The sequence below is a fragment of the Schistocerca serialis genome, chromosome 1, assembly GCF_023864345.2.
Source record: "Schistocerca serialis cubense isolate TAMUIC-IGC-003099 chromosome 1, iqSchSeri2.2, whole genome shotgun sequence".
Classification (NCBI taxonomy): Eukaryota; Metazoa; Arthropoda; class Insecta; order Orthoptera; family Acrididae; genus Schistocerca; species Schistocerca serialis.
In genome coordinates this window covers 931,955,323-932,099,501 of record NC_064638.1, presented here as the reverse complement: position 1 = coordinate 932,099,501, position 144,179 = coordinate 931,955,323, and the positions used below count along the sequence as shown (strand labels likewise).

Here is a 144,179-nt window from a genome sequence, read left to right as displayed (position 1 = left end):
CGCAGAAGACGCAATTATTGCGTTTGCCGTTAGCATACTTTACATACGACCATAATCTTTTCGATTTTCTGCCAGGTTTTGAGACAAAGTTTTGTTGTGGAAATTATTATAAGCGTCTCGCATTGAAGTTCGCGCTAAATTTCGAGCTTCTGCAAAAGATCGGAAACCTTAAGAATTTTGTGTTTCTCTAAATTTGGTATGCGTTTTTCGTTGTTTCTGCATCAGTTTTCTGACCCGTTTTGTGCACCAGGGAGAATTGGCTCCGTCGTTTGTTAATTTATTTGGTATAAATCTCTCGATTGCTGTCGATATTATTTCTCTGAGTTCAACCTACATCTGGTTTACACGTATTTTGTTAAATTGGAAGGCGTGGAGATGGTCTCTCAGGTAGGCGTCAAGCAAACTTTTATCTGCTTTTTTGAATAGATTTTTTTTTGCTTATTTTTGGAGGATTTGCGAGTTACGGTATTCAGTCTCGCTACGACAACCCTTGTGTCCACTAATCTCTGTATCCGTTTTGATGCTCGTTATTAGCACAGGATTATTTGTTGCTAATAGGTCAAGTGTGTTTTCACAACCGTTTGCTGTTCAAGTGGCCTCATGAACGAACTGCTCCCGCGCCCTTCACTTAGCAAACAAAGGCCAAAAACTCAATCTGCAGGAGCCCACGGTCCTCATTTAATGCTAAATGATCAAACACAGCTTCTAAAGTTCAAGTAATGCTCTCTGTTTTCCATTACATTCCACACTATCTATTCCTTCATATTCCTTCATTTTCCTGTGTTTGTAGATTTATTTTATTTAATTGTGATTGCATACGTACTCCATATATCCTGTTATTACACTTGTTAATTCTTTCTATTAGTTCGTTTCTGTATCACTTTCCACATTTAATACCTCTTGAAGTAGTATCGTCAAATACTGCTTTTATTTAGTTTGGTTCGTTTAATAATGTTAACTGTTATACGGCACAGTTTTCGAATATGGTGTTAATGTTTTCCCCGATTTCCCCATTTGTACTTATTTACTGTTCAACTGCTTTACCACCACACTGTCAAAAATATCATTTTCTTTGTGTCTGTGTCTCAATCTAGATGTGTAACATCTTTTCCAATGTTGTTTGGAAATATTGTATCGCCTTGGCGTCAATAGTCAGTTAAAGTCTGACGATGGCTAAATAAGCCGGAAATCGATTAACTCAGTAAATAAATCCTGTGGAACATAAGCAGTGCATCCAGAATGAGATTTTTACTCTGCAGCGGAGTGTGCGCTGATATGAAACTTCCTGGCAGATTAAAACTGTGTGCCGAGTTCGAGTCTCGCTCCGGCACACAGTTTTAATTTGCCAGGAAGTTTCATAAGCAGTGTAGATTCAATAGTGCATGGCAGTTTGGGCTCTAGTAATTAGTAAACGTAGTTTTTCAGCAGCTGTGGTTTTTTTAAAGAAATGGTTTTAGTTTCCTTCACGCCTTCCTCTTCCCCGAAAATAATACGAATTTCCCCTCTCACCTCCTCCCAAACTGATGTCTGTCACAAATATCAACCACGACACAGAATCTGCCTCAAGATGCTTGAAGAAATGTTTCTTAGAAACTGCTGGAGTTTTGTTCATCAATGAGGACATAATTCGCGTCCAAACTCTAACGTCATAGTAAAGTACAACTTCATAATTATCTCTATGCAGTGAGTTACCATTTTAGCGGTTGCTACCATTATCCTGGGGATTGGACACACAAACCTTAAAGAGCATTTTCATTGGAACTGCTTAAGATGGACGAATTCTAGAAGCTTTTAGCGCGGAGGAGATATGCAAGAAATAAGGCCAGGACTTCCTTTGTGGCTGTTGGAAAAGGAGAAGTCGTTCTCTCATTGGCGAATTCGCATCGGGCGCTTTGCCCCACTTTATGGGTGATTAACGCCCGAAGCTTGTCTGTGGAGGCAGCGCGTGAGTATCGGCGCCTGCTAACGACATCCTTGGCGCTGCGGATTAGCACCATTGTTGCTAGAGAACGTGAGAGGCTCGGTAATGTGCGGGCACGACTGCGGCGCGCGAACCAATGATGAACAGCGTAGGGGCTCGCGCATGCGCAGCGCGCGTGACGCAGACAACTAGCCGGCGAGGTTCACACGCGGTTGCGACACCCGCCGATACCTATAGGGAGCGTGGGAGAACACCGGCGCTAGCCCGTTCACGAACTGTTCTCCCTCACACCTGCGCCTTAATTGATCCACATAGGACATAATGCAGTACTGTATCCCTCTCGCCTCTCTTCAAGAGCAGCCGTACCATTCGGAAAGTAAATACTTCATTCTGTAATCGATTGTTTCTCTGTGTACCGAACATCAACGCTTTTTCAATCTGCTTTTCAACCATTTTTCACTGGTGAACAATTGACAGCCGTGCAGTAAGACCAGTGGAGCAGGGAGGTTACATCAGAAGTTCAGAATATGCAGCAGCTGCAGTTATTGTGTAATGCGTTTGGAAAGCAAACAGTAAACAACATTTTTTTCTAGAAAAGCAGAGCTTCTATCCACAACTTAATATCCTTTGAATTAATAGACTCGTCCGTATTCCATGTTTTCATTTCATCAGAAATCATGTTTTCATTTCATCAGAAATAATTCGTTTTCACCTTTACTCTTATAAAGCACAGATAACGTCTCTATCCCGTAAAAAAAAAAAAAAAAAAAAATGGAGAGAGAGAGAGAGTCCTCCTTCCGAGCTACGTTTTCAATTTAGAAAACGTGTGTGAAACTGAGTGAATGAGTAACTATTTCGAAGACCATTTCACATCTACCATCGTTATTTTTTGCGGGCTAATCCTGTTCGCCTGTGCTTCATCTCACTCTGCAATATTGCAATAACGTTGCCTAACGAAAACCAGCCACGAAGCGAAGTAAGACATGACGTGTGCGAGTGACTCTTACTACCCCAAAACATCAAATTCGAAGTGGACACAAACACTGTTGTGAATACACGCAACAAATTTCACTATACATTACTGGAAATATTCAACGCACTTTGTAAATGAATTTAAAGTTTTTTCCTCTGAAACTGCAGTAATATTATTGAGATTATGTGTAAATCATTATGCACTCTAAGACAAAAGAAAAACGGACGCACCACAAAGGAATTATCCGAATGGGACGGATACTAATAGATGTGATGTATATCTACAGACAAACAAATTACTACAACTTCAGAAAACCCTGATGATTTGTTCAAGAGAGACAACTTCACAAACCGAACAAGTCAATAACGTATTGACACCTTCAGGGCCTTATGTAAACACTTATTCTGCTCGGCATTGATTGACAGACTTACTGGATCTCCGCTGAGGGATATTGTGCCAAGTTCTGTCCAGTTGGCGCATTAGATCGTCAAATTCCCGAGATGGTCGGAGGGCCCTGTTCATAATGCAGCACAAGTTCTCTATTCGGGAAGATATCCGGCGACCTTGGTGGCCAAGGTAGGGTTAGGCAAGCAACCAAGACAAGCAGCAGGAAGTCTCGTCGTGTGCGGGTGAACGTTATCTTACTGGAATGTAAGCCTAGGATGGCTTGCCATAAAGAGAGGGTGTGGAATATCGTCGACGTATCACTGTGATGTAAGGGTGCCGCTGATGACAACCAAAGGGGTCCTGCTATGAAATGAAATGACACCCCAGACCATCAGTCCTGGTTGTCGGGCCGTATGGCGGGCGACATTCAATTTGGTATCCAGTCCCTGTTCGGTGCGTTTCCAGATACTTTTTCGACCTGGAATCTCATTGACTAGAGTAGTATTGTATCCAGTAATGAGTCTCACTTAGAATTGAGTCCCAGTGACCAGCGAAGATGATTCTGCAGACGCCCTGGACAGCTGTGGGATACCAACGTGACTGTCGCTCGCCGTACGACAAGACAAGCAGGAGCAGGTTTTGGGCTACACTTCTTTTCACAGTATAACCCTTCTAGTTATCCGCAGCACCTTCACAGATATGCGGTACATCGAAGATATTCTACGTCCCGTGTTATTGCCCTTGTCTTAGTGCGCTACGTTCGCCAGCAAAGTCGTCTTATCTCTATTTAACTGAGAACTTTTGAAGCATTACGGGTAGAGCCTTCCAAAGGCTGGATTTCATTGGATGTGGATTTCATTGTAATTTCATTCTTCGAGAGCTGCAAGATCACCAATGGTCTTCATATAGACAAGGCTTTCCGGCCAATGATCTTCTTCAGTGCAGATGCATTCACATTGCCCAAACTCTTACGGGAATCGGTAGACCGACTGCCCCGAATAATGAGTATAGTGGGCAGGGGTACTACAAATGTGGTGTGTGGACAGTAAGTTGGGGATGTGGATCTCACGGGGAGCGTACCAGAGATAAGTCCCTGCAGTCGCTCTATCCTCTGTGTCCTCGGTGGCTCAGATGGATAGAGCGTCTGCCATGGAAGCAGGAGATCCTAGGTTCGAGTCTCGGGCAGAGTACACATTTTCAACTGTCCCCGCTGACATTTATCAACGCCTGTAAGCAGCTAAATGTGTGGATTTCATTGTAATTTCACTCTTCGAGAGCTGCAAGATTACCAATGGTATCTGTTCTTTCAGACATGTCCGTAAGAACAGATACCATACTCATATTAATCCAGATCTGTCGACAAACACTCCCTAGTTAACTAATGAAACTGTCAGTCACGTTCTTTTTCTCGCATGTGGGCTACGGTAGCCATCGAAATTGGTCCTTTCTCTGACGTCACTACTGCAGCTACAGGTCTAGCGTTCCTGCCCCTCGGTTTAGGTTTCCGGCTGTGACGGAGATTTTCTTCGCCGTGGAACTGGGTATTTATGTTGTCTCAATCATTTATGCTGTGTATGGCCCATTCACCATCTCTACAAGCAACCCCTCTGGTTCAAAAATGGTTCAAATGGCTCTGAGCACTATGGGACTTAACATCTGCGATCATCAGTCCCCTAGAACTTAGAACTACTTAAACCTAACTAACCTAAGGACATCACACACATCAATGCCCGAGGCAGGATTCGAACCTGCGACGGTAGCGGTCGCGCGGTTCCAGACTGTAGCGCTTAGAACCGCTCGGCCAACCCGGCCGGCAAACCCCTCTGGCACCAGCATTATGTTAGTGGCCGACAGAGGTTGCTGACCCTGCACACTTGCTTGCTTCTTCAGGGTCACTTCTTCAGGTGGCATATGATTAAAACATTTGAGCGGAAAAACTTGGGATAAAAGATTTCGAGCTTTACCATTCTAATGTTTTATCACACGTCACCTGAAGATGTGACTTTAACGCCACGAAACCAGTAGTGGTACAGTAATAAAGGACGAAAATGCAGCTGAAGCGATTATTAATACCCAAGATGAATACTTAAGGCTTTGGTTGCCCCATCTACAAGTTTGTCTGCAGAAAATAGATCCAGCTGTATCCTGGCACCACCAGGGTATTTAATCCGGAGCTGAGCAGGGATTCCTTCGAATCCTTTGGGCCAGACGCCGACCACAATAGTAGTCCATCAATGAAAGCTCTCGCTGAGGAAATCTTCAGAAGCTTCAGCACCATGTTACAGCCAGTCACTACTCCAACGTGGAACCACCACTTACTGCCTCACTCATTACTGTAAAATGGCCTCTTCACTTGAGATTGCAGTGGTCTTTTGTACTGGTCGTCGTCGTTATCCTGTGTTGTAGCTTATCAACTCGAAAGTGAGCTTCGAAATTAATTTTGGCATTTATTTTGGTCATCTGCTCAATTAAGAACTTGTGTCTAGCGAGAGTGATAACCAAATCTTATGACGAGCGGTTCCTGTAAAAATTCACTCCAAGAAGGAGCTTTCCTTTGTGTGTCCTTCAATAAACTTGTTCCCCATTGTTTACCTGGGCTGTGTTCCCACTGCGCCTCCACTGGAGTTGGACATGTCAGTTGGTGATGAGGTGTTTGTTTCTGAATTTAGTTTTTCATGCCCGTACACTTCAGGTAGACAGGTTTTCTTTCATGTGACATCTACACTGCAAGTCTGCTGATATTGGCTTTCCATTCCAGCATCGGACGTTACTGCCCAACTAACACTGCTGCTCCAGAATATGCAACTATCCACGTATGTGGTGGTTGAGAAGATGGCTGCCATCGCCATGATGCCTCCTGAACTCTTCAACCACCTGTTGTTCATTGATTCCCTAGTGAAAAGATTCCAGACGGCACCTCCGCCATTCCAGCTGTTGGACAAAGGGTCAGTCATGAGCAAACTATGTGACCCGGGTGCAGCAACAGTTTCTGGTCCATGGTATCAGGTGACGGTCAGCAGCACACGTTTTATTTTTTTATTTGCAGGCTCTGAAATATACCACTTACTGCGGCAGCTCAACCTAGGGATCGAACCTCCTCCACCACCCTCCCTTCAGTATGAACACTGATATAATGAAGTCATGCCTCCTGGAATATTTCGGTTCTCAGTTGCGCATTTCAATTGCCCATCACAAGTCTTTCAGCTGGCGTATACTCAGGGAGTGGGTAGTCAGGTTGCAGGATCAGTCCAGAGACTGCGGCTCCAGTGTCAAACCCTGAATTTAAACAATCATGTTCAGCATCCTTAGTCCAGGACATGATCATCATCCACATACCAGATGAAGGACTCCGCAATGACATCCTCAAGTTCAAGGATCCAACGTTGGATACATACCTCCCTCACTATGGCCTGGAGACAGTCTCTTTGATCCTCGACAACATTGCAGGACCTCCCCCGCGTTTTCTGCTTGTCCGACTCGCCGGTCCCAACACCAGTCTTGGCCCTCACATCGACCCAAGTCACAAGTCACAGTCAAAACACCAGCAGGTGTGTGACTCCCACAACAGCTGCTCTCTTGTGTTTTATAAGGCATCAATGTCAACAGTATTATTACCACCAAGCCAAATGTTCCACCTGTGACAAGAAACCCATCAATATCAACAGTATTATTACCACCAAGCCAAATGTTCCACCTGTGACAAAACAGGATAACTAAAAGAGGTCTGTCAGTCGTTCATCAAGATGAATGTGGATTGCGTCTATGTAGACCTCTCTGAGCCTGGATTAGATGAAGTGACTGATACGTACTCTCTGGATGTTTTGCTCTCCATGTCCCACAGGCTCTTTAACACTTACAGTGGGGATCAGTGCCAATGCTGTGGGTCTTCAAACTAATACAGGTTCTGTAATGGTCATCGTTCAGGCATTCCCCAAACAACTCCGAAGATACCACAATGACATTGTGGCCACTTTAATTAGGCAGCCAATTTCACATCATACATAATTGTGATTGCTACAACGAAGGTCATAAACATTTTCGATTTAGACCTTTTCAATGGTTCAAATGGCTCTAAGCACTATGGGACATAACAATCGAGGTAATCAGGCCCCTAGACTTAGAACCACTTAAACCTAACTAACCTAAGGACATCACACACATCCATGCCTGAGGCAGGACTCGAACCTGCGACCGCAGCAGCAGCATGGTTCCGGACTCAAGCGCCTAGAACCGCTCGGCCACAACGGCCAGCCACCTTTCAGTGGCATGGGTTTGGAACTCCATGACTCTGCCAGCAATATATGGGACTTACGCCACGAATGTGAATCCACTTCTTTACGTCACCTCTACGAGTACCACAGAATTTGAGACTCATGTCGCCCTCCTCCCGTCAGGTACATCCCGCTTCTTTAAGGCATGTAACATCGCTTTTGCACATAAATGGGGGGACGATGGTTCACACCTGTGTCTGGCCATCCTGATTTAAGTTTGCCATAATTTCCTTATATCGCTTCACGCAAATGGCGGGATGGTTCCTTCGAAAGAGCACGGCCGATTTGCTTCCCTATCTTTCCCTAATTCGAGTTTGTGTTCCGTCTCTAATGACCTCATTGTCGACGGGACGTTAAACACTAATCTCCTCCTCCTCCATCCCTTTTGCACTAGGGATTGATTTGATTTTGACAGGGAAGCTAAAACAGCTTAGGTCTAATCCACCACTGCCTGCACTGCAATCGAGTTTATTGTGCGGTATCACTCCTTGTATGTCTAGTAAAGCCAACCAATGCCCTTAAATATTTCAAGGAGTTCCTTTACCGGTTTTTTGTTAGACACAATTTCTTCAGGTCTACTTGTCCCAAAGATTCTGTATTTTCTGCTCTCCAATGCCATGCATTCGAAGATTAGATGTGATGCAGTTTATTCACCCTTATGACAGATCCTACATTTAGGGCCTTCTTCCGTTATACTCATTGTATGTAGGTGTTTTTTGAAATTGTCATGGCCAGTCATCAGTCCAGTCATGAGTTTGATCTCTTTCCTGTTCAATCTCAGGGTTACAGAGCTTCTTTTAAAGCATGGCTTGAGCATCATTACCTTACCATGGTTTTGTTATGGACCTTGGTCCAATATTCTACGTGCTGTTTCCTAAGTCAATTTCGTAGTTCTAGTTTGATCATAGCCTTAGTGATTGTCAGGACAGGTATCGGTCCAATAAGTGGAGTCGTTGCCCCATCCTGGTGAATCTGTCGGCTTGTTCATTGCCACAGATCCCTGAGTGGCCAGGGACCCAAACCAGGTTTACTCTATTGCTTCCCCCTTGATCCACCAAAGCCCTATGGCATTCTGCAACAATCTTAGATCTGAAACTTCCTAGCAGATTAAAACTGTGTGCCGGACCGAGACTCGATCTCGGGACCTAGAAACATCCCCCAGGCTGTAGCTAAGCCGTGTCTCCGCAATATCCTTTCTTCCAGGAGTGCTAGTTCCGCAGGTTTCGCAGGAGAGCTTCTGTGAAGTTTAGAAGGTAGAAGACGAGGTACTGGCGGAATTAAAGCTGTGAGGACGGGACGTGAGTCGTGCTTGGGTAGCTCAGTTGGTAGAGCACTTGCCCGCGAAAGGCAAAGGTCCCGAGTTCGAGTCTCGGCCCGGCACACAGTTTTAATCTGTCAGGAAGTTTCATATCAGCGCACTCTCCGCTGTAGAGTGAAAATTTCATTTTACAATCTTAGATCTCATTGCAGGAGCTGCCAGTGATTTCAGGGCTGCCTGGCTGTCTCGATAGATTTAGTACCTACACATATTCTCCACCACACATGCCCTGATTGCAGTAATTTCAGCTTGGAATACCAAGGTCAGTTTTCCTAGAGAGATGATGCCCTCCAGTCTTGGCTGAACCTCATACACTCCTGCCCCAACTCTTTGTTCTGATTTTGACCCATCGGTGAACCAATTAATGTCCTCTGTACGGTGTCGGACTGTTTTTTCCCAATGCTCCCTACTTCCAATTATTATATTATAAGGCTTGTTGAAGCATTTGGGGGTTATTATATAGTCAGCCGGCATTTTCCTACCCATTCCTATATTTACATCAGTCACCATCTTATTGTGTGATTCTGTATATCCTGATGAGATCCACTTTTAACCAGTTGTAAGTCTGTATGCCCCAGCTGCTGCCTCCATCTTGACCCAAAGGTGTAGTGGAGGCATGTCCAGCATGGCTTCCATTCCAGCCGTTGTTGTGGTGCTATTTCCGCCTGTTATGGCTAAGCAGGCCAGTCTCTCCACCTTAGCAAGCTCCTTAGCTGCAACTAGCTGCTCTATCTTCTTCCACCGCACTATGGCCCCATAGGAAATCCTAGGTCTAACCACTGTGGTGTATATCCAGTGCTTACCTCTGAGGCTTAGGCCCCAGTTTTTACCACAAGCCCATCTGGTACTTACTAAAGTACTTTTCGCTTTGGAGCTGATGCTCTTAATGTGAGGGGTCCATGTTGGTTTCTCATCTAAGGTTACTCCCTTCACAGGTAGAGTTTCATCAAAGAGCTTTAGATTCCAACTTGAGTATTGGATATGCCTCTTCGTGAATGGCATCACAACAGTCTTCTTAGGATTAACCCTTAGATCCTGTTTAATGCACCAGTCTTGCACAATGTCCAATCCTCCTTCTGCCATATTTGTAATTGTGTCAGTAAATTTGTCAAGTACTTCTATGATAAGGTCATCTGCATATCCTTGGCAGAAGCATTGTCTGGAATTTAGTTCCTCAATGAGTTAGTTCACCACTAGATTCCACAATAAAGGGGACAGAACTCTTCCATGTGGGCAGCCTCTAGTGATGTCAATTACCATCTTTTCATTCATCATGGTAGCCTCTACCCTACTTTCACTAAGCACGGCCTTGGTCCACCTACATATTGTGCTTCTTAGGTCATGCATCTCTGCTGCCCTTACCATGGAATCGAAGATCATGTTACTGTAGGCCCCCTTGATATCCAGGAAGATGAAGAGGGCTATTTCTTGGCAGTGAAGTGCTTTCTCCACCCTCCCAATGTGTTGATTGAGAGCTGTCTCACATAATTTACCTGGTTGATATGTGTGTTGGTTTGAATGTAGAGGGGCCCTAATTAACCTCCTCTCCCCATCATATACATTAACCAGTTTTTCCAATGTTTTGAGAATGAAGGAAGACAGACTGATTGGTCTCATATCCTTGGCCTTGGTATGATCAATTCTCCCTGGCTTTGAAATGAAGACTACCTTCACCGCCCTCCAAGCATTGGGAATCATTCCTACTGCTAGGCTAACCCTGAATACCCTGCATAGGACTCTTAGAAGATTCTCTCCTGCCTGTTGCAGGAGAACTGGAAAGATTCCATCTGGGCCAGATGACTTGAATGGTTGGAATTTTCCCACCATCCATTGGATTTTATTGAAGTCCACACGCTCCTTGGCCGATTCCCAGTTCTCTCTTCAAGTGCCTGAGAACCATTGTCTCTCCAGGATCATATTCTGGTCTGTGTTGTCTGGCAGAGCATATTGAGGAAGGTCAGTTCTGAGTAGTAGTTCCAGCGTCTCATGTGCTGTCTTCGTATATTCCCCATCCTCCTTCCTCAATGTACCTCCTGGATTGGTTGGTACTCTAGTGAGGATTTGGTGAAGTCTGGCTTGAGCAGCCGTGCTCTCCACTTCCTCACAGAATGCCTTATAGGATGCCTCCTTTGCTTGTCTGTTTGCAAGGTTTTAGTTGACAAGGACCTCACAATATTTTGCCCATTGTCGTTTATGTGACACAAGGTTAAACAGTCTTCATACCGGTTTTCTTTGCATTTCCAAATTATTATTCCACCAAGGCACACTCCTGTTTGTGCATTTCTTGGTGATTGTGCAGTTGTCCCGATATGCGGTCACTACTTCCTCGAACTCTACTGGATTCCTTATTGAGGTTTTAATTTCCAATAAGCGATGCCTATAGGTCATGGTCTCTCTGATTCCCATTTCAACCTTGAATTTAATGTACATGTGGTCCAATGAGAATGGCTCTAACGCCACATGCCATTGTTTGACATAGCTGCCTATTATCATGGAACCAAAGATTATGTCATTTACTTCCTCCCTTCTGCTATTCCTGAATGTAGGTTCATTGCCCCTATTCAGGACCTCCAAGCTGTTAGCTAAAAGAAATTCAAGAAGGTAGTCACCTCTACTGTTAGTGTCCTTGTTGCCCCACACTAGGTTGTGGGCACTGGCGTCACATCCCACCAACAGTTAGTCAGCTTTCCGATAGCAAGCTTCTACCAGTCTCCTCACCTCCATAGGAGAAGGACAGCTGAGGCCAAAACAATTTCCCTCGTGATACCTTCCTCACATTGCCGCATTCTAATGGTCACTAGGTCCCTGGAGCAGAAATACATCATTGGCATCAAAGAAACTCCATTTCTGGCACAGATTCATGTTCTGGAGTTTCTTAGGTTTCTAGCATAAATCAGTTTACCTCCAGTGCCACCAAGGCCTGATACTCCCCCTTTATACAAGTAGGGTTCTTGTATCAGGGCCATATCCACTTCCTGCCTCCCCAGGCAGCGGCTTAGGGCAGCAGAGGTTCCTTTACTGTGCTGCAGATTAATCTGCAGCAACTCCAGTGTCCTTTGAGGTCTTTGATAACCCTGACAGCGACCTGTGAGAACCATAAAAACAATTTCAGGTCTTGCTCTCGCATCGCCTTCAGGGACTTCTCTTAGACCTCCACCACCAGGGTTCATCCTTCCGGTACAACCTTCTGGTTGATCACTCTCCAGTCTTCTGTCGAGCCTTTTGAGTTCTGGGCCCCTATTTTCTCGAACAAAGTCTTAGAGGAGACATCCTTAAGGATCTTTGGTACCCATATTGGTAGCTTTGCGGTCTTACGTAGCTCTGCTGCCATCTTGACCAACAGCTTCGCATGTTCCCATGGGGATACCATGGGTATCTTGTCCTTAAACCATTCCACCATGTGCACCCTATCACAGACAAAAATGAGGGCATCACGATCTAGATAGACCCTCCTGAAGTTGGGTCCTGAAACAGCGTCCTCTCCAATCTTTTCAAAAAGGGCCATCTGTACGATTTACTCCTGCTGTGAAGTGGATAGCCTTCCTGGATAACTGCCATCTTAAAAACCGAGACTGCAGTACTATAGGTCTGTTTCCCTATTTCTTGCCTCAGCTTTTTCTGGGCTCGCTTATCCAGGAAGGAGGGAGTCTTAGATTCCTCTCTTATCTTCTTGCTGCTTGTCTTCGATATTGTGGGGGTCTGCATATCCCCTTCAACCTGAGACAGTTTTTTCTTGGGGGTCTTAGGTTCAGGCCCTTTTAATTCCTTCCACTTCTCTTTAGGATGCCATTCTTTCACTTCCTTTTCTCTCTGTTCCCTGAGTAATTTCCTCCTCTGGGCCCCAGACAAGGCTTTAACCTTGACCTGGTCCAACTTCTTGGTTACAGTTGCCACATCTGGCTCAGGTCTACAGCTTGATTCAGTAGTGGGAATGTGTTCCATCGAGCCTGACCCCGATGTTTGGGTGTCTGAGACAGTTTGTTTTAATTTATTTTCTTTAGTCGTGTCCATGTGGTCCCACGAGATTTGGCGATCTACAGGGTCTACCCCACGAATACCCAGGGCGGTGTAAGGCTACTTACTCAGGGAGGTCGCCCAGTATCCCTGAGGCTCGATTTGCGGCACATCTTCCCACGTACCATGCACCCCTCAGCATGCATTGCATCACACCTTGTTTTGGGAAAGGGAATTGGGTAAGAACTAGGAGAGGATAGGGAAGATGGGACGTTGTGGGACACTCTTAGTCTGATCCATCAGCTGAGACTTTTCCGGCAGTAGGTCTTCTACCTTTGGCATAGCCCTCAGCGTCACGCAGATACACAAGCCTCTCCACCCGCATGGAGAATGCTTTGTCAAGGTGGAGTCCCCCGGAGAGGCACTAGGGATAATATCTAGAAAGAGCTCCCATGCCTGGAAGATGACGGATCTTGACTGCAGTCTCTAACAGTCAAGGGATCAACCCAATCATCGTTGTGGAGAAACCAAATTGGTCACTCAGGATTTCTGGAGACTTTGAGGTCATGATCAACGCTCAGTACGTCGTCAATACCTACCCCATCCCAAAAGCTTAAGATATCATGGGACACCTTACCGGAGGCAAGATCTTTGCAAATATTGATTCACATGATAATCCCTTTTGGTTCTTTTCTGCTACAATAAGCTTTCTTTTGGCGTTGCTATCGTCCCAGCTGTTTTTCAACATTACTTAGAAAATCTGACGTGATTTTAACAGAAAGGCCAACTCCCTAGGTGACATTATTGTTACAGGTAAAAATGCTCAAAACTTAGTGAACAACCTAGACACCCGATCTGCTGTGCGCCAGGAGACTAATCTCAAGTACAACAAGGATACATACTGTTTTTCTTGTGCCACATATCGAATATTTGGTATATGTCCTAAGCATTCAAAGGTACAGCCCACACTGCACTATGTCCAAGCCATCTGCAAACTTCTGAACCCTAAGAACGCTAAACTATTCTAATCTGTGTTGGAAAAACTCAGTTACTGCAGGAATTTCATCCCCCATGCAGCTGCTATAGCAGAATCCCTCCATCGGTTACTGCAGCACAATGTCAAATGGAACTGGACTCCTGAATGTGACAAAGCCTTTGGGATCTACAACAAGCTCTTCTTTGTTGGACATACCTTACAGTCTATGACACATCCCAGTCATTGATTTACAGCCTAAGACCCATCCAATTCATTTATTGTGGTGTCTGATGCATCAGACTGCAGATTGGGTGCAGTCCTCTATCATGAAGTCAACAGGGTAGAGTGCCCTACTGTGATCATTTCCAAAACATTAACGTAGGCACAGTGCAACTACAGCCAGATATGAAAGGAAGTTCCGTGATTATATGTATGGCAGGCAGATTACACTCCTAACTGACCATAAACGTACTTTGTTATTGTTCAAGGCTGATTCCAATATTTTTTCCAGGATGGTGTGTCGTCTACAGGGGTGGACATTGTTTTCGTCCAACTACTCCTACAACATCAAGCATAGTTCCACAGTTCAAAATGCAAACGTCAATATCTTTTCCTGACTACTGCTGCGACAAGACCCAGAAACTTTTTTTTAGCACAAGAGGTCTGATTCCTTATAGACACTAAAGCAGAAGAAGCAGGGCCACCTTCCCCTTAGATGTGGTAGTCATCACCCACTGACCCTGGCCGAGCAGTTCTAGCCGCTTCAGTCCGGAACCGCGTGACCGCTACGGTCGCGGGTTCGAATCCTGCCTCAGGCATGGATGTGTGTGATGTTCTTAGGTTAGTTAGGTTTAAGTAGTTCTAAGTTCTAGGGGACTGACGACCTCAGATGTTAAGTCCCATAGTGCTCAGAGCCATTTGAACCACTGACCCTTTGACGACCCAGTCACCCAAGAAATACTCCGTCTAATGGACAGATGGCAAACAACTGGACTGCCAGGAAGTACAAGTCTTCTTGTATCATTGCAACAAATTATCCACTTTTAAAGGCACCCTATTTCTACAGGGAACCAACAGTCACAATCAAGTACTAGTCCAGCATGCCCTCAGGTGACACATAATGCGACTCTTCCACAAGGGACATTGGGAGTTTTTTTGACCAAGCAGCTGGTTAGGCAACATGTTTATTGATGTGGAATTGACTCCAACATTACCAAAATGACTGCAGCATCCAATGCCTGTCAGAGTAAATGGGTAGTGCCAGTTTGACGATATTTCCCATAGTCAGGGATGGCGTCACCTTGGTCATATCTCTATTTAGATTTTGTATGCCCTTTTTTGAGATAATCCTGATTAATTGTTGTCAACATGGCAGTGGGAACCATATGACTGATGTAAGTCATTGGCATCCTTCATTCAAATGAATCAATCACTTTTCCATTTAAGAGGGGCTCCCGGAAACCACAGTCACTGCTAATGGCCCTCCACGTTAACATTCCTGAAATTTTCCCCTTTCTGTTCCAATAACGACATCAGCTTGATGCATACAGGATGAAATCTGGGCGCTGGGCTTCTCCAAGAGCCGATAGCACTGAGTGCCAGCTGTGATCACACGTCTGTTTGGTCAGGCCCTGTTAGAACTGCAGCTTCAAGACATCTCCACAGGCCACAATCATATCAACAAGGTGTCTCCATATAGTGTGCTGGCCCCTCCAGTCAGCAGTCTTTTACAATGTTTTGTTCCACAGTTGAACAACTCTCCTCCTGGGACCATCAACAACACAATTCAATCACTGTCTCAACAGGTTGCGGAGCCTATGGATTTGAGAGTGATCAGCGCTCCTCTGATCCATGTACGCACTCCTGTGGACATTGACAATAGCCCTCTGGGTTTGCTGGTTCTGCGAGCCACCGACTGAGAGTCAAGAACCTGCTGGGACTTCTAGATGTGGGATGCAGTGTATGGACTATTCGTGCTATTTACTAGCAACCTCTTGGACACCAGTGTCATGCGAGTGGCCTACCTGGCGAAGTCACAGGGGTCACACCTGGAGATGACAGTCAGAAGACATTATGCGTCCACTGGGCCGACAGGCGGCAGTGCGATCACAACAAACGGTCGCTGAGCCTGCAATCTATTTCTTTCCATGGGGTTACATGGTTGTAAATGGATCTGTGTATCCTGGCAGTGCCACGGTATTAAGTCTGGCGCCAAGCTGTGCCAGACTAGTTTCCTTCGAGAAACCTTGGGGCAGGCACCAGCCACAGTAGTGGTCCATTAGTCAGAGCTTTCGCCAAGAAAATCGTCACAAACAGTCACTGCCGCAACGTGTAACTGCCAGTGACTACCTCAGCCATCAGAAGGAAGTGGCTTCTACACTGGAGACTGCAGTGGACTTTGCTACTGACTGTCGCCACAGCTCTGTGTTGTAACTTTTCAGTTTCAAAGTGAATGCAGACTTTAACATTGTGATTTTTTGGGGCCTTCTGCCCAGTCACAAGCTTGTCTCTATAAAGTAGCAACAGAACTTTATCACTAACGATTCTTGTGAAAGCCTGCTCCAAGAAGGAGTTTTTGTTTGTATGTTCTTAAACAAACTTGTTCTGCAATCGTTTACCTGGGCTGTGTTCACACTGCTCCTCCACCAGTGCGGGACATATAAATCCCATCTCATCTTTATAACAAAGAAATGCAAGTCGCTGAAGTGGCATCAAATAAAAATACTTGCACCAGACAGCCAAACAACCTCAGACGTGACTCCTATCCGATAATGCCATACTATCATTTAACTTCATTTTATCACTGTCACGTCACTACCATACCATGAGACGAAGGAACATTCCAAAACGCTAAAATTATTGTTCAGACAGCTGATTCACGACACATATACTGAGGTGACAAAAGTCACTGGATGGCGATATGCACATATACAGATGGCGGTAGTATTGCATACAGAAGGTATAAAAGAGCAGTGCATTGGCAGCGCTTCATTTGTTCTCAGGTGATTCATGTGAAAAGGTTTCCGCCTTGACTATTGTCCCACGACAGGAACTGGAACAGAACTTGAACACTGAATGGTAGTTGAGGCTAGACGCGTGGGGAATTCCATTTTGGTAATAGTTAGGAAATTCTATATTCCAAGACCTACAGTGTCAAGAGTGTGCCAATAATATAATGTCAGGTATTACCTCTCACCATGTACAATGTAGTGGCCGACGGACTTCACTTAACGGCCGAGAGCAGCTGCATTTGCATGGAGTTTTCATTGCTAAGAGATAAGCAACACTATGTGAAATAACCATATACATGAAAGTAGAATGTATGACATTAGAACAGTGCAGCAATGTTTAGTTTAATGGGCCGATCGACGCAAGTGCCTTGGCAAACAGCACGACATCGCCAGCAGCGCCTCTCGTGGACTCGCAACCAAATCAGTTGGATCCTAGGCGATTGGAAAACGGAGGCCTGGTCGGAAGAGTCCTGTTTTTGGTTGGTAAGAGCTAATGGTAGGTTTCGAGTGTGGCGCAGACCCCACGAAGCCATGGATCCAAGTTGTCAACAAGGCACTGAGCAAGCTGGTGGTAGTTCCATAATGGTGTTGGCTGTGATTACGTGGAATGGAAGGGTCCTCTGGTTCCATCGAACAGATCATTGACTGGAAATGCTTATGTTGGGCCTTCATGTTCCCAAACAACGATGGAATTCTTATGGATGACAATGCGCCATGTCACCAGGCCACAATTGTTCGCAATTGGACAGTTTGAGCTCATGATCTGGCCACTCAGATCGCAAGACATGAATCCCATCGAACATTCATGGGCCATAATCGAGAGGTCAGTTCGTGCACAAAATCCTGCACCAGCAACACTTTTGCAATTATGGCTCATCATTTCTGCAGGGGTGTTCCAACGACTTGCTAAGTCCATACCACGTCGAGTTGCTGCACAATGCCAGGTAAAAGGAGGTCTGACAGAATATTAGGAGGTAGCCCATGACTTTCGTCAACCACAGTGTAAAGTAACATGGTCTTCTTTGTTAACAAAATTTCTTTTTACCAAAACACAGTATGAAGCATAATTATCAAGGATTTGGTACAGGAATTCCACAATCTGCCACAGCATATGAAGTGATTATTGCTAATGTGCCTATAAATAGATCAGCTCCTTCTATTACAACTAAGGTTATGTTTGGTTATTAAAATTAATTTTTTAATTCAGATATAATTAATAATCATCATTTAAATTGTACATTAACCTGTAGCTATAAGTAATCTGGTTTAATTTCAGTTAAATGAAATAGATACCAGTAGTAAGGCAAGGCCAGCATCAGTGCACTTTCTTAGTGCTGGTTGTCTACATCATGGGCAAGCTTGCATACAAGAGCAAACATACTGTTCTCTTTTAATTGACAGGTCCTTAACCTATTTTTCTGCTTAGTAGATGATGACCCCCTGAGGGTAATCCATCCTTCTGACAAACCCATGTCCCTTCCCCTTGCGCTCCTCCGCCCCTAAACCTGCTCCTCCCTAAGCCCTCTGCAAACTCCACTCACCGATACAACTACACTTCCAGGCCTGTGTTATTCGAACAGCTCCATCCAACTCTTTCAATTTAATTGACTAATTAATTAAATCGACCAATTAATTAATACCTCGCCCTCAGGAAAATCCCCCAGCCCTCCCCCACCTGGAAATCGGCAGGAAAAAGACTCAATTGACAGGCCATTTGCAGGAAACCGATTGCAGTGTATGAAATATTGTTAAAACAATTTCTGGCAAACATGGGATTGTGTGGAATACATTTATTTATGAGATACAAGGCGTTGTTTGGAATACCGTCTATTTATTTACGGGGCTAAAGAATTTGGCAGGAATTGACTGCAGCGCATGGAATACTGTTTGTTTGAAAACTTGTGGGTGACAGGGCAATATGGAATTTTAAACAGTTGTTGGGCTTTGTTATTCTGATAGTGAAAGGAAACACTGAGTGGGCTTAGTCTATACTTCCTGCTGGAGTCAGGGATGTTAAGGAAGTTATTTTTTTTTATTTTCCCTACTTTTCGAAGCACACTTGTGTCTAAGCACAGATGGGAAAATCAGAGCAATTACATGTCTAAACGTTCATGCATATTTCGAAACCCACAACAGATCATGAAAAAAACACAGACACACAGCATATCAGATGTCTAAGAGATACCCCTACAATTTGAATCACTGTCATACAGGTGAGAAAAATAGCATGAATTTTCGGTGAATTTTCGATGTTCTACCAATGCTGGTCTGGAGATGTTCTAGACCGACAATCGCAGGCAAGATGCAGCATCCCGCCTGTCCTAACCAGAAAATCCTGGATTGCCTGGACTTGTCTCTGAACACTAAAACGAAGAAGATATCACGTGACTCTCTGAAGTCACAGACCTTTCGTAGACACCTTACACTGCCCCCATCTTGTTCAAATCAGTCTGTAGAGACTCCTACACCACAACACTCCCCAAAGAAGATGTCTTTTGACTCTGTGACATGATGGAACGTCCTGTGAATGGAGTGGTCTACTTGGTTCTTACAGAATTTCACATTGAAATGATTAAGAATCCTTGCTATCTTGAAGGAGATATTTCCGACAAAGGGAAGAAAAGCTAGGGACTTGGCTGGCGCGTCCTCCTCTTTATCCACTTCCCGGTTCCTGGCTCTAGTTGAGAAGGCCCTGTTAATTTTCCGAGTCGAGTACCCATTGTCACTGAACACCGCCCTCAAATGTGCCAGTTCCTTAGGCAAATTCTCTGCATCCGACACAGTGTGTGCCCTGTGTAAAGGGGTTTTAAGTACACTCATGGTCTGGGATGGGTGATGGCAACTTGAGGAATGTAAATACAAATCGGTGTGAGTAGGCTTGCAATAGACAGAATGTCCCATAGTGCCGTCACTCTCCCGTTTAACCAAAACATCCAGGAATGGAAGACAGCCATCTTTCTCTAGTTCCATAGTAAATCGAATATTCTCATGGATGGAGTTAAGATGATGAAAAAACTCCATTAACTTTTCTTCTCCGTGCGGCCACACTATGAAAGTGTCATCGACGTATCTCCAAAAAACAGTTGGTTTACAGACCGCTGATTCAAGTGCTCTCTCCTCAAAATCCTCCATAAAGAGGTTAGCCACCAGAGGAGACAGAGGGCTGCCCATGGCGACACTGTCAGACTGTTCAAAATATTCCTGGTTAAACATAAAATAAGTTGAGGAAAGAGTATGTCGAAACAAAGCAGTAATGTCCGATTCAAACTGTTGACCAATTAGAGTCAAGGAATCCGCAAGAGGTACTTTTGTGAAAAGGGAAACTACATCAAAACTCACTAGAAGATCCAAACTACTTAAGTGGAGAGCTCCGGTCCTTACGCAAAATGTATGTTGCGAGCGATAGAATACTTCAGCGGTCAGCTTCAAATGTTGGTTCTCGTTAGTGTTCCTTGAAAAGAATATCGTCTTACCTCCAGGGATTCCTATTTCACCTACCTGGCGAGTGCAATCCAAGTGCTGAAAAAAAAGTTACTCGTCATGCTAAGTGACTCTCATGATCAATTTAATTAATTAGTCTATCAATTTAATATCAGTGATGTGCCACCTGGCGGGTGGAAGCAATGGCTAGGTTACCACGGACACGATTCAGGAGTGGGAGCGGTGATTCGGCGTTTTTTCGTTGCAGCGATATTTTTTAACGAAACTTCAACTTCCTACCAATGCAGGAAAAAATGACCATCGTATCACAATCATCTGTATTACTGGATTTATAAAATGATACGTGGTATAAAACTGATATTTACAACTTCTCTGGCTGTCACCTTAAGACACTTCATATATGGCGAAGCATTTAGTTACTTTAATGGAATTCGGAAGTGTGGAGGTGTCCCATTACACAGGTAGATTTTAGCACTCCATCACGAGCTACAAATGAATTTAATACTCTAGTCCTGTGATTCAGGATGTAACAGATATCCAGCTGATTAGAACTGATTTTTTAACTCTTTGAGAGAATAATGAGGAACTATAGCTTATGCTGTACTGTTACAGGATTTTCACAACAAGCAACGATACTTCAGTCACGTGAAACAGCGTGAATCTCCCATTTTTTTCTATCTTCGAAAATATATAAAAGGGTGAAATCTACATTTTGCGTGAGAAATTCGAGGTGTATGGTCAACAACATCGCTGTTTCAGATTGGGTAAAGTGAATTTTTAAAATTGGGGGTCTGTGTCAGGTTGGGACTGGTTAGAACAACAGTATACATCCAACTCACTGCTTTTTGACTCTGCAGCAGGAGTGGTCACGAAGACTCAGCGACTGGAAGTTATGGATTAGCTCAGCCTCTGGTAGGCACTTAGATTCAAAGAATGCGCCGGCCAGTCTACTCTTGCCTGTGGCTGTAGGGATTAGCAAAGTAATCAGTGTGCTGAGTGAGTGGCGGCAGAAGCAGACATGTGTGTTGCTTGAGAAGATTCAAAATGATGGGTGTCTGCGCTGGACGATTATTCCATCCATTTGATACGGTTCCGCACTTACGTTTAGTGAAAAAAATACGAGCTTACGGAATATCGGACCAGGTTTGTGATTGGATTCAGGATTTCCTAGAAGAAAGAACACAACATGTCATTCTTAACGGTTCAAAATCTTCAGATGTAGAGGTAATTTCGGGAGTACCGCAGGGAAGCGTGATAGGACCTTTATTGTTTACAATATACATAAATGACTTAGTTGACAACATCGGTAGCTCCGTGAGGCTATTTGCAGATGACACGGTTGTCTACAAGAAAGTAGCAACATCAGAAGACTCGTACGTACTCCAGGAGGACCTGCAGAGGATTAATGCATGGTGCGACAGCTGGCAGCTTTCCCTAAACGTAGATAAATGTAATATAATGCGCATACATAGGGGCAGAAATCCATTCCAGTACGATTATGCCATAGGTGGTAAATCATTGGAAGCGGTAACGACCGTAAAATACTTAGGAGTTACTATCCGAAGCGATCTGAAGTGGAATGATCACATAAAACAAATAGTGGGAAAAGCAGGCGCCAGGTTGAGATTCATAGGAAGAATTCTAAGAAAATGTGACTCATCGACGAAAGAAGTAGCTTACAAAACGCTTGTTCGTCCGATTCTTGAGTATTGCTCATCAGTATGGGACCCTTACCAGGTTGGATTAATAGAAGAGATAGACATGATCCAGCGAAAAGCAGCGCGATTCGTCATGGGGACATTTAGTCAGCGCGAGAGCGTTACGGAGATGCTGAACAAGCTCCAGTGGCGGACACTTCAAGAAAGGCGTTACGCAATACGGAGAGGTTTATTATCGAAATTACGAGAGAGCACATTCCGGGAAGAGATGGGCAACATATTACTACCGCCCACATATATCTCGCGTAATGATCACAACGAAAAGATCCGAGAAATTAGAGCAAATACGGAGACTTACAAGCAGTCGTTCTTCCCACGCACAATTCGTGAATGGAACAGGGAAGGGGGGATCAGATAGTGGTACAATAAGTACCCTCCGCCACACACCGTAAGGTGGCTCGCGGAGTATAGATGTAGATGTAGATGTAAATTGATCAGTTGACTGCCTGGTGACAGTCTCTCTCCAACCTCTGGGCGTTTGGTGTGGTGGGCGTGTGGATGCCATGAGGTGAAAGGAGACTAATATCCAGTCCATGGTCTGTGACATTTAGTAATGTGGTGTATAATGAGGACACTGGGTGGTTTTGACTTTTGTGGCGGTGCCCTGACGATAGACACACACATGGGAGACCCCAATTGGTGGGTGGCTACTATACCGCACTTCATTCCATCCGTGATCTGCAGACCACTTTTGCAGTGTTCAACTGTCAGTGCAACATGACTGCTGTATGTTCCTCGATCAGTACAAAATAGTTTGCGTTGAAATCCTCATAGTTTGTGAATCAGGAGAAAGTGGTGGCCAGTGCTCCTACACTAGCAGCAGCAATTTGGTGGGTAAATTCTGTAAGACCCTAGCAGAACGCTCCATTCACAGGACGTTCCATCATGTCACAGATTAACAAGACATCTTCTTTGGAGGATGGTGTGGCGTAGGAGTCTCTACAGATTGGTTTGAACAAGATGGGGGCAGTGTAAGGTATCTACAAAAAGTTCTGCGACTTCAGAGAGTCACGTGTTTGAGTGTTCAGAGACAAGTCCAGGCAATCCAGGATTTTCTGGTTAGGACAGGCGGGATGCTGCCTCTTGCCTGCGATTGTCGATTTGGAACGTCTCCAGACTAGCATTTTTAGAACATCGAAAATTCCTGCCATTTTTCTCATCTGTATGACAGTGCTGCAAATTCTAGGCGTATCTCTTAAACATCTGATCTGCTGTGATACTGTGTCTTTTTCTTAACCTGTTGTGGGTTTCGAAATATGCATGAACGTTTAAACATGTAATTGATCTGGTTTTCCCATCAGTTCTTAAACAACAGTGTGCTTCAAAAAGTAAGGACGATAAAAAATAACAGCCTTAACATCCCTCCAGCAGCAAGTATATACTAAGCCCACTCAGTGTTTCCTTTTGCTATCAGAATAAGAAAGCGCAACAATTGTTTAAATATTCCATGCTGCCTTCTCACGCACAAATTGTTTAAACAAACAGTATTCCATACACTGCAGTCAATTTCTGGACAAATTATTTAACTAAATAAATAAATTGTATTTCAAACACTGTCTTGAATTCCACAGACTGTTTAAATAAACAAAATTCTGCACATTGGCATGTCTACCTGGAATTGTTTAAACAGTATTTCACACACTGCAATTGATTTCCCGTAAATGGCCAAACAAATGAGTCTTTTCCCCACCGATTTCCAGGTAGGGGTGGAGAGTGTGAAGGCTGGGGGTTTTACCGGAGGGGAATGGGTTAATTAATTGATCGATTTAATTAATTAGTCAATCAAATTGGAACGTTGGGGGGAGCTATTCGAATAACTCAGGTTAGTAGTGTACTTGCATCGACAAGGAAAGTTCGCAGAGAGTGGGGGACGAGGAGGTGGAGGGGGAGGAGGAATGGGTGGGTGAGGTGGATGGGAAGATGGTGGAGTGTTCTTGGAAGCACAGTTTATCCCCAGAGAGTCGTAATCCACTAAGCAGAATAATAGGTTAAGGACCTGTCAATCAAAAGAGAACAATAGATTTGCCCCAGTACATATGCTTGCCCGTGATGTAGATCACCTGCATTAACAAAATGCACTGATGCCAGCCTTGTAGCACTACTGATACCTATGGCTTTATTCCACATCCGACAAACCCCTCTCTCTGAGATATGTGGATTATGATTTACATAACTTTAAAAAAATGTGATAGAAGCCACTGTGTTATGGATTCCTGGTGATCAGATATGCCCATATTCCGGAAAGAAACTGGTCGTATTCAGAGAGGAACATAACAGCCACGGTGGAAGAGAATTTTACACAACGTCTTATTTTACCTTCTGTCTCTCTGCTAACAACTGTCTATTTCAATCATATAGTTACAATAATTATTCTGTCAGAGTGAATAATGACAGCTACTCAAATGTTCACATGTGTGTGAAATCTTATGGGACTTAACTGCTAAGGTCATCAGTCTCTAAGCTTACACACTACTTAACCCATGACTGCAGCGCCTTAGACTGCTTGGCTAATCCTGTGCGGCAAAGACAGCTACTGTAACATTTCTTTCAGCTGCATACCTTTTTGTACACGTTTCTGAAAAATGTTAATGAAAAGATTCCCTCCGCCACACACCGTTGGGTGGCTTGCGGAGTATAAATGTAGATGTAAATGTAGACTATCGGTGGAGTTAAGAGTTCATAACAGCGTCTTGACGTCGAAATTCGTAGTGGGTCGTCTACTATTCAACTATCTAAGTATAGAAACGTAACATAATTTTTATGTCAATTTGCGCAATTTAACGATACCTCCTACACCAAGGGTGTGATGTTCCAAAACATGACTGTTATTTTCTCTCCTCAGAGAAGACGCTGCTGAGCTCTATGCCTAATGAACAATCGTGTCTCTCATACTTTGTAAGATCCCCTCACCCGGCACCATTTGCCGGAGAAGTGTCCCTCAGCTTCCATGGCTGAAAACAACAGCTAATTAGATATCTCTTAAACTTAAAAGCTGTCATATCGACCTGGCGGGCAAAGCGCTTGCTTCCGCTAAATGAGGCCAGACGAGTCTTTAGTCGCCCCCAAGCTTCTATACTGTCTCAGAATCATCTCGTCGCAAGCCGTAAAAATAATGCCTCAGGGAAACGCGCTGTGCCAAATGATCGCAGATAATGTCTACTCACCGTCGCTGACAAGCGCACAGTAATTACAGAATTGTCTTGAACAGGCAAGTAAAGTACAAGGAGAATTACTAAAAGAGGATTTGATGTGCTAGGAATATAGTTGTCCAAGCGCTATGTATCGTTAACTATTCAATTTAAAATCATTCCTCGTTTGTTGTCTCTTTCGTCGAACATACTTTACCAAATACCGCTCTCGGTATTTCTTCCCCACTGCATTAAAAGGTAACTAATTTAGTAAACAAGGAAGATTGAAATCTCCAGCATTTTGGCCAGGGTGTATGACCCAGAGTTTAAAACACAGGACTCGTATTTGTAAGGAGCCCTGTACAAATCTTCAACAGGTCATCGTCAATTAAGTTTCCAGTAGATACCCTAAATCAATTTAGGATAATGGTTCCACTCGATTTCTCCTCACTCCCAGTTCAGTTACGCAAGTGCTTTGTGCACAACGGTCCCAGTGCCGACGAATGGGGGAGGATACCAAGTGGAACAAATACATAGCTAAAATATATGGAAATAAACTAGGAAGCAGGATAGCGGTGTATTTATGGGACAACCTTGACCTTGTGATAAGGATATCTAGTATCAGGCTAGCCACTTGGGCTCTTTTGTGCCCCCACACCCTCTCCCTTGGGTTCAAAATGGTTCAAATGGCTCTGAGCACTATGGGACTCAACTGCTGAGGCCATCAGTCCCCTAGAACGTAGAACTACTTAAACCTAACTAACCTAAGGACATCACACACATCCACGCCCGAGGCAGGATTCGAACCTGCGACCGTTGCGGGCGAGCGTTTCCAGACTGTAGCGCCTAGAACCGCTCGGCCACTCCGGCCGGCTCTCCCTTGGGGAACCAATGGGAATTGAGCAAGGTCATCCAGGGAAATCACCCAGGCAACTGTGTCACGTGGTTTAAAAAAGGCGGCAACTGCCTCTCCCCCTCCCCTCTGGACCGGATCAATGCGAGGGATTCACTCTGTAGCCGAGCATCATACGGAGAGGATCAGGCACTGTCTGTTTATTAACAACAAATTATGTTAAGTCATGTCACTTGCGTACTGTTTGTTAATGCCAGTTCTATATTACGTCATTCGAGGCACCAGCGGAGACCACACCCTGGCATTTTTATGTTTTTTTCAACATATTTCGTATTTTCCCCAATTTTACGTATTTTCAGCTTTTTATTATTTTCACTGGATCTTGCAGCATTGTATGCATTTTGTCCAATCAATCAAGATCCTCCCCCTCGTTCCCAACATCATATCGATGTCACGTTTATAATAAATATACTGTTTGTATAAAGCGTTTATTTTGCATTTTGTTTACGACCTTCCACTAAGGAAGGGATTCTATTTGTGTTTATCTGCTCTGCATAGTAACTAACAGTTCTTGATAAAACTTTACGTAGTTTTCGTGTTAGATTTCTTAGTGTTTTCTTGATCGTTTAGAACAGAAAGCGCCCTAAAACCGTCTTTTGTTTGTTTCGCGGCCGTTAGCCACTAGTCACTTGAATCAGCAGTTGTCTTGTGACAGCCAGAGCGAGAGCACCAGCAGCAGCGAGTACTGTTTGTATAAAGCGTTTTTGTACTTATTTGCTGCGCTTAGCTTTTAAATAGTTTTTCTGGGAAAACCTAGCGTAGTTTTCGCATCTCGTATTTCAGTGAGTGTTTCTTGATTATCAGAGTAGCTCATCAGAAGATTATCTTGGGAATTTGTCACCGTATAGAGTAGGGTAAACATAGTCATGTGTAGGGACTGTGGTTGTTGTGAGCGGACGCAAGGAGAATTGGCCACTCTTCGGGGGCAGGTGGAGGCTTTGTCTGTTGGGCTCATCGAGCTCGAGGCGCAGGCGTCGGCTCGTAGTGGCGTTGGGGCAACTGTGGTGAGACCTATGCCTACTTCGGTGGCCTTGGAATCACATGGAACCCCTGATGTCGCTGCGTCTTCCGGCAGTGAGCATCTTACCGGTCAGCCATCACTCCAGGGTGAATGGCGGACAGTGGTGGGCTCGCGCGTGCCTGGCCGAAAGGCGAAGGTGGGATCTGGCCGCGTGGCAGCTGCCTTACCCCTTTCCAACAGGTAGAGGGTGCTTCCTAGTGGTGATGACATCGTTTCCGAGCCACCACAGGATGCCTCGCCTGTTGGGCCAGTGGCCGATTCTCCGGCAAGGTCCCGACAGTCACAGAGGGCGGGCCTATTAGTTATAGGGAGCTCCAACGTTAGGCGGGTTATGGAGCCCCTCAGGAAAATAGCGGGTAGGTCGGGGAAGAATGCCAGTGTGCACTCGGTGTGCTTGCCGGGGGGTCTCGTCCGTAATGTGGAGGAGGCCCTTCCGGCAGCTATTGAACGCACTGGGTGTGACCGGCTGCAGATAGTAGCACATGTCGGAACGAATGACGCCTGCCGCTTGGGTTCTGAGGCCATCCTTGGTTCCTTCCGGCGGCTGGCTGATTTGGTGAAGACAACCAGCATCGCTCGCGGAGTGCAAGCTGAGCTTAATATATGCAGCATAGTGCCCAGAGTCGATCGCGGTCCTCTGGTTTGGAGCCGTGTGGAGGGTCTAAACCAGAGGCTCAGACGACTCTGCGACTATAATGGTTGCAAATTCGTCGACCTCCGTTATTGGGTGGAGAACTGTAGGGCCCCCCTAGACAGGTCAGGCGTGCACTACACACCGGAAGCAGCTACTAGGGTAGCAGAGTACGTGTGGCGTGCACACGGGGGTTTTTTAGGTTAGAGGCACCCCCCCTTGGGCGAAACGATAAAATACCTGACGGCTTACCAGAGAGGACATTATCATCGTTGATAAAGAACGTCCGTCCTCAGAGACCAAAAACAGGAAAAGTTAACGTAATATTGGTAAACTGCAGGAGTATCCAGGGCAAGGTTCCTGAATTAGTATCTCTTATTGAAGGAAATAGTGCGCATATAGTATTAGGAACGGAAAGTTGGTTAAAACCGGAAGTGAACAGTAACGAAATCCTAGACACAGAATGGAATATATACCGCAAGGATAGGATAAACGCCAATGGTGGAGGAGTATTTATAGCAGTAAAGAATTCAATAATATCCAGTGAAGTTATTAGCGAATGCGAATGTGAAATAATCTGGGTTAAGTTAAGTATCAAAGGTGGGTCAGATATGATAGTCGGATGCTTCTATAGACCACCTGCATCAGCAACCGTAGTAGTTGAGCGCCTCAGAGAGAACCTGCAGAACGTCGTGAAGAAGTTTCGTGATCATACTATTGTAATAGGGGGAGACTTCAATCTACCAGGTATAGAATGGGATAGTCACACAATCAGAACTGGAGCCAGGGACAGAGACTCTTGTGACATTATCCTGACTGCCTTGTCCGAGAATTACTTCGAGCAGATAGTTAGAGAACCAACTCGTGAAGCTAACGTTTTAGACCTCATGGCAACAAATAGACCGGAACTTTTCGACTCCGTGAATGTAGAAGAGGGTATCAGTGATCATAAGTCAGTGGTTGCATCAATGACTACAAGTGTAATAAGAAATGCCAAGAAAGGAAGGAAAATATATTTGCTTAACAAGAGTGATAGGGCACAAATCGCAGAATATCTGAGTGACCACCATCAAACGTTCATTTCTGAGGAAGAGGATGTGGAACAAAAATGGAAAAAATTCAGAAACATCGTCCAGTACGCCTTAGATAAGTTCGTACCGACTAAGGTCCAAAGCGAGGGGAAAGATCCACCGTGGTATAACAATCATGTACGAAAGGTACTACGGAAACAAAGAAAGCTTCATCATAGGTTTAAGAGTAGTCGAATCATAGCTGATAAGGAAAAGCTGAACGAAGCGAAAAAGAGCGTAAAGAGAGCAATGAGAGAAGCATTCAACGAATTCGAACATAAAACATTGGCAAACAATCTAAACAAGAACCCTAAAAAGTTTTGGTCATATGTAAAATCGGTAAGCGGATCTAAATCCCCTATTCAGTCACTCGTTGACCACGATGGCACCGAAACAGAGGACGACCGAAGAAAGGCAGAAATACTGAATTCAGTGTTCCGAAACTGTTTCACTGCGGAAAATCGTAACACGGTCCCTGACTTCAGCCGTCGCACGGACGCCAAAATGGAAAATATTGAAATAAACGATATCGGAATTGAAAAACAACTGCTATCACTTAGTAGCGGAAAAGCATCCGGACCAGACGAGATACCCTTAAGATTCTACAGTGATTATGCTAAAGAACTTGCCCCCTTTCTATCAGCAATTTATCGTAGATCGCTGGAAGAACGTAAAGTACCTAGCGACTGGAAGAAAGCGCAGGTCGTTCCCATTTTCAAGAAGGGTCATAAATCAGATGCGAATAATTATAGGCCTATTTCGCTTACGTCAATCTATTGTAGAATAATGGAACATGTTTTGTGTTCTCGTATTATGACGTTCTTAGATAATACAAATCTCCTTCATCATAACCAATATGGATTCCGCAAACAGAGATCATGTGAAACTCAGCTCGCCCTATTTGCCCAAGAAATTCACAGTGCCGTAGACACTGGCGAGCAGATTGATGCCGTATTCCTGGACTTCAGGAAGGCATTTGATACGGTTCCGCACTTACGTTTAGTGAAAAAAATACGAGCTTACGGAATATCGGACCAGGTTTGTGATTGGATTCAGGATTTCCTAGAAGAAAGAACACAACATGTCATTCTTAACGGTTCAAAATCTGCAGATGTAGAGGTAATTTCGGGAGTACCGCAGGGAAGCGTGATAGGACCTTTATTGTTTACAATATACATAAATGACTTAGTTGACAACATCGGTAGCTCCGTGAGGCTATTTGCAGATGACACGGTTGTCTACAAGAAAGTAGCAACATCAGAAGACTCGTACGTACTCCAGGAGGACCTGCAGAGGATTAATGCATGGTGCGACAGCTGGCAGCTTTCCCTAAACGTAGATAAATGTAATATAATGCGCATACATAGGGGCAGAAATCCATTCCAGTACGATTATGCCATAGGTGGTAAATCATTGGAAGCGGTAACGACCGTAAAATACTTAGGAGTTACTATCCGGAGCGATCTGAAGTGGAATGATCACATAAAACAAATAGTGGGAAAAGCAGGCGCCAGGTTGAGATTCATAGGAAGAATTCTAAGAAAATGTGACTCATCGACGAAAGAAGTAGCTTACAAAACGCTTGTTCGTCCGATTCTTGAGTATTGCTCATCAGTATGGGACCCTTACCAGGTTGGATTAATAGAAGAGATAGACATGATCCAGCGAAAAGCAGCGCGATTCGTCATGGGGACATTTAGTCAGCGCGAGAGCGTTACGGAGATGCTGAACAAGCTCCAGTGGCGGACACTTCAAGAAAGGCGTTACGCAATACGGAGAGGTTTATTATCGAAATTACGAGAGAGCACATTCCGGGAAGAGATGGGCAACATATTACTACCGCCCACATATATCTCGCGTAATGATCACAACGAAAAGATCCGAGAAATTAGAGCAAATACGGAGACTTACAAGCAGTCGTTCTTCCCACGCACAATTCGTGAATGGAACAGGGAAGGGGGGATCAGATAGTGGTACAATAAGTACCCTCCGCCACACACCGTAAGGTGGCTCGCGGAGTATAGATGTAGATGCAGATGTAAATTACATCACTTGAGGTCTATTTGTTAATAACAAACCAACATTTCGTCATTAGCAGCAGCAGCAGACACCACATCCGGACAGATGCGTAATTACTCTTATTTTTCCATATTTTGCACAATTTTGCCCATTTTACCCAATTACACGAATTATGTGCCAACGCCAACATCGTGTCGTGATGCGTCAATGTCGCATCTCATAGCGTCAACGTCGTGTTGCTCTCAGCCAATGACAAAGCAGCATGGTCCCGATTTATGTTTCATTATTAATGAGTGTGACGTAACAGTGTTAGAAACTACCATATTGGCAGAAATTATGACGTCGTAGAAAATGCTATAAGCACTAACGAACTATAACCAAAGATACTCATGTATAAGAAATACCACACTACACTACTACATTTTGCGACGTCATAGTAAAATTCTGATGCCTCTAACCATAGATATTGTATTCATGCAGCACAGTACCACAAAATATACACTAGAGATAAGAGTCGACCTGGAGTCGACCTATAAATGGAACCACCCCAGGCTTTTGTCAGAGGGGGAAGTGGGGTTCGATTTGTTATAGGACCTTAAGTAGATTCATATATTTCATTTTATTCTGATTTATTTTTAATTCTATGTACATAATTTAATTTTGGGAAGCATTTGTACAAATAGTATTTGGTCTGTAGAATTAAACAAGAAAAGGTTTTCTTTAAAAAATATACCGTATATTCTCGACGTACACCATTGAATCATTAAATATTTCTGTATTTGGATATGTGATTACTCTGCTCTATTGCCAAACGAACTGAAATTCTTTGCTAACATACCTGGTTTAGTTATGTAATATATGTTTCACTATGGCAGAGCAGAAAAATCTTAACGTTGGGTTGAATAGCTTATGAAGTTAAATGGATTCAAACCTCTTTTAACAATAGCTATCTTTCTCCTACTACAATCTTGTATTTAAATTTATGACTTACCCCTAACCAAGTCAGAATATCTTTAGCACATCAAAGCATCTCAAGTTCCTCAATTCATGCTCAAATTTTACTAAAATATCTTTCACTTCATTAAAATTCTTCAATTTCCATAAGTGATTAAGGACTTCTTTATACATTTTTATTTCAACAGTCAACTTGAGACTATAGAACTAAATTTGTTTATAAAACAAAATGGAATACACACCTACTATGAGCTACAGTTTTGGGAGTTTATGATTCACATGTTAATTTCAATTAGACTTCTAATGCATGAGACCTCATAAATGAGGTTATATTTATCCCTGACAATATGTTTATACAGTCTTTGATGCTAAAACATACATTGTCTTTTATACGACGCTTATTTACAAATACGTTTGCGCTGTAGCAGTTGGAGTTGCTGTTACAACGAATTACAGGTAAGACACTTCACAGAAGCACATCGTTCTACCCCAATTTCGATATCAAACTGTTATCAAATCAATAATGCAAATTAATCAATTGATCAATTAATTCCCTCCATCCCCTGATGACGTCGTGGGTTTTCCCCAGCTGACATGTGGGTCCTCCTGAGGGACTGTCAACCCTCTTCCCCCTTCCCCCTCCCCTTCCTCTCCCTCTCCCCTCCTGTGATGTAATCCAAGATAGCGGTTCAGAAAAAAGGGCTGTAACCTGTAGAAATACCTAATCCAGTCATATGATAGGCTTCAGCCAATAGGATTGCAGTATCTGGTGACATCATTGGAGGAGATATAAGGTGGGCTCAGCAGCTTCACAGCCTCAGTGTCAGCACCAGCAGAAGAACCATGAAGCGTCAACAGCAGCAGCAGCAGTTGAGATCTAGTACAGCCGTGCAGAACAGGAAGAAGCGGAAAAGTAAGTATAGCATATTACATCTTTGTGGATAGCATTATTATTGGTTATTTCGTCTCTTGGTCTGTATGTGATGCTTCCTCCTTCATATTCCGCAATAGCCTTTGACCTGTCAAGGCATTCAGGGGTGACCACCAACATGACGACCTCCACTGTATTCGTGCCCACAGCAACCTCAGCCGCTATCTTGTCGAGACCTGCACCAACCTCTGAACCTGTAATAACACCAACCTCTGGCATGTCCGAAACAGTACCGACCACGTAGGATTCTGTAGCGCCCGTTGCCCACATGCTGGAGCACGACAAGGAGCTGTTATTGTCTGTCCGGCTCATCGGTTTGTGTGATGAGTACTCCTGGTCTGTTCCTAACGCCTAACGTCTCGAGGGCTGCTGGTGGTTCTAAACAATAAGATGGAGGATAATATTGGTCACTGACATATGACGCATCCCACCAGAACATCCCTGTGATAGTGCGGGGGCAGATGCTCTGGATAAGAAGATATCAGATGTGCTCATATTTTTCAGTCCTGTAAACAGTCTAACTGTTAGTGGAACAAAACATGTAAATATGGGAATAGAAGCACATTATGACTGGGGCTTCGATGCGAAGGTAGAAAATGAAAATGCATCAAAAGGTGAAGTGTCTATTTCTAAGTTCGACTATAATGAAATATGTCGTGCAGAGCACTACATTAACCGGCAGATGACCACAGAGTATTATCCAACTTGTACCCACCAGACATTTGCCTTACTGGTATGACACTATTACAACAGCGCATGGTGACTCTGCACTATGTGTGAAATCGAGTGACAAGTATGTTTACCTATAGCACACCACAGTTATGAATTAATACAATGTGGATATTTCACTATGCCTTACACTGGAGGGATTGGGCTGGTGGTTGCCAAGAACAGAATCCGCATACAATGATTTTGTGCACAGTGTACATGTTAATGATTTGGGACAGTACCTTCGTTTCTGTGTCAATGCAGAGCCGAAAGAGAAACAGATTAATGTTCTTCTGAAAAATCAGAGTATTTTGAGGCGTCCATTGGTTTAACGGAGATACATGTGGAATTTATTGCACATCAAAAAGTTTTATTTGGGAAATATTGTAGAGGTGCAAAGAAGATGAAGAAAGAGTCTGATGATTTTTTTTTAAATACAGCATCCAATGTATGATATTTAAAAAAAATAATGTGTATACAGGGTGTATAAAAATGAATCATCCGATTTGGCACATCTATATTTCTGAAACAAATAAATATATACAATGAATTTTGATTTTTCACAAACAGGAAACTCAAAAAGTTTTTCCACAGCTTTTCGTAGGTGTTCAATATGCCCCCCTTGAGTTGCATGGTATATGTGAGTGCGATATTCCAATGGTTCCCACACTGCAGCGAGCATGTCATTAGTTACAGCTTCCACAGCTGCTGTTGTGCGATGTCTCCGTTCATTCATTGTTATTGATAACAGAGTCTTTTATAAGCCCCCACAAGAAATATTCACGTACAGTCAGGTCCAGTGACCTTGAGGCCAGTAATGTAAGCTGAATCATTTGGTCCAGTTCAACTGATCCATCATCCAGTAATCCTTTGATTTAAACATTCCCGCACTTCCTGATGCTAGTGTGGCGGTGCCCCATCCTGTTGGTAATTGAAGTCGTTTGAATCAGCCTCCAACCGTGGGAAAAGAAAGTTCTCAAGCATATCCAGATATGTGCTTCCTGTAACAGTGTTCTCGGCAAAGAAAAATGGACCATACAACTTTTCCCGTGAAACTGCACAAAACACATTAAATTTTGAAGAGTCCGTCTCATGCAGTACAACTTCATGTGGTTGTTCTGTACCCCATACTCTCTCATTATAACGGTTCGTCTTTCCTTTTAAATGGAATGTTGCCTCATCACTGAATACTAAGCGTGGAAGAAAACTGTCATCCTCCACCTTGCCAAGAATGAAATTACAGAACACCACACATTATTGTTTGTCACCTTCACAAAGAACTTGCAGTAGCTGAATTCTGTATGGTTTCATGTGTAAACGTCGACGCAGCACACGCCAGCCCGACATCGGGGGCATGTTGAGCTGTCGAACTGCACGGCGAACGGACTCCTGTGGAGTCCTTGTGAAGCTATGGGGGATGTGTTCAGTGTCTGTGTCGGACACTCGGGGACCGCCCGGCGATTTGCCTTACACAAACAACCTGTTTCTCAAAATTGTTCATGCTATCGTCTAGTGCTCTGTGCTGTAGGACGATCCACACCAAACCCAGTACGAAAGTCATGCTGAAGGGTTATTACTGACCCGCACTGCGCAAAACGTAGAACACAATACGCTTTCTGTTGTCCCGACACCATTTTTACTAGATCTGAAGTGGTGCACACTGCTGCTACCTAGCGGGAACCGTGTAAAACTGGAGTGTTTGCTTTTTCCAACAGTACGTTGTTCACGGAGATACCTCAAAAAATTTAGTAGTTATGTAAAACACAAACCGTGTTTGCGTTTTATTTCATATCTCTCTCATTATAGTCCAAGTATAACACTTATTAATATTATTATTTGCAGTGCTGAAACTATAATCATGCAGCAGCAGACGATCACCTCAAACACCTCACCATTCGTCAGACTGAATGATGAAGTTAACGTTTCTGAATTTATAAAATTAAGTAGTATGCTTTTACCTAAATGCTTTTACCTAAATAACAGAAAACCCTGTCTCTATGTTGCCACGTATATTATACCCCAACAGAGCAAATAGTCCTGTCACGGGAAGAGCCACGTATAACCTTCTTAATAAAATTTAGTTTAGTTTCCAAATGAAGTACAGTATGGGAGGATAGTCTTGCTTATAGGAAAAGCTAATTAATAGTGTTACCGTACCTTTTTTACAGGATCTGACCGTGTGTTGTGTCTAACGGATAAGTAAATCAGACTACTCACTTCTTTTTCAAAGATCTTACGCAGTCGTTAGATAGAAACGCAGTCTGAATGACATTATACTGAAGCTCGGACAATTCAGTTCCAAGTTCATTTAGTGGGTTAAAACATGTACTAGTGGTCGCCAGCCTATCCAGGCAATGAAACAGTGAAGTATTGGAAAAGCAGAAGTATGAATTTTGCCTACTTTTTTGCTACAAATACCACAAAGGAACCCTATGTAGGTTATGATTAGGATGAAATAACAGGATGAATCAGTTTCTTTAAAGTTCAAGAACGATTACTAAAAAACAGTTTAAATTATTGGTTCATGCTGTACAAAAATAAAAATACAAAAAAATCTTATCTGGTAGATGTAGGCGTGGATGTGGCAAACAATTAGGACAGCTACACTACCCACAGTACGACCTGCAGTTATCTTGCTGTATGGGCTCCATTTCTCTTCTTGGCGTCGTTCAGTAGCCCAACAACTCGCAGGTATGCCATAAGCCGTTTTCAGTCTTCATCCGAGGCATTTTTGTGCAAATCTGCAGGAAAGCTTCTCCTGCTCCACAAAGGTGTTACCTCAATCACTGCCACCTACAGACTGTATGACATACTTCCAGCACTTGCTTTAGGTAACACGCCAATTCGCCCTTGCCACCTTTTCCACTCCCCAGAGCCACTTACGTTTCAAACAAAAGTACACTGGCTTTTACGTAACATCTATTTCTTACAATTGTTCCTAAGCTTGACCATTTCTTATAATTTGTCAAAATTACATCAAGATGAACAGTTTATAAACACACATATTTTTAAATACAAAATGTCATCAGAAAATTATTTAATGTAATAAACAATTTACATAGCATTCTACATACATTACTCACATACAATACAAAGACCTTCATCCTCCAATATAGTACACCCTGCTATACATAACAGAAAATATAGTACCAATATGTGAAAATTTTAAAGCAAAGAATTAAAAAAATTGTAGATGAACCATGAACATAAGTGTTATAAATTCTCTGCGTAGCCATTGTAGTTCAGTTGCTTAAGTGACGGATCTATAGTGGCTTTATATATTATTACCATCCTTATAAGTGTGTGTGTGTGTGCGTGTGTGTCTTTCTATATATATTGCCACTACTCGTCGGTACCTGATGTAGTCAGTATCACGGCATAGTGGGTGAAAAATCTTTCTCCCAAGGACTTCGTTGTAGGTGACTGGTCCTGTGCAGATCCAAAACAAGACCCGAAGAAGGTGAATGGAATACTCCTTCCTGATCATATACGAGGAATTATTGTAAGTTCATCCAATTGTGACAAGACTGATATTCTCATGACGCTGCTAACACACGTAGATGATGTCTGATCTGGACATATTTGTGTATTTTCAAAAACTCTGTTTCAGCCATTACAGGAGATATTGCCCGGTGTAAAAGGGGTCACATACACGACGTTCAGTGAAAACAGTGATCGCTCCCATTTGAAAAAGTGAAGGCAAACACTGTGTTCATATCTGACGATGTTGCTGTGGAAAATCAAGACCAAACACAAATATTCTGTGTTTCGGTCGGCATATTGGTGCTTATGTATTTTATCTAAGCCAAACATATTCCATAATCCAGAAACAGTTGGTTAGGGACAATGCAAAACCTCATTAGAGCCTTCAGACAAGACAAAATGAATTTAAAACCCATTTACCAAGCACATGTAGGAACTGACATGTCGTTAAATGATTTTGTAAATATACGTGCTGATTGCTGGAATCATTCACAGTGTTGGTTTCTCGTTATTGATAAAAAAAAGAAAACCGAATGGTTGTAGGTATAGGCGAAACTTCAAAGAGTTTCTGTACAAATTACCTCTTAAAAGAGGCGAGTACATCAGTATACACTGCACCACGGACAAATTGACGCTCATGTCTTGGCTCTCAACCCGAGAGAATGGGTGTGTGTAGACAGAGCATCCGCTTGTACATGAATATTAAAATTCAGAGTATCGTGCATAAAGTTGGAGGTATGCGAATGAAGCTAGAGATGTATTACCAGATTCTTCTGAGAATAATCAATGCACTAAATGAGTTAGGCAATGAAATCGCAAAGAAAGTAACCGACTTAAGTGAAAAGAATGAGGCTGTTGAGATAGTATACACCGAAATGTCGAAGAAGAAGAAAGTCATTCAGGCGCGGAAAACCGTTCGAGAGAAATTACGGTTGCTGAGGTTAGAGCATATGGATCGACAGCCAACACTAATAGAGACCTTTAAGCCAGTCACTAAATCTCTCAGGCAGCTCTCAGAAAAAAACAAAACCACACGATAACTATGGTGTTGCCACTGACGAATTTAATATCCGCCACGCTCCTCGTCAGATAAAACATTCGGCGTCAGCAGGGGAAAACCGTACATGTCGGGCATGCAGCCTGAAAATGTAATTTATGGCAAAATTGGTGTAGGATTTTGAGAGAACGCGTGGCTTAGTGAACCATATTTTCCTAAGACCCACGAAAAAAAAACATAAACTATTCAGTTAATGGTAGGGAAATGTACCGTGAAACACTGCATTTGACCGATGTACATGAGATCGCAAAAAGCCAGAGCAACAAGAAGTATAAAACCATTATAAAACCAAAATTCTATGGTGAAAACAACGACAGCAGCAGTGGTGATGTTATTGACATTGAGTATAAAGCAGTGAACAATCGAATCCCGCAGACGACTCTAACGAGCTAATAGATCGACTACGTCTGCTCATAGCGTCAGCAGCTACTGGCAATATAGCTCATTCGAATGAGATTGTTTCAATAACCCCAAGCCTCGAGAGAGAGGTATAATCGGAAAAGTATGGAGACAGTAGTTCGAGAACTGCACAAACCAGCATGCAAAACATGTCCTCATAGGTATGTTGTGATTAAGGATTTCTTTGACTTATGGCAGGTTGGTATTATAGATATGAGGGAATATTCACACGAGAAAAATGGATTAAAATATATTTTAATGATTATTGATACATGCTTCAAATTTGCCTGGGCATAAACTGTTAAAGACGGGGAGAAATGTCGCGTATGTGTTTGAGCATTTGTTGCAGACGGGGACGAATCGATACCCGCACGATCTCCAAACCCATCACGGTAGAGTTTTACAATAGTTATTTCAAGACTGTGATGCAGCGGTATGGAATACGAGGGCTGGAACTTAAATAGTGGCAACTACTTATTCGCAACCAATACAAAAGAATTACAGTTTGCACCTGTTACTGTCCTTCAAAGAGTCATCAACGTTGCATAGAAGCGTTGCCAGCGATGTGGAAGGCGTAGTACACCGTTAGCAGAGCCTGTTCTGTTGATGGTGCGAATGGGGCCTCTTACATAGTTAACATAGATACCTGTCAATTGTTTACGTATATTCTATATTTTTACTATAGTACATTTGTTCTACTTATTGTACAGGGGCCTGAAGATGGCATCAATGTAATGCCGAAACTGGTTGCATGTAAGAAGTTCATAAAATAAATGTCTACTATACATACGGCTGTTGGTAAATTATTGTATCAAGTAATATATGTCAGCCGTTGTCCCACAGTCCACAATGGATCAGCAATGATCAACAGAACAGGCTCCGTTAACAGTATACTAGGCCTTCCACATCGCTGGCAACGGGTTCTACACAACGCTGGTGACTACTTTGAAGGACAGTAACAGGTGCAAACATGTAACTCTTTTATATCGGTTCTGATAGTTGCAAGGCGAATATCGTGGAACGTCAGTTCAGAACAATAAAAGGTCAAATATGGATGTGTTTTATATTCGCGGCTCATACAAATGGACAGATATCCTCCAAGAAATAATTGCTCAGTATAGCCACACGAAAAATAGTACAACTAAAATAAGACCAATCGATGTTCGTAATGATGGACTCATGGATACGGTATGCTATCGTATTAAAATGCTAGATCCACGTAAACGGAAGTTTAATGTAGGTGATTTGGTATGTATATCAAAACGCAAGCCTGCATTTGAGAAATCATATCTGCCAAACTGGTCAACAGAGATATTTACAGTTTCCAAAGTGCGAAGAACGATTCCTAGAATTTATATCTTGAAGGGAAATAAAGGCGAAAAAATTGCAGGTTGCTTCTATACCTAGGAGTTGCAGAAAAGCTCAGAACCGGATGTGTTTCTCGTGGAGAGAATCATACAACGTCGAGGAAATAGAGCGCTAGTCAAAAGGCTTGGTTTTCCTGCAGCACAAAACAGTTGGAATGATGCTGACGATTTTCTATTTAATGGGGTGCGCAGTCCACAAGCACTGCAGTAGCGTAACATGCGTGCTAGAAGACGCATTAGAGGAGGTGGTGGTATTCTAAACAAACTACCAATGGAATTACCCATTCCAGGATATAACTACTGTGGACCCGGAACAGAGCTTCAAAAACGTTTGGAACGAGGCGATAAGGGGATTAATCTGCTCGATGAAGCGGATATGGAACACGATATTGCATCGCTACAAATAAAGATCTCCAAAGTCGTCACATTGCAGACCGGATTGTAGCTGATAAGGCTAAAGCGATAGGCAGGTGAAAGGATATTGGTATAGGTTAGCGCATTGCAGTTGATAAAACCATACATGGAGAAATTTAGTTGGTTTTGGGAGTGATGAATTTCAAGCGAGTTATGAACGCTGCACATTGTGCAACAAAGAAGAATGGGAAGCAAAAGGCATTTGAAGAACTGCAACCTGACCGCGATATATGCAGCTTAAAACGCTCTGAAGCAGAAAGGAGCGGGAAGAAGAAGAGGATCTGTTAAAGCACCTCGAGTTCTACCAACACTCAAGGCGCCTGATTCCATTCCTCATCCCAGCTCTCTCTGCTCTCTCAGTCGTGGTATCCCAAGCTGGTGGTGCTGCAACTATTGCTCGAACAGTCACGAACGCGCTAAACTCCCAATCTCAGTTAGAAGAAGCAAGAAGACGTAACCCATGATGGAAGTCGCAGCCATCGGAAAAGGACAGTACTTGAAACCGTATAAATAAGGAAAAAGCCCGTTAGCAGTCCTACAAAATCGAACACACCTAAGTATTGATCTACTTTAAGTTTGTTAGAAAAAAATTCAACATACGGCATACATTACCGAAGACTATGTGGAAAACTGGCGAATGTGGTATTTTGATTTTACGAGGGATGTTTTTTTTAAGGAAGTACCGTTTTGAAATTAAAAGAAGACGTGCTAAGGTATCTCAATAATTTTATTTTTAGATGAAAGCCTGTACCTCAATCGACTTTTCTACATAATTTCCGTCAATATTGAGGCACTTGTCATAACGTTGTACCAGTTTTTGAATACCCTCCTCATAGAAGTCTGCCGCCTGACTTGTTAACCGGTGTATCACCACTTTTTGACTTCGTCATCGTGTTGAAGACGCTGACCGCCCAGGTGTTTCTTCAAGTGCAGGAACAGATGGTAGTCACTGGGCGCAAGATCGGGGATGTACGGAGGATGATCTAGAGTTTCCCATCGAAAAGATGTGATGAGATCTTTGGTCTAATTCGCCACATGCGGACGGACATTGTCTTGCAGCAAAACGATGCCCTTGCTCAACTTCCATGGACTGTTGCTTTGATTCTGGTGTGACGTTGGCCAACCATGTTTCATCGCCAGTAACAATTTGGCTTAAGAAATCATCACCGTCGTTGTGGTACGCCCAAGGAAAGTCAATGCACTGTCTAAAAGTTTGGTTTTGTGCACATCCGTCGACATTTTCGGTACCCAACGAGCGCACAATTTTCGGTAATTCAAGTGCTCGGTCACAATTCCATACAAAACACTACGAGAAACATTAGGAAAGTCATCCCGCAAGGAGGAAACCGTGAAGCGTCTGTTTTCTCTCACCTTATTGTCCACTTCCTGCACCAAACTTTTATTAACGACCGAAGGACGCCTACTCCGTTGTTCATCATGCACATTTGTGCGGCCATCTTTGAACGCTGTCACCCACTTTCTTACCATTCCATCACTCATAATGTTTTCCCGTAAACTGCACAGATCTCACGATGAATATAGATCGCTTTTAGGCCTTTAGCACTAAAAAATCTTATAGCAGCCTCACAGCCGGCGGGCTCACGATTATCGGGGGCATCTTAAACACTCAGTACACAACGTAAACAAGGAAGAATAAGACTGTAATAGCGTCGTTGCGTAGATTAAGGTACAGGCTTTGATGTAAAAATAAAATTATTGAGATATATTAGCACGTCTTTATTTAATTTCAAAACGGTACTTACTTAAAAAACACGCAGCGTAGATGTTGCTGGAGGTCCCTGCACCCACTGGGTGTCATATGTTATGAAAAATACAAATACCGACTACTACTTTGACTCATTTGGTGACCTGCAACGGCCAGAAGAATTACAACGATACTTCACTCGCAGACGACGTGTGTTCTACAATTTTCAACGTTATCAAGACTTTAATGCACACCTCTGCGGACATCTATGCAACATGTTTCTCTTGGCGTTTACAAAGAAGAAGAATATGTAAGAAAGAGCTTTAAGCATTCCTTCTTCAGTTGAGGCTCTGACGCAATATTGTACACTTTCACTTTAAAAGAACAGTCATCTGTATTACGTTCAAATTACTTCCCGCCAACTGATTTGAGCATTGGTGAATGGAGTCCTGCATTGATTGAAGTGGGGCGAACACCAGTATCTCAAATATCACTGAGGCTAACAACAAACTGCATCCGGATAGCAGTGGTGAAAAAGACAGTGTGGAAATAGACCCTGGAGCATACGATATCGACGATTTAAACGAAATCTTAAAACAGTCTGGAGAAGGTATTGAGCTATGTGCAAACATAAATACACTTAAATCCGAAATAAGCACTTTGAATGCAACAATTGGCTTTAACCAGAGATGTTCAATGGAGCTCAAACTGGGTTTCACAAAAGGACAGGTTTTGCAGAAGGATCCTAGTAATTTTTACGAGTCAGACCAGACTGTGGACATACCGCCTGTCAGTACAATCCATGTCAAGTGCAACATTGCAACGAACTCCTATCTCAACGACAGTCTGATTCATACTATTTACGGATTCTTCCCCTCAGTTGCAATGGGGTATAAGATTGTTGAGACCCCTGCCAGTGCAATATACCTTCCAATGACAGCTCAGACATTGGACTATTTGGAGCTGCGTATTGTGGACCAGAATAATCAACTTGTTGACTTTAGTGGTGAGGAAATCATTGTACGATTACATCTAAGGCAGGATGGGCATACGGTACAAAACCAGTGCACACAATCCGTAGCACGCTACTTCGCTATCGAACCAAAGTGATAACACTTGCGAACTACGAGTTTCTTAAATCAGTTGGCTTGAAACCTCGCAATTACGTCCTCACGCAGTATAACCAGTTCAACAGTATGAGGAGCGAATTATATGTTAGGAATACTTCTCGCATAAACCTTATGCTTCAATCACATTTAACAAGGATGATGAAATTAGGATTGTCATTCAGCACCAAGATGTGCTGAAGCTTCCATGCAAAAGCTTCATATTTTTGGAGTGATCATTCAAGAAAACCGACGGCAGCACTACAGTGGGATCCAAGCTTACACGTAACACTTTAGTATTCCTGTTTCAAGAGACATGCTATGAACCCAATAGTTGTGATAGTGACCGTACATGCAATGTCGTCATAGCATCAACCATTAGAACATACATTCCCGCATCACCCATAGATTTGAATGGTTTAGATAATGCAGGATGGTTCATAGAGTTGCAGAGTACAAATGATTTACTGCATACATACCACTAAAAATGTTTATGGGCTACTTTGAGAACATAAAGCAGATTTACTATGAATACTAAACAGGAACTCATTCTGGTATGGAGAGCAACGGATAATAACTCACACATTCAAGGAGCTCAAGAGGAGAGTATGATCGGAGTCAGCAAGATAATATGGGAAATGTCTCAACCAGTGTATCAGACGAGGAGCGCTTAAGCTTTTAAAAGTTATGTAAAAGTTATGTCTCCAGTTGAACAGAGGTTTTCATAATCCACATCTGTCTGGATGCCGTCGGTAGCACTATTCTGAAGACAGAGTATGGGACAGCATTACACCAGTATTTACTTCATCTGCAAATTAATAATTGTAACTATTACAAGCAGTATGTCTTTAGGTTGGCTGAGTCGGCCGTTGTGGTCCACCGCTGCGGCGATGGTGTCGACAACTGCTGCAGAAAGACATCCAGCGCATTGTTCGAAATTTTTCCTGAGGCTTATCGATAGATGACACGAGAACACTGCAGATCTCTGAGACTACATTTTACTGTATAGCGACAGAGGTGTTGTGACCTCTGTGAGTCGGCGACTATATACAGGGTGCTACAAGAAGGTTGTAACAAAAACAACGCTGTACTATTGTACATATAAATATTATGTTTTTTTTTCTCTTCTGATTCTTCGATAAATTAGTGTAAGTGATGTTCTGATTTCATTTTTTTTTTTTTTTGTTTCTTGCCATTGTGTTAAGAAAACTGTAAACAAATTTCGATGTGAATATTAATGTTTATGTCAAATGTCAAACAATATTATAACAGAATTCAAGTGTAACAAATGTTGAAACTGTTGTAAGATGTTAAAGTTGTAATTGTGCGTCTGGTCCATACGTAGGCAATGTGTTAGGATATGTAGAATGCAAAACCTCTGGTGAATACCCTGTCTGTAGGGGAGCGGTAAAAGGTGGATGGCAGGTGAGCGCGGGAAAATGCACACGGGCGCTGCACGGCATAACGGGCTCAGCAGTGGTAGTCGGAGTTGGGCATCGGTCTGAGCAACACGTTCTGGATCGAGGAGGCTCTCCTGGAAGAAATGTTTCATTGAGCCTCGGATATGCCGTTCCGACGCCTATACAGTATGGCAAAATTCCATAGGCACTAAATGGAAAAGTATTGCGACGCTATGAAGAAGTAAAGTGCCAATACATCAAAAGCCATTGCTGTGGTTGTATGTGTGCTCCGTGCCTCGCCATCTCGCCGCCTGCCAACCGCCGCATCGATACGAACAGGTTGAAACTTTTAGTACTGTATTCGTGTGGACCAGTGTTACTTTTGTTCCATACTGTTCAATAACAACTTAAATTTTACCAGAACTGTCCTATCATTTAATTATCCTCACAACTAACCTAGCCAGGGTCCTTTCCAAATGTTGTGCAATCCGAGTGTCCCGAAATGAAGAATTAAAGTTTATGTTAATAATAATTACCTGCAGACCTAGCTATGTTAGAATGATGTTTAAAGAACTTTTTCGTTAATGAACTAATAGACGAATAACAAAGGTCTGACAAAGTTGGAAGATAATTTTGATATTGATTTAGTAGTGAAGTTTAATCATTTCGAGACAGATATAATGGTATTTAAATGAGCAGGAAATAAAATGAAAAGAGTAGTAACTAATATATTGGAAATCTTGAGCACATAATGATTTCAGTAATCGAATTTTTTAATACAGTGATCATAACAGTTTCAGCCCCCCCCCCCTCTTTTTTATTCATTTGAATTCTGAAGTGTTCTAGACTGATTTGATCAGCAAAGTTAAAGTCAATATAAAAAAACCAAAATTTATCAGTGTTTTACCTTTATCAAAATTGACATTGTGTGTGCGATTCGAAAGTGCTATTTCTAGGGTAACCTATGCCCGATTTTAATCAGATCAATAGACAGTACAAAGTTTTGTAGTAAACATTATAGTGTAGTGTTATGTATTCATGGTTTATCCCTATCAGTACAGAAAGTGAAATTATCGGTTCAATAGATTTTCCGGTTCTAAAGTTTACCACATTATGCTGTGTTACTACGTGTTGTTTTGCTTGAATGTACATCAACTTGTACAGGTAAGAAACTCAGTTAATGCCTAATTAGGCTGGCGACCGTATTATTAACAAATGGGTAGCATCTTCTGTGTTGTTTCTTGTCCGTCCTGACGTGTAGTTGCATTTCGGACTTGCTTGACATATCATTTTTATTACAGAGTGGGTGGAAGTCTGATTTCCCTCTATTCAGGTACACGAGGTCAATTTCTATACAAAAATCCTTTCTCATAAGGTGAAGCCCGTCAACTTACCATAGTACAGGCTTTAATGAGTATCGTGCCCCAAAGCGCAGTGTTGCAAGTGGCTCCCGGTGACAGGACATCCAGTTGATATCGGTCACAAATTAATGTGAATACCGAACAGTGGATGTTCAGTGGCACGAATTGCAATAATATTTAGTAAAATAAATAGTAGTGAACGTCAAGTACGGTAGAGTGGTGTAATTTGCGTTCAATATGGACAGGAACGTAGAAACAGTAGATGTGCCGAGCGTAATGGAAAATGCGGCTGGCAATAACAGGAGTTTACGCGGCCAGATAACAGATGGCGTCATCGGAAGACAATTGGCGTACATACAATATCACGAACATGTTAACGAACAGATTGAAATATCGAGATTTCCTAGAACACAGCAAGGAATAAAACAGGAAGTAGAGGGTGACTTTGTAGATGATAGTGGGCACGTGAACGAATCCACTGAGATGTTTGATTCACCACAGATAAAGAAAGAACCGAAAGAAAATTTTGATGTAGGATCGGAACACACCAAATCCGTAGAACAAGACAGTGTGAAAATTTTAAACATGAACGATTTATTTGAACAATTAACCAAACAAATTGCCGGACAGAGTGAGCAACTCAAAACACAGAATGATCAGCTTAAAAGACACGTTGATGAGCAGCTTAAAACTCAAAGTAATCAGCTCAAAACACAGAATGATCAGCTCAAAACACAAGTTGGTCAGCTTAAAGCACAGGTCGAAGAACAAAGAATTAAAATTAGTAAACAAATAGAACAGGTAGAACAAAAAGTGGGTAATTTAAGCTCTGTAGTAAATACTATGAAGTTTGAAATCGACACAATTAATAAAAAGATGGATACTATGCAGGGGGAAATTGACAACATTGACAGTAGGTTTGATGTTGAAATTCTCAACATCCAAGAGAAAGTAGAGCCTCTGGTTGAAACAAAAGTAGACGAAAAAGTTTTTGGTCTTAAAACTGAGATCATAAACGAATGTCAACACGGAATCTCACAGTTGAAAAGGGCAGTTTCAGACACTGAAAGAGATTTAGACGAGAAAGTTACCGGATGTGTACAAAAATGTGAACAAAATACATCGAAAATTCAAGGCAAAATTTTCGATCTCGAGAGTAAAATCAAAGATAGGCCTCGAGTTGTCTGTAATGGCACACCACTTACGAAGCTGTTGGAAGGTAAGAAACGCTTCGATCCCGCCAAGAAACATAACGGATGGCATCCGTTAGATTTCATCAAAAATTGCGAGAGAATGTTTCCTGAACACTTGTCTGGTCAGGAAAAGATAAACGTAGTAATTTGCGCCTTAGCAGGTGACGCTAAGCGCTGGGGAATTAATTTGAATACCGAACAAACGACGTTCGAAGAATTTAAGCAAAAGTTTACGGAAGAATATTGGTCTGAACAAAAACAGGATCATTTGTGGCGCGAGTTTATCATGGCCAAGCTTCATGATAACAGGGGCAGGAATTCTTTGAAAGATTTCTGCGAATATTGGTTCCGAAAATTGACACACTTCAGAGGGAGAAGATCCGATTCTGAAATCATATGGGAGCTATATAAAAAGCTCCCAGAAGATTCAAAGAGATATGTGGCAAGCAATCATCGTAGCTTCCAAGCGCTACTCGAGAGGGTCGAAGACGAAGACCATTGGCGCGAAAGTCGTGCCAATTATCAGAATTTTGGTAACAGAAATAATGGCAATAATGACGAGAGAAATGACGGCGATGGGTTTCGCGTCAACGTGATACAAAGAGGTAGAGGCAGAGGAAGAGGAAGAGGGAGTTATCCAGGTCACAGTAGAGGGTACGCCGCACAGAATAATAACGACACGGGAAACTGATTTCTGCGAACGTTGCGGGCCAAACGGAAGCGGACAGAACATACCGGCCCTGATTTAAGAAATGTTACCGGGCTGACAGTAAAGTTATGAGACAGGTTAGAGACAGGCGTGGATCGACGCAACGTGTTGTTGCGAAACAAGCGTCAGGTGCGAGCGCTGGTGAGTCGTCTTCGCCACGCAGAGCAATACATGTTAACAGGCGAGTGGAGCATCAGAGGGCAACGGCCCAGCCTAGCAGAACAGCTGTTCAGAGAGAAGCCGCTAGCAAGGCTGCAGCATTAGGTACGAACATTGCCGTAAGAGCTGGTGAATACATTACGAGTGGTAATTCCATGGCGAAGGAAATAGTAGATAAAACAGTGGATACACAGAGAGGTCCGGTTAGCAGTGTTAGCAATAAAGTAAAAGGCGAGAATGAATTAGCAGAAGTAACTGATTGGCGTGTGCAGATCGAGGATCTGTACAAGGGCCTCAAGCAATGTGAGTGAGAGGATTTTAAGAAGGAATTTGAGGCAAGGAGGTTAATTAGTGGAAAAGGAAATAGCAGGGATGTCGATAAGGTGACGTGGCCCAAATTTGAAGAGGAGAGAGTAAATAGCGCCGTGCAAAGTACACGTGCTGCTGATAGGACGAAGGTTAAAGATAGGAAGGAATTGGAGGATGAAATCCTGAGCATTGACGAGGAAGTAACTTCAGTTAACGATCCACCAACAGTACGTGCTGTTACCGAAAGGCACTGTGGGGAAGGGGCAGATAATTACCTAAAAGTAATTGAAGTCCATGAGGATTACACTAAATATGAAGTAACAGTGGATGTGAGTAAAGCCGATAATGAGGCCGTTTTGCCAAAAGAAGATACTGAGTTAAAATCAAAGCCTGATGAAAATGCAGAGGAAGAACTTAGTGCCTGTCTCAGAAAAGCTTTTATGTTAGAACCTGAAAGCGATCCAGAATGGTCGGATTCAGACGATAGTTCAGATAACGAATATTTCAGTACTAGTGAAAATAATGGGTATACAGCTAATTGTGATATTGTACCTACCGATGATGAACTGTCAAAACAAAACCCAGATGTTGAGACTGAAAACAGAAAGAAAGAGCCACCTGACGACTCAGGGTCTATTTTACAAAGAATTCGAGTGATTAATGACTTTGAACTCCCGGAACCAAAGAAACCGCCAGATATAGGTGATGTGAATGATAAAAGCATATCTTGGGACGATGTTATCGTCGACCCGGATTTGCTTAGGGAAGACCACAACAATGAAAAGCATTTGACGGTTAAACAAACTGTAATACCAGTTGAAATCTATAATGTGAAATTGCAAGTACTTCTTGATACTGGATCTCAGATAAGTGCAATCTCCCAGTCGTTTTTCGAACACATTTGTGATAAGCCTGGACTAGTAATTATGTCAGTGACGGGTGTAAAAATTGTTGGTGCTACTGGCAAGACTAGCAAGCCGGTAAAGAACCAGATTTTGGTTGAATTTAGTATAAAAGGACAAAAATTTGAACATGATTTTTTGGTTGTGCCAGACTTGAGTACTGAAATGATTCTGGGAATAGATTGGTTAGATAAAGAAAAGGTTATTATTGATTGTAGCCAGGAAGTGATCAAAATTAATAATACATCTATGAATTTGGAATTAAAATTTGAGGAAAATGGGAAGGTGTTCGATTCAGGAATTGATTCTTTATTGTTGGAGGTCGACCAAGGAAATGATGGTTTGACAAACATGTATGAGGTGTACCATGTCAAGAGGTTAATAGATGAGAGTGACAAGCAGGGGCATGATTTTAAAGAAATTGTGGAAAATTTGAAGGAGATATCTCCTGATCAAAAAACAGAATTGCTTGATATTTTAGAAAGTAATAGCACCGTATTTTCGGACAAACCTGGCCTAGTTAAGAACTTTGAATACCAGATTGAGACAATAGAGCATAAATCTTTCTTTGTAAGACCGTTTTCGATACCCATATCAAAGAGGCAGGCTGTTCAAGTGGAAATAGATAAAATGATAGAATGGGGTGTAATCGAACGGAGTAGCAGCGAATATAATAGTCCCCTTATCATCGTGAATAAAAGGGATGGGGGAGTGAGAGTAGTTACTGACGCCAGGACTTTGAACAAAATTGTAAAGAAGGAAATAGACAGACCTGAAAATCTGGACGAAATGCTCCAAAAATTTTATAATGTGAAGTATTTAACCAGTCTAGACATGACCGCCGGATACTGGCAAATCCCATTGAGCAAAGAATCCCGTAAATATACCGCTTTTCTATTCGCCGGGAAATGCTATCAGTATAAAGTAGTGCCATTTGGGCTTAGCACTTCTGTAGCAGTTTTTATTAGGGCACTGGACTTTGTATTAGGTACAGAATTGAGTTCCCGGCTAACCATTTATGTAGATGATTTACTGATTGCTACAGAAGAATGGCAAGAGCATTGTGAATTATTGCAGAAAGTTTTTGTTGCTCTACAAGCAGGGGGCATGACACTTAAGTGGAAAAAATTTGAATTCGTGAAGTCAGAAATAAAGTTTCTGGGGCACATCATTACTACGGCTGGTATTGGCAAGGACCCGGAAAAGTTAAGTGCAATAGCAGGATGTCCAGCTACTAGAAATAGAAAACAGTTAAAAGCCTTTTTAGGTCTATGTGGATTCTATAGAAAATTCGTCAAGGGGCAAGTTTTTAATAGTCCTCATTTGAATAATCTACTTAAGAAAAATAGTGCTTTTGTGTGGACTGAAGGGTGCATGATAGATTTTGAAAATTTAAAAAGTGAACTTTTGAATGACAATATTTTGCATCACCCCATACTGTCAAAACCTTTCCACATGAGTACTGACAGCAGTGCTTATGGAATTGGTATAGAAGTTTTCCAAGAAATCTGTGATGGCAAAGAAATCAAACACAGGACTATCGCGTTTGCAAGTAGAACTCTAACAAAATACGAGAGAAACTACACTATATCGGAAAAGGAAGCTTTAGCCATTATATGGGGGTTAAAGAAATTCAGAAATTATCTGTGGGGCCATAAGTTCATCATACATACTGACCACAAAGCTTTAACTTTTCTTAAAGATTGTCGTTTACTTAATGGCAGGCTAACTCGTTGGGCTTTGTACCTGCAACAATTTGATTACGAGATTTGCTATGTTAAGGGTACTGAGAATTATATGGCAGATGCTTTATCTCGATTGCCTAATGGTATGAGTGATGTGCCCAATGAAAATGGTGAAGGGGGTACCTTTCAGATAAGGTATATGAAAGAGGTTTCAGGAAAAAGGAAAATTGAGCAAATATGTAAACATATCAGATACCATCAGAATGAGGATCCGACATGGAAATCTGTGAAGGTAAATTTTGACAGTGTGCAGTATCCTCAAATTAAGAAGTATTACAAAATCTTTAAAGGCATTTTATATAGGAGGAAAGATTTAGTCACTGAGGAATGGAGAGTATGTTGGCCACACCAGTTTGATACTGATGTCATAGACTATTTTCATTTAGCATTGGGGCATAGTGGGCCAAAGAAATGTTTGGATACATTAAATAATGTAGTAGTGATTGCTGGTAGTGTCAGTAAGAAGGTAAAGGATCGAATTAAGTCGTGTGATGTCTGTCAAAGGGCCAAAGTACCGAACAGAACTAGTAGAGGTCCAATGCAAAGTACATTACCTGAAGACACTCTAGAATTATTATCAGTAGATTTGTATGGTCCCCTCCCAAAGACTTCAGGAAATTGTGCATATATTTTAGTAATTTTGGAAGTATTCTCAAAGTTTGTAAAATTATACCCCTTGAAAAAGGCAACAGCAAAAGCTGTATTTAGTAGGATGATCGAATACTTCAGAACGATTGGGAAACCCAAGGCAGTACTATCTGACAATGGACCCCAGTTTATATCCAAAATTTGGAAGGAAGGAATGGAGCAAATTGGTGTGGAGGTTAAATATATCTCAGCATATCACGCAGCTAGCAACCCGGTTGAAAGGTACATGCGTGAAATCGGGAGATTGTGTAGAACGTACTGCAGTCATAACCATAGAGCCTGGGGTAGGAAAAGGAGTCGAAAAGGGGTTAATATGAAAGTGTTTATCCTTACTACCTTTCTGGAGGCTAACAAGGGGAGGATCTGACACTTGGGTCACCAATTTTGATGGACTTTTGCTAGTACATTCTATGCTGAAAAGAAGGAGACATGTGTTTCGGCTCTTTGCTAGACATTCCTACTTTCTGAAAGCTCAATGTCAAAGTTGATGGCGGAAAATCGTATTTTCAATTATATACATCGAAAGAACGTCTAAAAACAAACGTCAATATAACATGGTGTCCAAAGTTAATACTGTGAGAGTTAATGGTTTTGTGTTTTCAGGCTGTAGCTTGGGTACCGATTATTCTACGTGTCGAGCAGAGCGAGGTCGGCACTCATGCCATCAGACTATCGAACCACTGGTCCACGTTCGAGAAATGGTCGTGCCTTCTTTTATTCATTCGATTTTTTTCGGTGTATATGATAACATTCTGGTATTTGGAATACTTTTCTTTGCCTCTTTTGTAAATGAAACATCAGGAGATGTCATTAATATTCAAATAAGTGTATTGTATTTACAGCTATTTTCTTCGTGATACATAGTACAAAACTACACCTGCATTATATTATTGTATAATCCTAGCTGTTCGGCTATTTGTGAGCGTTCTCGCAATCATTGAGGTGAAGTTTATGTAGAAACCGGCAAAACATGAATATTTCGCGTACCATGCGCAACACACGAACGAAATGTCGCCGTATTGTTCGTGGAAAAATATCTTATTCACGTTGCTAAACACAGACCCATCAGATATCAATTTGGATGTGTACCAAGCGTATAAAAACATATTTTGAAAGACAGGAACGGTCAACTGGTTAGCTAGTTAGTTGGTTAAGAACCAGTTAGTTGGTTAAGAACCAGTGCATGAATTTTGATAGCATCCTCCCTGTCTTGTAATTCTCTGCTCTGCTGTGATGTTGCATGATTTTGAAGTAGTGTGATGACGTTCTATACCTCTCAGAAAAAGTAAACGTCACATAGTTGACAAAGAGAGATACATTTCGACGGTGTCACTTTCACGTCGGAGGTCGGCTGAGCGACATCACTTACTGAAGTCCGATCACAGCGCATCACGTCAGATTTTGTTGCACATAAGGTTTCACAATTTGATCCAAATATAATTGTTACATTTTCCGATTTTGAGCATGTGACGAAAACGTTTCGAGATTCCCTCTCGAGAGTTTCAACTTCTTGAGAGACTAAATTTTCTATTGGGTTCTCCATAAACACCAAGTCCTTATGTACACTACAATAATTCAGTACAGATTTTACTTCACATACCTGTCCATCGTGTGCGTATATATATATATATATATATATATATATGTCTCTGGAACAACAATAGATATTCAAAAACGGTTTTCTCCAGCATGAACATATGGCAGGAGCTTAGGAAACCAAGTACTATGCGAAATTTTAAAACGTAAACAAATTCTATTTTTAACACAAACTTGTGTATTTTTAAATGGACACCCCCTATTATTTCGCATGCAATCAGTAGCATGAAAAATCACAAAAATAATGGCAATACGTCAATTACATCCAGAGAAAATGCGAAGCAAAGTTGACACTTGAAATAAATGAAGCACACAGCTAGCGCATGCCCTGAGACTCAAGTGAGCACCTCACGCTGCCGGTAATCGTGATGTGATTGACGTAGTACGTCAGTGGAGTGTTAATGTATGATGTGCTGTTGTATGACAACACTTCATTGGCCCATATTTCATTGATGGCACCCCTAAAGGGGGATAATTTAGCCCCTTCTTGAGCTGTACCTTACTTGAACAAGTTTGTGTTGAAAATAGTAATTGTTTACGTTTTAAAATTTCGCTTAGTATTTGGTTTACTAAGCCCTTACTGTACGTTCATGCTGATGAAAACCGTTTTTGAATATCTATTGTTGTTCAGAGATATTTGACATGGCAGAGTTGCAGGGTGTTACAAAAAGTTACGGCCAAACTTTCAGGAAACATTCCTCACACACAAAGAAAGAAAATATGTTACGTGGACATGTGTCCGGAAACGCTTACTTTCCATGTTAGAGCTCATTTTATTACTTCTCTTCAAATCACATTAATCATGGAATGGAAACACACAGCAACAGAACGTACCAGCGTGACTTCAAACACTTTGTTACAGGAAATGTTCAAAATGTCCTCCGTTAGCGAGGATACATGCATCCACCCTCCGTCGCATGGAATCCCTGATGCGCTGATGCAGCCCTTGAGAATTGTATCACAGCCGTCCACAATACGAGCACAAAGAGTCTCTACATTTGGTACCGGAGTTGCGTAGACAAGAGCTTTCAAATGCCCCCACAAATGAAAGTCAAGAGGGTTGAGGTCAGGAGAGCGTGGAGGCCATGGAATTGGTTAGCCTCTACCAATCCATCGGTCACCGAATCTATTGTTGAGAAGCGTACGAACACTTCTACTGAAATAATGTGCAGGAGCTCCATCGCGCATGAACCACATGTTGTGTCGTACTTGTAAAGGCACATGTTCTAGCAGCACAGGTAGAGTATCCCGTATGAAACCATGATAACGTGCTCCATTGAGTGTAGGAAGTACAGTACATACTGACAAAACTAAAATGAGCTCTAACATGGAAATTAAGTGTTTCCGGACACATGTCCACATAACATCTTTTCTTTATTTGTGTGTGAGGAATGTTTCCTGAAAGTTTGACTGTACCTTGTAACACTGCGCTTTGGGGCACGATACTCATTAAAGCCTGTACTATGGTAAGTTGACGGGCTTCACCTTATGAGAAAGGATTTTTGTATAGAAATTGACCGCGTGTACCTGAATGGAGGCAAATCAGACTTATACCCACTCTGTAATAACAATGATACGTCAAGCAAGTCCGAAATGCAACTACACGTCAGGACGGACAAGAAACAACACAGAAGATGCTACCCATTTGTTAATAATACGGTCGCCAGCCTAATTAGGCATTAACTGAGTTTCTTACCTGTACAAGTTGATGTACATTCAAGCAAAACAACACGTAGTAACACAGCATAATATGGTAAATTTTAGAACCAGAAAATCTATTGAACTGATAATTTCACTTTCTGTACTGATAGGGGTAAACCATGAATACATAACACTACACTATAATGTTTACTACAAAACTTCTTACTGTCTATTGATCTGATTAAAATCGGGCATAGGTTACCCCAGAAATAGCACTTTCGAATCACACACACAATGTCAATTTTGATAAAGGTAAAACACTGATAAATTTTGGTTTTTTTATATTGACTTTAACTTTGCTGATCAAATCAGTCTAGAACACTTCAGAATTCAAATGAATAAAAAAGAGGGGGGGGGAGGCCTGAAACTTTTATGATCACTGTATTAAAAAATTCGATTACTGAAATCATTATGTGCTCAAGATTTCCAATATATTAGTTACTACTCTTTTCATTTTATTTCCTGCTCATTTAAATACCATTATATCTGTCTCGAAATGATTAAACTTCACTACTTAATCAATATCAAAACTATCTTCCAACTTTGTCAGACCTTTGTTATTCGTCTATTAGTTCATTAACGAAAAAGTTCTTTAAACATCATTCTAACATAGCTAGGTCTGCAGGTAATTATTATTAACATAAACTTTAATTCTTCATTTCGGGACACTCGGATTGCACAACATTTGGAAAGGACCCTGGCTAGGTTAGTTGTGAGGATAATTAAATGATAGGACAGTTCTGGTAAAATTTAAGTTGTTATTGAACAGTATGGAACAAAAGTAACACTGGTCCACACGAATACAGTACTAAAAGTTTCAACCTGTTCGTATCGATGCGGCGGTTGGCAGGCGGCGAGATGGCGAGGCACGGAGCACACATACAACCACAGCAATGGCTTTTGATGTATTGGCACTTTACTTCTTCATAGCGTCGCAATACTTTTCCATTTAGTGCCTATGGAATTTTGCCATACTGTATAGGCGTCGGAACGGCATATCCGAGGCTCAATGAAACATTTCTTCCAGGAGAGCCTCCTCGATCCAGAACGTGTTGCTCAGACCGATGCCCAACTCCGACTACCACTGCTGAGCCCGTTATGCCGTGCAGCGCCCGTGTGCATTTTCCCGCGCTCACCTGCCATCCACCTTTTACCGCTCCCCTACAGACAGGGTATTCACCAGAGGTTTTGCATTCTACATATCCTAACACATTGCCTACGTATGGACCAGACGCACAATTACAACTTTAACATCTTACAACAGTTTCAACATTTGTTACACTTGAATTCTGTTATAATATTGTTTGACATTTGACATAAACATTAATATTCACATCGAAATTTGTTTACAGTTTTCTTAACACAATGGCAAGAAACAAAAAAAAAAAAAAAAAATGAAATCAGAACATCACTTACACTAATTTATTGAAGAATCAGAAGAGAAAAAAAAACATAATATTTATATGTACAATAGTACAGCGTTGTTGTTGTTACACATGCCCCTGTTTCCAGTAAATTTCACTAAGTGCAAATTTGATGGGAACACTAAATTTTATATTTATACAGTGGTTCTGAATATTTGTGTGAATGTCCCATCAAAAAAAATTTATACCACAAACTTCCTTTCACTCACATTATATAGGTCTATACTTTTTTAATATATCAAGAACATTTACCTATCGTTTGCTTAAGTGCCTTTGGCACAGTCCAACCTCCTATCACAACATTATTTAAGTAGCAAATTACTCATTATTATTAAACTTCTCAGAAAAATAAATTCAAAAGCTGAAACACAAACACTTGCCTACAAAGCATATACAAATACCTATATACACTATAAAACAATTTGTTGCTGCTTGCATTGAATGGCAGTCCATTTCCTTATTTACTAATAAACACACAATAATATTTAGAAAAATCACTACATCTATTAGATGCCTATTATTCATATTTGGGCAGTCCATTTCGCATCATTTTATCACATCACCTGCACCACACTTACAATTCTCCTTTGACTATTTATCTGCCCTCTTTGATTTTTGGCAGTCCTTTATATTATGACTCATATACTGCCCACTTTGGTTTTTGGCAGTCCCATCTTTTATCTGGCTTGCAGCATTTGCTTTTTCTTTTCAACCCTTTTCTCCATACATCTTTACATTTATAGTACATTTGGTAATCTGAAACTCACATAAGTACATTAGCACACTGATATTGGTATACATATATTTACAAAGATTTGTTACATTTGGAATAAATTACTTTCAGCATAAGCTGCAGCACATTTACTGCAAATTGCTCTCTGAGTGTACTTGGGTCACTCACTCCTAGGAACATACAGTTTCAGGTCCACCACGTTTCTTACACCTAAAGGTCTTTTGGATTTTGGGTAGATCAGGTAGTAAGCATTATCGTGTGGAATGTTCTGTATTATATACGGTCCATTATAAATATATTTAAATTGGGAAATTTCATGGTTCAGTTCACTAGATTTTTCATGGGTTTTTAAAAGAACATAATCTCCAGTTTTAAATTTTGAAACTTTCAGATTTTTATCATGTCTTTTAGATCTAGATTCAGCTTTTTGCTTTGCCCTTTTTCTGACTAATTCTTTCTTTTGACTCAACCCCAAGCTTGTACAAAGTGGAAACTCCAGTTTTTCCTCAATTAAACTTTTACTTCTGCTGCCTAACAAAATTTCTTCCGGAGGGAACCCAGTAGATTCATGATGTAAGGTGTTCATGACATTCTCAAAGTTTTTCTTCTGGAAATCTCTCGAAAGATATATCCTGTGGATGAAAACGAAACCTAGCAGCATTTTGTGTATGGATACTGCCAATTATTCCGTTGTCTATTCGGACATTACAACGGGAAGACACTAGGCTACATTTCTCGCTAGTGCGTAGACATGCAATATGATATTTAAGATAACAACCATTCAGTGGTATGCTGTAGTTTGTATCAATGAATTGGGCTATGGACTGATCATAACTGTAACCTAGTAATTGTCTGGGAAAAAATTCGCAACAAGAAAGGAAAATCGCCTGCAACAGGTGAGGTAAGTACAAGTTGAGGACGCCTAAAAAAGTCATAAGTTGTGGTAAACCAGCGGATGTGGTATTATAACTGCTGGACAAGCACTGCTCTTTGACACCATCAGCGTTGAGGACATATCTGAGAAAGCCACTTCGGATCTCCGCAACTGCAATTTATCTTCGTGAATGACCAGAACTGCATCTAGAAGGACGCGTAGAATTATTGGAAGATTCTGCTCATTATTCTGGGCTTTGGCAGAAAAGATTATGGTATCATCAAGGTATACGTAGCAACAGTCCAATTTGAAGAGAACAGCACCAATAAATCACTGCTGGGTTTGGGTTGCATTTTTCAATCTGTAGGGCATTAAGAAAAGGTTGAAGAGGCCGAAATACATAATGAAAGCAGTCTTACTGACTTCGTCCAGGTGCATAGGCATTTGAAAGTTGGCCTTTGTGCAGTCAATGACTCTAAAGAGAGTCGCACCTTCGAGGGAATGTGTGAATCTTGAAAGTTAGGGATGGAGTAACTGTCATACATTGTTTGGGCATTCAGAACTCTGTAATCACTACAGAATCTAACAGAACCATCGTTGTTTGGCACTGGGTCGATGGGTGAAGCCGAGGAGTTATCTGAGAGGTGAGCTGTTCCAGATTGTAGCAGTTCATTGATCACCAGAGGTCCTGAGAATGCGGTGCATTGTGCTTTTGTCAACTGCACATTGACAAGCATTCACTCTCGTTATGTGGAGAGGGTGGTGCACACCGGCAATGCACTGGCTACCAAGGCATAAGGCACCGTACTAACCTGTGTGTCATATGGTGCAGTCAAAAGCACCAGCAATGTAGGAGTGAGATGTGGCTGTCATGGTTGGGAATGGTAGGCATAAAGGCAATGTCAATTATAAGTGAGAGCCTCTCACATAGTTTATGAACAGGCATGAATGCAGCAGATATGCTGTGGGTATATTGGAGCGGATGCTTAATATGTTTCCAGGTAAAGCTGTTGTCTCGATGTAATAGCATCCATGGCCAAAGCACGCTCTTTTATGATGATAGAGTGCACGCCATCATCATGGTTAGTAGGTACAGAGATAGCACAAAGTGGTGCATGCAGGATGAGGCGGTATAGGAGCAAAGAATCTTTGGATGAGACAAAGAGTTTTGTGACAATTGTTCCAGATCTGGTGAGAGATGAAAATGTTAGAGGAAGACAATCCCCACTGATTCCAGTGTCGAAGAATGTGCATGAGCACTGCAAATTCTTTGTTAAGTTGTAAAACACTATGTACTAATCTGTGTACAGGGGTTCGAGAATTGTTGGTGGCATGGAGCTGTAATCTGGTTGTTTCAGGGAGAAACGCAAACATGTCCTTTGGTACTGCGCTGATGTCCCACCTTGTATTGATGAGGAAGTATGCAGATGAGTTGTGGTCGAAAATATAAAGTCTTCTGTACATCAGATTGGGCGGTGTGGAGAAGGTTTGTCCCATGCAGCATGAGCAGAGGCAACCTGATGTGACAGCTTGAGTCAGTGCACTTATGGTGGTGTGAGTTTCAAGTCTGGGTTCGGAGTTTGGGAACCCATGGGGAGACCAGCAGTTATGTGCAGTGTTGCCAAACTGGGCGTGATACCAACAAAACTCTGACCTTAAGGCAACAGTGGTGGCTGGTGCAGTGTTATCGTCTGAGGGAGTGGTACCACGTGCAGGGCAGTGACCATGTTGGAGGTGTGTGGTGATGTCACCTTCAACTGTCATCAGCTCGAGTCAGGAAGGCTCAGTGCTTGAGGCAGACGACTGAGATATAATTTCTGCAGGGAGGTGATGCCCTAGTAATTACACTCTGATTATGTTGCAGTACAGAGAACATCATATCCAGAAGGCTGAGCTTCTTGTCGAGCAGTTCTGCTACTCATGCAGCCACAGCAAGCTGCAGCTGAGGGGTAGTTCGGCAATCCAAAGCGTCCATAATGTGGAGTCCGACATCACATTCGTGTCCAGTAACATTTGTAGCCAGTGCCACACCTGAGATGGTGTCTTTTCGGCGAGTTATTAGGTGTAGGTTGCTTGCCAAAGTTATTCTTCCAGGGTGCAAGATAAGTGTTGAATGAAGGCTGATTTGGCCAATTCATATTTATTGTGCATGGGGGGTCATGAGTATGACATCACTGACGGTGTTAGCACGCTTGGTCAGGTAGCAGATCAATGCCACAAACTTACAGTTGTCATCCCAAATTCCTAGGGAAGGAAATAGACCTTACACTATCACAACCACAGGGCTGATTGTTTAGGTCAAATTGGTGTTAGCTTGGCTTGAGGAGGGGTTCTGCAAAGTGATGTATTGGCTAAATGTGGTGGTACTATGGAAGTCGTGAAAAATGATACAACAGAGGATGTGTCACAAAGCACATGCAGCACAGTTGTAGATCCCATTCTGGCGTCTGGGCAATGCAGAGGCTGATACCTTATTTCATACATGGCAGTCACAGTGTCAAACAGCAGTTTCAATGCAACTGAATCACATGATGCAGTTGGCACAGAATCAGTCATAATTAATGCGACCCAAGCACTTGAATCTCTAACCAAAGTATGTGGATCTAAATCTTGTACAAAGTCCGATAGTAGGTCAGTTGATGGCCGCCATTGCTGTGGTGTGTGATAGGGCGCAAGACACTGTGTGAGGAGGTATGCATAATGGTACACTGTCCGTTGTTTAAGGCTCTGGGAACACTGGAGATGCATGTCACTTGATGGACCCCATGAGGTGCGGGTTGGTGCAATAGGTACAGCGCAAGATGGCTGCATTGTCAGTGCATAGCTATTCGGAACAGAATGAAACATTCTATTGGCACAATAGTCATGGGTCATCAGTTGGTATATTTCCCTATCTGGTAAAGGAGATGTGCCTGTAATGTAGCTGACACAATATACCATGATACACCTTCATTGGTACAGAGAGCCCTGCAGCACTACCACATTATTCTAGGTTTTAAACCAAACTGCCTTGCTCGCAGATTCTACACAGAACCATGGAAACAGTGGTCAGTGGTATCGTAGGCTTTGTTGTTTCACAACCTGACTGATGAGCTATTTAACATAAGTGAGGAAGCAGCAGTTTTTTAGCAGAAAAGTGCTATGGAACCCACATAGTATTATGCAACATGCTGATAATTTGTTGTTAATTTTTTGACAGCAACAATAGCCACACAGTGTGCTCTCATGAGGTACTGAATCATCCATGTAAACCAGCTCTGCTGTACATGGAAATGATTAGTCGGTGAATGGATGCCTCGGACAAGGACAGACATACTGAAGTAAAGTATTTTCTTCCCACTCATTCTTATAATCCAAACTTTGGATGAGCTCTGATTGTGTTTCAAGTATGTATTTCTGGTGACTGGTAAATTTTAATTTATAAATTATTGTGGGTTATTACTTTTCATGTGAAATACATAAACTTTTGGATGTATTTCCTTCTAGAAGTCTATGTTGAAAGCTTAAAATTTTTTTCAGCTTTTATTGGTCCATTATACGACTGGCCTCATAATGAGGGCACGAGGGCATGCTTTCACTGTTCAGTCATATGATAGGTCTAGGCATTAATGGGTTAATGCCATGTATATATTGAGTTTCTCAGAACTGTTTCTCTTTTGTTAATACATATATTGACTAGTCATATACAAATGTTGGATCTTCTTCTTGACAGAGTTAGTACAAAATGATGAATCAATGAATGATGTGCAATTCTTGTGTCACCTGTTGTGTACTGTGCTGCTTCATTATACTCAAGTTTTTCTACACACCAAATACTTTAATCCATGCAGTTTTCATAAATTGCAAAAAGACACCCCATCAAACAAACTTTCACCCTGAAGCAGAGTATTCACTGGAATGAAACTTTCTGACATTAAAACTGTTATAGATTGGGCAGGGTCCCATCAATAGAGCTGAGCAAGTCTCATAACCTCACATAATTTTGCAGTCCACCCAAAACTACCATGAACAGTCTTAAATTTCTATACCAATGCTATTCCTTCAATGCAGAGAGTCATGGACTCCTGGAACAAAAATATGAGTGATTGGAGACTGATTATTAAAACAATTTTTATTGAATGATCATCAATTTAAGTAGTCATCAAGTAAAAACATAAAAAGAAATTAGACATCCTGACAGATTAAAACTGTTTGACAGACTGAGACTCGAATTTGGTACTTTTGTCTTTCATAGTAAGGGCTCTACTGCCTGAGCTACCCAAGCAAGATTGACAACCCCTCCTCACAGCTTTACTTCTGCCAGTACCTCATCTCCTACCATCCAAACTTCACACAAACTCTCCTATGAAACTTTCAAAACTAGCACCCCTGGAAGGAAGGATATAATCTGCCAGGAAGTTTCATTCTGTAAACATCCTCCAAGCTGTGGGGGATGCTTCCAGCAGTGCTAGTCTTTTAAATATCGCAGGAGAGCTTCTGTGAAGTCTGCAAGATAGGAGATGATGTATTGGCATAAGCAAAGCTGTAAGTACATGTCGAAAGTCATGCTTGGGTAGTTCAGTCAATAAAACGCTTGTCCACAAAAGGCAAAGGACCTCAGTTTGAGTCTCAGTCTCTCACACAGTTTCTGCCAGGAAGTTTCATACCAATACAGACTCTGCTGCAGAGCGGAAATTTCATTCTACAAAAAGAAATGTTTATCTGAGAAATTATGTATTTATGGACAAATATTCAACACATATCTTGGCACTTCACAAAAGCAGATATTTTCCATATTTCCAAAACATTATATAATATTCCAGAAGGAGACTGCATAAAAATATATATTTAATCACTTCAGGTCTAAAGGACCACTGGTGATATTTGTTTGCACTAAGCACATTGCAGTGCCATTGCATTTACTGTCCTCAGCCATGAGGTGAGATAGTAGCTGGAAATTCTCTTACTATTGGCAAGTGATAGGAAGCAGTTGTGAATGGGTATGTTGGAAAGGCTACCGAGAAGCATGTACCAGGGATACCAAAGGCATCTAAAGCACTGTTCTCTCCTATGGGTTCTGTCTCTTCCGCAGGCAATATAGGATCTATCATTACTTGTCCATTGACTGTGGGTGATGTGTCAATGGTAGGTCTAGGCATCCTGTATAGGGGAGATGGGGGCCAGGGAGGACTTAGGATGCTGCAACCATTTTCCTAACCAATAATTTCATGTTACTGTCTTGGACTGAAATTGAAACAGAGACCGTGAGACCTACTCACTCCACCTGTTGGGAAATGTGCTGAGTCCTATGTCAAGAGGCAACCACAAAAGAGTAGGTACATTAATCATCATCAGTTCAAATATGTGGTGAATAAATGCCCTTAGAGAAATCCCAGTATGAGATGGGAGGGAACATCAAGTGCACTCAATGTGTATGCTTGAAAGCCTCATTCGAAGAGGTTATTCTGGCAGCCACTGAAGGAATGGAATATAAACAAATGCAGAATGTGGCGCCCTTTATGACAAATGATGCCTTTTATCTAGGCTCCAAGGTCATACTTGGATCATTCCAGTGACTGGTGGAGATGCCTGAGAATATCAGGCTTGCTCACAGCATTCCAAGGAAGCTCACAATTTACAGCATTTTCCTCAGAGCAGATCATGACCCCCAGTTAACGAGTTGATTATTAGTCTTGAATCAGTGACTGCAAAGCTAGGCTGTGATTCTTTGGATGTATGCCATAGGACTGAGAACTGTACGACCCCCTCACCCCCATAAAAGGACCAGATGTGCACTATATGTCCAGAGGCTGCTAGCCTTGTAGCTGACTGCATGTGGAATGCATACAACATGCAAGGATGTTTAGATTAGGCAACTCTCCATCCAGTTCAGATAATGACAGTTGTTGGGATCCAGGGGTATCATTGTAACAAATAAATCTCCCCCATGGACGAGAGTATTAAAATTCTAGTAATTAACTGCCAAAGCATTCACAACAAAATACAGAGTTTGAAGTGCCCCTAAAAAGCAGTCAAGCTCACATAATACTAAATACAGAAAGGTGATTAAAACCTATAGCTAACAGCAGGGAAGTATGAAAATTTGTGCATATTCTGAAGTACAAATGAAACAATACAGGGTCATACAATACATAGTAATACAATTTTATGTACATCTATGCTTATGCTATTATAAAAAGCATAGTCTGTTTTCCATAGCTTTTGAAGTAATGCAATGAAGTTTTATACCTGTCAGAAAAAGTAAATGTCACACAGTTGACAAAGAGAGGTACATTTCGATGGTGTCACTTTCACGTCGGAGATCAGTTGAGTGACATCATCTACGAAAGTCCTATCATAGCACATCGTGTCAGATTTTGCTGCACATAAGGTTTCATAATGTGATCCAAATACGATTTACATTTGGGTGATTAACTTTTCCAATTTTGAGCATGTGACGAAAACGTTTCCAGATTCCCTCTATAGGTTTTAATCACCTTCCTGTAGCTAATATTTTCATACCTCTTGCAAACACAAGAACACTGTTGCCAGCAGTTTTCTGGATGCAGTAAAGGAATATTGCACAGGGTAATGGGTATGCAACTTTATTCACACTATCGGTTGCAATAAATGTTTTCTTCTTGCCTCGACATGTTTGGTGAAATGACATTGGCATGTTCTGTGTCTCGCTTGAACCCTCTTTACCCAAGAGGATGATGTCGTGAATTGAAAATCACTCTCTTCTGATTTGTACTGCAATCTTTCTGCTGTTGCCCATTGTTGAAGAGTTGTTGTTACATGCTCTGCTCATTCTCTGGCTTCAGAAAATCTGTCAAATGTCCGTTTATCAATAGCACTTAATTTATCAACTCTAGATTTTCCATTGTGGAAGTCTGCTTCTCACCTCTTCAATAAGTCTTTTCCTGTTAACCTTGAAGTTGATCTCATGGACTGCATTGTTTTCAAAATGCAATTAGGATGTCATTTAACAACTGTAACTATACAGTTATTTTGACATGGTTGTCGCATCTGTAGGGACAAGCAGTCCCTCTCAAAATATACTGATGGTCTCACTGAAGCCTTCACTGATCTTGATTTTCCTCCCAACCTTGTACAAAAACAAATCTCCTGTGCATTATCTTTCCAGTCTCCCACCACCTCCCAAAGTCTCCCTGTCCAGCCACAGAGGAGCATTCCCCTCGTAACTCAGTACCACTCAGGACTGGAGCAACCGAATTACATTCTGTGCCAGAGTTTTGATTACCTATTATCATGCCCTGAAATGATAAATCTCCTGCCCACTATCCTTCCCACCTCTTTCACAGTGGTATTCCGTTGTCCACTGAACCTACACAATATACTCGCCCATCCTTACACAACACCTGCTCCCATTCCATTACATCATGATTCAGTCCTCTGTAACAGACCCAGATGCAAGACCTGTCCCATTAACATCCTCCCACCACCACCTACTCCCGACCTGTCACTAACATCACCTATCCCATCAAAGGTAGGGCTACCTGTGAAAGCAGTCATGTGGTCTACAAACATAGCTGCAACCACTGTGCTGCAGTCTATGTAAGCATGACAACCAACAAGCTGTCTGTCCACATGAATGGCCACCGATAAACTGGGGCCAAGAAACAAGTGGACCACCTTGTTACTGAAGATGCTGCCGAACATGATATCCTTCATTTCAGTGACTGCTTCACAGTCTGTGCCATATGGATCCCACCCACCAACACCAGCTTTTCTGAACTGCACAGGTGGGAACATTCCCTGCAGTACATTCTATGCTCCTGTAACCCTCCTGGCCTCAACCTTCATTAGTCACTGTTCTCACCCATCCCGCCTCTTCTCTGTTCCCATTCCAGCACTGCACAACTGTCATTCCACCACCTCACCCAGTCCTTCTATTTCTCTCCGTTTCTGCTACTTCCCCCCCCCCCCTTTCACAACTTTCCCCTGTCCTCTGTCTAACCTGCAGCACTTCACTGTCTGCCACTCCCACCATACTATCCCTCCCCCTCTCTGCCCCAGCCTCCTCCTCACCCCCACGCAGTCACCACTCCCACCATGCACTTGTGCTGCTGCTCACAGTGTGGTTTCAGTTACCTGAGACTGCAGTCATGTGTGTGAGTTGTGTTTGCATGAGTGTGTGTGAGTGGGTGGGTGGGTGGGTGGGTGCACACGTATGTGTGTCTACTGTTGATGATGGCCAATGGCTGCAAGCTTTAATTGTGAAAGTCTTTTTGTTGTGCCTATCTGAGACTCAGCATCTCCGCTATACAGTGAGTAGCAACTTTCCTTCTCAAAATATGGTTACATTCCATCTTGGAGTTTTCCATTCTTTGAAATAAAAGAGTTTGTTTCTCAACATTTTACAGTGATGTTTTATCAAAATGTACAATGCGTGTGTTCATGCAATTTATTTAACAATTATTTTGAGCAATATATATGCTGATTTATTTTCTAAATTCAAATTTATGAAGGCATAACTAAGTGATAAACAGAAAGGAGGAAAAACCACTTCTTTAATATATACATGACATATACATTTATACAGTTTCTGTATACACTAATATATGCTTCTCAGATACATGCAAGAACATATAGCCATAAATGTAAGAAAAGAGAAAAGAAAACTTTTCGTCATTTTAAAAACACCCTGATTGCAATAAAGCAGTCATGTATAATACAGTTTGAGCCTTCTATTTTTCAGGTTTCATCTGTACCAGGGATATGAAATACATGCACTTCATTTAAAATGCTAGTTACAAAAAATAGTCCATACAAGGACAGCAAATAAATACCATATTCACGTGTAGCTCGAAAGTGCATCAAAGGAAAACATATAAGTGATGAAACAAGGCTTATCAGAAGAAAACACATGCATAAGATACCTTTTTCATCAAATGATGCCTGCAAGAGAAAAATATTGTTACTCAGAAACTGTTATTGTAATGTCATTTCTGCCTGAATAAGTGAGATACATTTGACTAAAAAATAAATGAAAGCTACAGGTACATGGATCAGCTACGTACAAAAATTGATATACTGCTAGCCATGCAACACCAGAAAGGATAGCAAACAATAGAATTTCACTTATTGTGCATGTACATTACAATACAAAAAATACATGATTAAATTTGTAGGTGATTTTGTAGTACACAGAGCGCACAGTTTAGCACATAGAACTTCCCCCTCTGGCAGAAACAATGGCTGTAGCACTGTTGGGCATCAAGCTGAATTGATTAATACATAAGGGTACACCATGCCATGTTGCTTCAGAGCTATGCAACAGTCCATCAATGATAGTGGCCAATGAGTGGTGGCATGCCAGTATCTTGGCAAACCCATGACAAGATGTTTCCAATAGCTGAGAGATCTAGTGAACATGCTGCCCTGAGTTATAATCAAATACCCTGTGTACAGAGAAAGGTAAAAACCACAAGGGAACATGTGATCTTATGTAATGTTGTTGAAACATAATGTCATGAAGATGAATTGATGCCTCTTCTGTGTCCAGTGTTGTCACTGAACACATCATCATCAGCACACTTTCTCTGCTGCCATGCCAAGGGAAGCTGCAACAATGCTTGGCATGCTTATGGTCTACTGAACTCCAGACATCATTGTACTGTGGATACCTGTCTTTCTGTAAACAACCCAATTTCTGACTCAAAGTCAGTCAAGCCACACCATCCTGCACTGAGTATGGCTCTTCTGATCCCATGGATTTCATATTTCTGTGACAGTCATGTGATCTCAACCCATGCAAAGAACAATATCACGGCACAAATAACTGCAGTCTCACTAGGTCATAAATTCAAACACATGCTGCCATAGATTTCTTGCCCTTACATAAGGCATCATATAAAGCCTTATTTCCTAGTGGTACACCCTTAATTTTGCTCATTTCAAGATACTGATGCTTAAACATAACTAAGTGATGAAAATTCTCTATCTGAGATACCTAAAATATTGTAATCCATCAGTTGTTGCAAGGGTTTATCATTTCTTTCTATTGTCATTACTTAATTATGTTCAAGCTTCAGTATCTCAAAGAGTACCTAACTGGAGGTGTACCACTTTTGAATTAAGGCCTTCATATGACTGTGTCACAAATAACCAACACTAAACTGTAATTGCTGAGTGAATAACCCATAGAGTAATAGTTCCTTTAATACAGAACATAGATGGCATTACTCCTATATAATTTGTGCAGTTGTCCTGAAATGATAGTAATTTGCATATATAAGCAGGTAGTTCAATCCATGCTAATTTGATATGTGTTGCATGCCACATTCATGGTGTTTCAACTATAATGGCCAGGAGTGTACGTACGTATGAATGAAACTTAGAGAAGCCCGTACTTCTTTGAGAATTAAATCATGCTAGTAACTACTATTTTTTATGCTCATAAATATAAAAAGACAGCCAAGGACTTTAATGTATCATGCACTGCAAAAGACGCACGTCACAAATATTGTTGATGACAGTCACTAAGCAAGGGTCTTAATTTCATTTGCACTTCATGTGGCTGCTTGTAAACTTCTTTCTCAGCACACAGAAAAGATTTTTTTGCTACGTTACATTACAGTAGTTATGACATTTCACTGGGATGTGGAAAGAACTCAAAGATGTACACTTTGTCTAAGTGACTTAACACTATGAAATATTATTGTACTATGGTGCAAATGTTAATTATGAATTAACCTAAATCATTCACTTAGTTTCTGTTCTGGTGCTCTTCAATGGACCAGAATGAGCTGCCCAATAGAAAGTTACTTAATTCAGTCATGATCTCCATTGCATTACTTATAATATATTTAATAGACTCCTGAAAGTTGATGAATACATGTCCATTACACACAGTCCAGTCACATTAATGTGACTACTACCAATGTTCAACATCAACATACAATAACCACTGACAAAGGCAGATGACAGCACTAGCAGCCCAGGGTATATAAAGCATGTTTGGAAATAGGGGGGGGGGGGGGGGGGGGGGGTAGGTAAAACAGCAGTCATTGTCAAAATGCAGAAATGATATGATTTACCTGACATCTAAAAGGGTGTGAATATTGGCTTTCAGGCCAAAAGTGAATGTGTTTCCAAAATGGCTAAGTTTGTAAACTGTTCATGTGCCGCCATGGTTAAAGTATATCGTGCATGGCAAAATGGCGCTGTCCAAAACTGGTACCAAGGCAACTTAGTGCACCATGGGCCATAGGTGTCAGTGGGGAATGACTGCTGCAGAGACGGTGTGTACAATGTGAAACATCTGAAAGTGAACACCCTGCAACCAGAAAGGAGTGTTATGATCTGAGGCATGTTTTTGTGGCATTCCCTGGGTGATCTTATCATTTTGGGAAGGAACAATGGATCAACATAAGTGTGCATCTATCCATGTCCAAACCTACATGCAGTTTGTTTTTTCTCAGCATAGTAGCATCTACCAGCAGAACAAAGCAACATGTCACACAGCTTGCAGTGTATGTGCATAGTTTGAAGATCACCAAGATGAGTTTACCATACTCTCCTGGGCACCATACTCTCTGGGTTTAAACCCAATCAAAACTCTGTGGTACCACCTTGACTGAACTGTTTCACCATGGACCGTCAATCAAAAACCCTAGCGCAGCTGCCACGGCTCCACATCCTTGTTAGTACCTTCCAGAACCTCACTGACTCTCTTCCTGCAGGTCTTGCAGTGTTTCATGCTGCAAAATGTGACTGGACAGTCTATATCAGACTCCTTTCTGTACTGGTGTTAAACTCTTGAACTCTTTTTAGAGGTTTCTTTTGTTCCTAGTGTTATATTCATACTTTTCACTATTTTTAGAGAAAAGAGAAAGATTGCTAATAAAAACGTACTTTAACAAGCTCTGCAAAATGTTCAAGAACTAACACCATACACACTTCTTACAACATTCTTCTGTATTTTGGAAGTATATTCCTGTAATTATAATGTCCCCAAAAGCTTACCCTAACTCATTAGAAAATATAAATTAGTAGAACAAAATGGTAACTTCAGTTTCAAATCACTTGTTGTAAAAACTTGCATACTATAAATATAGTTGAACATGGAATTTCATCGATTGTAGACAGTAGGTTTACCAAATAAATTTGTGAACTATTTGTAGTCTCAGAAATTTAGCATTTTGTACTTTTTGTAATTCATCATCTGAGATGACTATTTTTGTAGCTAAATTGTATCTTCTGAATCTTGTCAACATTTAATAATAATCAACATACCTTGACCCACAGTCTGATATTTACAGACATTCTTTTAGCTGTATTTTCTGTAAGGGAACTGGTAAGTCTTCTTATTCCTACACTTGTATCTTATGCAAAGTGGACAAAATTTGTATCTTCTGACAATGCCAGTGGATCTTTGCTTTCTCTTATCCTGGGTGGTTTCTCTGATAGTGAGGTCAGAGTGACCTACTCTTACTTTTCAAACTTTTTCCAACCCATCTCTGCCTCCACAGCAAGGAGAAAATTAATACTTCTGAAAGTTAGGGTGGTGTCATTTTCAGGTGCTCTATATTTTGATGTACTTGGAGGTAAGTACTGGCCTCAAATTATGTGTACCTATTGTCACTAACTAACATGATGCTGATCACAATGCTTTCTGTCAGGCAGATAATATAAAAACCATGTACCTGCTGTTCCTAGTATTCCATGGTATTTTTATATTTTGCATGAGGATGTCTGGTTCACACAATTAGAACTCTTAACCAAACCACAAAATATTCCCAGTGTTCTTAATTTCTCATTATAATCTGTGTACATATAGGCTGATCATTTGATGACAGTCCTTTTTGGAATCAAAACTGTTTGCTTCTGAGTGCATTACATTTTTTTTTGTTCTAAGAGTTTTTAAAGTCTACTTCTTTATGGAAACAAAGGTGTTGTTTTTTCATTAATATACGTCACTTTCTGTTCATCTCCTATGAACTTAAGGACCTTTAAAGAAACTGCAGCAAATAATGGCATAACGAAGCTCACACCACAGCTCATTGATAATGAACTACAAAAGATAAGGTGTTCAGTTGATCAGACTGAATGAACTGTGGTCACTAGCAGACAAGGAGAAGTAACATCAAATCACAGTGAGAACACAAATAACCAATCAAAGTAATGGCTGGAAAATTAAGTTGGAGAATATACAAAAGGATCAGTAATACATATTTAGGCATCAGCTTATTTCACTAGTTTCAATAAAATTCTTCTGAGTGTGTGAGTACATCATTGTCTGATTAAAAATCATATTGTATCACAATGAAGTCACAGACTCTGAATATGAATAATCTTGCAAAATGGGAAACCAAACTTTATGCTGTCCTCCATTGGACCAGGCCTTTTATTCCTGCAGTGTTACTTGTGACAGCAGATTCAAAATCTGCATTGCAAATTACAGGCATGGTCTTAACTCAGAGTTATTTCCCTTTATTGCAATTATATTCCTGTTACCAAACTAATTTCTTCTAAATGCTTTTTGATATAAGTTAGCAACTTTTTTCCACAAACTTGGTATCTTATTTATTTTTTCTATCAACTCTATGTTTTTCATTTTCTGTGATTTATTAATACCATCATCAATGGCCTATACTTCCTAATGGAAGATTCAGGTAGCATCAGGCAAGCACTTTCTTTAGTGACTCAAGAGTCCAATGTGCGAGCCCACTTGGCACCCCAGGTGGGACAAGTGTATACCACACCAAAAGAGTGGTTCATCAGAAGCACTTGCCTACGTGCTTGTTTTGCAACTAAGCTGTTGATCCAGGCACCGTTGTGGAACTAGTTGCCATCCTTGATGTTTTTCCTCCATCTGTTGTGGTCTTCCGCAAGCTCCTGCTGTTTGTTGCAGTCAGTATTAAATAAATTCATATCACACTTGATGCAATCTTTCAAGCACAAAGCAGGTCATCCAGGAGGTCTCTCAGCATGTGCTATCTCACTAAGCAGTGTACGCTGGAGAAGATGGGACTGGTCCATACAATGTGTCTGACTCACAATAGGTGACGTTACTTGAGAGAGACAGTTATGCTTGGTAGATTTGCAGAATTCAGGACCATCTGATTTACAACATGATCTGTCCATGTTTTGCCTACAATGTTTTGTGAACACCAAAGATGGAAGGTGTTGAGTTTACATTCTTTTTTGACATATGATGTCCAGCTCTCAGCACCATATGAGAGGATACTCAGCCCACATGCTTGATAGATGATCATTTTTGTGCTCACTGTCAGGTGTTTTTGGTCTCATGATTTTGTGCAGAGTTACGTGACAGTGTTTGCCACTTTGCCAATTCTTGCATTTACTTTGTTGTCTAGAGAAAGATCTTCTGACACAAGTGAACCAAGGTAGCAGAATTCATCAGCTGCATTCAACAAGGAGCCATCTAATTTTAAAGCAAGCATATCTGCATATTCTTGTGCCATAATCATACTCTACTTAACATTTACAGACATGGAGAAGAGCTTGCATGCAGCAGCAGATTTGTCATCAAATCATTGAAGATCATCTTGAGTATGTGCTATGAATGCTACATCATCAGCAAATAGAAGGTTACTTACAAATAACTCCTCATTATAGTGTTTTGGTCTGAGTAACGAGATGTAAAGTTTTCTATCAGCCCTGGCATACAGATGGATGTCCAGGTTTGTTTCATTTAAAGCAACTTTAAGGAGCAACAAGAATATTATATCAAACAGTACGCAGCCTTGACAAGCTCCTCTTTCCACAAGAAAAGGATCGAATGTGCTTCCTCCAAATACCACAGTACCCTTCATGTCATTGTGAAAAGTGTTGATATCGTCAGGAGTTTTGGGGACACCCTATCTTCACTATGAAATAATACAGTTCCTACCTGTTGACTGTGTCAAGTGTCTTATTTAGGCCAACAAAATGCCATGAGCTGTGGGGCCTTCTGCTCATGGCATTTTTGCCTAATAGTTACCTGATGCTTAAAATCAAGGAAGGGTTTCAGGAAATCAATATTCTTGAGAAACCAATCCTGGGATTTTGCTTTCATAATGACAAATGAAGTGCCAGCCATAACAGTAAGTAGCAATTTGATTTTTGACAAATCTTAAGTGATGGGTGAGCTTGGGTCCCAGGTGTCAACTTTTTTCCAAACTCTATCACCAAATATTTCTACTGTTGCAGGGTCCTTCATTTTGCAAAGATTGATCTTGGTTTTGATAGGTGTTTTAGCAAAGTGAATCCTTTAGACATAAAACTAACTTTTGCCTCTATTTGTATATGATAAGTGTGACAATTAGCACTATGGAAGAAATGGATGAGGAGAAAATGATGTGGATCTCTCCTCTTAGTTAAAATAAGGTCTAGTTGCTGGCACTGTTTGAAGTGAGGATACATCCAGGATACTTTGTGCCTAGTCTTGCCTTTGAAGTATATGTTAGAGATGCACAGTTGATACTTGTCACAAAATTCAAGTAGCCGTAAATAGCTCTCATTCATTTTGCCCACTCCATGTATGCCTATGCAGTCTAGCTAAGGAGCAGAATCACATCTGATATGGGCACTGAAGTCACCTAAAATGCATAGCTGGTCTGCAGGGTGTGCTCCATGCTCCACTTCACTGAAATATTCATAAAACTGATCCTTTAAGTCCACAGTCAAGGTCAGTGTTGATGAATATATGGCCATCAGTGTCACTGTGTCACTGGTCTGCTGCTAGTTGACAAATGCAAAGTCATAATGCATTCTGAGATCCTGAACGGACTTTAAGTCATGTGTAAAAGATTATTGTGAATGACAAAGCTAACACTATGTTGTCTGAGACTGACAATGTCCTTTGCCTTCCAGAAAAATGTGTAATATGCTTACTGAACTGAACCCTCATCAGCAACATTAAGTGTGGCTAATTCCAGGTCAGTAGTAGCTGTTTTGCATAGGTCTTAAGAGCTTCCACAGAAGTCTGGGAAAACTTGCATTATAGGACAGGTATCAATTGTTCCAAAATGTAGTGAGATGGGTTTATACTTCTTTTTTTTTTTTTTGTTTGAGCACGTATCAACATGACGGCAATGACTACTAGTGAGGCTAGTCTTCTATACATGCAAGCAGAACAATTAGCACCAGGATGGGCCAATACATAATTGACTGGGGACTTCTCAACTTGAAACAGGTGGTGGCTGGTCAGTGGACCTACGATGGGCCCTCCTGCTGTTCGTAGCTGCCCCTAGCACCTGCACTTATATCCATTTGTGTAGTCTTATAACTGGTAAATTGCCACTACCTGTGTTAATTCCATATGACTACAAGTGGATGGAGTGTGCTCTCTATGGATTCTACTGCACATGGGGTGCTTTATAGGTGCACGTGAGCTTGTCCACTGCTCATGCCACCCTCTTGGCCATGCTGATTGGTTCCACAAGAACCAAAATGCATGATGTGTGGAGTCAGGTTGACTGCAGGCATTTGCCACTGATTTCCAGTTGCAACATACTCATTGTCATTCCCCTATATGAATTTTATATCAATATTGACAAATTCCATATCTCTGAAGTGAAGGGGTAGGAATCCCCTCCAGCTTGGGTGGTCCTGCCAGTAGCTACACTACTGTTTGTGTGGTTCTCTGCACCTTGGGGGCACACAAACTGTCTTGCACACACAGACAGTGCTGCATTAAGGCAGTGTCTCCTGAGAGGGAGTATTATACCCCAACAGTCCAAAAAGTTTTGAGACTAGAACAATAAAAAAATAGGCAAAAGTTAAGATGGTGATTTTGCTACTTCAGGTGTTCTACATACTCCCCTCCCACTTGGTTGCAATGTGCAGGATGTTTATAATACCATGTGAAACTGTCAGAAAAGTCCTTCTTTAGAATGATGATCAAGTCATACACCACACTAGCTTGAATATGTCATCAAAGCATTGACCCTTCAAGTGAATTTTGTGGTAAGGTCATATTGATAAATGAAGTCTTGTCAGCCATGATGGTTTTTCCAGGAAAGAATTGTCGCTGTTTTGCTTTTCAAATCAAGTTGTGGCACATATTGACATGTTGTAGTATTGGAGTCAGAGTGTGTGGAACAAACTTAGCAAACGCTTTTCTTTTGTTCAGAACATTCATTTAGAGATACTGCTCCATTGCACTTTTGTGAGACAAAGATGTTGACACTCTGTGGTTGCACATTCACTACATAACACTGCACGATCATGCCTGACTAGTTAAACATGCATCTGTTGTTTACACTTGTTAGTTCAAACTGCAACTGCCATTACTGCACTGATGTTGCTTATACACCAGAAATAAAATCAGCCCCAGAACGTTTTGGTCAGATGATGTACTTCAAGTACACTCATCATTCTCTTCCAAAATTTCCCCTTTTGGAGGGAGCACCTGATAATGGAGGCCTATCCACATAAGTGCAACAAATATTTGTTTCAACGGATAGGGAAAAATGACATAAACAAGACAATAATGATGTGAACTCATGAGGACTGTACACCATCCCGGATCACTTAGATTTCATGGAAGTAACTGTTTGTGTGCTGCCCAAACTTTTAACAACAGTGTGGCAAGTGGTGACATTATTTTCCACTTTTGTGGTGAGCAATTACCTTTGATTATCAGAATTTGGGGCGAAAGACCAATTAAGGGGAACTTACCATAGAGGTTGCCTCTGAACTGCTCATAGTGCTGTTTAAGATAGAGACATTATTATGATTATTATTATTATGATTATTATTATCAGGAATATTACTATGTTGTGCATGTGAAAGTTTATAAAATACATCAATCAGTTAGAACTCAAAAACTTTCATTTATAATCATAGTTCCTGATCCTGTTGAGTAAGTATTCTGTAGAAACATTTCTTTCAGTGAACAAAAGAAGAATGTGGACTTGCAGACTGGAAACTATGGTCAGTATGTTTTCCTTCGCTTTCTGGCTGACCACAAAAATAGTTTTCAGGCTCTAGTAAGAATACAATGCCACTGCCCCGCAACCAGAAACACTTCAGGCAATTTCGTGCAGTGTGGACTGGTGACCTGCAAGGTCTCTCATGCAAGAATCAAATTATGTGCCTCCAGTGTGCTACATTGTGTGTGGACTTGCTAATTAGGGATGTTATCATTCAGTTAACATCTGACCTGGATATCCAAACTAGGGCATTTGCCTTGTCCGACCCTTCTTTTCCCAAAGTTGCTTCTCAATGTTTGTTGGTGCTCATTACCCTTTTGACCTTTATCACTTTAATCACTTGCCTCACCAGAAATTTATAAATGATATTTGTAGCAACTGATTCAGGACAGTCCTTGTTACGTAAATTATGTCAGTGACATCTGGGTCATGAGCTCCATGTGAAAGGACCATTTATGAAATCTGCGGGCAGTTTTTCAACATCTTCTGGAGAAATGGCTTTGCAGTAAAATGGAAAAATATAATTTTCCAGAGATGGCCTCATTCATATGGATAAGCAAATCAAAGCCATTGTCAACTTGTTGTTGCTCAAGAATCTGAGACAACTCCAGTCCTTTTTCGGCAAGATTTCGTATTACGCTAAGTTCATTCCCTAGATTGTGCACACCTCTGTCCTCCTAATTGGCTTCACCAAAAGGTCATCAAATTTGCCTGGTGTGTGGACTGTCAATGGGCTTTTAGTACATCAGTTATACCTGGGCTGCTGAAACATGTCACTTCAAGGTCACTCCCCAAGTGCCGTACAGTTGGTAGTATAACTAACAAACAAGTGAGGAACGGGAGGTGCCACATCTTCTGAACCAATAACATCAACAAACAAAAGCTGATTCCGGCGTTGATGCTACCACATTACCGGCTTCCATGTAAAGATTGTATGTTAGTGCACGAACGCCTGCTGTTGTGTTGTGTTACTGCCTCGACTACAGTTTTTGTTTGTTAAACAATGTCACCAAAACAATGTCGTTCACCAAGTGACAATCTGTTGCACCGTGGAGCGCCATTAAATAGTCAGGCTTTGGAATTGCTACGGAGGATGTATGAGTTTGATGAGAAAGTAAAAGAATTTGTTTCTGTTCATGGGCATGTATCGATTCCTGCCGATAAAGTTTTAGAGCATACCTTGAAAACTTTAGGACTCAGTGAAAGAACAGTTATAAGGAAAGGGGTGCTACTTCAAGACTTACAAGACAGTGAAGTAAACAGTGTGGAAGAAAGCCCCTGTGTAAGAAACAGTGTGTTTTTAAGTACTACGGGCAAAAAAAAAAAAAAAAAAAGCAGCGTCATCTTGTTACAGATATTTATTCTTTCCAGTCTGATACAATTCGTCAGCACATATACGGATACTATAAAAGGAAAGAATACCCCACAATAGCGGAATTGCTAATTTCTTTAAAAGAAAGTAAACTTTTCACAGGGGGGAATGTCACTTATGATGATATTAAAAAGTATGGGCTTCATTTTAAAAAGTTAGATGGACAAAAACTGTTACCAGAAAAAGCTCATGTCGTTGCACCTTGTACCATTTTCTTACAGAAAATTGTAGGAAAGGACATACACTCAGTCATATGGTTAGACAAAAGCTGGGTCAATGCTGGACGATCAGTTGAGAAATGCTGGGCAGATGATACTCTGAATAGCAGCGGTCATCAGCCAACAGGAAGAGGATCCCAACTAACTGTGGCCCATGCAGGATCTTCAAACAGCTTTGTGCCTGAAGGACTTTTAGTTTTTTGATTGAAAAAAACTGGTGACTATCATGAGGATATGGACCACCCATGGTTTCTACAGTCGTTTAAGAATTTGTTGCACCAGTTTAGTGTTCCGACAGTTTTTGTGATGGACAATGCACCATACTATTCTGTGATTTTAGATAAAATTCCCACCACTAGTAACCATATAGAAACTATGGTGCAGTGGTTGCAGGCAAGAGACATTGCTGCAGACATGAGCATGACAAAGCTACTGTTATATTCGCTCATGAAACAAAATAAGCCTGTGACGCCTAAATACGTTGTAGATGAAATTGCAAGTAAACAGGGTCACTTGGTAATTAGGCTGCCACCTTATCACTGGCATTTTAATCCAATTGAATTGGTTTGGAGTGAAGTCAAGGCATACATTAGAAGTAACAACAAGACTTTTACTATAACAGAAGTGAAAAGACGGCTATGTGAAGTTCTTGCTACTGTAGTTGTTATCTCATGGAGGAAAAAGGTAGACCATGTTGCTAAACTAATAAGATAAGCACAGACTATAGATGGCATTATAAATGAAAATGAACAATTAATGATTCCTCTTATTGATGATGATGATAATGAAGACAACAGTTTTGGCACCGATTCCGATGACAGTGAAGGAGAACTGGATGGAATTGCGCCATTGATATCGTAAATTGGTGAGTGTAAATGTATACAGAATTAATTCTTTTTCTCTCTGCAATCAGGTACCCTGCACATGTTTTCCTTTATTTCTTTTTATGAGTGTGGATAGCGTGTTATTTGGTATGCTTAGATTACATTATTATATGATGTTTTAAATACAGCTATTACTGTAATAATTTGGAATGACTTTTCGTAGACATTGTCATTAGCTTTGGGTGTTTCTATTTCCTGGTTTAATATACTATCAAATGTTTAGTCTCCATCACCGTTCTCTCCATTGTTAGAAAAACGTACTTTGTTGCACTTATGCATAAACATTGATTTTAGCTTACATTTACAAAACGTACTTCGGAGTTGTGGGCGTGTGTGGTGGCAGCTACTGCAACCTTGGAATCACAGTGTAGCTGTCAAGTGACATGTTTCAGTGGCCCAGGTATAGTGTTCATGCTCTGCTCCCTGTTTGACTTCTTTTATGCCAGGTAAACATTTTTATGGCTCTGGTGCGGTCCTGTTCCATTGGAACTTGGTTAGTATTGAACAGTCCATAGCTCATGCATCAAAGACACTTTCTGCAGTATGACATAATTGTTCACAGGTGGAAAAGGAGTCACTGGCTTATATTTTTGGAATGAAAACGTTTCACATTTTCTGTTATGGGCAAAAATTCCTACTCATCACTGTCCATAAGCCATTGTGTTTCTTATTCAGCCCTCATGCCTTGCTGCTGGATAGGATGGCCTACAGACTGCAAAGGTGGGCACTCTTCTACAGTAATTATCATTATGAAATCCGATACAGCTCCATTGTCCAGCATGCAAATACAGATGCACTATCTCGATATTCAGCTCAACTGGATGGCTCTCATTTTTGTTTTGGATACTGTCTTGATGGATTTTCCTTTGATGGTTGCCAAGTTTTCCAACCCATTTTTCTGGAAAATGAGGTGGTGTGGCCAGAACGTGGTCTTTTGGAAGTGGATTCAATGCAGCATACGTTTTTTCTCCCATGTGGTTGACTCACCGTTGTCCAGGGTGTCCTCATGCATGCAAAACCATCAAGTGTTTCTCGCTTCAGCATTGCATCCTCACATACTCCAGCTTTGACATGCCATCTTTTTTTTTTTTGGTGCATATCAACTTTGCTGGCCCTTTTTCATGGAGCATGCTGTTGTTGGTGGTTGATGAATTGTCAGATTTCCTGTACCCTCATCAAGTTGTCCTCCATGATGTTGATGGTGACTGGTTGTACACTGTCTGATATTTTTGCTATCAAGGGATTCCTCCAGATCATTATATCTGATAACAGTGGACAATTTGTGTCACATGGGTTTGAAGACTTTTGCATTCCCAATTGTATCTGACACCTGACAACAGCCTGTTTAACACTTCACCTGGCATTGAACTAAGAGGTGAAGCAATTCATGTGTACAGTCAAGGCCCAAATTAAGAACTCTGTACCTGTCTTGTCCTGAGATGATGCACTGTCAACTTTTCTGGCTGTGTACCATGCAATGCTAGTTAAAGGTTGTAGTCTAGTGGAATGTTTGCTTCTACACCAGCCATGGGTCTTTTGGATTTATTGCACCTCAGATCACCTGCTGCATACCATCATGCCCCAGTAACAGTGTATAGGGCCCCATCAGGGAAGCAACGTATGTTCTTTAAGCAACTAGAATCTCTTCTATCCCATATATATTCAAAAAATAAAAATACTGTAGTCTTAGGAGACTTTAACATTAACTTTCTAGATTATGATAGTAGTAGAGCTGACCTGCTACATATAATGAAAACATACAACCTCACACCCATGGTAGACTTCCCCACAAGGGTTAAGAACTACTGTTCAAGTCTTATAGATAATATTTTCATTGATGAGAATAGAAACACCAATGCAACAGTAAAACAAGTCCTAAATGGTCTTTCAGATCATGACAGCCAATTGCTAACTATCGATGATATATGCCCACACAAGAAGGACAAAGTCTGTAAAATGTCATTTAGGGTAATTAATAATGAAAATATCATGATCTTCAACAGTTATCTTCAACTCATTGACTGGAGTCAATGACAAATTTAACCTATTTATAAATGAATTTATGTGCCACTTTGAAGCTGTCTTCTCTCTAAAAACTGCAAAGAACAAGTACTAGAGCCATACCAGCAAACAGCGGCTCACAAAAGGAATAAAAACATCATGTAGGACTAAAAGACTGCTTTATGTTTCTCTCAGAAATACAAATGATCCTGAAATTAGAGCTGAGAATACTAACAAGAGTATCTCAGTACATTTTCTCACTCATGTGTTTCTTGTGTAAAAACCATTCCCTTTTTGAAATGGACAGCATGAGTCATAACTATGACACTAGGGTAAAAAATGATCTACATCTTGAACAAAAGAATCTAAGTACGGTACAAAAAGGAGTAGACTACTCTTGCATAAAAATATTTAATGCTCTCCCTCAGGCAATAAAAATGTCAGTTACTGATCCACCGACTCTCAAAGATCAACTTAAACAATATCTTCTAAGTAAAACCATTTACTCACTGGACGAATTTATGTATGAGAATATGTGAATTGATTTTAATCTATTTTGCAACATTTTACAAAAAAAACAATTCTTGTAAAAATTTTTTCTATGTAATATATTATTCATTGTACAACCTATTATTATAAACAAATGTCTCAAAATCTATGTAAATGACAAGTTCTACACCCAAGCGATTTATCGCTAATGGGTCTACAGAACACGAATGAAATAAATAAATAAACCAGGTTTTCCTCTCGAAGCTGTCATTTGAGTCCAGTCTTTCATCTAGAAACCAAATAATGGGGCCAGTCACAGTGTTGTTCTGGTGAGAGGCTTCCAATTGAGGGAATGTGCTTTCCCACTGCTGTCCCCACCATGTCCTATCTTTAACTGTGGAATAGAGCCACAGAGGGGCTAGTTCCTGCATCTACTACAGTGAAACCCATGAAATTTGAACCAGTGTCCTCTTTTTCTTGCTCACCAGTGGCAGAGTCCTCATCCTTCACATGCCGGTGGACCGACTGTTACCCCAGCCTCTGCAACCTTCCGCCCTTCTGGCTGAGCAAGTTACATCAGTATTGAAACTTCCTGGCAGGTTAAAACTGTGTGCCAGACTGAGACTCAAACTCGGGACCTTCGCCTTTTGTGGGCAAGTGCACTTGCCCGCAAAAGGCAAAGGTCCTGAGTTCAAGTCTCGGTCTGGCACACAGTTTTAATCTGCCAGGAAGTTTCATATCACTCTGCTGCAGAGTGAAAATCTCATTCTGGATACATCAGTATTGTCTCTTTCAGTAGTCAGTCTGCTGCCAGGGAACCCCGTGCCCTCTCCTGTTTTGTGGCAGAGGTCACGGCACAAACTGAGCCATTTTTGACCTTACATGGCCTTTTCAGGGGAAGGGATTTAGTATCCCAGCTCAGTGGACACTGAGATAGAAGCAGAGGAGCCGGCATGGTTATCACAGCTGTAGAATACTTTCGTGGAGGGTGTGTGCAAAGTGTGACACAGGCAAAGGTACTTGCCCTGGCATTTTATCTGCCAGTGGCAACAGACCTGGTCCATCGGTTCTACTGCATATTTTAATACCTGTGGACCAAGCCCTCACCTCACATAGTGCTCAGTTGTCAGTCACTCATGTTCATTGTGTTCTGTGTTTTCTTCCAGGTTCATTGCCTATTCAGTTTTCAGACACTCTGTCACCCAACTCCTGCTCCCCCCCCCCTCCCCCCTCACCCCAGATTGACTTGCACAGAGAGATTCATTCCTTCTTCTGGGGTTCAGCTTCCTAGCCAGTAGTCAACCATCATCAGTTATATTCATCCTGACAGTGGCATTGTGTCACCCATGCAGATATTAAACTTTCAAACAAATAAACCTTTTTTTGCAAAATTAGACTCTACCCTGGTCAATTTTATACTCCATCCTTTCCATTTCACACTCTTGTTTTGCCCTGAAAATTAGGACAAAACTCCATTGTGTAATTTCTAGGGTGTCTTGTTTTCACTCCACTCAAACATTGAGCAAAAAGTATTGTTTGCAAATAGAATGAATACTGTGAATAAGGATATATTCGTCTCTAGTATACATTTTTTAATCACCACATTTAGCTACATTATTTACTTATATAAAATTATAGCTAATGAAATGGAGCAGTATTCTAGCATTATAGTGGGGAATGAGTAGCTATATTTGCATAATAAGGCTAGTGGTCAATGACATTCAACATATATTATCAGTTTGTCCTTCTACTTATCCTTTAGCCTGTTGAAAATTTTCATTCTTTTAAATTGGAGAGTGTGTGAACATAATTTTAATCGTTGGGCAAGAGGCATAACATTATGTTTATCATAATCAAAATAATTATGCATGAACAATTCTGGTTCACTGTAAAAAAGAATTATTATCTCATGGTTGTATTGGGAGGGAGTCTGTTGAAAACTGGAACTTTTCAAATAATGAATGAAATAATTCCCTTGGATGTCCAGCATACATAATACTGACAACATTTTTCTGGACCTACAGTATAGACATTATATTACAATGGCTTCCCTACAAAAAATAATGCCATACCTGACACCTGATTTAAAATATGGTGTTATATTCTGTGGAAAAGCCTAAAAGAGGATAAAAGGAGCCTTTTCCAACCCTTTTGTGTAGAAACCTGTGTATTCTTCACTTACCTTTTCTTAAATACTATTATTAAGAATGAATGGCTTAAAAGGAAGTAGCCAAATTGCATTTACTAATTTAAATATTTATTCCTGTAATGGAAATATCTAGAAATTCAACACACACAATGCTGAGGTTTAATAAGCAAGGGAAGGAACTGAATAATAATTTACTGCAGAATATTTTAACTGATAGAACACTGGGTTCTTGGAGTAATGTTGTGTTGTATTGTATTTATTGGTCCTGTTGTCTGCAAAGCAGCTTACGCATAAGACATTGGACAAGTCAAGTACACAGCTTAAAGTCATTTCTAGCCAAACTTATTTAAGGTTACAATAATGTGCTTTATACATAAATATTTATACAACACACTTCATAAATTTAAATATACTTCAATGGAGTAAAAGCAGTGATGCTGTAAATATGGCTTTAGAGATTTTCCAATGGTATTGAACTCAGTAATAGCTTTTATGTTTTCAGAAAGTTTGTTACAAAGCTTAACTCCCACGTGAAAAGTACCTTTTTGGCACAGCGCTGTGCTGATTTGGATCATATGTAAGTTTCTGTTTTATCTGGCAAAGTAATCATGTTTATCACAGGTTTTTTGCATTCTGCAGTCCTTACCTATTACATTTATTTTAAAGAATAAAAGGGTTTCCATAATGTATACACATGGCAGTGGAGGAATATCAAATTTCTTAAACAAAGCTTTACAAAGGTCTCTAGTCTTGCACCCAAACAAGATTCTAATAGTCCTTTTTAGTAGTTTAAAAGTGCTATTAGCTGTCTTTCCTTCTTAGTAGTTTAAAAGTGCTATTAGCTGTCTTAGAGTTTCCCCAGAAGGTGACCCCATATCTAATACAAGAATGAAAGTAGGCATGATATGCATTCATTACTGTTTTCTCATTACATCATGATTTTAGTGAGCAAAGAACGTAACACATTTTGCTCAGTTCTGCATTGAGATATTCAATAAGGCTTCCTGTTATGTATAGATAAGGGTGTAGAGGCAGTTATAAGGTAATAGGGTACAACACTGCTATATTTTTACCATGTAATATTTTATTATGTGAAACATAATGTACAAATAGCTGTAATCCTTCTGACGACATCGATTGCATGTTAATCCTGAAAGATGGATAAAGTAAATAAATAAATATGCTTATTCCATTTTACATTGCTCTGCAGGCAAAGTCCTAAGAATTTGGTTTCAGTACTGTTACCAACTAGTTCGTCATTGACAGGGACCAAAGGAATAAACATGTCCTTGTTAGGAGCATTGTGGAATTTTAGTGCAATGGTTTTTTTACTGTTTATTACAACACTTTAGTAGCTTTGTTTGACAAGTCTTGTTATCACAGTACAACCTGGATTTCAGCTTATAAACCCATTTTCTAGGAAATGGGCATTTTACCCCAAACCTAGGCCACACAGTAATAATAAAATTTGTGAAACAACGCTAAAAACTCATAGCATGTACGCTTTCACGGCCGGTCACTTCAGTAATTAAAACATCCAGGCTAAGAGGCCGTGGTCCAATAGAAGAAATACTTCTCCCTGACGTTTCGTTGCCAGCTGCGGGCAACATCATCTGAGGTGAGTCTACGACTGGCTGCTGTGGAGGTCCTGTTTATATAGAGCGCGTAGAGGGCGCCACCACTCGTCACATGTTGTCAACAGTAAAACTATCTCTGGCTGGCATCATTACTCTCGATCGAAGGTAATCGATTGTCACATCTTTGGTACAAAGTCGATCGCCATATCTTATCTAACTTCAAGCCTTCTTCTTTCCTGTTAAAATTATTGTGGTGTTTAAAAATCTCTACAGCCTCTCTATACATACGTGCATAATAATGCGATGTCTTAGCTAGCATGCTCGTCTCAGTAAATTTTATTTCATGGTCATCCGTTTCAAAAACATGTTCTGCTACAGCCGATTTGTCCATGTGTCCCAGTCAACAGTTCCTTTTGTGTTCAGTTAGGCGAGTATTGATACTTCTTTTTGTGGTTCCAATGTAAACCTGTAGCGGAACATGTTTTTGAAACGGGTGACCAAGAAATAAAATTTAGTGTGACGAGCGTGCTAGCTAAGACATCGCATTATTATGCACGTATGTATAGAGAGGCTGTAGAGATTTTTAAACACTACAATAATTTTAAGAGGAAAGAAGAAGGCTTGAAGTTAGATAAGATATGGCGATTGACTTTGTACCAAAGATGTGACAATCGATTACCTTCGATCGAGAGTAATGATGCCAGCCAGAGATAGTTTTACTGTTGACAACATGTGACGAGTGGTGGTGCCCTCTATGCACTCTATATAAACAGGACCTCCACGGGCTAGCAGCCAGTCATAGACTCACCTCAGATGATGTTGCCCACAGCTGGCAACGAAACGTCTGGGAGAAGTATTTCTACTATTGGACCACGGCCTCTTAGCCCGGAAGTTTTAATTACTGAAGGCTAAAAGCTGTCTCATTTGGTTAATTACTGTAGAGTATCAACTTAAAAAAGGCTTAGTAAAATTTAAAGTAGTTCTCAAAAACTACCAGCTACCAACATGTTTTTATTGTGTAATGGAATACCTTACATCACAAAGATAGAAATGTGAATTCTGGTAAGTTAGAAAAAGGCACTACGGAACAAAATCAAAACAAAGACTCATAACAGGCCCACATGTGGATATGTATCTTAAAAATGAAATTTCTTTATGGTGCTTGTACATAAAACATTGTTATTAAATAAAGAAATAATTTACATAATGTTGTTAAACACAGTATTTTACAACTTGTTTGTAATTATGTTTTCATATGGTCGCTTGATGCCACATTTGTCATCACACATCTCCTCTTATAATTCCCAATATCATTATGCGGAGTTATGCTACATCATACTGCAGCTGTTTTGTGGTAAATCGTTTACAAGCTATTAAAGACCATTACAAAATATTTTAAAGTTATCTTTACTGCCACTTTGGTGAAATAATCACTGAATTTCATTTCCAGTTATTGCATTGTGCCATCACTTATTTCGCAGCGATTGTTTAGAAATACATCATCATTTGCCTCACTGTTTATTTCTTAATAAATAAATACCTAAACGTGTTTCACTTTTTTCTTGGAGTACCCTAGTTTTTGTATATAGTACATGAATTTCACTTTTTTGATTTGATGTTAGAGATAGGAGGTACCACAGTTTCAGATTTTTATTTCAATTTGTTCTGACAATGAACAGAGTTCACCTCTCTTGGCACAACATACTTGTACCTCATACCTAACAATTGATTATGTTTCAGTTTAATTTTACCCTCATTTTTTTGGAAGAAAATATGATTCACCAAGAGCGAAGAAAATGTTTGACCATTGGACTGAAGTGAGCAATACATAGTAGCCATCCTTGAGCACTGCACTGTCAAACTACTAACCATGCCTCAACTGTTGAATATATCTAAGACATTCAGTATTTCTCATCTTCTTTTCTATTTCCACCCATCTGAATGAAGCAAAGAAAGGAGTATTTATCTGCAACATTAAAACATTTGCACTATTCACATTCATGCACACAATGAAAACCTCAATGTTATTCTTGATCCATTTTTTGAATGGTATCCTTTAAAGTATTTGATTCTTTATAACACAGCTTTGTTAGAAACACTATGTATTGGGCTTACAGAAAAGGACTGAATGTGGTCAAAGTCTAGCGACAGTGGTGACAAGGAAGTGATAAATTCTTAAACTGATATTCCATCTGCTGTTTTTACAAGTGACAGATTATGGTATAATACCATCAGTACAATGACTATTGCATTGACACACAAATTTGCTAAAGCAAAATGATAAACAAAAATAAACTTTTACATCTGCAGTTTCATTCACAGTCTGCAAGCTATTGTGAAGAGCACAGCAGAGGGTGTTGTACTAGTTATTAGGCCTTCTTCATGTTCTATTTATGGTTCAAATGGTTCTGAGCACTATGGGACTTAACATCTATGGTCATCACTCCCCTAGAACTTAGAACTACTTTAACCTAACTAACCTAAGGACATCACACAACACCCAGTCATCACGAGGCAGAGAAAATCCCTGACCCCGCCGGGAATCAAACCCGGGAACCCGGGCGCGGGAAGCGAGAACGCTACCGCACGACCACGAGCTACGGACATTCCATTTATGTGTGAAGTGTAGGAATAATGATTGTTTAGATCACTCTTTGCACAACAAAATTGGTCTAATTTTTTTTTCAGTCCCTCAGAGCTCCTACTGCAACTGAATGCACCACACATTGGTTTAGCAGCTGCATGCTCCATTCACTGTTGTGGCAGTCCATTACAGCCATAGGGTACAGAAAAGCTAAAGCTTTCATCTAGCCTTTCTGTGCTACAAATTCTTTCCTAGTGTTTTTCCTATAAGTTCTCCTGAATAACTGTGACTAAACCACTTAGTATAATTCTGTTCCAAAATATTTTTTCTCATAATCTAAATATGTGGCATGTTTTTTCCCCATTGTCAGTATTTACTTTTACTTTTACTTTTATATCTATCTCACTGAAAGTAGTTATGTTTAAAGCTAGTTGATATTGAGAACTTAACTGTTGAAAATATTCAAAAGCTGTAAAATGTTAAGATGGGCTGTCCATGCTCTAATGGCAACGTGTATGTTGGTAGTTGGTAATGTCTGTCATGGGACATCGTGAGAAGTTGTGATGGCAGAACAGCTGATTTTAGAGCCAACGGTGTAATGATGTTTTGATTGTGAGCAAAATGCCAAATATTTAATGTAATAACAACCTTAAAATATAAGGTGTTAGAGTACTACCAAAATGATTTTTGCAAAAAAATAAAAAAATAAAAAAGTACTTTCTTTTCAAAGGAAAATCCACATAAATATGTAATAAATTAGCGGGGAGGGGACAAAAAATGAAACTGTCAAGGTCCAAGCAAAGATAAACACTACTGATCAGTCTGGCCCCATATGCAAGATTGCACTTTCATATTCATTGGATTCTCAAACTCGTAACAAATTGTCACCTGCCAACCTAACACAGACCTCAAGCTACACTGCAGATCAGTCTGTCACCATAACATAGATTCCACCATTGTGACAAAATTATTAATAATATTTTAACACAGATAGCACATTATAAAATGCATGTATTTATGTGCATACATTCCACATCTCCTCCTGAACCACTGGAATGATTGCAACCAAACTTGGTACATGTATCCTTTACTATCAGACAATAACCATTGTGGCAGTAAGAACCACATACCAACCATACTTCTGGAGATATAACATCAAATAATGAGATGTGTGAAAAACTGCATGATGTTTAAATTTCCTACTTTGGTGATACTAACCCCATTCATAATAAATTTTGCAGGCAGTATACACATATGCCACTAAATGCACCTACAAAATTATATCATGACAACATACATAGGTCAGGATATATGATGTTACTGACATTGTGATGTGTGAAAAACTGCTACATTGTGCATAAGGTTTAAATTTATTACTTCTTCACTACAAACACTATTCACAACACATTTGGCTGATTATATCTACATATGCTTCTGAATATCATTGTATGACACATAGATCAGGGGATATGACTTCATAAACTCTGAGATATGTGGAAAAATGTCACATCATGCATGAAGTTTTAACATATTTATTCTTTACTTCTGGGACACTCCTACAGTCAAGTCAATGTAAGGAAATCCCTGACACCTGGCAGCACTTTTGATGACTTCATCTACAAAGCACAAACAGCTGTAGGTGAAAGTAACAGCTGACTGCAGCTATGGAGATGTGTCGCCACAGATATGTTTACAAAATTGTATTGTAGATATGTGAAGCAACTGTGGCCAGCATACAGAAACTGTCCAGGATTCTGTACTTACACACCTGTACAGTATGCATATTTCTTTTTACTACTGTTCCACAGTTTCAAAGAAGTTTTCACAAGTATATGGAAATGGAAATATTTTAAATGTTGACTATGTAAACAGTTCATTTTAATTCTATTTTGTTTTTAATTTAATTTTATTTATTATTAATTTTTTTTATTTCTAATATAAAATTGGCAAAATGAATATGCACCTGGGCAATAGTGGGTTTGTCAGCTAGTATAACCCTAAAAAAGTGGCAAAAGCAGGAAATGAAGAAAAGGCCATCAACACAATGGAAATGAACAATATTATTTTTTCACCACAGGAAAAATCATAAATAACATTTCAGCATGACAGGAGCAAGTGTACATATATCAATAATAAGAACAATAATTTGTTGCAGAAGTAGAATGCGAAAGGAAGGCCACTCGTAAAACCAAATAATTCACATGTTAGTAGCATAAATATGTATCTAGTTAACAGCTGTTCATAGACAGCTTGACAAAAGACACATTGTCAACATGTATTCCATACTCCAACGAGTGCAGCATGTGGAAGGCCCTTTGAAAAGTTTAGCATTAAAAACTGTACATCACCAACTATAGATGTCTTCAGTCTGCAGCATCTGATATTATATCAACAATTCTTAACAGATGTAAAACTAATAATTCAATTTGATTTTGGTTTCTTATAGATCAAAGAGAATAGCATCATATATTCATAATCAATACTTGAGTTGCAATAATAATACTTATTCCATATGAAAAATCTACACAACAGTTGTTCATACCTGAGTTTTATGAAAACCACTCCTTTCACTTTGAGCTGTAAATCCAATACCAATACCAATCAAGGTGTCTTTGGAAGCGTTGAGGCAAAAATAGTAAATGTCTGTCATACATTATGCTATTTAACATATAAATACAAAATTTGTCTCTATATTAAAGACAGGCAGTTCTCACCAATGAAATCGCTACTTAGTTTTGCTCACACAAGCAAAAAGTTACAGAAATATTAAATTTTATAACTGAATTTTCTTCATCTGAAAAAATCTTTGTCAATATGTCAAGATGAGAAGGAAATCAAGTATAAAACCAAGTCCTATTTACTGGAGGTAATTTTGATAATATTGAAGTTATGAAACTAAATTAAGCCAAAAATTAATGTAGACACATTTTTGATATAAGAGGAGCTTTTATACATCAACTCAAATAGTATGAGATTCAACATTTGATTCTTTTCAGTTTGCACATATTTGATCTGTTTAATAGTTTCTGTTTCAGAGATCATTAAGTGCATGATCTGGTTTTGTTCCACAATGTGTTTCAATAAATACTTATTAATCTAATTAACTAATGAATATAATGTTAAGAAATCTGTATGATATTATACCAAAAATGAAATTGCTGAATGTAGAGGATTTCTGTATTTTACAGTAATCAAGAGATTGCTCATAAGATTTTTCTATGACTAAACTATTAACTAGTTAATTAGTTCATTACTTAATTGCTCACTTTTATTGTGCCACAAACAAATTAATTAAGAATTTTAAAAAGTTTAGAAAATTTCAGAAACAATCATGTGAAAAATATATTTCCTGATTCCTACGAAACACCAAAACTGAATACATTCATTCACCAACTTTATTTTTAGTGCAATATAATATAAATGACTAGCATTATATCCATTAGGAGATAATGTGAATACAACCCTCACATGGCATCAGCTTTGGATTAACATATTGAAAGTGATTCAAGCAACTTTATGATGATAAAATTTGAAGTATGTCCACAAAAGTAATTATAATTTGTTGAGAAACAGATATTACAACACCATAGTTTCTTAATATAATTAAGTTACATATAAGTTGTATTACTACATTTGTTTGAAATACAAAAACATATTTTGTTTAGTTTGTTTAGTTCCAAAAATTATTTTAACAGAAAATATTTAGAACCCACACACTATGTAACAATACTGCAATTTATTAATATTATGTGTAATGTCACTTACATGGAATTTTATTTGAAATACACTCCTACTCACTCTCCATGTCATATGACGAACAGTCATTACACAACACACTTATCCTAGCATGTTCTTTAAAGACAATCTTGTGAAACCCATCACATTGTTGATTCACTTTCTTGTCCTTTGACCTTGGGCATGAATCACACCATTTTCTTTACACATTTGGAACATTGGCTTCCTGGTTATCATGTTGTTTCTCCTTTAGAAGATCCTTGAAGTCTGAAGATACTATTGCTGAATGAATGTGTTGTATTCTGCACTGTGGCAAGAGGATTCATCGCTCAATGTGAGGTTTGACTAGTTCTTTTCCTAGTTCTGAGAGGAATTCTCTTCTTGCCTTTTTTACTTCTCATATCATGTAAAAATTTACAATACAGAACATAAGCATTGAGGCAAGCTAAATCTAGCATATCAAAAAATACAGCGAGTGGCCTCCTTCTTGTTACATGTTTCACTGGATAAATTATGACCATCTTATCAATTGTATCAACTCCCGACTTTGTTCAGTTGTAGAGGATTATTATTTCAGGTTTTTTGTGCACATGCTCACTTATATCAAATGTTTGGTGTAGAATAGACAACAAAATGACTGATTTATTTTGTGTAGGAACATATGAAGTTAAAACAGCAGTCTGTGCATAATCAAAAGTGGTCAACAACGGATGTCTCTGTTTTGATGGTAACATTTCTTTCGGTATCTCTTTTTGGTTGGCCTGAAGGCTTCCCACAATTGTCAATTTATTAGCAAGAAGTTCTTGTCCAAAATCAAAACTTGTAAAAATGTTATCAGTGGTAATATTCCTACCACGTCCCTTCAGGTGATCAGCTAAATCATGTATTACTCATTTCCCTTGATTTATTTCCCATCCTTCAGCAGATTTCCCCATATACACTTGTGCATTTATGACATAATTGGTCTCACAATCTACAGCTGCCCACACTTTAATCCCATACTTTCCAGGTTTTGAAGGAATGTACACCTTGAATGGACACTGTCCCCTGAAAGCACACAGATGCTCATCAACTATAATATAAGGTCCAGGGACATAAGACAAAATGGATGCATCAATGAACATTACAAACACATCCCTTCTAGGTTTAGCTTTTGATCCAGAAACAGATTTTCTTTCTTCCCTTGTCAGTTTATCAACTGAACCAGAGGCACGTCAAAATATCATGAAATCTTGAAAAGTTGATTGTGGCTCAAAAACTAGGTAAGCCATACTCTTCTTACCAAAATGCACCCAAAGGCTTCCCACATAATTTATGCAAGCCATTAGTACAACAAAGTATGCCTCCAGCTCTGTAGAATCAAGTTCAATCAAGTTTTCAAGAGTTGCGTACAGAATTTTATTATCTTTTGCATAATTACTGGTATGCATTATTATTACATTCTGCATGTGATTGATGACAAAATGTCTGAAACAATCTGCCCTTGTCTGTAACAGTGGTTTAAGGTGACGTGGAATATGCTTGCGCATATCAGGTGTTACTGTATTATATGTTATCTGTCCACTTCTAGACACAAAAGTAAATGCACTCATTACCTGAATACCATTATCATCTTCTTCACAGTCACTAATATCCACTTCATCTCTGACCTGTATATCTTCCTCTATCATATTTCCATCAGCATCACTGCCATCTTCATTCCCAAAAACTGATTCATTATCACTATCATTTTTCTGTAAATCTGCCAAAGCCTGCTCGAGACTGTAGCCCCTTGTAAAACATATATCAACATCCATCAGGAATAAACTATTACACCACCTCTTCCTTCCACAAAACTCAATTCCAAACTGTGAATTTGTCATAGTGATGCATGTGAATGTATTTACTATTCATTGTTCACAACAAAGCACAAATGAATGTCAGTTTATGAGGTGAATTATTGCCAAGATTTATTTTCATAGCCAAACTTATATACAACACTGAAAATCATGTATTGTATGCCTGGGGTATTTTCTGACCTCACTGCAAAAATTTTAAATTGTTGTTCTACAAACTGCGATATAATCATAAACACTGCAAGTAAATGTCTGGATTTGACTATAGCCATTAAATATGATTCCTCCTGGTAAATGATTTCTACTGCAAATGTTTATCCTCAAAACCTGTTTAAATAAAATGAGTTGAAATATAGTCTTTGCAGAACTGTAGTGTCATGTGAATGTAAATCAGCTGTTATTTTATTTTTGTGAGAATCAACATAGTTTCATACATTGTGCTGCCAATGCTCCACTGTCTTTGCTCATTGTCAGGGTGGTCTTTGGTCCCCACCTCTGTCAATGGATTGCATGGGTGGCCAGTTGATATTTTCAAAAAAAGTTCAAATATTCAAACTGTCACTTTGTCATTTCTTCACTGTGTCCAATGTCTGGAACACTTTAATATATCCCAGATGCAATTTTTAGAGGGGATTTGTCAGATTGGCTTACAGAAATAAATTTTTGTAGTTCAACAATGGACACATGAGGTAATGTATTTGAGTAAAATAGGATTAGTTTATTTTAAAACTTGCACTTTCTAGTGGGTGTATGGTATGTCCTTCACAATAAATAATTTTAACAAATGGGACACTGTTCTGTCTTCTGTAACATAATGATAACATAACAGTCACTCTCTATTGTATTGCCTGCTTCTCTTCCATAACTCACTGTTTTCCTCTTCTCTTAGTCAAAATGAAAACTTCTATTTACTACACACAGGATCACTGTTAGTGCACCATACACTCACATTCCTGTCATAAAAACTACCCAAAATTCTTATTCTATTCTGACATCTTGAAATCTTTGCTCTTCTGTCATTTCCTGCATAGTTCTTCTTAATAAATCTCCATTCTTTTGATCTTCAACCTTCATTTTTTCCATATTATCTTCTCTCTATCAAAACACTTCAAAGTCGAATGTCATTCTTAAAATTAATGACTCATTGTGACGATGATGTCATGGTGAGTCTCTGGAAGATTTTTCTTTGTTCTTACCACAATCTTCAGAATTCTGTTTCAGTCTACTTGCTTCTTAAAACTGTTTATCTGACTAACCTCACTCTGCTGGCTGACGTCCAAATCAGGCTGGAAATAAGATTTTTTGCCCCAAAATTTCTGAACAAGACATTCCACAAATGAGACACCAACTGACATGTGCATCTCACTCTGAATTATGGCATTCAGCTGTTCACCTATCAGTTTTTGACTTATAGAGATATAACATTATCCTACTGGGCCATAGCATTTTTCTTTTCACCGATGATGTTTACACAGAGTTTTGATTTTGACCAAACATATAATATAACAAACAAATATTTGGGCAGAGTATTTTTAAACTAAACAAGAGAAAAGAAAGAAAACAATAAATATATATATTATGTTTGGGCTCATATTACAAACTTGTGAGCAATAATGTGTTAGTGGATTTGTGATTTCCTGTCAGAAAGGTCACAGTTCATTGTACTTAATGGAAAGTCATCAAGTAAAACAGTAATAATATGTGGTGTTTCCCAGGGAAATGTTATAGACCGTCTGTTGTTCCTGATCTACATAAATGACTTACATTGTTTGCAGATCATGCTGCTATTCATTGTCTCACAAAGTCATCAGATGAATAAGATCAATTGCTAAATGATTTAGCCAAGAATGAAAAAGTGTGAAATCAATGTGAGTACTACTAGGAATCAAGTAAATTTCACTTCCACTATAAAGCATGTGAATGTAATAGTTGTGAATTCAACTAAATACTTAAGGACTACAATTACAAATAACTTAAATTGGAATGATCACCTAGATAATGTTGTGCTGAAAGTGAACCAAAGACTGTGATTTATTGACAGAACCTTAGAAGATGCAACAGATCTATTAGAGAGACTGCCCACACTATATTTCTCCAGCCTCTTCTGAAATATTGCTGTGCAATGTGTGGTCAGCATCAAATGAGTGTAGTGTAATAGCATGTTTTATCAAATACTCTGGTCCACTATGTATATCCAACCAGCTAAAGGTGACTGTGATAGTGGATATTTGTTAAGTAGTATATGAGAAACGAGCAGATAATGTGCACATTAGTCCATGTTCGTACAGAGGGTGCATATGCTGTAACAACAAGGGCAGCAGCAAGCAGTCATATGATGCACAGCATTCACTTGCTGTTTGAGGCTATCTACATCTACATCTACATTGATACTCCGCAAGCCGCCTGACGGTGTGTGGCGGAATGTACTTTGAGTACCTCTATCGGTTCTCCTTCTATTCCAGTCTCATATTGTTCATGGAAAGCCTCTGTGTGGGCTCTAATCTCTCTGATTTTATGCTCATGGTCTCTTTGTGAGATATACGTAGGAGGGAGCAATATACTGTTTTTCTCCTCAGTGAAGGTATGGTCTCGAAACTTCAACAAAAGCCCGTACCGAGCTATAGAGCATCTCTCTTGCAGAGTCTTCCACTGGAGTTTATCTATCATTTCCATAATACTTGCATGATTACTAAATGATCCTGTAATGAAGTGCGCTGCTCTCCATTGGATCTTCTCTATCTCTTCTATCAACCCTATCTGGCACGGAATCCACACCGGTGAGCAGTATTCAAGCAGTGGGCGAACAAATGTACTGTAACCTACTTCCTTTGTTTTTGGATTGCATTTCCTTAGGATTCTTCCAATGAATCCCAGTCTGGCATCTGCTTTAGTGATGATTAATTTTGTATGGTCATTCCATTTTAAACCACTCCTAATGCCTACTCCCAGATAATTTATGGAATTAACTGCTTCCAGTTGCTGACCTGCTATATTGCAGCTAAATGATAAAGGATCTTTCTTTCTATGTATTTGCAGCACATTACACTTGTCTACATTGAGATTCAATTGCCATTCCCTGCACCATGCATCAATATATTGCAGATCCTCTTGCATTTCAGTACAATTTTCCATTGTTACAACCTCTCAATATACTACAGCATCATCCACAAAAAGCCTCAGTGAACATCCAGTGCTATCCACAAGGTCATTTATATGTATTGTGAATAGCAACGGTCCTACAACACTCCCCTGCAGCACACCTGAAATCACTCTTACTTCAGAAGACTTCTCTCCATTGAGAATGACATGCTGTGTACTGTTATCTAGGAACTCTTCAATCCAATCACACAATTGGTCTGATAGTCCATATGCTCTTACTTTGTTCATTAAACGGCTGTGGGGAACTGTACCAAATGCCTTGTGGAAGTAAAGAAACATGGCATCTACCTGGGAACCCATGTCTATGGCCCTCTGAGTCTCGTGGACGAATAGCACAAGCTGGGTTTCACACGATCGTCTTTTTCGAAACCCATGCTGATTCCTACAGAGTAGATTTCTAGTCTCCAGAAAAGTCATTATACTCGAACATAATATGTGTTCTAAAATTCTACAACTGATTGACGTTAGAGATATAGGTCTATAGTTCTGCACATCTGTTTGACATCCCTTCTTGAAAACAGGGATGACCTGAGCCCTTTTCCAATCTTTTGGAACACTACACCCTTCTAGAGACCTACGGTACACCGCTGCAAGAAGGGGGGCAAGTTCCTTCACATACTCTGTGTAAAATTGAACTGGTATCCCATCAGGTCCAGTGGCCTTTCCTGTTTTGAACAATTTTAATTGTTTTTCTATTCCTCTGTCATTTATTTCGATATCTACCATTTTGTCATTAGTGCAACAATCTAGAGAAGGAACTACAGTGCAGTCTTCCTCTGTGAAACAGAGCTCAGATTGGTACTCCAAGTTTGCAGTGTCGTGAATGGCTCAGAGTAAGAGAGCCACCAACACTGACAATGGGAGTCAAAGCAAATGAATCACATTCATGTTAAAAAGAACTTTGATTTATGGCCTAAGGATCAGATGTTACATATCAGAATGTTTTTATTTCAGTGAAACTACTTTGAGTTATAACTGTTGAGATCTGTCAGTTTGAGACTTGAAGACTTTAAATACTGAGGACTGCAAATGAGAGTTCAGAGTTTATTTTGTAACTTGAAGTAGTCACCATGATCTAACATTTCAGAATCATTCAGCAAGGATCAACATTCAGAAGAAAAGGAACCTCATCCATGGCAGTAGGATTGAGCAGCTGAACCATCAGAATAATTTCTGAAGGTGACCATTCATCAGCAAGATTTATAACAGGTAACTGACCACCAACATGGTGAAAAAGTATGAAGTGCACACAGAAGCCAAAGTACACCACTTTAAAAAGTGACTTTTTCTCTGCATGGAATGGATAGAGGCCATCAAAAATGTTCAGAGAACAACAGGTAGTTTTGTATTATTGTGAAACACAAGAGGGAGTGTCATGGATATGATACATGATTTGGGATGGCAATCATTAAAACAAAGGTGTTTTTTGTTGTGATAAGATCTACTTGTTAAATTTTAGTCACGAGCTTTCTCCTCTGAATGCAAAAATATTTTGTTGGTGCCCCAATACACAGGGAGAAAATATCATTGTAATAAAATAAGAGAAATCGGAATTTGCACAGAAAGATTTAAGTGTTCATTTCTCCTGAGTGCTGATTGAGTGAGGAACAGTAGAGAAATAGCTTGAAGGTTGTGCCATGAACCCTCAGCCAGGCACTTAATTGTGAATCAAGACACTAAGAAATTTAAGACATTAGCTGCCAGTGGGTACAGATTTATATCAATGGAGCAAATTGAAAATTTGTGCTGGACTGGGACTCGAAGCTGAGTCTCCTGCTTACCATGCAGATGCTCTGACACTATGCCTTCTGGACACAGTGGTCATCATAACCACATGAACTACCCTGACATGCCTCCTGTCAGACCCATATTCTCAACTTATGCCACACATTACTGATGTTGTATTACAGTTACAGTTAATTATAAATGTGCTGTCTGTTCTTTCAGACTTGTCCGGAAGACTGTTATTTTGGGGCTTAATGTGGTTGTAGTTAGTTTTCCTGGATACACATAGGTGGGTGATACCATCACCCATCACATCTCTTTCAGGTGCTCGATTGTGTCAATTCTGGGGTTAGTTTGATTGGTTGGACAACTGACTATGGTTGTTGTGATTTGCATAGCCTGGGATGTACCTACTACCAAGGCATTTTTGTTTGCATTGATTCAAGTGATTATTATGATTGTGTTGGGGTTACTATTGGAACAATGTGGCTCTCCTGGCACATTATGTTGTCCAACATGATTTGCATGATGATTCAGTTCAGAATGGTAATATTAGTATTCTTGTTATTAACTTTGTATTATTTGTTGTGAATTTCACACCTTCATGAATTGGGTTTATGGAATGCAGGCAGAAATTAATTCCTGAAGATTTGAGTCTGCCTTTATACATCAGAGCAATCTAATAAATGTTTATTAGATTGCTCTAATGTATAAAGGCAATTTTGCCTTCAGTATCAACAATACCTCATGTTGAGACATGGGATTATCCCAATACCTGGTCTTTCTAATGTAATCCTCAAAATATTTCCTTAAACTACCCTGACACACCTATACTGCTCCAAATTACAGACCTACTTATGGAGTCATTCCTGAAGTCTGTGTAATGGGACACCCTCCTCTGACATTACCTTTTGTTACAGAAATAGCTGATACAAAAAAGTCTTTTGAATCTTGTAAAGGTTAAAATTATTTCAGCTGTTTCACTAAAAGAATTGCATATGATCTTGTATATGACATATTATATTTCAGGCTAAAATGTATAAAAACAAATTATTTTGTTTTAATCGATATGTACAGCTAAAATTCTTCATCTTTTAGAAATATTTGAAATTATGAAAAATTCCCATTATTAATTTGCACAATGTGACAATATTTATTTCTAGACTCATTTATAAAATAATGATATAACTTGGTGAAGATTCTTCTTTTGTCAAGAAAGTTTGTAAACTCTTTTGTTCTGTAAACTCTTTGGAAAATTGTTAGTACCACAGAATGAGTTAGCAGCAGTGGGCATGCCTCTGATGGAATTGTCGTATTTTTATGTTACGTGATAACAATGTGAATTTGCGTTCTGAAGTGAAAATTGTAAAGTCAGTGTGATTTAGAAGAATGGGATAAAATAAAAAAAAAGTCATAGCAGTAGAAAGTACTTCATCAATTTTCATATCAACTGGGACCCACAAAATAAAAATTTCAGCCTCAAGAATCTACACCTAGACATACTGCAGCCAACAACAAGAAAATGAAGATAAGTAAAAAATAATTTTTTTGTATATCTTACACCTCTCAAGCTTTCAAAACTTTTGCAGAAATGGAGAAATTTAATGGTGATGTGTGGGAGGGTAAGATTGCAATTGTGAGGGCATCACCCAGGATCAGTTAACTGATAATGAAGTCTTGCCTGTTGCAGAAGAAGAAAGGACAGTGATTTGTGTCATCTGCAGTTCATATATTAATGAAGTCCCGATCACATGAAGAAAGAAGGCCAAGAGCTGCCCAACAAAGTTGTATCAACAGTGACAAGAAACTATCAACAATGATGGACCGGATGAATTGAAAGAGGAATTTCTAAATACAATGAGAGACATTAGTTAAAAAAATATAAGTACAAACTATTTGTGAAATTAATATTTTTTGTGGACTTGTGTGACTGCAGGGAAAATGAATAGAGACGAGGGTAGTGGTGATGAAGTGAAAGCTATAGAACTCAGTCAAGGTATGTTTGAACCAAGTGAAAGTGTAGTTAGCAAAGAAACAATAGAAATGGATATTTTGCAGTTGATTTTAGCAAAATTAGAGGAAATGAAGACAGATAACAATAGCATATTTAGTGCAGTTAATGATCAATTAACTGAAATAAAGACAGACAATGATAGCAAATTTACGTCACTACAAGGACAATCAAATAACCTAAAACCTGAAAACAATAGTAAAATGGACAGGGTACAATACCAAATAGACCAACTTAGTAATCAGGCTTCAGAGCTAAACAGTAGGTTATCAGAAGGATTAAAAAGTGCAGTAGCCACCAGAAAGATCAGGGGAGGCACACATCGGCACGGCGAATCACGGACGGTAGTTGCCGCAGGTAGAGTCCCATCCACCAGAGGGCACGCGAGAATTCGGCCGCGACCTCTGCCGGCGGAACTACAACAATAACTCAGGCAGCATGGGCCGTGCCCAGTGAGTTCACATCGGGTATGCCTACGAGACAGTTCCAGGTCTGCGCTATGTGAAGTGCGACGGAAAACGTGAACCGTGTTACTTCACATTTGGCAACGAGTAGGGTCGTTCTTTCGCGTGTTGCATCGTTTTTCCGGTTTCGCAGCTCATCCACGGCATGGAGGATTTAGTGCGGGTTTTAGTTGAGCAGCAGACGGAGCTCATGGCCACCATGAAACAAGTGCTTGCGGCGTTGCTCTCCACGCCGTCTGCTCCAGCGTCGTTTCCTCCTCCCTTTCCCCTGTGTGACGAGACGGCGGAGGATTGGGACGCATATGAACATCGCCTTCGGCAGCATTTCGAGGCATTTCATGTTGCCAATGTGGAGGTATGTCGTGCTCTTTTCTTGTCTTGGATATCTCCCTCGCTGTATCAAGTTTTGCGGCAGCTAGCACCGTTGCAGGAACCCTCGTCCTTGTCTTTTGACGCATTGTGTTAATTGCTGTCTTCATATTATCGCCGCCACAAGCATGTTGTGGCGGCTAGGGTCGAGTTCTATCAATGCAAGAAGCAGCCTCACCAGTCTTACCGGGCATGGGCCGCTATCCTGCATGGTCTTAGTTGCAAGTGTCATTTTGTCACGGAGCAGTCGCAAGAGTCGTATGCTCACGTTATGGTGCACGACGTCGTTGTTCGTTCGGCCCCTGATAGGGAGGTCCGGCAATGGGCCCTGCAGTTGGAAGACCCTTCCCTTGAGGAAGTCCTGTCCATTGCTCAATCGTATGAAGTCTCTCACGCTGCAGGTCAACAGTTGGAAGAGTGGTGTGACGTCACGGCTGTTGAGGGCAGCGCGGCCACGTCCACTGTGTCCGGGGTGGACGATGTGCGAGTGGTACAATCCGGCCGTTATGGCTGCTACCGCACGGCGCGTAAACAGAGTTCTGGCCGCCGGCCCCTGTTACCGTCCTGTGCATCGTGCTATATACATCATGATCGGTCAGAGTGCCCCCAGCATTGGGCCGTTTGTCGCAAATGTAATAAAAAAGGACACATTGCTAAAGTCTGCCGCTCAGCCTCAAAAGAATCGAAGGAAACAGGTACAGAGGACATGGACGTTGACATTCAGGAAGTTTCATCAGGCCAGGCTCCCGACGCATCGGCACACAAACTCTTTATTGAGGTGTCGGTTCGGTCGCACCGATTACAACTGCAAGTAGATATGGGCGCGGCAGTTTCTTTGTTGAATGCACAAACTTACTCCGACCTTGGGCCGCCCCCGTTGGCGCCAGTTTACCGGCGTCTACACGATTATGGTAAACAGTTCATTCCCCTACTGGATCAATTCACCACCGACATGACTTACAAATCAGTCACTTGGCCTATTACTTTTATTGTTGTCAGTGATGCGAGCTCCACTAACCTTTTTGGCTTGGGTGCCTTTCAAGCTTTCGGTTTTTCTATTGGTGACACCATACAGTTGGTCTCTGAAGACATTCCCTATCAATCATTGGAATCTTTGACTTTCCGGATATCTTTGAGGAGGGCCTGGGGCGTGTTTCAGACTTTGAAGCTCACTTAACGTTGAAGGCGCCCTCAGGTGAAAGACCAGCTAGACTGGCTGACAGTCCTAGGAGTCGTTCTTCCCATTTCTTCTAGTGAGTGGGCTTCGCCCCTCGTTATTGTCAGGAAACCCTTGGGCAAATTACGTCTTTGTGGCGATTTCAAGGCCACCATTAATTCCCAATTGGTGGTGGACACCTATCCTTTGTCTCGTGCTGATGAATTGTTCTTCGCCGTGGCGGGAGGCCAATATTTTTCGAAAATGGATCTTTTGGAGGCTTATCATCAGATACTACTTGATGAGGACTCTAAACAGCTGGCGGTCGTCAATACCCCATTTGGCCTTTACCAATACCAGCGGTTGGCCTTCGGAATATCCAGTTCCCCGGTGATATTCCAGCATTATCTTGAGCATGTCATGTCAACAATCCCTCATTGTATTAATTACCTGGACAACATAACTGTCACAGGCCGCAGCATGAAGGAACACTTGCACAACCTTCGCACACTCTTTCTCAAATTCAGGTCTGTGGGCTTGCGTTGCAACCTGCGTAGGTCAAACTTCTTCCAACTGTCCATTGAGTATGTGGGCTACACCATCTCTCGGCACGGCGTCCAGCTGCTAGGAAGTTTGGTCCAAGGCATCGTCGACCTTCTGCGGCACTGAAGGAGTTACAAACTTTTTTAGGCAAGATTGCCTATTACCACCGGTTCATTCCCAGGGCTTCCACCATAGCCTGCCCCCTGTACTGCCTTCTGTGCAAGGGTGTTCCTTTTGATTGGTCGCCTGCATGTGAGTGAGCACACCTCGTTGAATGGCCTCCTCACGTCAGTGCCTTATTTGGCTACTTTTGACCCCCATAAGCCATTGGCCCTGGCTACAGATGCTTCGCAGTATGGGGTGGGGGTGGTCCTGGCCCATCGCAATGCGGATGGTTCCAAGCAGCCACTGGCGTTTGAGTCTAAAACTCTTAGTCCCGCGCAGGCCCATTAGTCCCAGGTGGAAAAAGAGGCTTTGGCCATTGTCTATGCTGTTACCAAGTTTCACCCTTTCTTGTAAGGCACGAAGTTTCAGTTAATCACTGACCATAAGCCGTTAATATCGTTATTTGGCCCTGCCTCTCAGATTCCGGATAGGGCGGCCCACAGACTACAGTGCTGGGCCTTGTTCCTCTCTAAGTACCATTATGACATTCATTTTCACCCTACCGGACAGCATGCCAATGCAGATGCTCTATCCCGTCTTCCGGTGGGCCCGGATCCTAAGTTCGATCGAGAGGAGATTATGTGTTTTCATTAGGATTTGGCGTCCCGCCAAGCAGTTGATGGCTTCCCAATCACTAGTTCTAGAGTCGCCAGGGAAACGGCAGCTGACCCAGTTCTCTGGCAAGTAGTTCACCTCATTCAGCAGGGGTGGTCATCCCGACCTCCAGGCCAGGCCTCGGACCCTCTTCATAATTATTTTGTTCTACGAGACCGCCTCTCCGTCTTGGAAGGAGGTCTCCTTCTGGCTACCGATGACACAGCTCCTCGCATGGTTGTTCCTACAAGTTTGCGAAGGGAAGTCCTCACGTTATTATATGAGGGGCACTGGGGTGTTTCCTGTACTAAAACCTTGGCTCGCAGACATGTGTGCTTGCCCGGTATTGATAGAGAAAGTGAGCATTTGGTGGCCGCCTGTTCCCAGTGTGTGAGCCAACAGGCATCTCCCAGGTCAGCATTCTCTTCATGGCCGCCTGCAACCCAGGCATGGGAACGTGTTCACATCGATTTTGCGGGCCCGTTTCTCAATGGCTTCTGGCTCATTGTCATTGATGCTTATTCCCGATTCCCACATGTGGTTTGCTACTCGTCAACCACTTCAGAATTTGCGATCCAGGCACTAGCAAAAATCTTTTCTGTGGAAGGTCTGCCAGTCACCCTGGTCTCGGACAATGGACCTCAGTTTATTTCGCAGACCTTCCAGGATTTTTGTAGGCGCTTCGGTATTCGGTACATTTGCTCTCCCCCCTTTCATCCACAATCGAATGGGGAAGCTGAGCACATGGTGCGCACATTTAAGATGCAAATGGAAAAGTATGTGCACGAATTTCTTGCGGAGGAGGCGTTGACGTTTTTCCTGACGGCATACCGGACCACACCAATGGGAGAACGCAGCCCCGCAGAGCTCCTCCACGGGCGAAAAACTAGGACTCTGCTGCACCTCCTCCAGCCTGGTCCTTGCCAGTCTTTGCAAAATGGAGTACCTGGCTTTCCACCGGGTATGTCAGTCTGGGCACGTGTGTTTGGTCGCAATCCACGTTGGATACCAGCGGTGGTCCTGCACCGAAATGGCCGCCGGCTCTATACTTTGCAGGCTGGGGACCGGGAGGTATGTCGTCACCAAAATCAGCTACATCCACGTTTGGGCACCCACCCTCCGACCTCTTGGGCATCGGCTTTCCCATTGCTGATACCCGTGTTGGTTTCTCAGGGGACATTACCACCCCTCCCCCCTGTGACTCCTTCACACTGTGATGGTTCTCAGCCTTGGCAGCCTCCAGTAGCTTCAGCACCAGCATTGCCATTGGTAGAGATGCCCCAGCGAGAGCCGGCCCCCCTCGCAGGCCCAGTTTCTCAGGAGGCTGGTTCACCTGTGGTCGTCCCTTCCCCATCGTCCCCACCACTGGGTCTTGCCTCTCCCGAGGTGGACCAGGATCCAGAGTTCGACGGCTTGTCTCCCATTCTGTCCTGGGCTCCGGTGGTGGGACGACGGGGGCCTCTTCGTGTGGGTCACTTTTAGCCGTATTCGAAGGTTCCGGCTCGAGGGTTGGCAGATACCCTCGACTCCAGCCTTCCGATGGACGTGGAGGTCGTCGCTCCTGCATGACGCTCCACCTTCCGATGCAGTGGATCACAGTGACTTCACCCCCCGACGAAGGAGGAGTGCAGTAGCCACCAGAAAGATCGTGGGAGGCGCACATCAGCACGGTGCATCACGGATGGTAGTTGCCGCAAGTAGAGTCCCGTCCACCAGAGGTCACGCAAGAATTTGGCCGTGACCTCTGCTGGCGGAACTATAACAACAACTCAGGAAGCATGGGCCGTGCCCAGTGAGTTCACACCGGGCATGCCTACGAGACAGTTTCCGGTCTGCGCTATGTGAAGTGCGACGGAAAACGTGAACCGTGCTACTTCAAAAAGTGTGAATGGAAAAGTTGATGTCTTAGAAAATAAATTCATTGTTTTGGAAGATGAGCTAGTAAATGAATCTGCATGACAGATTAAGAATGTTAATGATGACAGAGTTCAACCGAAGACCATAGAGGAAAAAATGGAACAGAACTTTAGTAGTTGAGATCAAAAAATTTCAGCAATTTGGGAAAATTGTATTCACAAAAATCTGTATTCATATAATGGTATTGTGTGGTCGAACATTCCAGTCAAAAGTCTTCCATCAGACAATTTACATCCAGTGGATTTTCTGCACCATTGTAGAGACAGTTTTGTCAGGCATGAGTAACGATCAAAAAATTAAATTTGTTAAAAGATGTCTTGAAGGAAAAGCTCTGTCTTGGGTAAATCTAAATTTAAGTCAGTGGTTTGGACAGAATCTGAACAAGGGAGAATTAAAAGTGACTTTTTGAACAGTCCAAATTGTAGGAATAGTGACAGTACACTGAAAGAGTTTTGTAAGAATCAATTAAAGAAACTAACACACCTTGACATTGAGACGAAATGACATTGATTGATGCACTCAAAAGGAGATTACCAGAGTGATTGCAGTGGGATTTTGTACGCAGACCTGAAGATTGCCTTGAACAATTTTTACGATATGCTGACAGGCTGAATAGAGCAGTAGAAAGAATTATGTACCACAATAATCAGAATGATAGAGATCACAATGGTAATAACTACAGAAACAGAGATAATGGTAATTTCTGTCAGGGTTGAAACGTTAATAGAGACAGAAATTTTGAACATCTGCATAATAGGAATAATGGGGATCACCAAGGGCAATTTAATAGGCGAAACACTCATAGAGGTAACTATTCGGGAAATGCAGCCCACCTAAATGAAGGTCCACAGTTTTGGGGCAAGGAAACACAAGTACAGAATCCCCAATTTATACTTACAATTAGACAATAATAACAGTATTAATAATGTGTCACAGGTATCTGAAGTTGAACAGAAGGAACTTCAGATTTTTCATTATATTTTGATCAAAAGTTTTGGAATACTATGTTTAATTATAGTGATGTAGGTACTAATCACAACAGAGAGTAATGAGAATTTTGATGTACTGTGTACTAATGAGTTCTTCTCTTGATCAGAAAACAGTGTTATCGACATATGTAAAACAGGTGATGACTGTAATGGATCCGAATTAGGCGGTATTTTTTATGTAAATGTGAATGAGAGCTGTGAAATAACTGAGGACTGATAGGGTTAATGATATTGTTGATGAAGTAATTTTGGAAGAATATGATGGTGGTGATGATGATGATGATGATGATGATGATGAGTATCAGGTATTTGTGGAGTTTAAGAATAATGATTTTCAGAGTTAATTGTGAATATAGGTAAGGTAAGTGATGTTTGTGATGACGTAAGTGAGAGTCATGGAATACCAGTCCAGTCAAAGCAGTTTTTCACTAATGTCATGCAGAGTAATGATCCAAACAATGAAGGTGAGTTGTCTGTAAGCCTAGAGAATAAAGATGAAAACTTCTTGAAATTTATTTGGGACCAGATTGGTGATAACATAGATATATGTGCATTCTGGAATAAGTTAGCTGTGGTTAGTCAAAATTTGTATCCAAATTGATGGAATGAAGTGAAAGAAGATCTAAGCAGGAAGTGTAATTCTGACAGTAATATATTTTGTGTTCCTACTGTAATAATTGGTGTTAGTTGTGCTGTGGAATTCATTCAGTGTGTTCAAACATGACCTGACAAGATGAGTAACCAAAGTAATGCTATGATACCAGTTAAGTTGATAAAACCCTGCAAAAACAGGGTGGATGTAGCATTTGATGAAGTAGAAAGGGTTCTTTTACATGAAGTGTCTAATAACAGAGATGATGATTCAGATTTTGGATTAAGATTAAGAGTGATCAGTGGGAAGGGAACTGTTTGACTGATACAGGTAGCCCAATTTGTGGTATATCTGAACAAATTAGAGACAAGATTAAATATAGTAAGAATTTTGTGGCAGTGCTCATTGTAGGTGTAAAGATAAGAGGAGTTACTGGTAAGCAAAGCAAGTATGTAAAATGTCAAATACTGTTAATGTTTAGTATACAGGACAAGACTTATAAACATGGATGCATAATGATACCTAGTCAAGAAGAAAATATACACTATGTCTGTAGATTTATAAGACTATATAATTGTGTTTTGTTTGTCTGGAATTTAGTATGTAAGATGATGTGATTTCTAGAGCTCTATCTTATCCATTGACTGAGTTTAAATCAATTTGTAGATTTATAAGACTATATAATTGTATTTTGTTTGTCATGAATTTAGTATGTAAGATGATTTGATTCCTAAAGTTCTGTCTTATCTACTGACTGAGTTAAAATCTGTGATACACTATATAATTACGTTCTGTAATAGATTTGTGCTTTAGAATTTGTTACATATATGCCATGAGATCCCTCCCCCCATGAACCATGGACCTTGCCGTTGGTGGGGAGGCTTGCATGCCTCAGCGATACAGATAGCCGTACCGTAGGTGCAACCACAACGGAGGGGTATCTGTTGAGAGGCCAGACAAACATGTGGTTCCTGAAGAGGGGCAGCAGCCTTTTCAGCAGTTGCAAGGGCAACAATCTGGATGATTGACTGATCTGGCCTTGTGACACTAACCAAAACAGCCTTGCTGTGCTGGTACTGCGAACGGCTGAAAGCAAGGGGAAACTACGGCCGTAATTTTTTCCCGAGGGCATGCAGCTTTACTGTATGGTAAAATGATGATGGCGTCCTCTTGGGTAAAATATTCCAGAGGTAAAATAGTCCGCCATTTGGATCTCAGGGCGGGGACTACTCAAGAGCACATCGTTATCAGGAGAAAGGAAATTGGCATTCTACGGATCGGAGTGTGGAATGTCAGATCCCTTAATCGGGCAGGTAGATTAGAAAATTTAAAAAGGGAAATGGATAGGTTAAAGTTAGATATAGTGGGAATTAGTGAAGTTCGGTGGCAGGAGGAACAAGACTTTTGGTCAGGAGACTACAGGGTTATAAACATAAAATCAAATAGGGGTAATGCAGGAGTAGGTTTAATAATGAATAGGAAAATAGGAATGTGGATAAGCCACTACAAACAGCATAGTTAATGCATTATTGTGGCCAAGATAGATATGAAGCCCACACCTACTACAGTAGCACAAGTTTATATGCCAACTAGCTCTGCAGATGACGAATAAATTGAAGAAATGTATGATGAAATAAAAGAAATTATTGAGATTGTGTAGGGAGATGAAAATTTAATAGTCATGGGTGACTGGAATTTGGCAGTAGGAAAAGGGAGAGAAGGAAACGTAGTAGGTGAATATGGATTGGGGGTAAGAAATGAAAGAGGAAGCCGCCTGGTAGAATTTTGCACAGAGCACAACTTAATCATAGCTAACACTTGGTTCAAGAATCATGAAAGAAGGTTGTATACATGGAAGAAGCCTGGAGATACTGACAGGTTTCAGATAGATTATATAATGGTAAGACAGAGATTTAGGAACGAGGTTTTAAATTGTAAGACATTTCCGGGGGCAGATGTGGATTCTGACCACAATCTATTGGTTATGACCTGTAGACTAAAACTGAAGAAACTGAAAAAAGGTGGGAATTTAAGGAGATGGGACCTGGATAAACTGACTAAACCAGAGGTTGTACAGAGTTTCAGGGAGAGCATAAGAGAACAATTGACAAGAATGGGGGAAAGAAATACAGTAGAAGAAGAATGGGTAACTTTGAGGGATGAGGTAGTGAAGGCAGCAGAGGATCAAGTAGGTAAAAAGACGAGGGCTAGTAGAAATCCTTGGGTGACAGAAGAAATACTGAATTTAATTGATGAAAGGAGAAAATATAAAAATGCAGTAAATGAAGCAGGTAAAAATGAATACAAATGTCTCAAAAATTAGATCGACAGGAAGTGCAGAATGGCTAAGCAGGCATGACTAGAGGACAAATGTAAGGATGTAGAGGCTTATCTCACTAGGGGTAAGATAGATACAGCCTACAGGAAAATTAAAGAGACCTTCAGAGAAAAGAGAACCACTTGTATGAATATCAAAAGCTCAGATGGAAACCCAGTTCTAAGCAAAGAAGGAAAAGCAGAAAGGTGGAAGGAGTATATAGAGGGTCTATACAAGGGGGATGTACTTGAGGACAATATTATGGAAATGGAAGAGGATGTAGATGAAGATGAAATGGGAGATATAATACTGTGTGAAGAGTTTGACAGAGCACTGAAAGACCTGAGTCGAAACAAGGCCCCGGGAGTAGACAACATTCCATTAGAACTACTGACAGCCTTGGGACAGCCACTCCTGACGAAACTCTACCATCTGATGAGCAAGATGTATGAAACAGCCGAAATACCCTCAGACTTCGAGAAGAATATAATAATTCCAATCCCAAAGAAAGCAGGTGTTGACAAATGTGAAAATTATCGAACTATCAGTTTAATAAATCACAGCTGCAAAATACTAACACGGATTCTTTACAGACGAATGGAAAAACTAGTAGAAGCCAACCTCGGGGAAGATCAGTTTGGATTCCGTAGAAATGTTGGAACACGTGAGGCAATACTGACCCTACGACTTATCCTAGAAGCTAGATTAAGGAAAGGCAAACCTACGTTTCTAGCATTTGTAGACATAGAGAAAGCTTTTGACAATGTTGACTGGAATACTCTCTTTCAAATTCTGAAGGTGGCAGGGGTAAAATACAGGGAGCGAAAGGCTATTTACAATTTGTACAGAAACCAGATGGCAGTTATAAGAGTCGAGGGACATTAAAGGGAAGCAGTGGTTGGGAAGGGAGTGAGACAGGGTTGTAGTCTCTCCCCGATGTTATTCAATCTGTATATTGAGCAAGCAGTGAAGGAAACAAAAGAAAAATTCAGAGTAGGTATTAAAATTCATGGAGAAGAAATAAAAACTTTTAGGTTTGCCGGTGACATTGTAATTCTGTCAGAGACAGCAAAGGACTTGGAAGAGCAGTTGAATGAAGTGGATAGTGTCTTGAAAGGAGGGTATAAGATGAACATCAACAAAAGTAAAACGAGGATAATGGAATGTAGTCAAATTAATTTGGATGATGCTGAGGGAATTAGATTAGGAAATGAGACACTTAAAGTAGTAAAGGAATTTTGCTATTTGGGGAGCAAAATAACTGATGATGGTCGAAGTAGAGAGGATATAAAATGTAGACTGGCAATGGCAAGGAAAGCGTTTCTGAAGAAGAGAAATTTGTTAACATCCAGTATTGATTTAAGTGTCAGGAAGTCATTTCTGAAAGTATTTGTATGGAGTGTAGCCATGTATGGAAGTGAAACATGGACGATAAATAGTTTGGATAAGAAGAGAATAGAAGCTTTAGAAATGTGGTGCTACAGAAGAATGCTGAAGATTAGATGGGTAGATCACATAACTAATGAGGAAGTATTGAATAGGATTGGGGAGAAGAGAAGTTTGTGCCACAACTTGACTAGAAGAAGGGATCGGTTGGTAGGACATGTGTTGAGGCATCAAGGGATCACCAATTTAGTATTGGAGGACAGCGTGGATGGTAAAAATCGTAGAGGGAGACCAAGAGATGAATATACTAAGCAGATTCAGAAGGATGTAGGTTGCAGTACATACTGGGAGATGAAGAAGCTTGCACAGGATAGATTAGCATGGAGAGCTGCATCAAACCAGCCTCAGGACTGAAGACCACAACAGCAACAACGTGCCATGAGATGAAATGAGTAGATCCTTTAGCAATTTTGAAATGGGACAATGTTCATAATTTGTACTGCAAAAATTAGGAAAAGGATCTTATAATATCTGTGTGTATCACCTTGTTAGTTCATTTTTTCATTGCATTTAACATTGTTTACTAATGTTTCATATGTGAACACTTTTTAATCGCACCTGACATAAATCCCATATAACTGACTTTGAAAAATGAGTAGGGAGAGCATATCTCATGTGATGTGAAAAAGGTATTGAACAGCATATTTAGTACACAAAACAATGTTTCAGGATTTGATGTGAATCCTAGACATGAAGTTACCTATCTCTTGAAGTGTGTGATGAGAATTCCAAGGAGGAAACTGAAAGATGTGGGTGGATCCACTCTCCACACTGCTGTCTGGTTGTAACCTGCTGGACCAGTCAACTCACAAGAGATCACAGGATCTGGGTAACATACTCAAGCATCTGTCAACTACATCACCGTTGTGACTGATATTTGTGAATTGTTAGCCAGGACTGCTAAAGACAGTGTTATTCTCCTTAAATGCATGTTCTTTCAGGTAGGAGGATTGACATTCTGATACATTATGCAACTTTAAATCAGTATTTATTTTTTTATCAATTGTAAATGAATCTTCTAGGTTTTTATGTACATAGGTTAGTTTGTATGGCAATTAGCAAATAGTGTGGAAGAAATTTACTAGCAAAGATAATATAACAAGATGTCTAAATGTCCACTTTCACATATCGATTTAGGTCCTCAAGCCACTCAATTATTTCATCATTCAAAGCTATGACTCTGTTTACCTGTATTTACCCTGAGTATTGTGATATTATATCTGATTAGAACTTGAGTTTTGGGCAGATTCATGCTTAACTCTGTTTTGGGTACTCCTTGGCATCGGGACTGTGTTTGTGTACTCTAGGAGAGTGTACAACCATTGACTGAGGCTAGATGCTTCTTACAATTACTATTTCCATATAACTGAACTTATTAATATGATTATGAGATTTATTGATTTCGTTGCATGAAAACATTTTTTTGCTGATTTGTACCCGGTGTGGTTTGGATTCATGGATCAGTCCCCACATCGTAAACTTAGGCCCTAATAGTTTTCCACTATTTTGTTCCTTCAAGAATCAACATATCCTTAAATACTAGAATCAAACAATGGAAAATGCAGGATGGAATGTAACAATATTATGAGAAAGAAAGTTTCTACTCACCATATAGTGGAGATGCAAGTCACAGATAGGCACAACAAAAAGATTTTCACACTTAAAGCTTTTGGCCAATGGCCTTTGTCAACAATAGACACACACACACACACACACACACACACACACACACACACACACATGTGCAAATGCAACTATACACATGGCTGCAGTCCCAGGCAACTGAAAGCACATTGCAAGCAACAGCATCAGTGCATGGTGGGAGTGGTGACTGGTTGGGGGAAAGGAGGAGGCTGGGGCGGGGAGGGGGAGGGATAGTATGGAGGGAATGGCAGACAGCAAAGTGCTGCAGGTTGGGCAGCGAGCAGGAGAGAGGTGGGGAGGATGTGGGGGGGGGGGGGGGGGAGAGTGGTGGAAAAGGAGAGACATAGAGAGAAATAGAAAAAAACTAAATAAAAAAGTGGGAAACTTTTTATTTATTTTTCTCTACTTCTCTATATGTCTCTCCTTTCCCACTACTCCCCTCCCCCCTCCCCACCTCTCCCCTGCCCACTGCCCAACCTGCAGCACTTCACTGCTGTCCACCATCCCCACCATACCATCCCTCCCTCTCCCCACCCCAGCCTCCTCCTTTCCCCTACCCAGTCGTCATTCCCATCACACGCTGGTGCTGCTGCTCACAGTGTGGTTTCAGTTGCCTGGAACTGCAGCAGTCATGAGTGTGAGCTGCATCTGCGTGTGTGTGTGTGTGTGTGTGTGTGTGTGTGTGTGTGTGTGTGTGTGTGTGTGTGTGTGTGTGTGCGTGTGTGTTTGTGTGTGTGCGCGCGCGCATAAGGTTGTCTGTTGTTGACAAAGGCTATTAGCCGAAAGCTATAAGTGTGAAAATCTTTTTGTAGTGCCTATCTGCGACTCAGCAGCTCTGCTATATGGTGAGTAGCAACTTTCCTTCTCATAATACAATTATTCTTAAATACTATGATTTATGTGGCTGATTAATTTTGTACTATATTCCTACTCATGATTGTGAGGACATTCTTCTGGTCTGTACCGTCATTGTGAGTTTTTCAAGTCGGCTCATTCATCGTATACTTAGGCTCTGAAATTTTTCTCTTCTCTTCTGAAGATTTTGAATGAGTGATTCTATGGATGTAAACTTACAAATTGTAATTCTAATAATTTACATTATCTCTGTATTTATTTCTATAGTTTAGTGTTGCAATGTTGTAGTTTTGACCTTGTATTATTTGTAGTCACAGTACGTTCCACATATCTGAAAAACTGAATGCCATATCCTGGTATGTGTATAGATTATGACTTGTATAGTAGACACTTTTCTTATGTTTCCTGTAATATGTTCTGAATCAGATACTTCTATACATCTGTAAACTATCTCTTGGCGTCATTTTGTAAACTGTTTGGCAAACGTTATAATCTGTAACAAAATATTGTAAATAGACTGTTTCCAAATTTTGTGGGGGAGATATTGTAATGAGCCACCCTCCTCTGACATAACCTTTCCTTACAGAAATAGCCGATATCAAAAAGAATTTTGGATCTTGTATAAATTAAAGTTATTTCATCTGTTTCACTAAAAGAGTTTCATATGATTTTGTTTATTATGTATTATATTTCAGGCTAAAATTTATACAAAGAAATTATTTTGTTATAACCGATATGTATGGCTAAAATTCTTCTTCTTTTAGAAATATCTGAAATTCTGAAAGACCTGGGATACTTAAAATTCATATTATTAATTAGCACAATCTGACAATATTTGTTAAATTTATTTCTAAACTCATTTATAAAATAATGATATAACTTTATGATGATTCTTCTTTTGTCAAGAGAGTTTGTAAACTGTTTTGCTCTGTAAACTCTCTTGAAAAATTGTTAGTACCACAAAATGAGTTAGTAGTAGTGGGCATGCCTCTGAAGGAACTGGTCGTGTTTTTATGTTATGCAATAACAATGTGAATTTATGTTCTGCAGTGGAAATTGTAAAGTCAGTGTTATACAGAAGAATGGGGTAAAATAAAAAAAAGTCATAGCAACAGAAAGTACTTCCTCAATTTTCATATTAATTGGAACCCACAAAATCAAAATTTCAGCCTCAAGAATTTACCCTAGATGTACTGTAGCCAACAACAAAAAACTGGAGATAAGTAAAAAATAATTATTTTGTGTATCTAAACACCTCTCAAAGCTTTTGAAACTTTTGCAGAGATGGAGAAATTTAATGGTGATTTGTGGGAGGGTGAGATTACATCTGACAGATCAATATCTGGCAGTCTCTTCACAGAATATGTGGTTCAGAGGCTTGTTTGCTCTGTAAAATAGAATAGGTAGTGACCTGTGGCATCTCTACTGAAAGAGCACAAAGCTGGTTCAGATTGTCCATCATACATTGTTGAACATAGATCTCTGCAGCAGACTACCTTTACATGTTCAAATGTTGACCCTACAACATAATGAATTATGGTTGCAGTAGGCACAGAACCATTGGGATTTAACCACCTATCAATGTAAATGTGCTGGCTCTTCAAGCAAATCACACTTGTTGATGGTCATCTCCACAAAGGCCATCATTGAGTTGAATGGTGGCTTGAAACATACAGCTCACAATGGATGCATGCTGGTGGGAGCAGTATTATGCTATGAGAGACATTCTCTTGGATTTGCATGGGACCTGTGGTAGCAGTCAAAGACACACTGACAGCTGCAAATCACTGGCATTCCTTTATGCTTGATGTCTTCCATGATGGCAATATTATCTTTCAGCAATGTAATTGCCCATGTCCCGGATTGAGAACTGTGCTACAGTAGTTTGAGAAGCATTAAAGTGAACTCATGTTGATGTCTCAGTGAAAAAATTTGCCTGATGTAAATCCTATGGAACCCATTTGGCTTGCAGTCGGGCATAATCACTGTGTACACAAATCAGTAGCCCATTATTTACTTGAATTACATGACCTGTGCATAGACATCTAATGCCACATACTTTCACAAACCTACCAACAAACTATTGGGCCCCTGACATGCAGAATCAATTATGCATTTCATTCCAAAGATGAAAAAACAAGCTATTAATCTGATGGCCATAATGTTTCGGCTGGTCAGTGTATATGCTAAGCAAGACATATAAAGATAAGTATTTCTGGTCCGAAATGTGAAAAATGAGATACACTATCAGTGTAAACTTTTTCATATGCGACACTGAATTGGATGAACCATGAAAAAAAGTAATAATGCATGTTAATTCAATAAACATTAAGTGTTACCTTTTCTGTCCACCGCAGCACAATAAAATTACTGAAAAAGCATACTAACATCTTTTACAGGAATTTCTTTGCAAAATTTTGAATGAAAGGTATAGAATGACCTGAGAAACAGCAAAGAATAGTTCACTGAACAAATCACCTGCGAAGAATGTTGAATTCCCCATTCAGCCTCTGTAACATATTTGCTGTCTGTAAGACATCTAATAAAATCATCCAGAAAAGAAGGCTGAAGAGTAGAAAAAATATAGAAATTTTATAGAAGGGAAATGAATTTAAAACCAGTGTTATAAAATAGGATGAGGAAGGAGATGAGGATGAGGGATTCAGTATTGCAAGAAGAATTTTACACAGCATTGGAACACCTAAAGCAAAACAGGGCACTTGGAGCAGACAACATTTCCTCAAAATTATTGAGATCATTGTGAGAATATACCATGACAGAATTTTTGCCACCAGGTATGTAAGATATTACAATGAAGGAAGGTGCTGAAGGGCATCAATATTTCCAAACCGTCTAGTTGGCAAGTGGTGGTGGTGGTTGTTAGTGTTTAATGTCCCGTCGACAACGATGTCATTAGAGACGGAGCGCAAGCTCGGGTTAGGGAAGGATTGGCAAGGAAATCGGCCGTGCCCTTTCAAAGGAACTATCCCGGCATTTGCCTGAAACGATTTAGGGAAATCACGGAAAACCTAAATCAGGATGGCCGGAGACGGGATTGAACCGTCGTCCTCCCGAATGCGAGTCCAGTGTGCTAACCACTGCGCCACCTCGCTCGGTGGCAAGTCAAAGTTGCAAAATACTGACATGAATTATTCACATAACAATGGAAGAACTGGTAGAAGCTGATCTTGTGGAAGCTTTGTTCAAAAGAAATGTAGGAAAACTCAAGACGATACTGACCTTATTACTTATCTTAGAAGATAAACTAAATAAAGGCAAACCTATGTTTATAGCACCCCCACCCATGAATCTTAGGCCTTGCCATTGTTGGGGAGGCTTATGTACCTCAGTGAAGCAGGCAACAGGGAAAACAAAAGTGTAACTGACAGGAAATGGCTAAGGAGGGAGATCTAGAGAGCAGATGCATGGATTTAGAAGCATATGTCTCTAGGGGTAAGATAGATGCCACCTATAGGAAAATTAAAGAGGCTTTTAGAAAAAGAGAAGCAGCTGCATGAATATCAAGAGCTCACATGGAAAACCAGTCCTAAGCAAAGAAGGGAAAGCTAAAAGTTGGAAGAAGTATATAGAGGGTCTATAGAAGGAAGATGTGATTGAAGGCCATGTTATACAAATGGAAGAGGACATAGATGAATATGAGAGTGAAGATTTGATACTATAAGAACCTGTTGACAAAGCACTGTAAGATCTAAGTTGATCTAAGTTGAAACAAGGTGTCAGGAACAGACAACATCCCATCACACTACTCATAGCCTTGGGAGACTTTGCCCTGATGAAACTCTTCTATCTGGTGTGCAAAATGTATGAAACAGGTGAACACCCTCAGACTTCAAGAAGAATGTCATAACTGCAATTCCAAAGGAAGCAGGTGCTCACATGTGTGAATATTATTTAACTATCAGTTTAATAAGCCATGGTTGCAAAATACTAATGTGAATTCTTCACAGAAGAATGGAAAAACTGGTAAAGCTATCTCGGGGAAGATAAGTTTGGATTCTGGAGAAATGTAGGAACACACAAGGCAAAACTGGCCCTCCAACTAATCTTAGAATTTAGCTTGAGGAAAGGCGAACTTACGTTTATAGCATTTGTAGACATACAGGGAGTAGAGTTACCCTGACCTGGGGTTTTGGGTGACCTTTCCAAACTCTACCCTTTTCCCTAAATCTCTCCAGTTCCTTTCCCTTCACCCCTCTTCCTTCCCCTTCAGCTCTTCTGCCAGAAGAAGGAGCCACTCGATCTGAAAGCTAGTATAAGTAAGACCTTTTTTCATATGCGTGTTGTCCTGTGCTGTAAAAAATCCTAGTGGGATTGAAACACAGCTGTGAGTGCTAAAACTCAACAAGACCACAAGGTCCTACCATTTACTTAATGTGCAAGAAAAACTGCAGAACTGATCCAGAAAACTACAGTTCATTATTACAATGTAGATTTATTAGACATGTAGATGTAAATGTACCCACATGCATCCGTGATGGATTGTAGATATTCTTGGATGAACTATGTATCTCACACACTGTGAAATTGTGAAAAAAATAGCCTAATAACAGCATCCACAAATGTATAAAATCAATCATTCTTCCTACACTTCATCTGTGACTGCAATGGGAAGGAACTGTAATATATTGTAAGGTAAAAAGTGCCTTGTACCAAATGAATTTTGCAATTGAAATAACTCTGATCTGTTCTCAGCAACTGGAAAAGAGTATCGTTCATACCCATATACAAAAAAGGCAGCTAAAATTATTCACAAAACTACAATTCATTATTACTCACGTTTGTGGCAGTTTCTAGATAGTTAGGTCAACTATGTATCACAACATACAGAGTGGGAGCAAAATTACATTAAAAACAGCATCCACAGACATATTATCAATAATTATTCCTATACTTGAATGGAATGGGAACAAACTACAATATGAAAATGATAAGACTGCTACTCACCACATAGAGGAGGCATTGAGTCACAGACGGGCACAATTAAAAAGACAGCTAAAATATTAAGCTTTTAGTGGTTGTAGTAGTTGTGAGCTTGTAACGGAACATATTAAAGGCTTTACTTTACCGAAGTATGCGATACCCTCCAAATTCAACCAGTTTAACAAGTATTTATGATTATAGAAAAGTTATTGTGTATGTTAACAATGATTGCATAACATGACTCCATAAACAATCAACCCATTAAATTATACTGAATAACTGACCGACACAAAAGTTAATATCACTTGATCACTGATACAGCAAATGTCATCATGTAAAAACACTAAGTTCATCTTAAATAATTAATATGAAGTACGAAAAATAGTGGCCAACTGAGGTATTTTGGATCTCCTTAAATAAAAATCACCCAGTGAAACCTATTTGTTCACTAGGAGCGTTTTCACTCAGTATTCACGTAATCAATCCTATTTTAGACGAAAACCAATATAATTCTTAATAATTCATGTTATTTACTTATTTATGCAAATTAGAGAAGTCAATTGACAAACTTCTAAAAAACGGCCTTTTTGTAACAAAGAATTATTCTGTCAAGTCAACAAATCTGTCTGTCATTTTAATAACATGTTAAATTATGTCACTCGATGCAAATTAATAACTTTTCTGCACAAATTATGATAACAGATGTGCATGTGACTTATAAACTATATCTCTTTTTAGTAGTTCTTTGACAATGTTATAAATACCAGCAGCAAGCAGGGTTGGGCACGCAGTCGGAATGTCACTTTCTGTAAAGTGTGTTTGTGTGTTATTGTTTGAGGTGGATAAACAACAAAATAGCAGGTCAGCAACTGGAAGCAGTTAATACCATAAATTATCTGGGAGTACGCATTAGGAGTGATTTAAAATGGAATGATCAAATAATGTTGATTGTCGGTAAAGCAGATGCCAGACTGAGATTCATTGGAAGAATCCTAAGGAAATGCAATCTGAAAACAAAGGAAGTAGGTTACAGTATGCTTGTTCGCCCACTGCTTGAATACTGCTCAGCAGTGTGGGATCCGTACCAGATAGGGTTGATAGAAGATATAGAGAAGATCCAATGGAGAGCAGCACACTTCGTTACAGGATCATTTAGTAATCGCGAAAGCGTTACGGAGATGATAGATAAACTCCAGTGGAAGACTCTGCAGGAGAGACGCTCAGTAGCTCGGTACGGGCTTTTGTCAAAGTTTCGAGAACATACCTTCACCAAAGAGTCAAGCAGTATATTGCTCCCTCCTATGTATATCTCGCGAAGAGACCATGAGGTTAAAATCAGAGAGATTAGAGCCCACACAGAGGCATACCGACAATCCTTCTTTCCACGAACAATACGAGACTGGAATAGAAGGGAGAACCGATAGAGGTACTCAAGGTACCCTCCGCCACACACCGTCAGGTGGCTTGCGGAGTATGGATGTAGATGTAGATGTAGATGTGAAGGCAAAGAACATGTAAAGGAAGTACTACTTTGTGTTGTGTCATGGTCTTTGGTGGACAGTGGAATTAAGATGGCCACCAGAGTAATAAATATTTGAAGTTTACATATTTGTTGGTTTCACTCGTTCTTTATCATCGAAAGCACATAAAAAACACAGGACCTCATGTTTTTAACCCTAGATAACCAGATTTAGAGCCAGCATCAGCATCGAGACACAGCAGCGATCCAGCAAGTGGCAGCGATTACCACAACACAATGCATTTTAATGGTTCCAACCTAACATCAAGTGCTAACAAGCTCCGTAAATTGGAGTGAAATAGTGTGATTATAGCAATTAGCAATATCTACGACTAGGTGACTATTACAAGCTGAACATCAGATGTTCCCTTTGTTGTTCCTTCATGTTTGTTTAACTACACTGAGGTACTGAACAACAGTGTATGGCTGTCAAGGCTTTATAGTGATTGTATATTATGACATGTACATTTTTATTGTATTTGTTTTTGTAATATGAACATGTCATATGGCTGGCTTCACTACATATGTATTAAACAATATATTGAAGGTACAGTGCTTCCTGTTATGTTTTTAAAAGGAGGTTTTAAATTTTATATAAATTAATTTAAAATTATTTTGAGAAAATAAGTGTAATGTACTGTGATTTGGATTATTTCTTGTGTGCCTGCAGTACAACATTCTTGAATCATTGGTTTGCTTTTATACTTTATATGACATGACACATTTTTGTTTGTAACTACTAGCACAGTGTCATCTGGTGGCTGGTTGTAACATCTATGATGTTTATTTGACAATCTCGGTCTTCAATCTGCTAATATACAAACATGACTTGTATAATCAGTGCAATATATATGTTGTTTTATGTAACAGTTATGCTACGCTTGACTTGCTGATACTTTATTGTTCTCATGTTCATGAAGTATCGTTCTGTGATATGATGTGGTATAATATGCATATGATCAATATTCAGTGAGATTTATTGCAGAAGGTGTGTTATATTCTGTAATATAGTCCATGTTAATGTAAAATTGTATTATACCCCTTTACATTTGATGCCAGCATGCTTGAATACGTTGATTTATACGTTACAGATCTAATCATGGCAACATAGTTTGCTGAAGCTGGTCATCACATAAATGCTGTTCAATAGCAATCTTGGCTGTTTGAAGTTGTACTCTGTTTTTCATTAACAATTAATTGATCATAAGTCATTGAATAGCTAACAGCATGGTTTCCAAATGAGATCAAGCACAACAACAGCAATAATAGATTACTCCGAAAAACTATTTAATGTTGACATTAACAAAAGTGTAACACAAATCAGTTTAGAACTGGAATTTTTGCTATTGTTATTTATTAACTTCTTTTATACAATGATCATCATAAAAATAGCTGCATGCGGAAGGACAAGGCACATTGTGATCATTGTTGGCAGACAGGTAGATAGTACCAGACATGGAAAAATGAATATACTTTCAACTTTGAAGGACCAGAATTTATTGCGCTTCATGGTCACAAAACATGTATGTCAGTAAGGTGTCAGACCCCCCATGGTTGTGAATACAATCATCCTGATATTGCACATGGAGTTATACAGGTCTCAGATGTAGGCCTGTGATACTCCACCCCATGCTGCTTGCACCTCAATGTGCACTTCCTGCGCAATGGCGGGTGGAGGTGGAGACTGATGCTGCACTCCATGGCAGCTCGCACAACCTTTGTCGGGGAGAGGTAAAGCAATGCATCCATCCTTGGGAGAGTATCCACAGTTGCAAGGCACTCTCAGAAGGTGGAATCAACATGAGGATGAGTATTGTCCTATTGAAATAGGGCATGAGCATTCATGATTGGGAGAACTAACAGTTACAAGACTCTTCCATGTACCATGTGCCTGCCCCAGAGCCCATTAGGAACATTAACTGTGAATGAGCATCATAGGATACTACTCCCCGTACCATCACACTAGGCTGGCAGGATTTAGAATGAGAGTTCCTTGTGGTTCCCCCCAATGTGCCTCTAGACACAGAACTGATGGCTGTTGCTCCCAAGAATAATATGGGACTCATCACTAAAGAAGACCCACTACCAGTCTGGAGGGCCCCATGTGCATCGCTGCTGGCACCAGGTGACACTATGCACGTGTGAATAGCAAGAGTCATAATGGTTGATGTGCGGCAAATCCTGTGTCATACAGTCACATGCCAATGGTACTAGCACTTAACAGATGTTGCCTAGATGGCAGGGCACCCTGCCACATAGTCCCTATCATTACCATTGCATCTGTATGTGCATGGTGGATAATCCATTGGCCCTCCCTCCTTGTGGTGCATGTTGAACTTCAAGATCCTACGTGACATGCATATTTGCCTTTCAGTATCTATTGTCACCAACAATGGGCAATAACAGTATACGTACAACCACTATGAAGAGCATTATGATGACAGGGCCACCCAGCCTCCAGCAGCCCCATGATGCAGCTTCCTTCAAACTTATCTAACTGGGCAGTCTGTTGAGGAACCTATCACATGGGCATAGGGCACATTCTAGTGATGATCCAACCACTATCATATTAGCTACCATGGCCATTTGGAGCCCTCTTATATAAACCAATGGGTATGACATCATGCTCTCTGAGAATGGGGTGAACTGTGCAAACTTAATCATTGACATAGCTGATGATGTGCAACATACTCATCCAGTCTGCTGTGGATCAGTCAGGTCCATCTACATGCAGATCTTTTTATGATGATCAGTTTACAGTGATTAATACATCATGTGAATGAAACAAATTATGCGCAGCTTGGAAAAATGAACTGAAAGGAGGATCTAATCTGAAGCTGGCCGGTGATAACAGAGAAATAGTACAGACTGCAAAATTGTTAGAAAAGTTGATTTACCAAGAGTTTAACTAGAAAGAGCAAGTAATGAAAGTTTCACAGAGATTCATTTCAGAGTGTTTGGCTTGGAGAATAGTGCTACAAGTCTGCAACACAGAAAATGTCAAAATAGCATACTTTGCATATTGCAGTCACTTGTATAATCCATTCACCATAAGAATAAACCTGATGGAAACAAACACAAATACAATGATTGGTCAGAAATCGTAGCATACTTATACTGATGTTGTTACACTCTTGGAGGTAGGTACTGCTTATGTATTAGATAGCTTATTACTAAGTTATGTTAAATGAAACTTTACGATATTCAAATGTATTATTTTCTTAATCACACTTTATTGACATTGTCTTATTTCAAAAATCGTGTACAGTCACAGCCTCTGCAGCATTATGCTCTGATTGTCGAGCTATTAATGCACAGCTGAGGCTGTTTTCTATTCCATAGTGAAACAGGCGCGTGTAACACGGTTAAAAAGTGCCAAGAAAGAGGCTATTCTTAACGTTTCTCACAAATTTACGGAGATAATTGGCTTTGAAGTTTTCTCATCGTGTATACACTGCAGTTGACATTAAACACTCATCTACTGAGTAACATAGTCAGAAGGGCAATGGAATGTGAACCAAATGCAACTGTGCGTGCATTCATTCAAATCTCGCAAATATCATTTTTTCCCCCCCTCGTTCAATTTGAAATACGTATATCTTGAAATTATAAAACTCATCATCATTTTTTATGAATAATCCACGTCTTCTTGTTTCTAATTACATACTGGATGCGAAATTCCTGTTTCCATTTCAAATACAAATTCTTAATTGTCTATGTTTTATGAAAGACTGTTCATAAAAGTTGTTTAAATTAAGAAAACCTAACAATTTAATTTTTAAGGCAAAAATGAAAAACCAAATCCTCTTTATTGGGACTATGTCCATCGTTTTATATCACAGAGGTAGATAAGTATCGTAGAATCACACATCATACAAATGCTGCATTTTTACATTTGCTACTGTAGCATTACAATACAAACCCAACAGAATTGATCTGGAGCCAAGCTATGGGATTTGGCTCGAGAAATAACAAGACTGTTAAGCTGAGAGACGTACTGGAAGTAAGTTATAACGAGTGTAAATGTGCAGTGCTTCAGAACAAAACTTGATACATTTTCACTGTTTGTTGACGAAGTGAGACCTGATGTATTATGTATATGTGAACACTGGCTAGCCCAACCACAAACAGAATACTACAGAAACACTGAATATTTAGAAATGGTGTATGCATGGTGTAGAGAAACTACTATCCATGGTGGTGTGGCTGTGTATGTAAATAGTAAACTCAGTGCCAATAAAATTGACATAAGTAAATTTTGTGTAGACTTAGACCTAGAATTAGCTGCTTTGGGACTGTCAGATGCCAACTTAATTGTTGTTTCTGTCTACTCAACCAGTTGGAATGCTGTCTGTGTCACCTAGTGCACTTAGGGACAAAAACTGCTTTATGTGGAGACTTCAACATTCATAGTGGAGAAGGTAATGATAAAGAAAAAGCTTTCATGAACTTAGTAAGCAGCTATGGGCTATTCATAAGAAACTCTCTACCAACAAGAGGAGCTATTTGTCTTGACACAATTGTGACAAACCTAAATAGTTGGGACAACAAAGTAAGTTATGCACAAACTCAGTAAGTACACAACAAATTCCCAGCTGGCATTCAAATTATGTATTCAGAAATAGAGATATTACAAAGAAAAGCTTAGATGATTTCAAAACTACAGTGTCTTTTATAGATTGGCACCAAATAATTGATGAATTGCCACAAAATTCTGCATTCAATCACATGTTCCAGACAATTAAAAGTGAAATTTGATGTACATTTCCCATTAAAACCCAAGAGATATTCAAATGCTAAATCAAAATGTAGACAAAAAACTAAAGAAGTAAAGAGGTGGTATGCTCCTAGACTAGCCACAATAAAATGTATTGTCGAAATACTAAATTACAAGGTCAAAGCTGCTAAAGATATAGATATCGAGGATAGACTGTACTCTAGTTATTTACAGACCAAAAGGATCTACAGAAAGGAAGTAGAAAAAGCAAAGAAGGAAAGCAAGGTCAGATTTATTGAAGAAGCTCACAATCCTTGTAAAATAGCATGGAACCTGGTTAATGAGCACAGGAAAAAACCCACCACTTGCTCTAATTCTTGCAGTCCAGATGAGTTTAATGACTATTTTATAAAAACTGTGGGAAACACAGTAGATGAAATTTCTGACTTTGGAATAGATCCTGCAGCTGCTGTGAAATTTGAGAATAAATGCAGCATGGTAATGTGGAAGAGAGTATATCCGAAAGAAATAATAAAAATTGTAAAAAGCTACAAATTGTCAGGAAGCCCTGATATTTATGGCATGTCTTGTACTATGTTAAAAACTATAATCAGTGAAATTTCATAGCCATTAGCAGTAGTAATAAATAAAAGCCTCTGTGCAGGGGAATTTCAAGACTTCCTGAAAGTAGCACACACAGTGCCTGTTTACATAAAAGGCAGTTCACATGAAGTGTCAAGCTACAGGCCCATATCTATAATACCAGTATTAGCGAAGATGATGGAATCGATAATGAAAGAACAACTATTAAGTTACTTTGAAGGAAATAGTCTCTTTTATGATGCGCAACATGGCTTTCGGAAGGGTAGGTCAACAACAACAACAACTGTACTTGACTTAGTTACAAACATAAGTCAGGGTTTTGAAAACAAAGAGTCTATAGCACTATTACTCCGTGAGCTTAGTAAGGCATTTGACTGCATCCCGTATAAGGCCCTGCTCAGAAAGCTAAAAACATATAGTATAGGGCGATATGTCCTGCAAACTCTTGAATTCTACCTGAGAAACAGATGACAGATTGTCTCCATGCAAGGAGCTGATTCAGGTGAGAAGAAGCTACAGCATGGTGTGCCACAGGGATCGGTAACAGGGCCCCTGCTGTTCATTATCTTCGTAAATGACATAGGCTCCAATGGGCACACCTTGCAGTTTGCAGATGATACAATCTTGTTCTCAAAAGGAGAGAATGTTGAACAGGCAGTCCAACAAGCAGAAGTCTCGTTCAGTGAAGCTAAGGCCTGGTTTATCATGAACAAAATGAAAATTAATGAAGAAAAAACTCGGAGGATGATATGCAGCCTCAGGAATACTGGAGCACTGGATAATGCAGCAGATGTTAAACTTCCGGGCTTTCTCATTGATACCAAATTAACCTGGCAACAGCAGACCAAACATGTATGTTCCAGACTTTCATGGGTCCTGTACCTCTTGAGGAAACTGAAAAGTATAGTACCAGAACAGTACCTTCTAACTGTGTACTATGCAATGTCCCACAGCCACATCAGTTATGGGCTGTTGGTTTGGGGCCATTCTGCAGGCTGCAAGAAAGTGCTTTTACTGCAAAAGAAAGCAACGAGGATCATTACTTCAAGCAGAAAAACAGACCACTGTAAACCAGTTTTCACCAGGTTAGGAGTTCTAACAGTTTACAGCCAGTATATATTGAACTGCCCAAGGGTGTACCCAGGATCTGAACTGGGGGGGGGGGGGGGGGGGGGGTCATATTAGTCTCAGGAAACAAGGACTCGAGACAACATACAGCACTTATTAAATAAAACAGTAAACTAGTGAAAAACTGCTTTCAATAAACATTTTAAATATCAGAATGCACTTGATTAAAAATACAACTTTTTAATTCGGTAATAAACTTCTAGGATTTGCCAACAGTAACGTGCCGAAGACGAAAAAATTACTCTCGGATCTGTGTGAACGAGTTCAAATATCTTTCGGGGTGGGGGGGGTGGGGGGGGCAGCTGCCCCCCCTCCCCCCTGCCCCTGCCCCTGCCCCTCGCTGCGTACTGCCTCTTCCACATAAAGAGAAACCATAATATCTACAGAAAGAGAAATAAAGTTCACAAATACAGCACTCGCAACAAAGACAGTATCGACATGCCAAGATGTCGATTAGCAAAGACACAAAGCTTCCCAATGGTGGCCCTAAAATTGTTTAATGCTCTACCTGATGACATGCAGTCTTTACCATGGGAGCAGTTTAAAACTACTATTTTGTGTAAGCTAAAAGAGCAACCCTTCTACAATATTGAAGAATTCTTCTCTAGTAATAGCATAGTGTTTACTTGAGCTGCAGTTCAATTCCATGACTCCAACAGCAACCATTATATTTAATTTCATTATTATACTTGTATCTATTTTATTGTTGTGATATTATTGTAATCTAATTTATAACTTAAATATCTCTTGAGCTATTAAATTACTATCTTAGTAGAGTTGTATTTATGTATTTTGATAATATTGTATCTTGATGCTGTCTGTCCAGCTGTGGCTAATGAATGACATGTTGTTGTTGTTGTTGTGGTCTTCAGTCCTGAGACTGGTTTGATGCAGCTCTCCATGCTACTCTATCCTGTGCAAGCTTTTTCATCTCCCAGTACCTACTGCAACCTACATCCTTCTGAATCTGCTTAGTGTATTCATCTCTTGGTCTCCCTCTACGATTTTTACCCTCCACGCTGCCCTCCAATACTAAATTGGTGATCCCTTGATGCCTCAGAACATGTCCTACCAACCGATCCCTTCTTCTGGTCAATTTGTGCCACAAACTTCTCTTCTCCCCAATCCTATTCAATACTTCCTCATTAGTTATGTGATCTACCCATCTAATCTTCAGCATTCTTCTGTAGCACCACATTTCGAAAGCTTCTATTCTCTTCTTGTCCAAACTATTTATCGTCCATGTTTCACTTCCATACATGGCTACACTCCATACGAATACTTTCAGAAATGACTTCCTGACACTTAAATCAATACTGGATGTTAACAAATTTCTCTTCTTCAGAAACGTTTTCCTTGCTATTGCCAGCCTACATTTTATATCCTCTCTACTTCGACCATCATCAGTTATTTTGCTGCCCAAATAGCAAAACTCCTTTACTACTTTAAGTGCCTCATTTCCTAATCTAATTCCCTCAGCATCACCCGACATGAATGACATAGAATTGGTAATAAAGGTAATAATGTACGCAGCTTTTTTACACGTCACTGCCGAATGTTGGTGGGCTATAGAACGGCTCGTTAAAAAAGAAGAAGAGAAAATGCTGCGTACTGGTTGGCTTAATGGATTCTGTTGTTGATAGGCTCATTATCAATGTAGCAGGTGACACTTCCAGAATTGAAATGTATTTCTTGGATTCGGATAAGCAAGCAGCTAAGAGATTACCAGACGACTGACAAAGTAATACCTTCAGTGGCCTCAAAATTTAACTATACAGTGAAATCCTTCAATACTCTCTTATGTTACACACAGTTTATGCAGAAAATTTATCCTGTGGTTAAATCACGAATTTTCATCATTCTTTTTTTGAGTTACAATGTTAGCTAATTACGATATTAGATAAAAATGATAATGTGTTGCGGTTTTTGTCTAGTTGTCTAAGGAGTATTTTGTGGGAGATCTGCAGTGCATTATTTCATTCTGCTTAAAATTTAAATGATATTTGAAGCTGTATTGCTCCTCTGCTTGTCTCTTTTTACGTGTAAACTACGGATGGCTAAGTCACTGCAGGCTAGCTGTACCAGCTGAGTGGCCAGTGGTGTCCAAGTTAAAAATGCGTCAGTAAAGCTGTTGTCCCTTATTATCGGTAAGTCAATGTGTGCTTAAAGCACAACACAAAACGTACCCTTATTATCGTACTTGACAGTACTTAAGATTGCTTGGCTGCAGTCCCATGTGAAACGTAAATCCAATGAGGTTCGAGCAAGCGCAGAAGAGTACGTAGTGCAATGTTTACATCAGGTTTATTCTTATGATGAATGGGTTTTAGATTATGAGGTAGCATTTTAGGATAGTAGTAAGTGTTGTTAAAAAGATTTCTATAAGCTGTAGAGAACTATTTGAAACATATCACACAGCCTGAAACAATGCAGTTTATAAACAATATTCACAAGAAATTTATAAATTAATCAATAGAAAGTCCAGAATGGAATAACAACAATACTATAAAAGAATAGACTGCTGCTCACCATATAGAGGAGACATTGAGTCACAGACAGGCACAATAAGAAGACTGTGGCACATTTAAATTTTGTCCAAAAGATCTTCTCCTAAGTAGAAAACACACACACATTCACACAAGCACAACCCACAAATACATAACTACTGTCTCTGGCTACTGAGGTTCGACAGTGGACTGCAACTGTGCTTGATTGGAGGAGCAATCTGACTTAGATGGTGAGGATAAGGAGGAGGCTGGAAAGGGGAGGGGAAGGATATCAGGGTGGTCGTGGAGGAGGGTGAACTGCTGCTTGTGGGAGAATGCATTGACGCGCTGGGAGAGGTGTAGGACTACTTGCTCCAGTCAGGAGGTTTGAGGAGGTATGGAGGGGGGGGGGGGGGGGAGAACAGAAAAAAGAGAGAAGTTGCAAAGAAGAAAAAGACTAATGGGTGCACTGGCAGAATAGGAGGCTGTGTAACACTGGAGTGGGAGCAGGGAAGGGGATAGGTAGGTGAAGGGCAGGGACTAATGGAGGCTCAGACCAGGGGGGTTAGGGGGAATGTAGGATATATTTCAGGGAGAGCCCCAAGTCCACGTTTCACAAAAGCTGGTGGTGGGAGAAATGATCCAAATGCTGTGAAGCATCCATTGAAGTGAAACACATTGTGTTGTGCAGCATATTCAGCAACAGAGTGATCCAACTAACTCTTGACCCCTGTTTGTCAGTGGTCTTTCATGTGGACAGACAGCTTGTTAGTTGTCATACCCACATATAAATCAGTGCAGTGGTTGCAGCCTGGTTTGTAGATCACATGACTGCTTCCATAGATAACCCTAAAACGACAGAGATTTGAACCAAGTCAACCAGAGTTTTGTAAATTCTTGTACCTGTAGGTCTCACCCTGGAGACCGAGTAAAATTAGGCCACATTAAAGACTCTGGTATTAACTTGCACTAAGAATCTGAAGGAAGCAATGATACCTAAAATAATGTTAAAACAATGACAAATGTTCTTCCACTTCAAGTGAATTTGACACCATGTAATGTTACTAATTCCTTACGGCTTTTCCTGAGTCTAATAAACAGATAGTAGGTCTTATTGTGTTTCTACATAAGAATTTTTCTGGAGTTGTATTTCAGTTATTTTTCCATATTCATTTGAGCACCCCCCAACTCAGAGAAGTGGATGCCTCAAAGAAACAGAAGAAATTTTGTAGTGTAGTAGTTTAAACAGAGACAGTGTAAATAGAGTCATGATCAATTTATTTAGTGACATCTACCGACTAATGTCAGCCTCCAGTTGTGGCATGAGTTCCACAAGACAACAGAAGCGTCGGTGGAGCCATCCTTATCCGTGACTCCACAATTGTCACCAAAAAGTGATGGAGTTCCAATGACTCACCAGCCATATGACATGCCAAATGTAGTAGCATCAGTGTCTGCACCACAGTGCCTGCCACCATACATCACAGGCTATGGCCAGGAGTTTCTGGCTCATGCACAGTGCCACCCTCCTGGACACTACAGGCATGGCCCCTGCACATTAGTTGCCTCTGAAGTATCACAGCAACAACAGCAGTGTACCCTCATGTAATAGCTACATGCTCACTTTATTCCATTCAAGCTGTGCCAAGTAAAGCAGACCCACTGTCGGTGGGCCTATTCATATGCTGCTGGGACTCCGTTAGTGCATGTGGCACCATACACTGGCAGTCTTGGGCTGGACTATGCTACTCCTGTTGCCTAAAATTTCTTGGGATTTCTACTATACAACAACTCACCCTCCAGATTCATCCATGGGCTTTGCTACTCGCCATCCCAATTGCAGCACTCAGCCCAGCCATCAAAGTTATGAAAATTTCTTTTACTATCTTCCCTTGTGAAGAAGTAAACTGTGTTGCTCATTCATGACTTCTATTGTTTATTGTCTCTCCATTCATGGATACAACATCAAAATATTCTATTTGTTATGGCAGCAGGACTCTGCTCTCTTCATCACAACAACTACATTTACAGTATTTCAGTTGTTTATGAGTATGTGTACATAACAGTTTGAAATTGGGAGGAGGGTGGAGATGTTACATAAATACTTGTAACAAACACAAAATATTTCTGTAGTGTAATTGGTATGTCCCATACCATTTGGTAAATTAAAAAAGAGCAAAAATAAATAAAATTGTTGTTTTTGTTACAGTTATATGTGTTTGTATTTAATTAAGTGGCAGACAAAAGTTGGCAGCACTTCTGCTCTACAGTCTTTGGAGAGACAAGTGCTAGAAACTAGGTCTTTGACGGTGTGTGTCTTTGTGTGGCTGTAAAATGTGAAATAAACGTAATGTTCAGTGAAGTAGACAGATTCTTTTTAAACCTAAAACAAGTAAAAGTAACAATTTTTGATGTGTAGATCAAGTAAATTTGAAGGTAGAATATTTGTAAAAATCTATGAAACTTGCAAAAGCACTGAAAATTCACATTTATTGGATTACCTACATGTAGTTTAATTTACTTTTTGTATCATGTCCTTAGTATACCACATTTTCATGCTACATTCCTGATCACACTATCTCACATGTTCTATAATATCATAATTCTGATATGTCCCATTTCACACTGTTCATGTGCATAATTTATAACTCATCAGATAAACAAATGCTGTACAACAAAAAACTATACTACTCATAACAAATTGACTGAAAGGATACTGAACACAGGTCCACCAAAACAAGCAGCAAGTCCCATCCTGGGGAAGCCAGCACGAACTATTGCTAATATTGATATCACATCTGTAAAAATAATGTTTATTCATGCATATATTTGTTATGAACTGCTCTATAGTAGAGTACCTTAAGTAATGTTGTAGAACTTGCACAATAATTTAAAATCACTGTTGATTATTATTACATGGAAAATGATGGCTTATTTTCAAAATGAAGCAAGTAAACAAAACATACATCTAACTTATTATTACACTTACACACACACACACACACACACACACACACACACGTGTATATATATATATATATATATATATATATATATATATATATATATATATATATATATATATATATATATATATATATATATATATATATATATATATAAAACAAAGATGAGGTGACTTACCGAACAAAAGCGCTGGCAGGTCGATAGACACACAAACAAACACAAACATACACACAAAATTCAAGCTTTCGCAACAAACTGTTGCCTCATCAGGAAAGAGGGAAGGAGAGGGGAAGACGAAAGGAAGTGGGTTTTAAGGGAGAGGGTAAGGAGTCATTCCAATCCCGGGAGCGGAAAGACTTACCTTAGGGGGAAAAAAGGACAGGTATACACTCGCACACACGCACATATCCATCCACACATACAGACACAAGCCTTTTTATGAGGTGAAATGAAAATGAAAATAAAAATATATGGGGAGAGATAAAGGTGAACCGGAAAGAAACTGGAGATCTGGAATGAAAAAAGGCGAAAAGGTGTTGGTTCCAGCTGGGCTATGTTGGACTTGGGTTGGTAGACAACGATGTGCATAAAGGTTAGGTGGTTGTGTTGCCGCCAAAACACGTTAAAGGACGGAGAAATTCGGGAAAATTTCGAAAAAACTGCGTGTAGTATATTAAAAGGAGTGGTATTGTGGTGGCAGATTATGAAAATGAGGCTAACAATTGTCTGACGAAGAAATAATGGCGTTAAAACCTGTGGGAAGCGGCTAAAAATGATCAGTGATGTGGGAAAAACGGAAATGGAAATAAAGCGAAAGTTATTAGAACTGGCCGAAATGGTTGTTTAAAAGGTGAAAGGAGCTGTTTGTGAACTAGAAACGGTGGATATTATAGCGGCGGTAGTGCTGAAAGCGGCAAAAAAAAAATATTTTTTTGGTTATGGTTTGGAAGTGGGTTACGTATTATTGAGTATATATATAGGCGGGATAAAATAGTATAGCAGATTACGGTAAAAAGGAGAAGGTGAATACAAAGTGAAACTACTGGCAAAAACAGAAAGAGGAAAATAAGACGACAGAAAAGATTTCGAAATGCAACAGTGACAATAACAAACGTAATTGTTGGATTCAAATTAATGATATCAACATAATGGAAGGAAACATTCCACGTGGGAAAAATTATATATAAAAACAAAGATGAGGTGACTTACCGAACAAAAGCGCTGGCAGGTCGATAGACACACAAACAAACACAAACATACACACAAAATTCAAGCTTTCGCAACAAACTGTTGCCTCATCAGGAAAGAGGGAAGGAGAGGGGAAGACGAAAGGAAGTGGGTTTTAAGGGAGAGGGTAAGGAGTCATTCCAATCCCGGGAGCGGAAAGACTTACCTTAGGGGGAAAAAAGGACAGGTATACACTCGCACACACGCACATATCCATCCACACATACAGACATCCCTATATATATATATATAAAAACGAAGATGAGGTGACTTACCGAACGAAAGCGCTGGCAGTTCAATAGACACACAAACAAACACAAACATACACACAAAATTCAAGCTTTCGCAACAAACTGTTGCCTCATCAGGAAAGAGGGAAGGAGAGGGAAAGATGAAAGGATGTGGGTTTTAAGGGAGAGGGTAAGGAGTCATTCCAATCCCGGGAGCGGAAAGACTTACCTTAGGGGGAAAAAAGGACAGGTATACACTCGCACACACACTCATATACCTGTGTGTGCGAGTGTGTACCTGTCCTTTTTTCCCCCTAAGGTAAGTCTTTCCGCTCCCAGGGCTGGAATGACCCCTTACCCTCTCCGTTAAACCCACATCCTTTCGTCTTTCCCTCTCCTTCCCTCTTTCCTGATGAGGCAACAGTTTGTTGCGAAAGCTTGAATTTTGTGTGTGTGTTTATATTTGTTTGTGTGTCTATCAACATGCCAATGCTTTTGCTTGGTAAGTTACATCATCCGAATCTGCTCCAGTCCTGAATCCATGAACCATTACACCAACAACCTGAAAAAAGCTTTCGCACCCCACAACTACCCTCCCGACCTGATACAGAAGCAAATAACCAGAGCCACTTCCTTATCCCCCCAAACCCAGAACCTCCCACAGAGGAATCCCAAAAGTGCCCCACTTGTGACAGGATATTTTCCGTGACTGGATCAGACTCTGAATGTGGCTCTCCAGCAGGGATACGACTTCCTCAAATCCTGCCCTGAAATGAGATCCATCCTTCACGAAATCCTCCCCACTCCACCAACAGTGTCTTTCCGCCGTCCACCTAACCTTCATAACCTCTTGGTTCATCCCTATGAAATCCCCAAACCACCTTCCGTACCCTCTGGCTCCTACCCTTGTAACTGACCCTGGTGTAAAACCTGTCCCGTGCACCCTCCCACCACCACCTACTCCAGCCCTGTAACCCGGAAGGTGTACACGATCAAAGGCAGAGCCACATGTAACAGCACCCACATGATTTACCAAATGACCTGCCTACACTGTGAAGCTTTCTATGTGGGAATGACCAGCAACAAACTGTCCATTTGCATGAACGGACACAGGCAGACAGTGTTTGTTGGTAATGAGGATCACCCTGTGGTTAAACATGCCTTGGTGCATGGCCAGCACATCTTGGCACAGTGTTACACCGTCCGGGTTATCTGGATACTTCCCACTGACACCAACCTATCAGAACTCCGGAGATGGGAACTTGCCCTTCAATATACCCTCTCTTCCCGTTACCCACCAGGCCTCAACCTACACTAATTTCAAGTTGCAGCCACTCATACCTCACCAGTCATTCAATAACATCTTTGCCTCTGTACTTCCACCTCGACTGACATCTCTACCCAAACTCTTTGCCTTTACATATGTCTGCTTGTGTCTGTTATACCCAATCATCCCGGCCGTCCCATTGTAGCTGGCTACACAGAACGTATCTCTGCCTACGTAGATCAACACCTTCAACCCATCACATGCAGTCTCCCATCCTTCATCAAAGACACCAACCACTTTCTCGAACGCCTGGAATCCCTACCCAGTCTGTTACCCCCAGAAACCATCCTTGTAACAATTGATGCCACTTCCTTATACACAAATATTCCGCACGTCCAGGGCCTCGCTGCGATGGAGCACTTCCTTTCACGCCGATCACCTGCCACCCTACCTAAAACCTCTTTCCTCATTACCTTAGCCAGCCTCATCCTGACCCACAACTTCTTCACTTTCGAAGGCCAGACATACCAACAATTAAAGGGAACAGCCATGGGCACCAGGATGGCCCCCTCGTATGCCAACCTATTCATGGGTCGCTTAGAGGAAGCCTTCTTGGTTACCCAGGCCTGCCAACCCAAAGTTTGGTACAGATTTATTGATGACATCTTCATGATCTGGACTCACAGTGAAGAAGAACTCCAGAATTTCCTCTCCAACCTCAACTCCTTTGGTTCCATCAGATTCACCTGGTCCTACTCAAAATCCCATGCCACTTTCCTTGACGTTGACCTCCACCTGTCCAATGGCCAGCTTCACACGTCCATCCACATCAAACCCACCAACAAGCAACAGTACCTCCATTATGACAGCTGCCATCCATTCCACATCAAACGGTCCCTTCCCTACAGTCTAGGTCTTTGTGGCAAACGAATCTGCTCCAGTCCGGAATCCCTGAACCATTACACCAACAACCTGAAAACAGCTTTCACATCCCGCAACTACCCTCCCGACCTGGTTCAGAAGCGAATAACCAGAGCCACTTCCTCATCTCCTCAAACCCAGAATCTCACACAGAAGAACCCCAAAAGTGCCCCACTTGTGACAGGATACATTCCGTGACTGGATCAGACTGAATGTGGCTCTCCAGCAGGGATACGACTTCCTCAAATCCTGCCCTGAAATGAGATCCATCCTCCATGAAATCCTCCCCACTCCACCAAGAGTGTCTTTCCGCCATCCACCTAACCTGCGTAACCTCTTAGTTCATCCCTATGAAATCCCCAAACCACCTTCCCTACCCTCTGGCTCCAACCCTTGTAACCGCCCCCGATGTAAAACCTGTCCTATGCACCCTCCCACCACCACCTACTCCAGTCCTGTAACCCGGAAGGTGTACACGATCAAAGGCAGAGCCACGTGTGAAAGCACCCACGTGATTTACCAACTGACCTGCCTACACTGTGAAGCTTTCTATGTGGGAATGACCAGCAACAGACTGTCCATTCGCATGAATGGACACAGGCAGACAGTGTTTGTTGGTAATGAGGATCACCCTGTGGCTAAACATGCCTTGGTGCACGGCCAGCACATCTTGGCACAGTGTTACACTGTCCGGGTTATCTGGATACTTCCCACTAACACCAACCTGTCAGAACTCTGGAGATGGGAACTTGCCCTTCAGTATATCCTCTCTTCTCGTTATCCGCCAGGCCTCAATCTCCGCTAATTTCAATTTGCCACCGCTCATACCTCACCTGTCTTTCAACAACATCTTTGCCTCTTTACTTCTGCCCAACTGACATCTCTGCCCAAACTCTTTGCCTTTACAAATGTCTGCTTGTGTCTGTGTATGTGCGGATGGATATGTGTGTGTGTGCGTGTGTATACCTGTCCTTTTTTCCCCCTAAGGTAAGTCTTTTCGCTCCCGGGATTGGAATGACTCCTTACCCTCTCCCTTAAAACCCACATCCTTTCGTCTTTCCCTCTCCTTCCTTCTTTCCTGATGAAGCAACCGTTGGTTGCGAAAGCTTGAATTTTGTGTGTATGTTTTGTGCTTGTTTGTGTGTCTATCAACCTGCCAGCGCTTTCGTTTGGTAAGTCACATCATCTTTGTTTATATATATATATATATATATATATATATATATATATATATATATATATATATATATATATAGACACACACAAAAACAAAGATGAGGTGACTTACCGAACAAAAGCGCTGGCAGGTCGATAGACACACAAACAAACACAAACACAAAATTTTGTGTGTATGTTTGTGTTTGTGTTTGTTTGTGTGTTTGTTTGTGTGTCTATCGACCTGCCAGCGCTTTTGTTCGGTAAGTCAACTCATCTTTGTTTTTATATATAATTTTTCCCACGTGGAATGTTTCCTTCCATTATATATATATATATATATATATATATATATATATATATATATATATATATATATATGTGTGTGTGTGTGTGTGTGTGTGTGTGTGTGCGCGCGTGTCCAGTGTCATGTTCCCCAATACAAACAAAATTATTTTTAAATGTAATTTTACCAGCATATTCTATAAAACGGTCTGAGATTAGTCTAGGCTAACATTTGTTTTATCCACATCTGTTAACAGGGAGAAATCAAACAATGGAAAATCCAGGGTGGACTGTAACAATATTATTAAAAGCAAAGTTGCTACTCCCAATGTAGTAAAGATGCTGAGTCTCAGAGAGGCACGACAAAAAGATTGTCACAAATAAATTTTCAGCCAACAAGGCCTTTGTCAAAAATAGACGATAGAACACACACACGCACTCACACAAATGCAGCTCACACACACATGACTGCAGTGTGGCTTCCACTCCCAGAGACTGCAGTCATGTGTGTGTCAGTTGTGTTTGTACGTGTGTGTGTGTGTGTGTGTGTGTTTTCAGTCATCTATTTTTGACAAAGGTCTTGTTCGCTGAAAGCTTATTTGTGACAGTTTTTTGTTGAATCTGTCTGCAACTCATCATCTCTGCTGTATGGTGAGCAACTTTCCTTTCCATAATATTGTTAATAGGCAGAGTAAGATATGAAGAATAGCTTGTACTCCAATAGTGATTGGGTAAAGTGTCCCTGTACTGTCTGCTAGCATCATGTGCAGCAACACTATTCAGCCAGTACTGAAATACTGGTTACTTTATCCTGTTTTAATATTCCTGTTAATACATGTCAATAAAATGAATATTGCACTAGACTAATCTGGGACCACTCTATTGACTGAGCATGTAAATTTCTGTTTTAAAAATCATTTTGTTTCTGAAGAGACTTGTGAGTGTCCACACCCATGGTTACCGCGTAAATGCCAATGACAGTAAAGGCAGAGATGAAGATCACTAGTATAGCAGAACTAGCAGAAGAGGCATGCCTGTTTTCAGGAATCAAATGAAAGCTACACGCATCTAAATCCACTAGTGTTGCTATCAGGATGCAGTGACTAGTGGTCAGCATCGGCTCAACAGCCAATCAGTCATTGGAAACCCAATTCTGTACCATCTGGCAGGAATGGTCAGCCTTTGGGCACCAGCTCAAATGGCTCTGAGCACTATGGGACTTAACATCTGAGGTCATCAGTCCCCTAGAACTGAGAACTACTTAAACCTAACTAACCTAGGGGCATCACACTCATCCATGCCTGAGGCAGGATTCGAACCTGCAACCGTAGGAACCGCACGGTTCCAGACTGAACCGCCACAGTGACCAGAGGGGAACGGCTCACAAGAGCGATGTAGAGAGCAGAGAGAAACAGGATGGTGGGCAGTCAACCTGTCCTGACAGTGCATGGAACATGGAGAAATGCTGTTGGTGTGGAGAAGAGGAATACTGCTAAACTAACAGTATAGGCAGTGGTATGGTTGATGGAGTCTTTTTGCCATGCTGGGAGCAAAGCTGAGTGTGAGGACGGATAATTGCTGTTGTTAAAGTGATGTGGTTGATGTGGAGTGTTTGATGCAGTGAGAGATAAGATACTCTATTGTGTCTGCACCCTTAATTTGGGGGATGACTGTAAATGCCTCTACACTTTGGATACAGAAGCTGTATTTGTGTTGTGGGAGTCAAACGTCAAAATTAGGTACCAGATATCCTCTGCCTGAAAGTACCACACTGCCCCTTTAACACTTACTGCTGTATGTGAGAGTGGTGTGAGGATGAGGGTACTTCCATATTACAATTTTCTAAGTGTGCTGGAGATATTTATTTGACAGATGCACTATAAGTGGGTCTCGGGTTTTCAGACAGTGGCTGAGCAATGTGTTCTGCACAGAGAGAGAGGGGAAATGTTTGCAACATCGCCACTATGTGATTTGTAACAACTTTGTTTCATGGACTGTGTTAAGACTGTTTGCAACTGAATGTGAACATCACATGAGTACAAGCCTTCAGATATTCCTTGGTATTCTGTGACTTGTCCTTTGGTAAAGTCTTAACCAAAACAGTTTTACTGGTTCAAGGAAGATTAAGATTAAATTATTTTTCAGTTAATAAAGAAATACTAAGATACAATTTAATTTATTACTTTTTGGATAAGTGGAAGAGACAGTATGATTGAACTGAATTTCCTGTTTTGATCTTATTGTTTCTTCTGTAACAACACCAACTAATACATAAATAAATAATCACAATTACAATTCAGTCCTATTCTCAAAATTTTGTTTGTCCTGCGATCTAGTGACGTCTGCTAGTACTATCTCCATGATGAACCTGTTGCTATAATTATTCTCATGATAACAACTGCTGACAGTTGATAACAATTACAGTCAATTTAAAATGATTATTTCCTTTGTTAGACGTTTCATTCCAGATTAATATTCCCTCTTGGTTCAACAGAATCTCACCATGTTCTAAAGCCAATTAAAAGCTGGTCATGTTTTTCCCGGTATTCTAACACAAGGAAAAGGAACCAAATTTCTCATTGGCATTCCACTTAGTAAATCATTAGCGTCTCTCATACCCAAATAAAATATTGGTCTGGGTTCTAGATCAATATTTTTTGAAGGAAAACATTTTTGTTTTTTAATGTTACATTTACTTAAACAGTGGCATTGATGTTTGTATTCGCTCCATATTTGTTTGAGAATGTGTAATCCAAATGTTTTCAAATACAACAATAGTTTGTAACGAGATAGAATTTAATGCTAGTATCTGCTGTGTTTCACAAAACTGTCAAATTTTAATGAGAGAAATATAGTGCTGTAGTGGCTAGTTCATAGTTTCTCTTGCACTACAAGTGGGGCGCGGGTTTTCAGACAGTGGCTGAGCAATGCATTCTGCACAGAGAGAGAGGGGCAATGTTTGTGACATCGCCAGTTTGCCCTTTCAGTGCAGTCAGCACTGCACTCTCACGCATCAGCTGACAATGAATGGGATGATAATCGGGGGTGCACCAAGCAGTGTTGTTATTCATGAGAGTTTCACCATTCCACGGATATGTTATGCACCTGGTAGAAAATATTCTACTATACATTAATTTCACATTTCAGTCATACTTTCTGAATAGTTTGTCTTGCTATTTTCGTAGATTCCAATCTCTTTTTGATCTACTGATTCTGATACAGTCTACACAACTGCAGAAGCAATGCGGTCTTTGTCCTTATACACAATTTTTTTTATTGGGGCAAAACAATGTCAGTGGTGACACTTACTCAGTGAAGAAGCCCTCTCTTCAACATGTGGACAAGACGAATTATAAATCCTTAAATTTTTCTTTTATATTGCCACGAACACGCAGTTGTTGCAGAGATTATCCCTCGAGCAGGCGCGCCAATTTTCGTAACACGAGCGGGAGCGGCACACTTAGTGCATATGTAGTTAAAAACTCTCATTATGCAACCAAGGGAAAGGGGTATGAGCTAAATCACAGTTTAATTTTAGTTTATTTAAACAACAATACAAGAAACTTATATTAAACTGCTAATTTACTATTTGATTAAACAAATAAGAAACTTTCATATAATTCTATTCCCACAGCTGACATATCAATCTAATCCAACACTTTTTTAAAGCACATACTGAACAAAAACACCCATTCATTGCAATATAAAATGACAAAGGCTTTATATATTGAAGAAGTATCAGTCTTCACGAAGTACCTTCCATCTACACAGTTAACTGTACTGCATATTTTCGGGAAATGCTTTACACTTCTCACACATGTGCGCTTCTTTTACACGTCCTTTGTAAACAAAGCTATTGCATGAGTTACACCTTACAGCAGGCTCCTCAGTTCTTTCAACACATTGATCTTTGTATTTCACAAGGAAAGTTGTAATCTCAGCAGGAAGTGTTGAGGCTTCATAAGAGACGGTGCTAAATCTTTCAGGAACATTCTTCTCTTCTTTTTTGGATTTGTCTCATTTGCATGAAAAATTATGTGACCATTGATTCCAGCTATATCCATTAGAGCACAGAATACAACCGATGGCCATTTTCTTGTCACCTGAGAGACAGAATACGTACTACCTCCCAGTTGATCAACTGTGTCGACTCCTCCCTTTGTTATACATTATAATCTAAAACTATCTCTGTTTTACCTGTAACTTCATTAATGGTTCCAAAATCGTGCTTAGTTGAAAGTAATGTAACTGCCTTGTTTAGTTTTGGCACATACAAAACTAGTGTCATATCATTCTGAAAACCAAATAAAGAGGAGTGGATAGCCCTACATTTCTCAGGTAAAAATTCTTGTGGGATCTCGCATTTGTTTTTTCTCAATGTGCTGATGCACGTTAGTCACTTTTTCAAAAGAGAGTTGGCTAAGGAATAACTGGTGTACCAATTATCCATTGTAACGTTTCTTCCTGAGCCTTCAGTGTGAGTAACTAGCATTCCTATAATATCACAGGGAGAATTAGAAACATCGTATGGTCCTTTAGGTTGTTTTCCACAATATACTCCAATATTAATAGTGAAGAATGTTTTAGCATCTGCTATACCAAAAATGTTTATCCCGTACTTCGCTGGTTTGTTTGGGAAATATTGAACAAAAGAACAGTGACCCTGGAAAGCTAGCAGCGTTTTGTCTACTGTCACAAATTGTCCTACACTAAAAGCGTTGTTGCAGTTCACCACAAAGGCATCCAACATTTGCCTTATTGCAGCAAGTTTATCAGTTACTCTTCTTTCTTGCCTTGTATTCTTGTCATCATAACTGATACATTGAAAAGGAACAGAGATCTTCGGTAGCTCATCACAACTCTCGTAATCTCCATACCAGTACCATCTGTTGTCCACAGTTCAATGACATTTGTGTTGTTTGCTTTCTTAGTCCCAATCAGATACAGCAGTCCCAACAATGCCATTATTTCACACCCTGTAGGTTGTAGTTTCCTTAGTGTCCCTTTCTCTGGAATATTTTACACATTCTTTCTTAGATTGAAAGTGTATGTTCGTGTATTCTACAATTTCATCAATCACTTCCAAGCTAAGTATTGTCCATAAAGACTCTGTTTCACTTGTGACATCTCTGGCAACACGTGAGGCCCAGGGAAATTTTTCACAATATTCTTTATTTTCGTTTTCCAGGTCAAATTAGGAAATATATTTTTCCATTTATACATTTTGTACCTTCCAATAAAAATACCACCAGTGGGGAGTGGCTCTTCAGTCATCATCTAAATTGTGGACTTGATCAGAATCTGAATTGTGGTAACTTCGTGTGATAAATTCCTCTTCTTCTTTAGAATCGTCATCATTTTCGTTGTCTGGTACAGAGTTGAACTCTGGGTCCTGGTTGAGTAATCAGTCAAGCTTGTTGTCTGTCAGCTTTGATCTCACCCTACACAGTGATACGTCCTCTTGTCACATGTTATCTTTTGATTCAATTAAAAAGGAACGAAATAAAACTGAAGGAAAAATTAGTTACATGACCAGGCACGTGGCATACAGATGACATAGTCGCAGTTTATTTTAAGTTTTTGTAGCTCACATGGACCTATGGCAACACAACTTCTCACTGTGCTAGGTGAAACAATAATGCAGGAAAAGGTAGGGGCTTGCTATTGTAAAATGACAATGGAACTGTGCATGACAATGTTATTTGCGATTGGCGCACTTTATACACAAGCATGATTGCTCAAGGGTTAATGTATACAGCATGCAACATTGTAGCCACGTAAATGAACAATATACTACTGACTTTGGTACGATGCAACTGTCAGCCACTATTTCAGAATGACCCCAGACAGCAAGAAAACAGACATGCACTGAAATGATTTTAACTCTGGAAGTAAAAACATTGTGCTAACCAAAAACGATGGCAACAAGAATGAATTTCAATAGCAACTCGATGGTATAGAAATTAAAAATGACACAGTTTAGCAAAGTGTACCTGACCCAGCCAAGACAGGCAGTCATGCAAAAACATATGTGAAACTATGCAAGGAAAGCTGCATTGATCAGTGTGTGATAAGGCTGAAATATGTCTGAGTGAATATATGTTACTCACCAGTGACATTAATGCAACGTAATTCAAAATAATGCTAACTACTACCCATAAATTTGCACTTTATATATTCAGCTCAACCTAATGAAATGCTCATGTTACTAATCTTGTGCTTGCACAGTTTGTCAAAACATAACAAGTTAAAAAATGACTGATTTTGTGAAATGTGAGAGATTATTTCCCTGTACACTTACAGTAGCCACTGGCGATCATTACTTGCCTCTGCACAAATAAAACACAAAATTGCATAATGATAGTTTCTAAGATGGATTCATAGCTATTAATGCAACCACAGGTCCAACTGCCACACAGACAAGGCGTTGATGAGTTTAGTACTTACCAACTTCAAGCCAATTAATCGACGCCATCTTTTGCTGTCGGACTACACTGAATTTGACTCACAGAGGTTTACCTATTACAAAAGACTCCATAATACAGTCCCTACTAATTTCTTGTTGATAGTCCCTGGCCCGTAATTTTTCTGCATGCCTTACACAGCCCACCCATGCAGAAATAGTGACATTCTCGATCGTTGCATGCAGAAGACTCTCAACATCTACAATTTTAAAGGCACATTTTTTTTTCTGCGATGTAAGCTTGCATCTGCACCCTTATCATCTTGATGGGATTGTAATGGCAGTGGTATAGTGGTAATCTAATTGCTTCATGCCCACATAGTTTAGCAATCTCATCTATCTCGTAGGCATGATAAGCTGGCTTATTTGCGTTGACAATCAACACAGTTCCACTCTGGTTCATGACAAATTGTGAGGGGTGTTATTACCCGATAACAAAGCCATAATATCTAACTTTCTGGTATGTATAGTAGGGATTGGTTAATTGCACTCAGGGGACACTGGCATTGTCCATCATAATAACTGAATCTGAGTGGATGTTGGGCAATAATTGTTTTGCAAACCATTGTTTGAGCACGCTGTACAGCAGCTCGCTATGGTAATCCTCAGAACTCTTTTACTTCGAAGCCATAAATATTCGTATACTTTCAGGAATAAATCCTCTGTCTGCTGACCCTGCATGTACATAGTAAGTCGGCTACCTTTACCTACTGGAACATTAAGATCACCAAATCTGTCGCTTATTTTCCAACACATTGGCCTAGTGTGTGGTTTTGGTTCACACACATTTCGTTGTTATAATAAATTTGAGATGACCCACTGTCTCGAACTTCCTGCATTCTTCTTAAAAAATACAATCCTTGCAGCTACAATATCACTTCTCTCCATAAGGAATTTTTTTCCCATTGATCCTCTTACAATGTCGAACACCCATTTCCTTTTAATATCTGTAGCACTATCCATCAACTGCTGTTAAAATCGAATTTCTATGGTGATTTAAAAGATGCCATCCCACTGGCTTTGACAGATGTGTTTGCTTCACTGGAGATGTGCTGCATAGTTTGCAGTCTCACATCACAGGCCTCAGCTGTTCTTCCCTGGTTGTTGGCAACATTGGGGCGACCACCACCTGACAGCAAGTCCTCTGCTTTGGCTTCTCTTTTGAGGAAGTTGTACACTCTGAATATTATAACTCTTGCTCGCTTGTGCAGCACTTGACATTTTCCTGATCCATCAGCCATAACATACACTTCACAAACAATTTGATCATCCACATACACATACTGCCAAAGAAATTACCACTACACATTTAAAGCACACACAGCAATGCACGAAACAGGCTGAAGTGGTGGAATGATGCTATTTGTTGCAGTGTCACGTGTACACTGTCCCTTTGTTAGAGTCCACACAGGATACAGTGGTCGATGCACAGTGACCAGTATTCGTCCAAAGTACTGGGTGTGTTCATTTGTTTGTTTGGAAGGGGAGACTGACAAGTGTTTTCCACCTTCTGGCTGGTCAATGATGACAGAATCAAGACATGCATCCGGCAACCTTTCTCAAACGATTTTACAGAAACTATTCGGTAAAAACGTTCAATTTTGTTTTACTTAGAGCTTTATATGTCAGGTTCATGACATTGTGCCCGTCATTTCATTAATAGTCATAATTATTGTGATATTTATGTACAAGTAAGACACTGCATGAAATTTGCACAAGTCTGCAGTGAAAAATAGAGATTGTTATGACTTCGAATTTGGAGCATATTAGATAATATGTTGTTGCATACGAAATTTAGCTAACACATCTAATTTTTTTTAGGCTTCGGTAGAGGTATCTATCTATCACTAATCTCGTTTACTGCAACATCGATAAAGCTGGAGTGAAATGCCCACAACATTCCTCATATTTCATAAAGAATTTCACATATCAAAATGAGATTTTGGCAAATGATAGCATGCAAAG

The 144,179-nt window shown here is 40.5% G+C and overlaps 1 protein-coding gene and 1 non-coding gene across 2 annotated transcripts; one reads left to right on the top strand and one right to left on the bottom strand.

Moving 5' to 3' along the window:
- Positions 1-8,858: 8,858 nt before the first annotated feature.
- Trnas-cga (transfer RNA serine (anticodon CGA)) lies at positions 8,859-8,933 on the top strand. The gene has a single exon. It is a non-coding gene; the product is annotated as a tRNA-Ser (tRNA).
- Positions 8,934-66,279: 57,346 nt separating this feature from the next.
- Positions 66,280-130,493, bottom strand: LOC126412509 (mitochondrial sodium/calcium exchanger protein-like). Its single transcript, XM_050082139.1, has 3 exons — positions 130,417-130,493; positions 89,332-89,399; positions 66,280-66,531 (listed from the first exon to the last, which is right to left on the bottom strand). The coding sequence occupies exons 1-3, from the start codon at positions 130,451-130,453 to the stop codon at positions 66,328-66,330; spliced, it is 309 nt and encodes a 102-aa protein (XP_049938096.1). The 5' UTR covers positions 130,454-130,493; the 3' UTR covers positions 66,280-66,327.
- Positions 130,494-144,179: the final 13,686 nt, after the last annotated feature.

What these genes read in the sequence shown, in the direction of transcription:
- LOC126412509 (XM_050082139.1), bottom strand. Translation starts at nt 130,453, where the DNA reads ATGGGACTTGCTGCTTGTTTTGGTGGACCTGTGTTCA. An exon ending in TTTTGGTGGACCTGTGTTCA is followed by an intron (nt 89,400 to 130,416) that starts GTATCCTTTCAG and finishes ACGCTTCCAAAG; the next exon opens with ACACCTTGATTGGTATTGGT. An exon ending in GTGGTTTTCATAAAACTCAG is followed by an intron (nt 66,532 to 89,331) that starts GTATGAACAACT and finishes TTTCTCTTGCAG; the next exon opens with GCATCATTTGATGAAAAAGG.